The sequence below is a fragment of the Tursiops truncatus genome, chromosome 19, assembly GCF_011762595.2.
Source record: "Tursiops truncatus isolate mTurTru1 chromosome 19, mTurTru1.mat.Y, whole genome shotgun sequence".
NCBI lineage: Eukaryota > Metazoa > Chordata > Mammalia > Artiodactyla > Delphinidae > Tursiops > Tursiops truncatus.
The window spans coordinates 52,346,415-52,484,087 of record NC_047052.1 but is presented as its reverse complement, the minus strand read 5'-3'; the positions used below and the strand labels follow the sequence as shown (position 1 = coordinate 52,484,087).

General features: G+C 51.3%; 9 protein-coding genes, 1 long non-coding RNA gene and 4 other non-coding genes across 19 annotated transcripts; 10 read left to right on the top strand and 4 right to left on the bottom strand.

The window, feature by feature from the left end:
- Nucleotides 1–4,835: 4,835 nt before the first annotated feature.
- On the top strand, nucleotides 4,836–9,526 carry LOC109548665 (kallikrein-7-like). The gene is made up of 6 exons (XM_033845642.2): nucleotides 4,836–4,936; nucleotides 5,239–5,365; nucleotides 5,835–5,991; nucleotides 6,212–6,453; nucleotides 6,679–6,815; nucleotides 8,699–9,526. Exons 2-6 carry the CDS (start codon nucleotides 5,293–5,295, stop codon nucleotides 8,852–8,854), a joined length of 765 nt encoding a protein of 254 aa, XP_033701533.1. The 5' UTR covers nucleotides 4,836–4,936; nucleotides 5,239–5,292; the 3' UTR covers nucleotides 8,855–9,526.
- A 5,208-nt stretch (nucleotides 9,527–14,734) lies between these two features.
- On the top strand, nucleotides 14,735–22,594 carry LOC101334266 (kallikrein-6). 6 transcript variants are annotated; one of them, XM_033845645.2, is made up of 6 exons: nucleotides 14,735–14,759; nucleotides 16,200–16,247; nucleotides 16,723–16,879; nucleotides 19,688–19,935; nucleotides 21,018–21,154; nucleotides 21,951–22,594. In XM_033845645.2, the coding sequence occupies exons 2-6, from the start codon at nucleotides 16,202–16,204 to the stop codon at nucleotides 22,101–22,103; spliced, it is 741 nt and encodes a 246-aa protein (XP_033701536.1). In that variant the 5' UTR covers nucleotides 14,735–14,759; nucleotides 16,200–16,201; the 3' UTR covers nucleotides 22,104–22,594. The 6 variants fall into 6 exon arrangements, with proteins under 6 accessions (XP_033701536.1, XP_004324271.1, XP_019782855.1 ...); XM_004324223.4 differs by lacking the exon at nucleotides 14,735–14,759 and adding an exon at nucleotides 15,535–15,794; XM_019927296.3 differs by lacking the exon at nucleotides 14,735–14,759 and adding an exon at nucleotides 15,890–15,962.
- Nucleotides 22,595–24,817: 2,223 nt separating this feature from the next.
- TRNAG-CCC (transfer RNA glycine (anticodon CCC)) lies at nucleotides 24,818–24,890 on the bottom strand. Its single transcript has one exon. It is a non-coding gene; the product is annotated as a tRNA-Gly (tRNA).
- Nucleotides 24,891–26,070: 1,180 nt separating this feature from the next.
- KLK5 (kallikrein related peptidase 5) lies at nucleotides 26,071–35,180 on the top strand. The gene is given in 5 exon segments (XM_073796670.1): nucleotides 26,071–26,169; nucleotides 29,824–30,088; nucleotides 30,996–31,174; nucleotides 31,177–31,484; nucleotides 34,696–35,180. Coding segments are annotated over 5 exon segments (951 nt in total). The 5' UTR covers nucleotides 26,071–26,120; the 3' UTR covers nucleotides 34,846–35,180.
- A 27,000-nt stretch (nucleotides 35,181–62,180) lies between these two features.
- KLK4 (kallikrein related peptidase 4) lies at nucleotides 62,181–64,599 on the top strand. The gene is made up of 4 exons (XM_033845643.2): nucleotides 62,181–62,307; nucleotides 62,729–62,979; nucleotides 63,067–63,203; nucleotides 63,810–64,599. The coding sequence occupies exons 2-4, from the start codon at nucleotides 62,790–62,792 to the stop codon at nucleotides 63,960–63,962; spliced, it is 480 nt and encodes a 159-aa protein (XP_033701534.2). The 5' UTR covers nucleotides 62,181–62,307; nucleotides 62,729–62,789; the 3' UTR covers nucleotides 63,963–64,599.
- Nucleotides 64,600–76,736: 12,137 nt separating this feature from the next.
- LOC117309164 (kallikrein-1) lies at nucleotides 76,737–81,615 on the top strand. The gene is made up of 5 exons (XM_033845639.2): nucleotides 76,737–76,782; nucleotides 78,556–78,715; nucleotides 79,986–80,272; nucleotides 80,419–80,555; nucleotides 81,133–81,615. The coding sequence occupies exons 1-5, from the start codon at nucleotides 76,737–76,739 to the stop codon at nucleotides 81,286–81,288; spliced, it is 786 nt and encodes a 261-aa protein (XP_033701530.1). The 3' UTR covers nucleotides 81,289–81,615.
- Nucleotides 81,616–82,148: 533 nt separating this feature from the next.
- LOC117309178 (transmembrane protein 202-like) lies at nucleotides 82,149–89,354 on the bottom strand. The gene is made up of 5 exons (XM_073796675.1): nucleotides 89,156–89,354; nucleotides 88,342–88,542; nucleotides 83,059–83,205; nucleotides 82,541–82,669; nucleotides 82,149–82,354 (listed from the first exon to the last, which is right to left on the bottom strand). Exons 2-5 carry the CDS (start codon nucleotides 88,457–88,459, stop codon nucleotides 82,149–82,151), a joined length of 600 nt encoding a protein of 199 aa, XP_073652776.1. The 5' UTR covers nucleotides 88,460–88,542; nucleotides 89,156–89,354.
- Nucleotides 89,355–97,671: 8,317 nt separating this feature from the next.
- Nucleotides 97,672–103,882, top strand: LOC101318896 (Friend virus susceptibility protein 1-like). Its single transcript, XM_019927288.2, is given in 7 exon segments — nucleotides 97,672–97,806; nucleotides 99,677–99,709; nucleotides 101,143–101,172; nucleotides 101,547–101,565; nucleotides 102,083–102,121; nucleotides 102,555–102,781; nucleotides 102,783–103,882. Coding segments are annotated over 7 exon segments (1,107 nt in total). The 5' UTR covers nucleotides 97,672–97,686; the 3' UTR covers nucleotides 103,422–103,882.
- LOC117309296 (small nucleolar RNA SNORD88) lies at nucleotides 99,515–99,605 on the top strand. The gene has a single exon (XR_004523584.1). It is a non-coding gene; the product is annotated as a small nucleolar RNA SNORD88 (small nucleolar RNA).
- On the top strand, nucleotides 100,964–101,059 carry LOC117309298 (small nucleolar RNA SNORD88). The gene has a single exon (XR_004523586.1). It is a non-coding gene; the product is annotated as a small nucleolar RNA SNORD88 (small nucleolar RNA).
- Nucleotides 102,391–102,483, top strand: LOC117309297 (small nucleolar RNA SNORD88). Its single transcript, XR_004523585.1, has one exon. It is a non-coding gene; the product is annotated as a small nucleolar RNA SNORD88 (small nucleolar RNA).
- Nucleotides 103,883–105,745: 1,863 nt separating the features above from the next.
- On the bottom strand, nucleotides 105,746–110,344 carry ACP4 (acid phosphatase 4). Its single transcript, XM_033844043.1, has 11 exons — nucleotides 110,243–110,344; nucleotides 110,066–110,170; nucleotides 109,906–109,992; nucleotides 108,606–108,752; nucleotides 108,203–108,301; nucleotides 107,919–108,014; nucleotides 107,099–107,231; nucleotides 106,928–107,010; nucleotides 106,392–106,516; nucleotides 105,979–106,157; nucleotides 105,746–105,902 (listed from the first exon to the last, which is right to left on the bottom strand). The coding sequence occupies exons 1-11, from the start codon at nucleotides 110,342–110,344 to the stop codon at nucleotides 105,787–105,789; spliced, it is 1,272 nt and encodes a 423-aa protein (XP_033699934.1). The 3' UTR covers nucleotides 105,746–105,786.
- LOC117309179 (uncharacterized) lies at nucleotides 108,134–126,359 on the top strand. The gene is made up of 8 exons (XR_004523448.2): nucleotides 108,134–108,428; nucleotides 109,076–109,313; nucleotides 110,538–110,600; nucleotides 111,718–114,978; nucleotides 115,074–115,133; nucleotides 115,230–115,777; nucleotides 116,290–125,581; nucleotides 125,671–126,359. It is a non-coding gene; the product is annotated as an uncharacterized lncRNA (long non-coding RNA).
- A 2,958-nt stretch (nucleotides 126,360–129,317) lies between these two features.
- Nucleotides 129,318–133,866, bottom strand: GPR32 (G protein-coupled receptor 32). The gene is given in 5 exon segments (XM_019927416.1): nucleotides 129,318–129,353; nucleotides 129,356–129,753; nucleotides 129,756–129,889; nucleotides 129,891–130,240; nucleotides 133,834–133,866. Coding segments are annotated over 5 exon segments (951 nt in total).
- Nucleotides 133,867–137,673: the final 3,807 nt, after the last annotated feature.

The following is a 137,673-nucleotide window of genomic DNA, read 5'->3' as shown; positions in this document are numbered from 1 at the left end:
TAAGACTCCACACTCCCAATGCAGGGGGCCCAGGCTTGATCCCTGGCCCGGGAACTAGATCCCACATGCATGGCACAACTAAGGAGCCTGCCTGCTGCAACTAAGACCCAACACGACCAAAAATCCCCACAACAACAGAAAGACAGACTTCCCTGGTGGCACAGTGGATAAGAATCCGCCTGCCAACGCAGGGGACATGGGTTCTATCCCTGGTCCGGGAAGATCCCACATGCTGCGGAGTAACTAAGCCTGTACGCCAAAACTACTGAGCCCACATGCCACAACTACTGAAGCCCACGCTCCTAGAGTCCGTGCTCCACAACAAAGAGAAGCCACTGCAACGAGAAGCCTGAGCACCGCAATAAAGAGCAGCCCCTTCTCGCCACAACTAGAGAAAGTCTGTGCGCAGCAACAAAAACCCAAAGCAGCCAAAATAAATAAAAAATTAAATCTTAGGGCTTCCCTGGTGGCGCAGTGGTTGAGAATCTGCCTGCCAATGCAGGGGACACGGGTTCGAGCCCTGGTCTGGGAAGATCCCACATGCCGCGGAGCAACTAGGCCCGTGCGCCACAACTACTGAGCCTGCACGTCTGGAGCTTGTGCTCCGCAACAAGAGAGGCCGCGATAGGGAGAGGTCTGTGCACTGCGATGAAGAGTGGCCCCCCACTTGCCTCAACTAGAGAAAGCCCTCGCACAGAAAGGAAGACCCAACACAATAAGTAAATTAATTAATTAATTAATTAATTTTAAAAAATTAAATCTTAAAAAAAAAAAGACATATATGCCAAGCACACCAGAAGAGACATTCTGATGATTGAGGAGTGGACAGCAGGGCTCCAGAGTAGTGTCTGCTTTCCTCTTCTTAACAGTATGCCGAGGAGGCAGAGGGCTGAAGAGAGAATCCAGGAATGAAGATTTGGGCAACAGATAACAGATTGGAAGTCTCGCCAAAGTTCCTCTCTTTGGGAAGCCAGGAGGGAAAGATACAGCTTGCTGGCTCATGGCGCTGTGAGGTCGAGTGGCCTAGCATCTGCCCCTCCTTGATTTGGGAGCCCAAGTCGAGAGGGTTGACACACCTCATGCCCGGGGTCCCACAGTGGAATTAGTGGGGTCGGGGATCCGAATTCTGGGGTCTGATTTGGGATTTGATGAGAGTAAGTGTCTCAGAAGTTTTGGGGACTTCACTTGAGTTTAGTCAGTGTGGGATCAACTGTATGGTGTTAAGTGGTGAACTTTATTTTAGTGTGTGAAAGGAAGTATGGAGTCGGGTGGGGTATGGAGTTGGAAAGGTGAAGGTGGGGTGAGGGAAAGAGTTTGGCATGGAAATGGGATGGGATTTCATGCAGAAATTGGGCTGTAGATGAGAGTAGGGCCGGGACTGGAGTCAGAGTGTTGGGATTGGTGTGACTGGTGCATGTGGTCAGGTTTGGGACAGAGGCTATGGTGACATTCAGTGTTTGGGTCAAGGTTGAGTTTGGGTTAGGGTTAGGGATCCAGGGTTTGAGTCACGAGTCAGGGTTAAGGTTGATTGAGGGGTGGAATCTAGCCTGAGTTGATATTTGGAGGCAGGAACTTGGTAGGAACTAGATTCCAAGTTGACATAAAAGTTTAGAATTGGTCAAGGATATAGCAGAATTGAGGGTTAGGATTGGGTACGACTTAAGGTTTCGGGTTAAAACTCATGCTTGCATCAATATCGGTGTTGAGCCTTAGTATATGCGTCTTCTACCGTCAGATACCAAGCTTGGTCAGAATTCAAAGTGAAACCTATGTGTTACCTTTTTACATTTCTATGATTTGACTGTATCCTTTACCAGCGTTAGTGGTGGATGAGAAGATAGACTACCATCTTTCAATATGCTTATTTATTCTGTTTCCCATACAACATTGTTCAGTTTTGGAATATGTGTCATGTGATATTCAGGCTTATAATAAAATAACTGTATTATTAAAAAAAAAGATTGGTGTTGAGAATTGTGTCAAAGTAAGGATTGGAGTTAGAATTATGCATCAAGTCCCTGGATTCTCTCTTCAGCCCCTGCCTCCTCAGCATTCTGTTAAAAAAGAGTGAGGTCTTGTTCACTCTCTCATAGGCGCTTGGTCACATCCAGCCGTGTCTTCTCAATGAATGGTACCACCGTCCACCAAGCAAGAGACCTTGAAGCCTTAACACCTGTCTCCTTCACCACAACTTCCATTCAACCCATCACCAAACCCTGTTGATTATCCTAAATGCCATCTTGAATCCATCCACTGTTACCATCTCCACCTCCCCAATGGCTTTATCCAAGTCATCATCTCTCATCTGAACAATAACAATAGTTTCCTCATGTCTCCACATCCCCTTAAAATCCCCTTCGTATAGCAGCTAGAAAACACAAATCTCGTTATGCCACTCCATCTCTCTGCTTGACCATCTGCGGTGTTTTTGCTTGGTCCACCGGCCACTTCTCTCCCCAGTCCCAGGAAGGCTTCTACCACTCCAGAGTTAACATCCAGAAGGGGCACCATCTTGAAGAAGAAGAAAAGAGAATTCTTCTGGCGTTTCTTTTTGGAAATAAGAAAGTCTTTCCGAGAGTGCCCCAGTGGTCTTCCCCTCATTCCTCATTGGACAGAACTGCATCACACGTTCATTTCTAAACCAATCGCTGGCAGGCAGAAATGGCTTTTCTGCTTGGTGCAGTGAAGGTTACAATCACGATGAGGATAAAAGATTATCCAAACAAAATTGGGGCTCTGATAGAAAGACAGAAGGAATGAATGTTTGAGTAGGCAGCAATAATGTCTATTATGGGCCAAACTATGGGACAAAAATAGAGTTGGGGTAGGGGTCAGGATTGAGGTAAGATTTGGGCTCAGGGCTGAGGAACAAATCACATTTTGGGGGTCTGATTTAGAAGTTGGGGTCAATTCCACTTTTAGGAACTTGCCTTCAGGTATAATGGTTCCCATCTCACTCAAGGTAAACACCAAAGTCCTACACTGATCTTTAAGGTCCTATGTCATCCTGGTCCTATTATCTCCCCGACCTCATGACCTGTCCTTGTCCCCCTGCTCATTCAGCTCCAGTCAAAAGGGCTCCCCTGCTAGAACATTCTACGCATGCCCCTTGCCTAACTTACCTGCCCATTTGCTCTGCCTAGGACTCACTACCTCCAAGGAGCTACATGGATCAATCCACCATCTCCTTTGAGATTTTGTTCAAATGTCACGTTCATGTGGAATCTTCCTAATATTATAACCCCAGGGGTCCCTGAGAGTGGAGGAAACCAATAACTCCCTATCCCTCTTCCCTGCTCTTTTTTAAAATTTTATTTAAATCTTTTTATAAATTTTATTTATAAATTTTATTTTTTATTTAAATTTTATTTATTTTTAAAATTTTATTTTATTTATTTTAAATATTTATTTTATTTGAAGGTGCACTGTGACTCAGACAGTCCCCACGATATTCTTCCTTGTTCCCAGGTTCTCCACGTGACGTTTCTGCTTTTTTCCTTTTCAATGTTGCTTTCTCATACAGTCTGGTGGCATAACAAAGATGTTTTTTGACCTTCTGATGCATAATAGTAAGTTGCAGGCACATAGGAATTATAAAATATATTTATTAAATGATTGTTAAATGGCTGAATGGTGGCATTGATTTAAATACCCTCTTCCCTGCTTTTATTTTTCTCTGTAGTACTTACCAACATCTAACAAACTATTTATTTTATATATTTACTTTTGCATTCACAGTCTCCACCCACTAGAACAAGAGGCTGTATGAAGAAATTTTTTTTTTTAGATGAAGAAATTTTTGTTTACTTTGCTGACCACAGTGTCCCCAGGAACCAGAATAACTGCCGGCACAGAGTATAAGCTTAGTAAATATTGCTTGAGTGAACACAATCAGCGAGGATGAATGTACAAGGAAGCTCAACCCAGCATTATTATAATTAAAACTATCCCAAAATACTCCAATTTGAAACAGACTACATAAGTCAGGGTACAACTATAGTATGGTATGTTATGCAACCATTAAGAAGGAAGGAGACCCATTTAAACACACTAAGAGGAGGGACTTCCCTGGTGGCTACTCTGAGCTTCCAATGTAGGGGGCCCGGGTTTGATCCCTGGTCAGGGAACTAGATCCCACACGCATGCCACAACTAAAAGTTCACATGCCACAACTAAGGAGCCTGCCTGCCGCAACTAAGACCCAGCACAACCAAATAAATACATATTTCCAAAATTTTTTTAAATAGATAAATATACTAGGAGGAAAAATTTTTCAAGGTAATTTATAAAGAAAAAGGTTATATTAGATAATGTTTAGTACAGACCTTTTTGTTATAAATACGTAATATGTATAGAAATCTCTGTATCACAGGAGAACAGAGACTATATTGATAAACCTAAGCATTTATCAGGGTGGAGTTAGAGAAAGCGTTTTCTTTTTCATTCATACCCTACATTACGTTCAAAAGACATGACTGGGTTCCAGCCTGAACAAATTATCACAAGCTCGTCAGAATTACGGTATGGGCTCTAGGTCATCCCTGAGAGGGGATTGGGGCAAGAAAGTGGCCCCAAAGGAGGACCCAAGTCACAGCGCATTTCCTGAGCTCAGCCACTCCTTGAATCTGCCCCTCGAAGCCAGAGCACCTGCGGCTCCCGCCTCCGTAGCGGCCACCGGGGATGCTGGGCCCAGAGGGTGCTGCGGGAGGGTGGAAGAAGTAGAGTGCTGCCAAGTGAATTAGCTGCCTCGGGGCTTCGAGATAACCAGATGCACAGGAAGAGTGTCTCAGAGCCTTTCCCACCTGCATCCCGGGGCGCTGAGGGCGGGGGCGGGGGCGGGGGCTGGACGTGATATAAGGCTGCCGCCCTCGGCAGGTCCGGAGACACTTGACTCCCAACCGAGTCTGCGCCCCACGTCAGATCAGGCCCTCCGGAGGTGAGAAGGGGCCTCATTGGGGGGGGGGGGGGCGATGAGGCTGGCTGGACAGCTGACTCCTGTTCCTGAGGGGAGGGGGCAGTGGGAAGCCTGGATGCCCGCGCCCGGCTCTGACAGATGAGGGGCTGGAGGTCTGCAATTTCTGGTCTCTTAGGGGAAAAGGAACTAGGGATACAGACTTATGGATGGCGAGAGATGGGAGACCAGATTCCTGGGTCCCAAGGGGAAAGACTCCTGGGTCTGAAGGAGGAGGGGGCTGGGGGCCAGGACTCCTGCTTCCTGAACTCTGTCCTTCTCCCCAGCAAAAGAGACCCCTCCTCTACCTGGCAGCCCCTGAGAGACTCAGAGAAGCCACCATGGCAGGATTCCTTCTTCCAGCCCTGCTGACCCTACTGCTGTCCTTAGCCCTGGGATCTGCTGCACAGGAAGGTGAGGGCCGGTCTGGGAGGGCTGCCCTAACCCTTGGACCTCCCATCATCCCCAGTGACCCTCTTCAAGGGCCCCTCTCTCCAAGGGGTCCCTGAGTCAGGACCTCCCTCTGCTCCAGCAGCTTTCTCCCTCAGAAGACAAGACTCTTCTGCCACTTTTCTTCCTGCTTCCTTCTGACTCCTGGGGTCTCTGTGTCCCCCGGGCCCTGTCTTCTGCACTCAGGGTCTCTCCTATGAGCTTCTGTCGTCAGCCCCAGACAGACAAGATGCTCCTCCTGGGTTTCTGAGTGGGCTGCCTCTGTCTCTCTCCATCTCCATCTCCTGCTTTCTCTGCACTGTTCTCCATTTCTGCCTCTGCATTTCTCCCTGTCTCTCTGTCTGTCTCCATCTCTGTCTCCAAATCCCTCCGCTGCTGACTCAGCCTTCCTCTGAGGCTTACTACCCATGTTTTTCTCCATGTCTCTCTCCAGCCCATGTTAAGAAGAGTGAGAAGATTATTGATGGGATGCCGTGTCTAACAGGTGCCCAGCCCTGGCAGGTGGCCCTGCTCAGAGGCAATCAGCTCTACTGTGGAGGCGTGCTGGTCAACGAGAACTGGGTGCTTACTGCTGCCCACTGCCTGATGAAGTACGTGGGCACGGGTGCTCTGAGCACTTCCAGCTCTCCCTCTGGGTCCCTGCCCACCCCCCAGTCTCTGTTCCACCGACCCCCGTCTCTGCCCTCCCCGCTCTCTGGGTCTCTGTCTTTCCCCCCCACCCCCGCCCAGGATCTCTGTTTTTCTCTCTCTGGGTCTCTGTCCCACTCTCTCACTCCCAGTGACGCTATGAGTGTTGCTCCGTTCTCCCAGTTCGTACAACGTGCATATGGGCAGTGAATACCTGAGCAGAGGCCAGAAGATCAGGGCCACAATGTCATTCCGCCACCCTGACTACTCCACGCAGAGCCAGGCTAATGACATCATGCTGGTGAAGCTAAGGACGCCGGCCAAGCTGTCATCCACCGTGAAGAAGGTCAACCTGCCTTCCCGCTGTGAACCCCCTGGGACCACGTGTACCGTTTCTGGCTGGGGCACCACCACCAGCCCTACTGGTGAGGCTCCCTCAGTGACCCAGGAGCCCCAGATCCTGAACCCCTCCTCCCTCAGACCCCGGAGACCAGGAATCAGGTCCCTTTTCAACATCCTAATGTTGAGCACCCCAGCCCCCTCCTCCTTCAAGGTCTAGGATCCTGGACCCCCATCCTCTCCCCATCAGGACCCATGGGTCCACAGTCCCAGGCCTCTGACTAACAAGCCCCCCCACCCTCATCTTGCAGCGACCTTTCCAGAGAAACTCATGTGCACAGACATCGACATCATCTCCTCTGAAGACTGCAGGAAGGTTTACAGGGACTTGCTGGGAGATTCCATGCTGTGTGCTGGCATCCCCAACTCCAGCACCAATGCCTGCAACGTGAGCCCTCCTTCCTCCCCCGCCCTGGGTCCCTGGCTGCTTCATCTCAGCACAGAGCCCCATCTCCCCCCTCTATCCAGAATCTTTGCACCTGACCTTGGCGCTGAGCATTCCATCATCACCCCCCGCCCCACCCTAGCCCAGCTTTCCTAGCTTTCTCTATCCCATTCTCTGCTCAGGTCAGTAGTGGCAGCCCAGTGGGGGCTGGTATGGCCCTGAGGATGAGGCAGAAAGATGAATGGGAGGGGCTGGGGATGGGCAACATGCGGCCAGGATTAGGGGAAGGCGAGTGAAGCCTTGGCTTCAAACCCAAACCTTAAAGGGGAGGGGGTGCCCAGAAAACTCAGTAATCAAGATAAGTCACATCCTTATGCAATATTTTTTTAAAAATCTATGCAAAAGTCCACGATGAACAAAATGTCAGAATTTTCAATAAAGAGGCATCAGTCTTACTGAATTTCCCACTTACCTCAGGCTTCAGTAAGTCTCAGCACAGCCCTGTACTGACCCTTTATCTAAAATTGGGATACTGTGTTTATCATGGACTTTTTCATATTAAATTCAATTTTAAGGTATTGCAGGAAAATACTGTTTATTGCAATTACCGAGACTGTGTGCCCGCAGTTAATGTCTCACTCACCTCACCTGGGTCCTGGTCCCGGGCAAAGAACTGTCTCTCCCCTCCTCTTTGTAACCCCCTCCCTGTCTCTGAACAGTATCTTCCCACATCTCCCTTTACACCTAATTTCATTTCATTCTTTCCATCAGTGTTGCCACCCACCCCCGCCCCCATTGGCTGTCTGCTTCTGTCACTCTTTTTTTTTTTTTTTTTTGTGGTACGCGGGCCTCTCACCGTTGTGGCCTCTCCCGTTGCGGAGCACAGGCTCCGGACGCGCAGGCTCAGCGGCCATGGCTCACGGGACCAGCCGCTCCGCGGCATGTGGGATCTTCCCGGACCGGGTCATGAACCCGTGTCCCCTGCATCGGCAGGCGGACTCCCAACCGCTGCGCCACCAGGGAAGCCTGTCTCTCTTTTTATCTGCCTACCTCTCTGCCGCTCTCTCCAGCCCCTACACAAGTGTTTCTCTGTCCTCCCTCTACTGCTCCACCGTTCTTTTCTCCATCCTTTGCTTAACTCTCTTCCTCTTCTCTGTGATTCCCTTTCTTTGCCTCTCTCCCCGTACCTCCACTCCTTTTGCTCTCACCTGCACCCTCAGCTGTCAGGGGTGGTGGGAGGGTAAGTGTTAGGGATGGGGTGATGGGCCAGGAATGTGTGTCCTAGAGAATGGGACATCCTTCTCTTCCGCTAGTGAGGGCCGGCTTCACGAATGCGCAAGTTGAACAGTGACACGCGCTCCCACACTCAGGAGAGTCCCACCCTCGGTTTAAAGCACTCCTGTTGCTGTCTTGAAATTCTTAATACCTTCTGAGCGAGGGAGCCCACACTATCATTTTGCACGGGGCCTTATGAATTGTGTCACCGGTTAGGACCCCGATTTCCAAGACCACCCTGTCCCTCTTTCATGCCCACGTATCCATTCCCCGGAGATACTGCCCCTTCTCCCATGGGCTTGGCGCTGAGTCCTCGAAGATGGGGAAGAAATGGGGCTCTGACCCCCGGAAGCCCTGCCCCTTCCCTGGGATTGGTCCCATTGGCCGGGGCTCAAGCCAATGTCTTCAGAGAACGTGCTTTGTCTTCTCCATGATGGCCCTAATTCCTGCTCTACTATTGGTCCCCAGAGACTATGAGTCTCTCCCCATTGGCCGGGGTGGAAGTCCAGGGTCTGGCAAGACAAAGACTGACAACCGTGGGGGTGTATGAGACAGAAGTGGGGGCGGGACTTCACGCTGAAGCTGAAGCTAATTTGCTTTGTCCCCTCCAGGGTGACTCAGGGGGACCACTGATGTGCAAAGGTACTTTGCAAGGCCTGGTGTCCTGGGGAGCTTTCCCTTGCGGCCAACCCAACAACCCAGCTGTCTATACCCAAGTCTGCAAGTACATCGATTGGATAAACACCACCATCAGCACGTATTGCTAATCTCTCCGTACTCCCATCTCTCCATCCCTACACCCTGAACAGGAAATTCACAGAAATAAGGACGTCGATGATCTACAGTCATACTTGACTTTACTTTTCCTCAAAGACATATCAGAACCTCCACAATATGCCATGTGTGTAAGTCAATCAAATCAGCAAGGACTTAAAACCAAAACACGAGACACAAAAACCTCAGAGCTGGTAAAGAAGTAGTGAGACCAGCACCTTCGGCCACTGAAACTGTAAATTCATACGATTTTTATGGAAGTTGATTGGGCAACGTGAATCAGGACCCTTGTTCTCCACCTTTGACCCAGCAATTCTAGTTCTAGGAAGATACTACTAAAAAAAAAAAAAAAAAAAAAAAATCCAAAATGTGGAGCAAGGTTTGAATTTATCACAACATTATTTATCATAGCAAAACAGTGGAAACACTGAATATGTCCGGAATCAGTGGAGTGTTTAAGTAAACAATAGGCTAGCTTGAGACAGGGATATTATGCAGCTGCTAAGGATAATTACACAGAATTGTTAGTGCTATGCAAGGATGTTTATGCTATGTGATGTTAAATGAGAAAAGGAAGATACGGAAATATATGTGTATGTGATCATTGCTATGTAAAATGAAAATATTCACAAAATAAAACCTGAGATCATGTGTACCAAACTGCATACGGTGGTAGTCATGGGAAGGTAGCCTGCTTCCTTGCATTTACTTTTCTGCGGGTATGCACTTTTATAACCTGAAAAACAACAGTGGAAAAGCTCTGGAGCTCTAAGGTGGAGGAGAGGAGACCCTTAGAGAGGAGAGAAAAATGTATCTGGTTCTTGGTCCCTTGCCTTGCCTCCCTGCTCAGCGGCATATTTTTTCCCCATTTTCTGGGTCTCCGTCTTCCTCATCGGTAAAATGGAGAAACGAAAGAGGAAAAGGGAAGGTAAAGAGAGTAAAAGGGAGGGAGGAGAGAATATGTCTACTTCTTCAGGGTGGAAAGGGGCGTGAAAGTGTTTCTGGGCATTTCACGGGTGACAGACTAGGAGGGAGGGAGAAGGTGTGGGGGAAGCATAGGGCTGGCAGGAAGACAGGACACCTGCGTCCCACGGGGGCCCGCCAAAAGTGAGCCCCCAGCCTCCTGGATGCCAGGGGAGGCTGGGGGCTGGGAACCCAGGTAGGTGGTCTCCCGTCCTCAAGAAGGCAGGGAAGGGGCCTCAGAAAGGGTGGAGGTAGGAGTCCCAGTGACTCAGCCTGGCCATGCCCCTACTCCTGCCATCCAAGTCTCGTGGGCAGCCATACCTCAGAAGATGCTGACAGAGGGAGCCTCTCCGCTGCCCAGGACTCACCTCTCCTACCTGTCTTTCCAGGTTCTCCCCCAGAATCCTCACCTGGTCGACATTCTCCTCTTGTTGAAGCTCCGCCGTCTTCCCCTCTCTCCTAGCCTCCTATTCTCCCACGCGTCTCCGTATTGCAGGAATCCTGGAGCCACCGTGGAATCCCTTAACTTCCTCTGGTGTTCCTGTGCACAGGAGGCTGAGCCCCCGCCTCCCTCAGACCCAGCAGTCCAGGCCCCCAGCCCCTCCCGCCTCCGGATCTGTGTCAAGTTTAAGGAACGTCAAGAGTATTTGGCCACCACCCTCATGAAACTCCATCAACTTCCCCTCTCTCCAGCAAGCCACCCCAAATCCATATTCAACCTAAAAGTTTAAAAAGGAACAAAACATGGGGCTTCCCTGGTGGCACAGTGGTTGAGAGTCCGCCTGCCGATGCAGGGGACGCGGGTTCGTGCCCCGGTCCGGGAGGATCCCACATGCCGCGGAGCGGCTGGGCCCGTGAGCCATGGCCGCTGAGCCTGTGCTCGGCAGCGGGAGAGGCCACAGCAGTGAGAGGCCCGCATACTGAAAACAAACAAACAAACAAAAAAAAAACTTCATTTTTCTTTGGGTGGCTGATAAAGTGTAATAGTTAAAGACACTGACTCTAGAAACTGCGCTCTTCGGGTGCCAATCCCAGCTCTGACAGCTGCCAGCTATTCACCTTTGAGCACATCACCTCCCCACCCTTGTTCCTTCAACCTTGAAATGAGAGAAGTAGCACCTATTTCCCAGGGCTGTTATGAAGATTGTATCAGTTTACTATTCAGAAAGTGCTAGAACATTGTCTGACACAGAATAAGCCTGCAATGAGTGTTGGGCTTTTTTTGTTTGTTTGTTTGTTTTTGGCTGTACCACACGGCACGTGGGATCTTAGTTGCCCAACCAGGGATCGAACCCGCGTCCCCTGCATTGGAAGCGTGGCGTCAACCACTGGACCGCCGGGGAAGCCCCTGAGTGTTGGTTTTTATTGCTTGTGGCTTCTGACTCTCTTCCCTGCTTACACTTTCGTAAAGTTTTCTTGTAAAACATTTTCTTTATTGAAGACTTTTGCAGAGCGTGTCACTTGGGAGAAAAACATCTCATAAATAAGCCTGCGCGGCGTGTGGGGATGGCAGAAACATGAAGGCCACTGGCAAATGCCTAGAGCTGGGGACCTCATTCTCTCTCTTAGAGGTTCTTCCACTCCCCACTGCCTACCACCTCCCTCCTTTCCCACAGGGCTCCCAGTAACTCCTCCCAAATCCACCCATCCCGTATTATAGTAAGGTGGGACCAGACGGGGCCCCAAGAGACGCGCCATGTCCACCGCCATGTTGGAAGTTGAGTTCCGATTCCGGCTCCACCGTTTCCTGGGTGTTTGAGGTTGAGCAATGAAATTCCTTTCTCTGAGCCTCAGTTTTCTTTTGTGTAAAACAGCCGTGGGAGGAATGAAGTCATTTAGTCATTTGGTCAACATTTGCTCAGGTTTCCTCTGGGCCGAGTCCTGTGCTGGTGCTTGGGACGTAGAGGTGAGCGAGAACCAGCGCCTACGCTCAAGGAGCTCATGGTCCAGTGGGGGAGGTGGGTGTGGATCCAGACGGTCACCCTCCAGCGTGACATGAAGGAGGCACCTGCTGTGGGATCTTAGTTGAGAGTGACTAACCCATCTGCAGAGGGTTGGAAGTTGGGTGGTGTTCAGGGAAGTCTTCCTGAAGGAGGTAATGTTTAAACAAAGACTTGAAGGACAAGTTGTTACCAGGAGAAGCTGGGAAGAGCATTCCGGGAGGCGGGAATAGCCTAGGCGAAGGCCTAGAGGTTAGAAGACATGGAATGGTTCAGGAAAGCTTCAAGTAATCTCCACGGCTGGAGCACAAGAACACAAGTGGGTAGAGCTGCACTGAGAATGTGGCAGCCGCTCGCCTTGGTGGCTCCTGACTCGTGAACTGCGGCAGCTGCAACTGAGCTGTGCTGTAATTGTAAAAGACACATCGGATTCCAAGCATTTATCATGCAAAACAATAAGAAAGCAAACCACCTCTTTAAAACTGTATTTTGGGGACTTCCCTGGTGGTCCAGTGGTAAAGAGTCCACCTTGCAATACAGGGGATGTGGGTTCGATCCTCGGTCAGGGAGCTAGTATCCCACATGCCTCGGGGCAACTGAGCCCATGGGCCACAACTACTGAGCTCGCGCGCCTCAACAAGAGGCCCTGTGCTGCAAATTACAGACCCCACGCGCTCTGGAACCCGCGCACCACAACTACAGAGCCTACGCGACCTGGAGCCCGGGCGCCACAACTAGAGAGAGAAAACCCGAATGCCACAACTAGAGAGAAGCCCGCGCACCACAACGGAGAGCCCGCGCGCCGCAACAAAAGATCCTGCGTGCCTCAGTGAAGATCCCGTGTGCTGCAACCAAGACCCGACGCAGCCAAAATACATTAAATAAATAATAAATCTTTAAAAATAAAATTGTATTTTGATTTCACATTGGAATACTATTGTTTTGCATGTATTGGGCTGAATGAGATGTTAAAATGAACTCTTGTTTTTTGGGTTTTTTTTTTTTTACTTTTAAAAAAAATTGTGGCTACTAGAAAATTTCAAAGTGCATGTGGGGACTTCCCTGGTGGCGGGGTAGTTAAGAATCCGCCTGCCAATGCAGGGGACACGGGTTCCAGCCCTGGTCTGGGAAGATCCCACATGCTGCGGGGCAACAAAACCCGTGCGCCACAACTACTGAGCCCGTGTGCCACAACTACCGAAGCCCGAGAGCCTAGAGCCCGTGCTCCACAAGAGAAGCCACCGCAATGAGAAGCCCGTGCACCGCAACGAAGAGTAGCCCCCCCTCGCCGCAACTAGAGAAAGCCCGCACGCAGCAGTGAAGACGCAATGCAGCCAAAAATAAATAAATTTATTTTTTTAAAAATGCATGTGTACCTGGCATTATATTTCTTTTGGCCAGTACTGCTGTGGGTGCTGGGGGACCCAGGCCAGGGCTGTGAGCCAGACAGAGGCAACGTCAGCTCTGACACGGGAAGATGCCTCTGAGGTCAAGTGAAGGACACAGAGAAGGGGAAGAGTTTGAGGTAATGGTCCAGGTGGGAGAGAAGCAGGTCTGAGCTGGGACCGGGGACATAGGGATGGAGAGAAGGGACCACACGGAGAGAGGGGGCAGTGGGATAGGACTTGGGGATCAATGGGCCATGAGCGGTCCAACCTGGTACCTGGGAGGATGGTGGGTCCTGAGAACAAGATGCTGGGTTCAGTGGGGAGATGAGTGAGAAGGGCCTGGGGGAAACTGGGGGGCGAGGGGAGCAGCCCCAGAGAATATATCAAATGCCAAATTGGTTTTCATCCCAGGAGTGACAGGGGAGAAGCAAAGGTGTTAGCAATTAGATTTAATGAAAGAATTAAATGCTACCCACAGTGCCAGGCCCAAGCTGGTGCTGAGGTCGACGTTATTCATATCAGTTGCACTTATTGCTCAATGACTTTCCCCAAAGCTTCCCTTTTCCATCTTGCCCGTCCCTGTGATTATCACACCCATTTCCCTACAGGCGGCCGCACGTACACCCATTCCTCCAGCTCATGCCAGTCTGCCATTTCCCTACAGGCACCAGACCCTTTAACTACCTCTCTCCTCCTGACTAAAACGCCCAAGTTTAAAGACACCTCTTCAAATCTTCCTGGATCCCCCCCATAGCTTCCTGGACCCCCGTTTCTCATCACACGCTTCCTGCATTCCCATTTATTTCTGTGTCTCTCTGTACACGTTAAATCTCATCAACAAGGCCTGAAATCCTCCCGGGTCCCGCTAGCTTCCCCGCTGCCCTCTCCCACGCCACCCCTTCTGCAGGAGCTAACTCCCCTCTGTGCGTACACATGCTTCTCTTGGAAACGCAGGTGGAACCTAGGAGAGGTAAGGAGAGATTTAGAGAGTGTTAACGGAGACTTGGAAAATCAAGGGGAAAGACAGAGATACAGAGAAAAATATAGAGAAAGAGGCAGAGGGGTAGAGAGACACAAACAGAGACAGACACGGAGGCACCCTCCGCCATGGCCAGGGAGAGAGCTGGACACCGAGAGACTTGGAGAAGGGGGGCCAGGCGGGTCAAGAGTCCTGATATCCGGGCAGAGGTGGGTGGACACTCAAAGGACAGCAACAGGACTGTCCGATAGAGATAAAGGGAAGCTATTGATGCAGCTGGCCGTCCACCTGCCCGGAAGAGAGCTTGAGAAATGGAGCTGACAGGAGCATGGCACTGGGTGCTGGGGACAGACAAAGCCCGATTGTTCGAAGGCCCTTTCCCCACAGCGCCTGGGTCCACACCACAGCCTGGGGCAGGGGCGGGTACCAGCTTGGTGACACACGCTTTCTTGCTGGCTGGTTCTGCTGTGTCTCGCGAGGACACTGAGGTTCTCCAGCACCCACAGAGGGACTTACAGGCAGGTGCGTGAGTCACCCCAACCCCACTGAACCCGTGGGGCCTGGTTCCCAGTGCCCAAGGGTGCTGAACCCAAGAGTGACAGCCTGCAGGCCCCAGAACACGTGAGAGGTGGGAGTCCAGGAGGACAGGGGGTTCTGTGTGTTTGCCTGGGACGCAGGCATTTGGGTCCTCAGATCCTTTCTTTCTTTCTTTCTTTTTAAATTAATGAATTTATTTTTATTTATTTATGTTTTGGCTGCACTGGGTCTCTGTTACTGCCTGCGGGGTTTCTCTAGTTGCGGCGAGCGGGGGTTACTCTTCGTTCCGCGGTACGCGGGCTTCTGACTGCGGTGGCTTCTCCTGTTGAGGAGCACGGGCTCTAGGCACGCGGGCTTCAGTAGTTGCAGAGCGCAGGCTCAGTAGTTGTGGCGCACGGGCTTAGTTGCTCCACGGCGTGTGGGATCTTCCCGGGCCAGGGATCGAACCCGTGTCCCCTGCATTGGCAGGCGGATTCTTAGCCACTGCGCCACCACGGAAGCCCCTCAGATCCTTTCTTGCTCAAGGACCTAGAAGTCTAGGAACTGAGGAGAACAAGCTTCTGCCCTTCCTTCCTTTAGATCCAGGTGTGCAGACTCCCAGCTCCTTTCTCCTTGAAGGTCCGGAATACTCAGCCCCCAGCCCCCTCCTCCCTCAGACCTGGGAACCCGGGCCCCCAGTGCACTCAGGGACCTGCACTGCCCTCCCTGGAAGCTGGGGTCGGGGAGCCATCAGGCGGGGAGCTGTGGGAGGGTGGGAGGAATATGCGTGGGAGGCCTGGGTGAGGAGGAAAAGGGCGGGTCCCCCTCCTGCCTCGGGAACCCGGGGAGGCAGAGATTAAAAGGACACACCAGGAGCATCTGAGGACAGGACCAGTGTCTTCCGGGGGTGCCAGGGAGCTCAGGGTGTCTGTCTGCCAGGCCCTGGGCGCCACAGCCCCTACATCCTCTGCTTTCTGCCCTCCGTCTCTGACTCTCAAGGCGTCCTCTGTGTTTTCAGCATCACTTCTCTCTCCGCGGTTCCCTGCATTTCTGACTCTCTGTCTGTCTCCCTTTCTGTCTGCCTGTGACACGTACTGTCCCTGCCCCCAACCCAAGAGTCGACCCCCAGGCAGCCGGCCCCCAGCAGGTAAGATCACACCTCCCACCAGAACCTACAGGTGTGGGGTTGAGCAACAGGTAAGCACTGAGCCAAAGGGAGGAGGAGAAATCCCACAGAGGGAAGAACGTCAGGGGCCCTCCCTCCTCCTGTTACTAAGCAGGCAGACTGAAGCCGAGGATAGAAAAATCATGTGAGGTGCGCGTGAGCAGCGGGTTCTGGGTCCTCCCTGGCACCCGCCTCCGGGGGACCCTCAGATGGAAGACATGGGTCAGGGAGACAAGAAATCAAGAGGCTAAATGGGGAAGACAGAAGTCAAGGCTCAGGAGAGCAGGGCAGGCCGGGGAGGAAGGGGAAGAGGAGGCGGGTGGAGAGGGAGGAGACTGGGCGAAGTCTGAGGCCGGGACTCATGGAGCACTTGGCTTCCCTTCTCAGGAATGGCCATGAAGACGCTGATTGTAACACTGATTCTGGTCGCTGCAGGTAGGCCAAAAAGGGAGGGGCAGGGGGCTCTTTGGGCATGGGGTGGGGGTAGTTGATGGGGAAGAGATTGGAACTGGGATGGGGATACACATGAGGATGGAGGGGGGTGGGTTTCAAATGAGGAAGACACAGGGGTTAAATTAGGGACGAGGGATGCAGATGGGGAAGGGGTGGGAGGTGGCCGTGAAGATGGGGAAGGGTTTGAGGATGAGCTTGGCTTGGGAGATGGGGTTAGAGACGGGGAAATTGCCTGGAGGTGGGGTTAAAGGTAAGAACGCTTAGGGATGGCTTTGGGGATGGGGATGGGGATTGAGATGAAGAAGGGGTGGGTTTGAGGAAGAGTTTGAGGATGGGGTTGGTTTGGGGCAGGGGATGGAGAAGATCTTGATGATCAAGACAGCAATGGGGTTCACCTTGGGGGGAGGTACCTGATGTCTCCAGACCTTCTCTCTGACTCAGACCCTCCCTCCCTCAGCCCAGACAGAGGAACAGAATAAGGTGCTGCATGGTGGACCCTGTGAGCAGACGTCTCACCCCTACCAAGCTGCCCTTTACGCCTCAGGCCACTTGCTCTGTGGGGGGGTCCTCATTCACCCACTGTGGGTCCTCACCGCTGCCCACTGCAAAAAACCGTGAGTCTCCACGCTGTGAATGAGGAGTGGTTGCAATTAGACCCTGCGGGCGTCTTGCAGACTTCACACATCCCCCTGTCCCATCATGAGGCCATCTGATAACCAGGTTCAACTGGCCAGTATTTAATTGATTATTAAATACACTGCGGGGATATCGCAGTGAAGAAAACAAGAAAACTGCTGCTTTGATGAACTGACCTTCTACAGGGCCCTGTAGGGAGCGATGGAGTTAATTCTAAGCGCTGGGGGGAGCCACGTAGAATTTTAATCAGGGAAGCAGCATGATCTGATTTCCATTTTTAAAAAAACTCTGGAAAGTGAACGGGGCGGGGGATGAAGGGATGCACGTGGAGGCTGTTGCCATTGTCCTGAGATGGACCAGGATGGTGGCCCTGGGGATGGAGCGGAGTTGAAAACCCGGGGAGGGGTCCTGAGGCTGAGTCGGCAGGACTTGGTGGTGTGGAATGGGAGAGAAAGAGAACGAGCAGGGCTTGTCCGGGGAGGGGACTAGAACAACTGGCTGTTTGGATGTGTCTTTCTCTGAGTCGGGGGAGAAGGAAAGAGGAGCAGTTTGGATATGGGTGGGGGAGCATCAGACATTTTGTTTTAGCCAAGGTGAGTCTCGGGTACCTGGCTGGTGTTCAGGAAGGATGCCAGGCTGACTGCTGGCGCTCAGGGGAGAGGTCAGAGATGGAGGTAAACATTAAGGCTTGAAATACCACAAACAGGTGGTTATCTAAGGCTACGGGATGGGATGAGATCATCCAAAAAGTGGGCATAGATAGAGGACTGTAAAGGACCCAGGGCTAATCCTCAGGGCACTAATAACCACTAGTTTGATGAACAAGAACCACCATTTTTTTCCACGCTAACTATGGGCCACGTACCCAGGTAGGCAGTTTCTATACCTTTCCTGGAATCCCCCACAATAAGGGACTCTTGGCTTCTGAGGAAACTGAAGCTCAGAGAAGGAGCAAGTGTCACATCCCAGTGGGAGCTGGGAGAGACCCCAACAGGGGTCTCACCTTGCAGGGTCATGGACACAAGGACCCCCCCCAGGGTGGTCTCCCCCAAGCGCTGGTAAACCTGGCATCACTCCCACCATCCTCATTCATTCATTCAGCACACATTGGCCAACAGCACCCACTAAGGGCCAGATCTGAGCTGGGCAGTGGGAATTCAGCAAAGACTCAGATGGGGAGATACCCAGAGTCTCTGCCCTCGGGGACGCAGGAGCAGAAAGGTGCAGGAAGACAGTTCTAGAATCCTCGACAAACCATACCATTACAAATGACTCTAAGTCCAATGAAGGCGAATAAACAGGGATGGTTCCATGAGAGAAAAGAACAGAGGTACCTGCTTTCGATGGAAGAAGGCGTCCGGAAGGACTTTCTGATGAGATGAAATTCAAACTGAGGCATGGAAAATGAGAAAGGGGGCAGAGCAGCCAGGGCAGAGGAAACGCAAGGACCAAAGAAGTGGGAACACTGTGAAGAGTTCTAAGAAAAGAAAGTTACTGGTTCACTGAGGGTCAGAGGAGAGTGGGATAAGGCACTTGGGCTTTATTCTGAGGGTAATGGGGAGCTATGGAAAGTTTCTGAGCAAGGGAGTAATGCTTTGATCCACTTCACAAATATTTATTGAACACCTATCCTACGCCAGACACTGGTCTAGGCACCGAGGAGGATGTATCTGCCTAAAACAAAAATCCCACCTTGATATTCTAGAGCTGTGTCATCTAATGCAGTAGCCATTAGCGACACATGGCCAATTAAATTCACATTCATAAAAATGAAACGAATTTCCAAATCCACTAGCCACACTTCAAGGGCTCAGTAGCTGCCCGTGGTCAGTGGTCACTGTTTCAAACAGTGCAGATAGAGAATATTTCCATCCTTACAGAAACTTCGATCGAATAGCACGGCTGTGGCAGAGGGAGACAGTAAAACAAGTACATATTTAAGAATACATATATAGTGTGTCAGATGGTGATGTTAGGTTCTCTGGTGGAAAGGAAACCAGGAGAGGGAGCTAGGACTTGCCTGTTGGGGTGGATACTTGCATTTTAATTGGGTCTTCAGGGAAGGCCTCACTGAGAAGGTGACATTTGAAGGAGGTGAGGGAGTGAGGCATGCAGATATCTGGGGGAAAGAGTTGCTGGCAGAGAGAACAGCCCGTGCAAAGGCCCTGGGGTGAGAGGATGACTATTGTGTTCAAGGAAAGGCAGGGAAGCCGGTGTGGCTGGAACAGAAGGAGAAGGGGGAGACTGGGAGATAACTGACAAGTGATGGGGACGGATTGTGCAGAACCTTGTAGGCCACAGTGAGAACTTTGGCCTTTATTCTGAGCAAGATGGGAGTCACAGGAGGGTTCTGAGCACAGGAGGGACAAAGCTGGCTTATATTGTTAAAATAGCTCTGGCTGCTTTGTGGAGGACAGACTATGGAGGGGCAAAGGTAGAAGCCAGGAGTCCAGTGAGACTGTAGTCCAGGTAAGAGATTATGGTGACTCAGACCAAGATGGCAGCAGTGGGAGAGGTGAGAGGTGGTCAGATTCTGGCTATGCTTTGGAGAGACAAAAGGATTTCTGGACAGCTGGGAGGTGAGTCAAGAAATAAAGAGTCAAGGATAGCCTCCGGGTTATTCTGGAAGGATGGAGCTGTCATTTACTGAGCTGGAAAGACTGTGAGGGGAGAAGACCGGATGGTTCATGGTGTACCAGGCTTCCCCACCTCCCACCGTAGCCCCCTCTGGAGCCTCAGCTGCAGCCCAAGGGCCCCAGGTGAGACCCAGCCCTTCTCTTTCCCAGGAATCTTCAGGTCTACCTGGGGAAGCACAACCTTCAGCAAAGGGAGAGTTTCCAGGAGGAGAGCTCTGTTGTCCGGACTGTGGTCCACCCTGGCTACAACCCCGCCACCCATGACCAGGACATCATGCTGTTGCGCCTGTCACGCCCAGCCAAATTCTCTGCACACATACAGCCCCTGTCCCTGGAAAGGGACTGCGCAGCCAACCACACCAGCTGCCACATCCTAGGCTGGGGCAAGACGGCAGATGGTCAGTAGGGGGAGAATGATGCAGTTGACCCATCATCAATGGGTGATGGGTCATGGGGAGGCGGGTTAACGGTGAGAATCAATGGGGTAGTGTATGAGTGGGTGAAAGTTCCATGGGGAGGGAGGGCAAATATGGGAGTTGGGCCAATGAGTGAACAGCCAATGGAGAAAGTAGACCCACAGGTGAATGGTATGGAGATGTGGGCCATAAGATGAAGGGTCGATGAGGAGGGAGGGTCGCTGTGGAGACACTAATCAGGAAGGGGGCCAGTTGTCAAAAGGGACCAACCAGGATGCACTGATGATCAAAAAAGGATAAATGGAGGAGGGACTAATGGAAGAAGCAGGGGAGCCAGCTGAAAGACGTGAACTGAGAAAGCCAACAGTGTAGAGAAAGCTAATGGCGGAAGGGTCAATTGAGAAGAGTCAGTGGTCAAGAGGGGTCACTAGAAGAAGGACTAGAGGAGAAACAATAGATCAGCAGGAACCAGTGAGGGTAGGCCAGTGAGGGAAGGGCCATAAAGGAAAGGAGAACCAATGGGGTAGGATGAGGCCATTTAGGAAAGAAGCAGTGAGGGAGTAGACCTTTGGATGAAGGGCCAATAGAAGGGAGAACCAATGGGGAAAGAAGGGACCAGTTAGGAAAGGCCAAAAGTCAAGTGATGACCAATCAGGATGAGCCAATGGGCAAGAAGGGTCCAATGAAGGAGGATGGGCTATAACAGAGGAGGGGCTAATAGAGGAAGAGGGTCTAGAGGTCAGCTGAACTACTGAAGAAGGTGGGACCAATGGAAACGAGACAAGTGAAGGCAGGAACTAAGAGAAGGAAAAACCAATAGGAAATGAGAACTGGTAGAGGAGGGGTAATTAGTGAGGAAGACAGGCCAATGTGAGGGAAGACTGATGGAAAGAGGGACCAATCAGGAGTCAGGCAATGGAAGTGGGTTTTGAGAGTGAGCGACAAATAGGAAAAAGGGAACCATTGGGAAATAGGGTCCAATAGGGGAGGGAGGATTTATAGGTGTTGGAGGATCGATGGGAAGGGTGAGTTGTGAAGTGATTCTGGCCCATCTCTCTTTGCAGGTGATTTCCCTAACATCATCCAGTGTGCATACCTCCACCTGGTGCCCCGTGAGGAGTGTGAGCGTGCCTACCCTGGCGAGATCACCCAAAACATGGTGTGTGCCGGGGATGAGAAGCTCGGGAAGGACTCCTGCCAGGTGAGGACGCCAGGACCCACCAGTGACATAGCCAAGGACAGAGATGGGCAGGAAGAGACAGATACACAGGCCAAACTAGAGCTTTACAGAGACAGGCTGGGTGAAAATCAGAGGCATGATAAGGGAGAGAGACTCAATTTGATACACAGAAACACAATCGGGGACAGGCAGAGATAAAAAGTCAGTCAGCAGAGACAGGAAATGCAGAGACAAAGATGGAGATGAAGAGATCAGGAACCACAGAGACACAGTAGGGAGACAGATGGTGCCAGGAGGCTGTCCCTGCTCCAACAGAATCCCCACAAGTTCTGCTTGGAAATAACCACACTGTGCAGAAGGGGGACCATAGCCGGGGAGAGACGGGGCTCCATCCCGACTCCCAAATACTTGGAACTTGGGTTTCTGCCACCATCGTCCATTGGATTTCTCCTTTTGGTGCCAAAACTGAGCCCTGTGCGTTGAAGGATCTGCAGAGACCAGCCAAGTGGGAGAAAGAGACAAAGAGAGAGAAAAGTGGTACACAGTGAGTTGGATGCAAAGAAAGGGCAGGCAGATGAGCCCCATTTCTGAGACCATCTGTCCTCTCTTTAGGGATCTCTGTGTTTCTGAGTCTCCCTCAGTCTCTTCTATTTCCCTATCTGTGACTTTGTGTCTGTCTGTCTCTCTCTCTCCATATGTGTGTCTTTCTCTCCATCTCTGAATGTCTTTCCCCCTCTCTACATGTCTCTGTGTCTCCTTCTGTCCGGCTTTCCTTCTCTGCGAGCCTGTATCTGACTCTCTCCCTCTTTAACCACAGGGTGATTCTGGGGGTCCGTTGGTGTGTGGCGACCGTCTCCGAGGCCTTGTGTCATGGGGTAACGTCCCCTGCGGATCCAAGGAGAAGCCAGGCGTCTACACCGACGTCTGCAGATATGGCCACTGGATCCGAAAAACCATTCAGGCCAACTGATCCTGATAGGTGACCTGCACTTCTTGACCTTCCCCCACCTGCCCAGACCCGACCCTTAATGCTTAATACAAGTGATGACACCACAGCACAAGTCCTCCCTGATTTTGCTCCAGTCCCATCCTTGCATCACGAGGAGTGACGGGAACACCAGCTAAGGTCTCAAGCCTGCCACTAAGAGATACAGGAAAATCCCTTGCAAGCACCTCTCCCTCCCCAATTATTCCACGGGCTCGACTTCTTCCTACAGAGAAGGGGTCCCCAGTCTGGCCGAACCTGAGCTGGGCTCCCAGCTCCCCCACTTGCTTAGCCGTGCAACCGTGGGAGTGCCTTCCTTCAGTGCATAGATTTTCTCATCTCTAAAATAAGGATAATAATCGTATATCCCTCATAAGGCGGTGGCTACGTTGTTGGGGAGATTCAAGGCTGTAAACACGTGAAACACATACCGCGGTGCCTGGCACACCTGTGTGAACAATAAAGAGTGAATTTTATTATTAGTGGTACTTTTTGCTTTTATCCCACCTCTGCCTCTCTGAAGCCCAGATATCCTTAGTTCCCTTTTACAGCCCAACTTGCTTTTTCTCCTCCCTGGGAAGACATCCTTGTCTCCTCCACCTAGCTAGCCCTGAGGGGTGGCTTTCTCCACTAAACTCCCTCTGTAGCAGCAAAAGCAGGGCGATGAGAGGGCTGGGAGGCCACTGTGTGTGGGTAAGAGTGATGGGAGGTAAAGAGAGCAGGGTCCACATCCCAAAAGACCACAGACTCCAGGTTGAGAGGCTAGGGCTTCTCCTGAGAGCAGTGGGGAGCCATGGAAGGGATGAGAGCAGAAGCAGCTCTGGGGCCATGTGCGGGATGGACCAGAGGCCAGGGGGGAGTAGAAGTGATGGTGCAGGGAGAGAAGATGAGGGCTGAGCAGGGGCTGGGGCTGGGACAGCTGGAAGGGAGGCTGAATGTGACTTCACCGTGGGGAGAAGTCTGGGTGGGTGGCACACTCGAGATGCTAATGACCGGTAGAAAAGTCTGGGAGTGTGAGAACATCTGCTGTGTTCCAGAGATGGCAAATCATCCAGGTTGGTGGGGGCTGGGGTTTGAGGCCAGAGAAATAGGTGACGTGGCTGGGAAAGTAGGTCACTGGAACATGGCGTTGGGCCCTGAGTACAAGGCAGAAGCACTTGACCTTGATCCTGAGGGCCTTGAGAAAAAGAAGGACAGGGTCAGATGTGGGTATTTGAAAGATCTCACTGCAGTCCATTTGAGGAGAGGGGGATGGGCAGGGAGGTGTAGAGACTGGAGGCCCTCCCCAAAAGGAGGGGGGCAGACAGGCAGAACTGGGTGAGGACCCAGGCTTCTACATGCTTTCTGGGGTTCTTCCACCCACGTGCACCGCGCGTGATCCCACACTGATGCAGGCACGCCTATCCCCAAGCCCCAGGTCTGTCCCTGTCCTCAGAGAGGCCTTCCTCTCTTGACCCCCACTGCACCATCTCCAAGAAAGACAAAACGCCATCTAAGCCAGGCATCCTCCCAGGAAGACGAATGGGACAGTAAGTGGCTCCCCAGAGAAAGGGAAAAGAGGGTCCAACATGGGAGCTGAAGTTTCGAGCAGAGAAATATTTAGGAACAGAGGGAGAATCAGACACAACGGTCCATTTGCTTCACAAACATTTATCGCAACCTTATTTTTGCCCAGCATAGAGTAGAACGAAGCTGGAAATCGTTACACAGAGCGGCCACACCATAGGAGATATTCAAAGTCAGTCATGTGTCATTTTATGATAGAAGAGCTATGCGGTCCAAAGACAGAGGCAGTATATGAAAAGAACAGGGTCTCTCGAGTCTAAAGGTCTTTAGATTTGAGAAAAAGCACACTTAGATGCCTCAAGAACCAAAGAAAGGTGAAATTTTATGAAGGTGAAATTTACCAAAGGTGAAATTTTTGCGATGGGAGGGAGTAATTGACTTTTTATGAGTACATGAAAATATTAAGTCACGTGATGGCCCGGGCCCACCTTGACCAACCCCTTTTAGAAGTTATGAAGAATAAACAGGGGCATGAAATTCACTGGGATCACCAGGAAGAAGCCAATCAATGAACGTCCAGACCCAAATCAACTTCCGTTAACTGAGAGGAAATCATCTTCCTTAATGGATACTAACAATAATAACAGAGAGGTAACATGGTTTGCCCAAAGTCTCGAAGACAGTAGGTGGTCAAGTCAGAATTGAATGCCGGGGGGCTGGCGCCAGAGTTTGGGGTCCTAACTGCTCTGCTAACATCTTCTTCCAATTCTGATAATGTTTTCAAAATGAGCATGGAAATGTTTGAAGGCCCGGCCCTTAACATGCATATTGTTGGAAGCAGAATCTCTGCACGTTTGGTGTTGAAGGTGTTTGTATGTCTACTAGAATTTTATCTACTGTGGGGAGAGTCTTCTGACTTCAACTTGGAATGGGTCATTGCCCTGTGATTTTTAAGTTAGGGTCATCCCAACTTTATATTCAGTGTTGAGATACTTGAAAGAATGCAATGTTGATCATATTTTTTAAAATATTTATATATTTTAAAATATTTATATTTATATTTTAAAAATATTTATATACACTTATTTATTTGGCTGTGCCAGGTCTTAGTTGCAGCACGCAGGATCTTAGTTACGGCATGCAGGATCTTAGTTACAGCATGCAGGCTTTTGATTGCAGCATGTGGGATCTAGTTCACTGACCAGGGATCGAACCTGGGCCCCCTGCATTGGGAGTGCAGAGTCTTAACCACTGGACCACCAGCGAAGTCCCAGTTGATCATACTTATAAGTAAAATACACATAGATGTATAAATTTATTTACATGCGCTGGAAGGTTTGCCTAAAAACTGAAGGACTTCCAGAAGAGATGGAGTGTGTTGGTTTTAGAAATGTAGTTTTTAAATGCTTGAAGATATTTAATTAACTAGTTTGTAAATGGGACCCAACATTATTATAAAGACTTACCTCATTTGCTGTGCAAAAGTTTTTAAGTTTGATTAGGTCCCATTTGTTTATTTTTGTTTTTATTTCTCTTGCCTTGGGAGACTGACCTAAGAAAACATTGGGGGCTTCCCCGGTGGCTCAGTGGCTAAGAATCCGCCTGCCAGTGCGGGGGACACGGGTTCGAGCCCTGGTCTGGGAAGATCCCACACGCCGCGGAGCAACTAAGCCCATGTGCCACAACTACTGAGCCTGTGCTCTAGAGCCCGCAAGCCACAACTACTGAGCCCGCGTGCCACAACTACTGAAACCCGCGTGCCTAGAGCCCGTGCTCCGCAGCAAGAGAAGCCACCGCAATGAGAAGCCCGCGCACCGCAATGAAGAGTAGCCTCCGCTCGCCAAAACCAGAGAATGCCTGCGCGCAGCAACGAAGACTCAGTGCAGCCAAAAATAAATAATAAAGAAAATAAATAAATTACAAAAAAAGACTCAGCCATATCCTTATAAAAAGAAAAAAGAAAACATTGGTACGATTTGCTGTACAGCAGAAATTAACACAACTTTGTAAATCAACTATACTTCAATTAAAAAAATTAAAACGCAAAACGCAAACAAAAACCCACAACAAAACCCTTCCTGTAATCAAAACACATATTTGGAATAAAAAGGTTTGTAAGCTAAACTTAAAAGACTGTAGGCTTAAAAGAAGTAGGCTGCTGGATTTGTCACCTTCATGCATGAAATATTCATTGCAATCGCCAAAACAAACCCCAGAATTTTATGTTTTTAAGTTTTTTTCCCTATACACTGAAACGAGTCTCAGGGCTCTAAAACCTCCCGTTCAACAGGCGCCGGCTTACAGAAGTGAACAAGACAGCTTTGCTTTTGCCCTCAAGGAATGGAGCTCTGCAAAGGCAGCATCTCCAGGCATGTTTGTTTATTTCTCTTCACAGACAGATCTGAGGCTGCAACACTGTAGATGCTCAGTAAATAGGTGTCAAAGGAACCTTTGGCTCTTACATCCTGGCGGAGACAGAGACTTGGAGACACAGAGATGGATGCGTATGGGGGCAGACAGAAAGAAGAGCTGGAATGCATAAGAGGTCAGAAGAGGCAGCCCTGGGTGGCCCAGGAACCGGGGAGGGAGGAGACACCTTTTGGGTTCCCTACCCAGTGCCCCATTTCCCAAGAGGCCGGGAGCCACCCACCCCCTAGCCTGGCCTCTTGGTCTCTTTCCCCATTGACAGGTGGCCCTGCCCAAATCTCACCCACGCCTGGCTGTGTCAGACAGGCTGTGTAAGGCACCTGCCGGGGGGCCTAGACTGGATCCCCGCCCCTTTCTGCCCGGTGGCCCTGGTCACAGGGTGAGGGGCAGAGAAGGGGTTGAGGGGGTGTCCATCAGCAAAGTGGCCAGAGTCTTCCTGGCCCAAACGGGGGGTGAGGGAGATAGAGGAACAGAAAGACACAAAGATACACATACTCAGAGCCAGTGACAAAGGGCGGGGGGGCGGGGAGGAGAAGGAGAAGAAAGAAGAAGAAGAGGAAAGAGAAGAAGATGATGCAGGGATAGAAACAGAGAATAGGGAGACAGAGAAGGGTAGTGTCACAGAGAAAAGAGAGATAACAGAAAAGAAAAGATACAGGGGCTTCCCTGGTGGCGCAGGGGTTGAGAGTCTGCCTGCCGATGCAGGGGACGCGGGTTCGGATGCAGGGGACGCGGGTTCGTGTCCCGGTCCGGGAGGATCCCACATGCCGCGGAGCGGCTGGGCCCGTGAGCCATGGCCGCTGAGCCTGCGCGTCCGGAGCCTGTGCTCCGCAACGGAAGAGGCCACAGCAGTGAGGGCCCGCGTACCGCAAAAAAAAAAAAAAGAAAGAAAGAAAAAAGAAAAGAAAAGATACAGAGAGAGACCCAGGGATGTAGAGAAAGAGAGATGAACTGAGAATCACAGCAACACATAAAGGGGCCTGAGGAAACTTTTGGGGTGATAGCTCATTATCTTGACTGGGGTGATGGTTGGAAGTGTGTGGGTCAGAACTCATCACACTGTACACATTAAGTATGGTAGATTCATTGTGCCTCACTTTTACCACAATAAAGCTGTAAAAAAAAAAAATACAGCAGAAAGAGACACTGGGTGGGCGCCTTATACGGAGAGAGACTCAGAAAGATTCCGAGGGAAGCGGAACACAGAGAGAAGGAAAGATGAGAAGGCGGGCGGAGGGAGGTAGAATGAGTGAAGGCACGGGGAAGACAGAAAAACACTTGCGCCAAGGGCGCCCCAGAGCTGGTGAGACGCCAGACCTCCGGAGACCCCTCCCCATCCCGGGGCCAGGGAGGTAGGGAGTGGCCTTCGGGACTGGGTAGGGGGTGCTCTGGGGGTGGAGATGGGGGGAGGCCGGAGGAGTGGTTGCTAAGGCCCGGCAGGGCGCCTCACGCCCCAGGGATCAGTGGGTCGTTATAACCCAGGCCGGGTGCCGGGAGCGGAGGCGTAGGCGGCTGCAGGACAGCGGCGGCGGCGCTGGGAGCAGGTTCCCCCACCCGCTACCTGGGGGACGTGGCAGGTGAGGGCTGGGGAGGCGGGGCATAGGAAGGGAGAGATGTCTTTGCGTTGGCTCTGGTCTGGGATGCATCCCCCATCCTCTTTCCATCCTCTCTCGGAGACTGGAGGATGCTGGATGTTGATTCTTTTGAAGTCTATAAGCCCTGAGTCTCAACTCATCTCAGCGCTCTGGGTGGGCCATGTCCTCGTGGTCCGTCTCTGCTCTGAGAAACAGGGAAGGGAAGAAGGTGGGGGTGGGTAAGGGTTCCCAGAATCACCTGGGCCTCCCCACTCTCTTTTCCTCCCCGCCCCACCCCCGCCAGGTGCAATGACCTTGGCTACAGCTGGACCCCTGGGCGCGGATGGTCGGTGCACTGATCACAGCACTGATTCTGGGGGTGACAGGTACCCAGAATCCCAGTGTGTGCACGCAGGGTAACTGTGCGTCGTGGGGCTGTCGGTGACTCTCTGTGTGGCACTGGGGGAACACATGTGACTGGTTATGGCTCCAAGGCTGGGTGAATGTGAGTCTGTCTTTACTTGTGATTGTGTGTGGCTGTATGACTGCTACCGTGTGTGTGTGTGTGTGTGTGTGTGTGTGTGTGTGTGGTGCCTTTTCCCATACTGAGTGACCGTCTGTGACAGGTGTGACTACTCTTTGAGGCTGTAGATGCGATTGTGTGACCGGGTGTTTGTGCATTTAGGATGGTGTGTGTGTATCACTGACTGTGAGTGTTACCGTGTGTGGCTTTGTGTATGTGTGCCTGCTGGTTTCTGTCCCTGTGTGACAGGATTGTGTGTGACAAAAGTGCTTGGCACCGTGAAAATGTGTGGCTAGGTGCCTTCGGGTAGCCGTTTGTGATTGTGTGATTGTGGCTGGGTGCAGGATTTTGTGTGGCTCTCTTTGCAAACACGTGGCTGCTTGAGGGTCTATGTACGGGTGACTGTGTGTGACTGTGTGGCTGTAGGGGCTGTACGTGCGATGGTGCAGCGCTGTGCGTGTGTGTGGAGCGCCCATCCCTCCTGTGACAGACTGAGCGTGCAGAAGAGGCTGTCACCACGAGACAGTGGCTGTGTGAAGGTGGATGACGCTAGGTCACTTGCCCTGTGTCATGCTTGGTCCACTGAGTCTAACCTTGTCACATGCCACCACGCTGTGTGCAGAAGTGAGTGGCAGTCTCTACCCGTCTGCACACGAGGCATATATACACAGGTCACTAAAACACTGTGTGTGAGCGAGTGAGATCACGTAAGGCTGCCCCCGAATGTGTGTACCTGGGAAGCGTGTGTACCGCGAGGCAGAGCTGTGTGTGTAACTGTCCCTATGGAGACGACGCACGCCTCCCTGTGTAACTGTGCGTGTGCACGTCTGTGACAGCCGTTGTGTGCCTGTTTCTTGGACTGTGTGCATAAATGAAGACAGCGGCAAGGGTTTCACTTGTCGGGGTCCTCAGCAAGGATATAAACAAGTGACCGCGTGAACAGACGATGGGGGAACCGGTGATGGGGTAGGATATCTATGCCCCTATCTGCAGGTTTGTGTGAGGGAGAAGGGCAGGATGATTCAGGAGGCACATTTGTGTTCGAGAATTCGTAAAATAGCTCTGCTCTCCACCCCCCACCCCACGGGAGCCCCACCCCAGTCTCAGCACTTTTCCTGGTTCTGCTCCTCCAACTCTGGCCCAGCCCACAAGCTCTGACTCTGCCGCTTTTCCCCATCCATACCCCAAGTCCAGACTCTATCTACAGTCAGGGATCCTTGAGCTGTGCCCCTCCCCCAAGAAAGGCCCAGCCTCTTTGGCTCTCCTCCTTTGGGCCAGGATCCACCTCCTGCCCTGACCACAGCTCCTAGAACCCGGCCCCTGCCTCTTCTCCCAAAGCCAGGGCTCTTTATAGGATCGACTCCTCCGCGGGACGCTGGCCTTGGCCCTGCCCAAGTCGATTTCGAGCCCCTCCCACATCTCAGGCTCTGCCGACTCCAGCCCAGACCCCATTCGCTAAGGCTTGACGCCCCCCCCCCCACCCTCACTTCTTAAAACCAGGTCCCGCCCCTAGAGCCCTGCCCGCCCGCCCCCGCCCCGCAACAAAAGCGCCCCTCGGGGGTCAGAATTCCTCGGGCTGGTCTCGCCTCTGGATTATAAGCCCCGCCCCCGAGTCCAAGCCCCGCTCCCGAGCTCTGTTTCCGGCAACCCCCCCACCCCTATTTTCTGCCCCCAGAGCCTGTTCTCACAAATGAGGTTGCTTCCTGCGACGACTCCTCTGCCGTCGGGCCCTCCGGGAGCACCCAGGACCTCGGACCTGGGGCCGGGGAGAACACCCGGGCGTCTGACGGCACCAGCAGCCGCCTCGTGAATGGGACCGACTGCGAGAGGCCCAGCCAGCCGTGGCAGGGTGCGCTGTTGCTGGGACCCAACAAGCTGTACTGCGGGGCCGTGTTGGTGGACTCGCAGTGGCTACTCACGGCTGCCCACTTCCGAAAGCAGTGAGTGGGGGCTCCGAGAGGAGGGCTGAGGGGGGAAGGTTGGATGGGGGATGGGGCATGGCGGTGGGGGGCATGGGACGGGGATGAGGAAGCAGGGGGAGGTAGAGCTGGGGAGGAGAGCTGGGGTGGGGATGGGGTTAGATTGGGGAGGAGGTTGTGGTACTGGCTGGGAGTTAGGGGTGAATTGGATTCGGGGCTAGGATTGCAAATGCTGGATGGTTAGGAATAGAGATGTGATTTGGTTTGGCTTTGGAATTGGAGGTGGGATGGGAGGTGGGATGGGACAGGATGAGGATGGAGCTGGATTAGAGAGAGGAATGGGATTGGAGAGGGCTGAATTTGAAGTTGGGAATGCATATGTTGATGATTTGGAGGTGGGTAGAAGATTGGGGCTGGGGTTAGGGTGGGGTTTGGAGGTCGATCAATGAGTTGGATTTGGGTTTGGTCGTATGCTGATGGTTTGGGATGAAGATAGAATTAGGTTTGGCTCTAGAATTAGTGGTCGGTGGAGATTGGGATGGAGCGGAGATAAAAATGGAATGGGGATAGGGTGGGGCTTCAGAATAGATGTAGGATGGAAGATGGGGTTTGGATTAGGGTTATGGGTGGGGTTGGAGATGGTTGGCTTTGAGGCTGGGCATGGTTAGTTAGAGCTGGGGTTGAGACTGCATATGTGGGTGGTTTCTGTGTGGGGAGAGGATTAGGGTTAGCGCTGGGGAGGGGATGGAGATGGGTTTGGAGTTGTGACTGGGATGGGGATAGGCATGGGGTTGAAGATAAAGATGGTGCCGGGGATGGATTTGTGGATGGGGTGAGATTGGGGTTGTGAGCAGGTTTGGCATTGGGGTTGACATTGGATATGGGGGTAAGGACCAGAGTCGGTCGAGATTGGCACCATCTTCCTCAGAGTTTTCAGAATCCGTCTTGGCCACCGTTCCCTGTCACCCATCTGTGAATCCAGGCAGCAGCTGTTTCAGGGGATCAAATCCATCCCCCACCCTGGCTCTTCCCACCCCGGCCACTCCAATGACCTGACGCTCATCAAACTGAACAAAAGAATCTGTGAGGCTCAACACGTCAGGCCATCAACGCCTCCCATTGTCCATCCGCTGGGACCAGCTGCTTGGCGTCTGGCTGGGAAACGACCAGCAGTCCCCAGGGGGAGTGTCCAGGTCTCTTCCGCTGCCCACCTGTGTCTGCCTTCTCCCCCTCTCTGTCTCTGAGCACTCTGCCCCTTCCCATCGTCCTCCAGCACTCACTGTGGCCCTTCCCCAAAGTCCTCCAGTGCTTGGACATCACCGTGCTAAGTGAGGACAGGTGCAAGACGGCCTATCCAAATCAGATAGATGACACCATGTTCTGTGCTGGTGACCAGGCCGGCAGAGACTCCTGCAAGGTAAGGCTAGAGACTTCTCCATTCATTCAGCAGACACACACTGAGACCAACCATGTCACCTGGAGCCTTGCTATGTGCTGGGGACCCTGCGATGATCAGATCGGTGCTGTCCAGTAAAAATATAATGTGAGCCTTACGAGTAATTTTATTTGTTTTTTGTGGGGTTCCCCCCCCTCCCCCCACTGTGGGGCATGTGGGATCTTAGTTCCATGACCAGGGATCGAACCTGTGCCCCCTGCTCTGGAAGCGCAGAGTCCTAACCACTGGACCGCCAGGGAAGTCCTTACATGTAATTTTAAACATTCCAGTAGCTACATGTAAAAAAAGTAAACAGCTGAAATCGACTATTGTAATAATATACCCTATTTAATCCCATGTATCCCAAGTACCATCATTTCAAAAGGTAATTAATATAAAAGAATTATGAATGGAGTGTTTTACGTTCTTTTATTCTCATAGTAAGTCTTTGAAAGCCAGTGTGTATTTTTTTGGTTGTTTTTGTTTTATTTGTTTTTTCTTCCTTTTCTATTTTTTCCTTGTGTGTTTGTTTTTGGTTTGTTCGTGCCAATGAGTATTTTCACACTGACAGCATATCTCAGTCTGGACTAGCCATGTTTCAGTGCTCAAGGGCCCCACGTAGCTAATGGCCACTGGTCTCAAGGGCGAGATCAAGGCTGTGTTGTATAGAAGGGCAGGATGTGCCCTGAATAGAGATATCACACCTAAGGGCCACCCTTCATACAATATACATTGCAGTTTTGTCTTAGTTATTTTGGCACATTTCAGGCAGATGCAGTCTGAAGTGTCTCATTCCCATAAAATCTGTGGTGTGAAAGCTTTCTGGCAAATGCGAGTAAAATGTCTTAAGGAAGGAAAACAGAAACCCATGGTCCGTATTTTTAAACGAAAATATTTAATAGAGAGGAGGGATCACAAAGGTGTTGGAATAGCAAAAAGGTTAAAAAAAATCCTATGGTCAGGAAACTGCATAAACAGGGTAATTTCAGAGAGTGGTAAGGGCTGTGCAGGAAATAAGACATAGTTTTATGAAAGCAAGTGATGGGGGGCAGTATTTGGAAGGGTGATTGGGAAGGCCTCAAAGAGGTGGCATCGGAGCAGAGATTGAATGACACAAAGGAGCAGCCTTGCAAAGGTTAAGGGCAAGAAAAGCATGTGCAAAGGCCCTGAGGCAGGGAGGAGTTCGGCTGATTCAAAGAATAAAAAAAGAGCCAGCGTGTTTGGGGGACAGGGGTCGAGGCTGGAGAGATGAGTGGGACCCAATGTCCAGCAAATATTTCTTCATCCCCAGTACGGACCTTCTTTGTATTCTCACGGGAGCTTTATTTGTTGAGGATGACAGAAATTAAACTGTTACAGCTCAGGACGCTTCCCTGTATTCAGGTCCCAGAAGGGTCTAGAGGAATGTAAATTAACAAGCTCTCTGCTGGCAGGATGTATGTTTCAGTAATCTTGGTGTTTAGTAAGCTGTGGGCTCAGACAGCACTCCAGTCCCATTCTGATGGCTGGGAAAATCTCCCCACCCACCCCACTCACCCCCGCAAATCTCACAAATGTGACAGTTGCAGCAACTCCCCAGATCTCCCAATTTAATCTGTGTCCCCACTTAACATTGGAAGCACCCACATCCGGAGAGAGGGATGGGTGGAGGGGTTTTTATCGGAAGAAGGCAAATCTGACTTGGATGTCAGCATTTTAAACCACTAGCCTTTCTGTAGCCAAGGGTAGCACCTTGCTTTTCTTTCCCTAGACCTCCAGTGGCTTTTTCATACCGGAGTGTGGTCTGGGTGTGGCCGCTAAAAGCAAGAAATAATAACAATAATACTAATACTATAACACTAATAGCAGTTAGCTAATTGCCACTCTTTTTTTTTTAAATTTTATTTATTTAAAAAATTTTTTTTTAATTTTTGCTGTGTTGGGTATTCGTTTCTGTGCGAGGGCTTTCTCTAGTTGCGGCAAGCGGGGGCCACTCTTCACCGCGGTGCGCGGGCCTCTCACTATCGCGGGCTCTCTTGTTGCGGAGCACAGGCTCCAGAGGTGCAGGCTCAGTAGCTGTGGCTCACGGGCCCAGCCGCTCCGCAGCATGTGGGATCTTCCCAGACCGGGGCTCGAACCCGTGCCCCCTGCATCGGCAGGCGGATTCTCAACCACTGCACCACCAGGGAAGCCCCCAGACACTCTTTTAAGTGTTTCCAATGCATCAGCTCAATTTACTCATTTAACCTTTATTATTAACTCTATTTTACAGACGAGTAGCCAAGGCTCAGAGCAGTTAACTACCTTCCGAGCAAAAGAAACTGCAGGGATGTGGAACGAGGGCGAACAAAAAATGATGAGAGAAAGGTTGAAATTTAGCGATCGGGGCAGCTAAGCTTTTTTTGCCTGGGGAAGAGTGTCTGCATTATAATGGGGAAAGAAGCCAGGTTGTAGGTATTTTGCGTCAACATAAATAAGAAATGACAGTAAAGAGTGCTGAATATTATTACAGAAGGGTAATTACAGGGAGCTATGGGGAATTAAGCACAGGCAACCTAAATTAGTCCAAGGGAGTGATTCTCAACCCCAGGGTAATTCTGACCCCCCCAGGGCATGCATGGCAATGCCTGGAGATGTTTTTCGTCATCGTGACCGCTGTCTGGTGGGGAGGGAGGGGTTTCCCAGCATGGAGTGGGTAGGGGGATGCTGCTGAATGCCTTACAAAGCACAGGACACCCTCCCACAGCAAAGAAGCATCTGGTCCCAACGCCGGCGGCGCCCAGGTTGAGAACCCCTCACCCAGGGGCTGAGAACTGCCTCTCTGCAAAAGTGAGGTATACGTGCAAGGCGGATGGGTGTCAAGGACGGGTGAAGGGTGAGGAAGGGAAAGGAAGGGGTGTCCAGTAGGAGAAACACAATATTCAAAGGTTGGAGGGGAGAGCGAGAGAGAGAAGGAAGCACAGAGACACACAATGAGGAAGACAGACGGAAAAGAGGTTGGGGGGAGGGTAGACAGGGACAGAGGGGGTTTCCAAAGGGTGAACGTGGGGTGAGATATTAATATTCTCTGTCTGTGTCTCTTTTTACATGTGTCTCCCTCGCTGTCATTGTCTGTGTCTCTATTCTTGCTGCCCTGGTCCTTCTTCATCTCTGTGACTCCCTCCCTCACCTCCCCACATCACCACCTCTCTGTGCCCCTCTCTCTCCTCCACAGGGTGATTCCGGAGGCCCCGTGGTCTGCAGTGGTTCCCTCCAGGTCCTTGTGTCCTGGGGAGACTTTCCCTGCGCCCAGCCCAGCAGACCCGGCGTCTGCACCAACCTCTGCCGGTTCTCCAAGTGGATCCAGGACACTTATCCAGTCTAATGCATGAGTCGTCCTAGGACCCGGCTTTCTGGCCTCCCTCGACCCCTGCAGGGACCCCAACACTCCTTCCAGACACCACCTCCTTCCCCAAAATGTTGAGGTGGTTCATCTCTCCAGTGCCCCGCCCCCAGTCTCCTGGAATCGAGGTCCGCCTTCCCGGACAGTGGATGGACAGGTCCTTCCGGTCGGATCCTGAAGACAGTTCCCATAATGACCGGGGCGAGAGCTGCACTGCACCTCTGTCTCCCCAGTGCTTCCTTCCTCAGGTCCAGAGTCCACCTTCTCTGCAGCTGTGACCCAAATCTGGTCCCAGAAATAAAACGTCTGAGAAGTGGGCTCCGTGTGTGGTCTCTTCCTTGAACGGCCGGGCAGACAGGGACAAGTCCCTCACCCCTCGGCACCGCTGCGTTCACTCTATTAGGTTATTTCACTTGCAGCAAACAGAGATTCACTCGATCTGCTTTTCATTTTATTCATAAATATTGATCGACTGCCAGGAATGTGTCCAGATGCCGGGGATATTGCAACGGGAAAAACAGGAAAATTCCTGCTGCGTGAAGCTCCCCCTGTAGTAGGGGAAGACAGACAATAAAAAAATAGACAGGGCCTCCCTGGTGGCGCAGTGGTTGAGAGTCCGCCTGCTGATGCAGGGGACGCGGGTTCGTGCCCCGGTCTGGGAAGATCCCACATGCCGCGGAGCGGCTGGGCCCGTGAGCCATGGCCGCGGAGCCTGCGCGTCCGGAGCCTGTGCTCCGCAACGGGAGAGGCCACAGCAGTGAGAGGCCCGCGTACCGCAAAAAAAAAAAAAAAAGACAAATACATTATATACTATAATAAGTATGTGATATGAATAAAAGGAGAACAGGGCATGAGGAAAGAGGAGGAACGTTGGGGGGTTGTATATTTACCCTGGAAGGTCCGAAGGGTGCGGGCGAGCAGTAGCTACTCCGACCCCCACCCTCACCCCAAGATGACCACATCCTAATCCCTGGAACCTGTGAATATGTGACTTTATATGGCAAAGGGACTTTGCAGCTGTGATTAAATTAAGGATCTTGAGAGGCAGAGACCAGTAGAATCCAAAGGGTCCTTATAAGAAGGAGGCAGGATAGGGGGTCAAAATGAGAGAGAGATTGGATGATGCTATACTGATGACTTTGAAGATGAAGGAAGGGGCCACGAGCCCAGGCATGTGGGTGGCCTCTAGGTAATGAAAAGGGCACAGAAATGGATTCTCCCCTAGAGCCCCCAGAAGGAATTCAGCCCTGCCCGTCAATGCCTTGATTTTCGCCCAGTGAGACAACATTTTGGGCGTCTGACCTCCAGAACAATACGACAGTAAATTTGTGTTGTAAGCCACTACATTTGTGATAATTTGTTACAGCAGCAACAGGAGACTAACATGAAGGGCCTCTCAGAGGAGGTGTCATTTGAGCTGAGACGTCTGGGATGAAAGGGGACTAGCCCCGTGAATGGTGTCCCAGATAGGAGGACAAAAGTGCAAAGGCTCTGAGATGGGGACAGGCTGGGCATTTCTCCGGACGCAAAGAAGACCAACATACCCGGAAGCTGGTTGGTTTGTTTTCCTAAAAGGTTGGGAAGCCACCAGAGGTTTTAAAGCCAGATGGTGACGTGAGCTAAGAAGATCATTCCGGCTGTTGGTGGAGAACAAAATAGAGCTGCTTCTTGGCCAGAGTTGAAAAGGGAGGTGCGTTAACAACAGACTACCCATGACTTGCAGTTGGAAAATGTCAGGACAGAAGCAGCTGCCTCTGGGATCCTTCACTCTTCCTCCACGTGACCTTGCTTTCGCGGTCTCTCTCTTCTCATTTCCTGCAAGGGGCATCCTCTATTTTCCATCATCCCCCTGATAACTGGCTCCAGTGATTGGCTTGTCTTAGTTCCCGGTCGAGAGAGAGGAAAAACCTGATTGGATGCTCACGGGAGGTGCTGACTCTGGGTCCAGTCAGCTGTGGCCGAGGAGGTGGGGCCGCCTACTGTAGGTGGAACCTCCAGTCACCCTTCCAGCAGCAGCAGCGCGCAGTCAAGGAAAAGGGACGCATCCGGAGGCACGAGTTTCAGTCTTCAGGATCCAGATGTCAATATTTTATTTGTCTGGTTCGCCCAGATTTTCATCTATAGTTGTAAACATTTCCTTCTCACTGTTGCCAAGTCTATTATTTTGTAAATGTACCTCCGTTGGTTTACCCATTTTAACAGTGAATAAGCATTTGAAGAGTTTCTAGTTTCTTCAACAGTTTTAAACCATTTGACTTTTTCCTAATGTAACGTTTGCTAAAACTATGGTGAAAACAGTTTAGGAGAAGCAGCGTACTTAGATGCTCCGACCACCCCATTCCCATGCTTATCACTCCTGATGACAGAACCCAGAAGCCTCCTGGATCGGGTTTAGGCTCAAGGGTGAGCAGGACATCAGAAGGGAAGTGCGTGGGCCAGGAGGCAGACATTGTGGATTGTGAACTTGTCTGACTCAGCACAGAGCAAGCTGGGCTAAATTGAGACATCGTCATCATTCTCTGCGCTGCATGCCACCTGAGACCATCTGTTGCTCGGGGTGGCACGTGACCTGAATAAAAATGTTCACCAGGTGGCCATGTGATCCAGTGCTAAGCAGTAAGACAGAAGCTGAAGTATGATAGATAACTTGGGTTGGAGCTACAGACAGGAGGACAGACTGGGAAGGAATGTCAAGATACATGGAAACAATAGTCAGTGTTCTAGTTCTGGGCCTGGATGTTGGGTTCACAGATATTTATTATTTGTGGAAATGAATGCATGAATAACTAAGTAAACTAAAAGAGGGTCATGCATGGATCAATGTTTTTAAAAAAAGAAGACGTAAGCTGAAACCTAGCAGCTGGGTTTTCCTGGGAGGCTTTTGTTTTGCCGATAAAAGGGAGAGCATTATGCTTGGCTCTTCCCTCTCTTCTCACTTGGCACGTAGGTGCCCGAGGTAGACCAGCCACTTTGAGGATAAAAGCCACAAATAAAGATTCGCTTGTGGGATTTCCCTGGCGGCGCAGTGGTTAAGAATCCGCCTGCCAATGCAGGGGACACGGGTTCGAGCCCTGGTCTGGGAAGATGCCACATGCCACGTAGCAACTAAGCCCGTGCACCACAACTACTGAGCCCACATGCCACAACTACTGAGCCTGCGCTCTAGAGCCTGTGAGACACAACTACTGAGTCCACGTGCCACAACTGCTGAAGCCCGTGCACCTAGAGCCCGAGCTCCACAACAAGATAAGCCACCGCAATGAGAAGCCCGCACACTGCAAGAAAGAGTAGCCCCTGCTCGCTGCAACCAGAGAAACCCACTCACAGCACCAAAGACCCAATGCAGCCAAAAATAAATAAATAAAATAAACAAACTTATTTTTAAAAAAAGATTCGATCGCAAGAAGCAAGAGGAAGCCTGCATTGTTGACGACTTACTTAAGTACCCGCTCCAGGCACGGACTTCCAATATCCGGGCTCAAAACAGAGAGAATAAAACCTAAAGGGTCTGGGCTACTGGAGCTGGTTTTCAGTATGCTGATACAGAGGAAATGGTGGGGGAAATAAAGTTTCTAGGAACTAAATGCTGAGCTAAGACACTGTGCACATTTTCCTCGGCAGGTTTGACGTTCTCTTCCTGGCTGAGGGTGTGTCATTTCCAATGAGGAGACTGGCTCCAGAACCAGGATGAGACAGATGTCAGTAACTAGTTTCCATTAAGGGTGGAGAGGATCAGTGTGTTTCCTGCATGGTGATGTAAGCGGTGAGAATAGGGCTGTGGTGGTGCAAGAAATAAGCTTCTTGCCCTACTAGACATTAAGACATACCACAAAACAAAATTATTTTTTAAAGTGAGGTATTAGTGCAAGAACAGACAAATGAATCAGTGACACACAGCAAGAGCTCAGAAAGAGGCCCATGGGAACTCAGCGTAATTTTAGATACTCTCTATATAAAATATGTTAAAGTAGCAACTCAGATTAATGGGGGAAGAAGGTACACTTAATAAATGGTGTTGAGAAAACTGGCTCACGGGACTTCCCTGGTGGTGCAGTGTTAAGACTCTGAGCTCCCAAGGCAGGGGTCAGGGTTCGATCCCTGGCCGGGGAACTAGCTCCCACATGCATGCCGCAAGTAAGAGTTCACATGCCACAACTAAGGAGCCAGTGAGCCACAACTAAGGAGCCCTTGAGCCACAATGAAGGAGCCCACGTGCCGCAACTAAGGAGCTGGTGAGCTGCAAAAGGAAGAAAGAAGGAAAGAGAGAAAGAAAACTGGCTCACTGTGAGGGGAAAACTAAATGCAGGTTCCTATCTGACACCACACATGAAAGTGGACTCTAGAAGTATTAAAGACCAATATGGGAAAGATACACTTATAAGGTCAATAGAAAAAAGAATCAAGGAGAATATCTTTGAATCTCTGTGACAGGGGACGACTTCTTAAGACTTCAAAAGCACAGGTCATAGGACAAAACATTGATTAGGTTCATTATGTCAAAACTAAGAATTTAGGTTTAAAGGAAGGTAAGACAGACCATTAATAGGCATTGTCAGAATGGGAGAAATTATTTGTAATATCAAAAATGGACAAGGGACCAACACCTGTAGTAGGCAAGAAGCACCTGTGAAATGATAAGAAAAAAGATGGACACCCTCTGGGGAAAATGGGTAAAGGATATGAATAGGCAATTTGTAGAAAGGCTATGCATATGAGGGGGACGTTCAAAACTCATTAGTTATCCGAGAAATGTACATTGAAACAAGGAGAACTACTCTACACCCATTAGGGTGGAGAAAATTAGAAGAATGGATAGAGTCAAGTGTTGTTAGGGATGTACACATATAAGAATGTTCAGGTGCTACTTGGGTAAGGATGGCGCTTTCAATTCTGAGGAAGGGTCGGGCACTATCATCAAATTAAGTATACACACACCCGATGCATCAGCCACCTCTCTCCTGGTTATACATCCCAAAGAGGTTCTTACACCCACAAGTGGACGCATACAAGGATATGACTTGCAGTGTTCTTTGCGGTGTCTGGGAGTTGGTAGCCACAGAGCGTCCATCCCGAGGGAGGTTGTTGGGTGAATGTGTGGACACCCTCCATGGAGTTCCTGCAGCGGGGCGGATGTATGAACGCAAACAGCGTGGATGGGTCTTAAAAACACGGTGCTTGTTCGAAAAGCAACTTGGAACAGAATGAGACGTGTAATCCAGGGCCGATGACATACATTAAAATTACACACACATAAAAACCACACTCTATATTTTGTAAGACTGAGGGGGGGCTGGGAAGAAGGAAGGGGGGATGAGAAGGAAGGAAGGAAGGGAAGAAGGAAGGATAAAAGAGGGACTCTGTACAAACCGGTGATGATAATGTTGGTAATGACGCGTAGATGATATTCAACCTCTGACCTAAGGTCTCCAGGGAGTAAACAATAGCCTTGTCAAATCGTCAAGCCACATCTTGCATGAACACTGTCCAGGGGCAGAGCCCCTTCTGCAAGGCTAGGGAAGCTGTGTGTGTGTTGTGTGTTTCTACTCCCCGTGGCCGCCTTCTGATATTATTGTATGTCCCTAACTTGTTATATCAGATTCCTTATCTAAGGCATGGCTGATTCTTGCTTGATCGACCCCCCCACCCACCCAACACACGCGCCGAATGCACAGAATTGGCTCAGGGTATCGGAGAGGCCGAGACTAAGGGCGACAAGTGTCATTGGGTGTGTCTCAGAAAGCTGGTGTGTCCTCCACCCGGTGTCCTGACTCTTGAGGTGTTTGATCTTGGCTAGAAACCGAGGTCAGGGAGTGGCCCCAATTTTGGTGGTGGGAGGATTCCACACACCAGATAAGCATCTAACTGTTGGCGACAGAGAGGCTGGCAGTGGGTTACCTTTTATTAGTAATAATAGTGATAATGATGAGGATGACAGCTACCATTTATTGAGCACTAGATACCTCACTGCATTCGCTGCATGCCTTGTCCATCCGGTTCTGACAGCAGCCTCTCAGGAGGGAGGCTCTCAGCAAGTCAGGAGGCTGAGGGGCGGTGAGGTTGGATGAATTTGGCTCAATTTCTGCAGCTGGTACCTGGCAGAGCCAGGATGTGAATCAAGGGAGTAAGAGTCCTAAGGTGATGCCTGAAACCTCAATGCGTTTGAGCCAACAAAAGCAGAGGGACATAGGGCCAAAGCAAGGGAGAAGTGTGATGATTGCAGGGGGGAGGGAGGAAACTGGAGGGGGGGGAGAGAAAGAGAGGAGGTGGGAGAGACTGAGAGCTTTAAAGAAAGAGAGGCTAGAAGAGATTTAAAGACAGATATACACAGAGTAAAGAGGAGAAAGAGAGAGAAGACAGCCCTTTGGCGAACCTTAAATAGAGACTAAAACAGAACTACAGAGAAAAGTCCTGAAGAAGGACTTAGGGAGATGGAGAGACGGTCTCAGTAAGATAGAGATAGATAGATAGATAGATAGATAGTGGATAGATAGACAGTAGATTGACAGACAGATGATGGTTAGTTAGAGGAAAGAGACAGAGACAGACACAAAGAGACAGAGACAGAGAAAGGAAGTATTCCTACAGTGAGAGCTTTAAGGATGGGGGCAATCCTGGACCCCGGATTTCCTTTGCCGACCCTGCTCTAGCTCTCCCTGCACTTCCAGATGCCTAAGTGCCCCCCGAACCCTGTGGCCTTGCCGCCAGACCTCCAGAGCCCCCACCTCTTTTCCCCCAGGCCCTGGGCTGAGTACCCCATGGGTAGTGTCCGTCCCGTCGGAAAGAGGTGACGGACGCTGCAGATCTGCATCTGCTTCCTGTTCTGTACTGGTGGGAAAATCTCATAGGGCTATCATGAGCATTAAAGGAGAGAATGCACGTAAAGACAAGTGCAAAGAGCCTGGCACAGAAGGAGCTTGTAAAAACAGTCGTTTCTGTAATGATTATAAACATGATTACTGTTGTCCTGGAGTTCCCTAAGCTGCCCGCACAATTGCGAAGACAGTCGTTGATACTTAAGCCACGCCTATCAGCATACCCTGGGTGCTGTTCTAAGAGTAAATTTTTTTTATAACATCTTTATTGGAGTATAATTGCTTTACAATGCTGTGTTCGTTTCTGCTTTATAACAGAGTGAATCAGCTATACATATACATAAATTCCTATATTTCCTCTTTCTTGTGTCTCCCTCCCACCCCTCTAGGCGGTCACAAAGCACCGAGCTGATCTCCCTGTGCTATGCGGCTGCTTCCCACTAGCTATCGGTTTTACATTTGGTAGTGTGTATATGTCCATGCCACTCTCTCACTTTGTCCCAGCTTCCCCTTCCCCTTCCCCGTGTCCTCAAGTCCATCCGGGCCCCTCCTCAGACCAACCGAATCAGGAGTTGCAAGTTAGCAACATCGCCTGGTGATTCATGTGGTGATCAAGTCTGAGAGGCGCCACCAAGCTTCCAGGAAGAAGGAATTTTAAACCCGAGGTATTAGAATCCACCATTTGCTCCACGGCGCCACCTTCAGGCCCATTGAAGAACTGACTTGGGAAAGCCGTGAACGTGGGAGGACAGTTGGCGTCCCACCACCCTGGGTGCCAGTTCCTGGGCTAACTTTGAGCAAGTTACCCGACCTGTCTGAGCCGTGGATGGATCAAACTTCTTACGTGTAACACCGAGATGACAGTTCCACCTCTTGCACAGTGCCTGCCCCAGAGTTGGTGCAGATAAAAGCGTTCTACCACTTGGAGGATGCATCCCTGTTTCCAAGACAGAGCCTAGACATAATTTAGGAGGCAGGCCACCGAATCCATAATATTAGGGTTAAATTGTGTCCCCCCCCAAAAGATAGGTCGAGGTCCTAATCCCCGGTACCTCAGAATGTGACCGTATTTGGAAATAGGGTCATTGCAGATGTAATTAGTTAAGATGAGTTCAAAGTGATGTAGGGTGGACCCTAACCCAATATAACTGTGAAGATGGTATGAAGACAGACACACGGAGGAGAATGCCATGTGAAGACGGAGGCAGATGTTGGAGTGATGCAGCTGCAAGCCGGGGAGTGCCAAAGATCGCCGGCCACCGGCAGAAGCTGGAAGAAGCAAGGGAAGATTCTACCCAGAGTCTCAGAGGGAGAACAGCCTTGCAGACACCTCGACTTCGGACTTCTGGCCTTCAGAACTGATTTCTCTTATTTTAAGCCACGGAGTTTGTGGTGCTTTATTACAGCAGCCCTAGAAAATGAATACACATGGGAAGGTTGATCGTCTAGGGAAGTTACATAAGGGCATTAGAAAATATATCAAGATCCCTTTTCTTGAGAGGAAGAAATCAAAGGTAGGTCTACTTTACAACAGAAGATACACAAATGGCCAATAAGAACATGAAAAGATCTCAACATCTTTAATCATGAGAGAAGTGCAACTTAAAACCACCATCAGACAGACGTTCATAGCAGCTTTATCTGTAGCAGTCCCAGACTGGAAGCAGCCCAGATGTCCAGCAACAGGAGAAAGGATAAACAAACTGGATATGCCTCAGTCATTAAAAAGAACAAATTACTGCTACCTAAGTGAATCTCAAGGTGAAAAACCCTTACACATACAGTACATACCTACATCTCCATTTATATGATGAACAAGCAAAACTAACTTACGGTAGAAAGAAATCAGAATGCTGCTTGCCTCTTGGGTGGAGGCAGGGATTGTCTGGGAACTGGCATGAGGTGATGATAAATGTTCTACATACTGATAGGGGTTTGAGTCACACAGGTGTGTGCATTTGTCAAAGCTCCCTGAAAAGTACAGCTTAAGTTTTGTACATTTCATTGTATATGAATTTTCCCTTAGAAAAGAAACATAAACAGAGTTTAACTTATAGTAAATGACATACATATATATTTGAGAGTTTAGGATGAAGTGTACAGATGTCTGTGACTTACCATGAAACGCCTCAACAACAAGACAGGTGGATGGATGGATGGGTGGAAGGTCAACACGTGATAAAGCAGGTTTGGTGAATTGTGAATGGTGGAATCTAGGTAGCAGGTACATGGGTGTTTGCTATGAATTTCTTTTAACTTTGCTGTATGTTTGAGAATGTTCATAATAAAAGCATTAGGGGGAAAGTAGGACATGTGTCAGTTGCAATGGCTGAGTTCTTCACCATCTTTAGTGCCACCACCTTAGCCAAAGTCGCTAACCACTCTTTCCTAAGCATTCATTCATTCATTCATTCATTCAACAAATCCTTACTGAGCACCTATGATGTGCCAAGCACTGTTCTAGGTTCCCAGACCATAACATTGAACAAGTCAGAGAAAGTCTGTTTGGTGCAGCTTTTTTTTTTTTTTTCCCTAGAGGAGGAGAAAGACGACAAACGTGTATAAATATGTACTGCTTCAGTGAGGACATTAAATGCTATGAAGGTGAATAAGGCGGCGTAAGAGGACAGAGAGTAATTGAGAGGGGGGTTTACTTTCCATCAGCCGTACAAGAGAGGTAACTCAGATCACAGACCAGAAACGGTGAGGGAGGGAGTCACAGAGAGGATAGAGAAGGCTCCGGAATGCGTGGCTGACGCAGACACAGACGCACTGGACTGTTGTTTACAACCTCTCTGCTTCCCTGCACCGGTCTCTGCGTTTGCTTGTGCCCTGTTCTGCCCTTCGTCACAGCAAACAGAGGTGCTTTGCAGGGAAGCAGGTGCTTTTTTTTCTGCAGATCAGCAGCATGGATGTTAGGCTGAGTTGAGCTTGCCGTGGAGTCTGGTGATGGGGATGGACCTGCCGGATGATAATGCGGGTTGTGGTTAATTTGACCAAGTAGAGGCAGGTCACTCTCCGGAGCGGCTGCACCCCCCTCAGCCCAGCAGCAAAACCTGAGGATTCCTGCAGTTCACGTTGCCGCTGCTCAACATTACTCAGCTTTCCGTGGCGATCGAATGGGTGTCAAATAACACCCTGCCACGTTAAACTCGCGCTTCTCAAATCGCTCATGATTTTGAGCCCTCTCCACCTGCTTGCTAGCTAAAAATGTAGCTTTTAACTTTCGCGAGACATGAAATATTCTAACGTGATCACTCTAAGAGCTGTAGTCATCCAGAGCAAACATGTGAACAGAGTCTGCGTAATCATCATCTTCGCTAAAGGTTCACATTCTATAGGTGATAATAGGGAACCTGCAGAGGTTCAAGCTGATAGCTATCCAGGAGTTAAGTCACTGGAGATGAATGCACTTGGCTCAACCGGAGACTGTGTCCCACTGGGCAAAATTAGTGTTGTGTGGCCGTTGTGGTTTTCCTTCAAACCTTTATAACTGATTGGAATATATTTTTTTAACTGTCTACTGTATCTTTCCCACAAAGGAGGACGCCCACATCAGAGCTCTGTATCCTCAGAGGCACCTGTGTCATCTTTTTCTTCCTAAATGTTCTCGTTAGGTCCCAAGATACCATGTGGCCTGAGGTTCTCTTTCATCGCAATTTAGGCTGAAGCTTCAAGTGCATTTGAAGCTTATAGTGTTCTAGTTCCTTGGGGGCAAAAGGAACTAGAACATTCAGCCCAGGCGAAATCCTGGAGACTTCTGGAAATAGGACAGAAGGAAGAGGTGGGTTGATTCTACTCTTGAATTCAAAGCTGATCTTGGTTCTGAAAGCTGTGGGTCTTCGTGTGTGTGTGTGTGTGTGTGTGAGTGTGAAAGAGGGCATGGGTGTGTATGGATGTGTGGGAGTGATTTTGTGTGCATGAGAGTGTGTTAACATTAATGTGTGAGTGAGCATGAGAGAGTACGTGTGAATGTGTGCATGTGTATAAGTGTGCTTGTCAGGGACTTCCCTGGCGGTTCAGTGGTTAAGACTTCGCTTTCCAATGCAGGGAGTGCGGGTTCGATCCCTGGTCGGGGAGCTAAGATCCCACATGCCTTGCGGCCAAAACACCAAAACATAAAACAGAAGCGATATTGTCACAAATTCAATAAAGACTTTTAAAAAATGGTCCACATCAAAAATCTTTTTAAAAATGTGCATGTCAGTGTGAATACGAGTGAGCGTGGGAGTGAGTATGAATGCAGAAGATAGTGTGTGTTAGTGTGAATGTATGTATGAGTTTGAGAGTGTGAGAGTGTGCATGTGTAAATGAGTGTGTGTCGGTGTGTGAATACAGGTGAGTGTGGGTAAGTGAATGCACATGGACGTGTGGGACTGTGGGAGTGAGTGTATGCAGGAGTGTGTGTGAGTATGAAAGTGTGTGTGTGAGACACTGTGTGAGAGTATGAGTGTGTGTGAGTGTGTGTTTTATGCAGGTCTGTGACTTTGTGTGTGGGTCTGTGTATGAATGTGAGATTTGCAAGAGCAAGCGTGAGAATGCGTGTGAGTCTGTGTGTGTCTGGGTGAGCTGTGAGAGTGCATGCTGTGTGAGTGGTGTGTACCCGTGCATGACTGTGCATCTGTGTGTGAATGTGTGAGCGTGTGTTCTGGAAGATCCAGCTTCAACACCTCTGACCACAACAATGGTCAGAGACTAAATTCCAGCCTGGACAGTGGCTTCCTGTTTATCATGTAGCTGACCTCTCCCCACCCTCTACATTTACTAGTGGAGGGCTTCCCTGGTGGTGCAGTGGTTAAGAATCCGCCTGCCAATATAGGGGACACAGGTTCGAGCCCTGATCCGGGAAGATGCCACATGCCACGGAGCAACTAAGCCCGTGCGCCACAACTACTGAGCCTGCACTCTAGAGCCCGTGAGCCACAACTGCTGAAGCCTGCGTGCCTAGATCCCATGCTCTTCAACAAGGGAAACCACCACAATGAGAAGCCCCTGGACCACCACGAAGAGTAATCCCCACTCGCCACAACTAGACAAAGCCCGCGCGCAGCAACGAAGACCCAACACAGCAAAAAATAAATAGTCCATAAATATAAAAGAGAATAACTTATGCAACTAACTAAATGACATGTCACAAACTTTGTAACCAACTCAAGCAACAGGAGGTCTTTCTTAACATTTTATTTTTGTGGTAAAAACACATAACGTAAAATTTACCGTCTTATCCACTTTTAAGTGCACAGTACAGTAGTGCTAAGTACATTCACACTGTTGTCCAACAGATCTCCAGAACTTTGACTTCTTGCAAAACCGAAACTCTGTACTCATTATACATTAACTCTCCATTCCTTCCCCCAAGTCCCTGGCAACCACCCTTCTATTTTGTCTCTAAGAATTTGACTCTTTTAGATACCGCATTTAAATAGTATCAAACAGTATTCATCTCTTTGTGACTGGTTTATTTCACTTCACATAATGTCCTCAAGCTTCATCCATGTTGTAGTATGTGTCAGACTATCCTTCCTTTTCAAAGCTGAATGATATTCCATTTTATGGATATACCACATTTTATTTATCCATTCAGCCATCCATTTCGGTTGTTTTTTTTCCCTTCTGACTTTATCGAGATATAATTGACACACGCAAGTCCCCTACGTAAGAACATTCAAGTTGCGAGCTTTCAAAGATGTGAACGTGTGTTCACATGTCCAATCACACAAGTTAGTTCACGGGTCTGGCGTACATTGTCCCGTGCGTGCATCCTCTGCAGGTGGTTGTGCTTTTGTGCACTTTACTGTACAGGACTGTATAGAGTACAGTGTAGTAGCTTTTCAAGCCCAGGATGTCTGGAAGCAAGTGTGAAAGCAGCGGTGAAGTAGCGGGTACTAGTGTACTTTTCAAGGTACTGTACTGTAAGATTAAAAATGTTTTCTTTATTTTTTGTGTTTGTTTTTTATGTTTTATTTATGTGAAAAGTATTATAAACCTATTACAGTACGGTACTATACAGCTGACTGTGTTAGTTGGGTACCTAGGCTAACTTTGTTGGACTTAAATGAACAAATTGGACTTAGGAACACACTCTCGGAATGGAACGCGTTCGTATGTAGGGAACTTACTGCACCGCGCTGTATAAGTGTAAGGTGTACTGCATAAGGATTTGACTTACATACATCATGAAATGATGACAATAAGTAGTGAACATTCATCATCTCATAGAGACACAAAAAAACAGAAAAAGAAAATTTTTTTTTCCTTGTGATGAGAACCCTTGGGATTTACTCTCTTAACTGTCATATATGACAGCCATGCTAATTGGACTAATCGCGTTATATATTACACCCCTAGCACTTATTTATCTTGTAACGGGAAGTTTGTACCTTTCGACTGTCTTCATCCAATCCCCCCTCCCCCACCGCCCCCACCCTCGCCTCTGGTAACCACAAAACTGATCTCTTTTTCTTTCTAAGATTTATTTTATTTTTAAAATTTTATTTATTATTATTTTTTGGCAGTGTTGGGTCTTCGTTGCTGTGCGCGGGCTTTCTCTAGTTGCGGAGAGCGGGGGCTACTCTTCGTTGCGGTGCGCGGGCTTCTCCTTGCAGTGGCTTCTCTTGTCGTGGAGCTCGGGCTCTAGGCGCGCGGGCTTCAGTAGTTGTGGCACATGGGCTCTAGAGTGCAGGCTCAGTAGTTGTGGTGCACGGGCTTAGTTGCTCCACCGCATGTGGGATCTTCCCGGACCAGGGCTCGAACCCGTGTCCCCTGCATTGGTAGGCGGATGCTTAACCACTGCGCCACCAGGGAAGTCCTTAAGATTTATTTTTATTTATTTATTTATATTTATTTTCACTGCCCCGGGTCTTAGTTGCAGCTGATCTCTTTTTCTATGAGTTCTTCTTTTGTTTGCTTGTTTTTGAAGTATAATTGACCTACAACGCTATGTTAGTTCCTGGTGTACAACGTAGTGATTTGATATTTCTACACTGGAAGTGTACAGTTATCACTGTCCTAGATATCCCTTTGTGCCTTTTCCACTCAACCTTATTTGCTCTATTTTCAATGTTCTTTTTCTGGCCAGGTCTAATCACCACAAAATGATAACAAGGTCCCTTTGTGTGTGGGTTGGGGGGAGATGCCTCCCAGTGAGTTCTCCCAGACTGGAAACCTTCCCAGCAGAGGGCTTTATATTCATAGATATAATTATGGATCATCTGTAATTTTCATACCAGCCATTGTTTTATAACTTTTGTCATTATCTAAACAGTGTTTCACAAACCTTGAAACTAACTAGCCATTACAGGTTCTTTGATGCTTATAACAGGAGAAAGAATTCACCAAATGTTTTGAACACCAGGAGACACCTTACCTCTCAAGAAGCCCAGCCTGGTGGCTAAAGGCAAGAGAAAACTAAGAACACATCTTTGCTTTGCTTGTTCACGTGCAGCAAAACCCTTGAAGATGACCCAAGAAATACATTCTAGTTGCTCGGAAGACGGGGCGAGGACAGGACAGAAGGGGGACAAGGTCATGATGGAGATCTATCACTCTACATTTTTTATAAACATACTTTGTTTTTGTACCACGTGGAAATAATATGTACTCGAAAAATAAAGTAGAAATGATGTTACACACACATACACAAACAGAGATTCTCATGCAATTCTCGCTGGATTCAAACCCAGGTATTTCTTCCTGTGTAGCCTTGGAAAATGACTTTAATCTCTCTTTGCCTTCGTTTCCCCCTGCTTATAGTGGCGATAGTAATAGTATCAACTTCTTAAGGTTAATGGGAATATTAGCAAGTTAATCTGTGTAAAGCCGTTAAAACCATTTTACAGAGCATGCACTCAGCATATGTTAGCCATTAGTGGTAACATTCTCCCCATGAGTAAGTCAAAACAAAAAAGGGCTTTCTTTTCACCTCCCCCGCCACCCTAACAAATATAGCCAGCGAGGATTTTACTGAGGAAAACTGATTTCCTTTTATAATGGGGAAAGTCACATTTCTGAATCTATCCCTGCTTTTTTAAAAGACAGGCTCATAATTTTATTCCCTGAGATTAAGAACAATAGCACAAGTGAAACAATGACCATAACCAATGAATGCATGTGAGTGAGTTATTTTCATCATTATTATCAGCACGATCATTCGGGGGGTAACTGGTTGCACAGAGGAGATGGTCTGGAAGACACCCCCAGGGTCACCATGATCCAAGGATAAACAGAGATGGGACTTCCCTGGCGGTCCAGTGGTTAGGACTCGGTACTTTCACTGCCATGGGCCCAGGTTCAATCCCTGGTCAGGGAAGTAAGATCCCCAAAAATGCATGGCGTGGCCAAAAAACAAAACAAAAAGAATAAACAGAGGTTATTGTGACCTCTCGGACTTAGTAAATCATTATATTAGTAGCAATTGGAGATAACTGTGGCTGAGTTCTGAGGCTAGAAACAGCCCCTCGCCCAAGGTCTCACTGGAATGGGTCTGACTCCAGAGGTCCCATGCTCAGCCCTTCCTTTTAGTATCTGAGAGATCCAAGGTCAGGATCTAGACTTGAGCTCACCAGGTGCAAGGCTCAGAGCTCACCAGGTGCAAGGCTCAGGTGGCGACCCCGGCTCCCGTCACCAGCCCGGGTTGCACCTGCCTCCTCTGTTCCCACATCTGGGTCCAGAGCTGGGTGCTGAGGCCTCCAGGGTGACTGACCCAAGAGAACCTGGGGCCCCTCCTTTGTCCCTCACCCTTCACCTCTAACTCTCTCCCTGTGTGTTTCTCTGGATCCACAAGGGGGCAGTGTTGCACAGTAGTTAGGCGCACAGAGGCAGCGTTGGAGTTGGGAGTGGTGGCGTCCAAACCCCATCTCTAAGGATTACCAGCTTGGTCAATCGTAAATGACCCTTAGCTTCTGTGTGCCTCATTTTTTCATCTGTAAAGTCGGGGTGACAATACTTCCTATTTCATAGGATGTTGAGGCGATTAACATTCGTGGAGAACCTAGAATAGTATCTGGAACAAAATAAGTGCTCTCTATGTAGTCTACAAGTAAGTCTATATGGAAGTACTCTTCGTGACAGTGATGATGGTGTATGAATAGTATTGTTATTTGTGACTTGCTTTTTCTCTGATCTGTTTGTGTCCACATCTTTCCGCATCCGTGTCTCCACTCTTCTTCTGCTTTGGGGTCACAAAGTCTTCTGCTTCCTGGGGCCAGGCAGGTAATGAGGGAAGTCAACTAGCTGTGGGCCAAGGAAAACCACAGGATGCCCCCAGGGCTGTGGCCACTCAGAGCCCGCCGAGGATGGATTATGGCCATGCGAGGATGCAGATGCATTGCTGAGTGATGTCATGGCCTTTTCAAGAGGTGCTGAAGATCTCCCGATCTCTCAATCCTGGCGGCCATTTCTTTTAAAGGAGCCAAAGAATACGGGCCGCCTCTAGAAGGTGAAAAGGCAAGGGAACGGACTCTTCCCCAGAGCCTCCAGAAGGAATCAGCCCAGCGAGACTGACTCTGGACTTTGACCTCCAGAACTGTAGTAGAATAAACCTGTGTTGTTTTAAGCCAATAAATTTGTGGTAATTTCTTACAGCAGCAATGGAAAGGAATGCAGATTTATATACTGATAATAAGCTTTTCACTGATAATCAGAGCGTATATACTGATAATCAGGGTACATATCAGGTTATATATCATATATATGTAATAAATATATAAGGGTATATATAATCAGAGGATGTATACTGATAATAAGGATGAAGTAATGGAGCTGAAACCGTACAAGCCATATTGGGACTTGAACCCACTACCTTTACATTAAAATCACACACCTGGTCTCAGGACCTAGAGAAGTTCAGGATCTTTATGTCTCAGCACAGAAAGAATTTAGTGAGAGACAAAGTGATAGGTAAGAAGTACATTTATTTAGAGAGATACACATTCCACAGACAGAATGCGGTCCTTCTCAAAAGGCAAGAGCGGCCCCGGGAGAAACACACTCCACAGACAGTGTGGGCCATCTCAGAAGGCAAGAGGCCCCAAAGTATGGGGTGGTTAGTTTTCATGGGCTGGGTAATTTCATGGGCTATAGCGTGGGAGGATTATTCCAACTCTTTTGGAGAAGGGGCGGAGATTTCCAGGAATGGGGCCATCGCCCACTTTTTGGCCTGTTATGGTCGACCTCTGACCTGTCATGGCACCTGGAGGTGTGCCCTTTAGCATTTGCTAATGTATTACAAGGAGCATAATATAACGAGGGTCAAGGTCCACTGGAAGTTGAACCTTCTGCCATCTTGGACCTAGCTGGTTCTAACCAAGGACTGAGTCATTCTTTTAAAGGTTGTGCCCTGCCACTGTAGATGGGAGGATGGGGAGCTGGGGACTGAGGGCGGGGGCTACGAGGAGTCAGGGAAGGCTCATCTGAGGAGGGAATGTTTAAGAAAAAGCCTGAGGGCTTCCCTGGTGGCGCATCTGAGGAAGGAATATTTAAGAAAAAGCCTGAGGGCTTCCCTGGTGGCGCAGTGGTTGTGACCTCTCGGACTTAGTAAATCATTATATTAGTAGCAATAATTGGAGATAACAGTGGCTGAGGTCTGAGGCTAGAAACACTCAGCCCCTCACCCAAGGTCTTTGTAAACTGGTGTGGCCGGGGACCAGGGAGGGTACATTTTGTCCCCCTGCTTCTCTTGGCACACAGAAGTGTCGCTCATCTTGAAAAAGAGCTCTAGAAATAGCAGATCTTTTGTCTGGGCTGATCTGCAAATAGCCTTCAGCTGTAGGAGAGATCTATAAACCTGATCCGAAAGACTTCTGATCACCTTCAGAGTAGAAATTAGAATCCTCACCATGACCCGAAGGCTCACTGCACAATCTGTCTCCCTTTGCTCCTGCTTTGACCTCCTCTCCCACCCTCTCCCTGGTGATTACTCCAGTCACACCGGCCTCCTGGATGTTTCTTAGATGTGATGCACATTCCCACCTCAGGACCTTTGCACTTGCTGCTGCTTCTACCCAGAATGCTCTATGCCCAGATAGCTACCTGTCTCAGTCCTTACTCAGGCTTTTTCTTTTTTTTTTTTTTTTTTTGCGTTACACGGGCCTCTCACTGTTGTGGCCTCTCCCATTGCAGAGCACAGGCTCCGGACGTGGAGGCTTAGCGGCCACGGCTCACGGGCCCAGCCGCTCCGCGGCATGTGGGATCTTCCCGGACCGGGGCACGAACCCATGTCCCCTGCACCAGCAGGAGGACTCTCAACCACTGTGCCACCAGGGAAGCCCAAATCTAAGTGGATTTTAATCAGCGCCAAGTCCACTGGTCCTCCCCTCACCCCATCCCACCCCATCCCCAGTCTGGCAGGAAATGTCTGCCACTTAGAGGGTCCCATCTTCTTCTGCAGGGTGATGACATAACTCAGCTTGGTGCTAAAAAAAAAAAAAAAAAGAGGGAATGTCCAGGGCTTTGGTCCATGGGGCCTACTACCTTAACTTCTGCTCATTTGATATTTGCTGAGGCCCCAGACCCTGTTAAGTGGCTAGAAGATGCCCCCGTAGTGGTCCCCACAGCCCACAGCCATTTTCCCAGCTCGCAAGTGGTCAGGCTGTGTGCCCTGTAGTTCTCCAGGCTGGAGTAAGCTCCAACTCTCTCTCTCCAGTAAAAACCCCTCCCCAAGTCCTTCTCTCCGTTGTCCCTGCTTCTGAGCGGACCCCCTGGTGCTGGCCTCTCTATCTCCTGGGATAGGAGCAGGAAGGGGACATGCCTTCAGTAGGCAATTATCCTACTGAATCCCCATGGTCCTTAATACGGAAAGAAAGCGCTTCTCTTCGGGTAATATAATCTATCCCAAAGTAGCTTTAGTTATTGAGTGATATAGGGGCAGCCACTCCCCCCAGACTCAAGTTTGTTCAAACTCAGCCTGAAGGCATTTCCTGAGTTTACCAGGTAGATCTCAGGGGTCAGTTCCCTAAGGGCTGGGTCAGACACCCCTGGAAACGTGGTCAGGGCCACCTTGGGCCTTAGGACAGATGACATTCCTAAGCGGGCGGCCACCCTCCACCATGTCCAGGAGATTTAAGACCCTCTTTTTGGCTCAGTCAGTCCGTGGGAGGGAGGAAGGCCTTGTTCTTCCAGTTATGTGGTAAGAGTAGGTGCTGGGGGCTGAAGATGGCTTCACCTCATCCCCTCCCCAGCAATGTTCTGTGTCTTCTCTGGCCAAAGCTGCACCTCACCTCACCTACAGATAGGAATGAGGGCAGATGGCTCAGGTGAGAGGAAGTGGACCCAGATGCATCTTGGACCCTCATGACTTGTAACCCTGCGGAGACGGTTCACCTGTCCTTCAGTTTCTGCTTCTGTTTCCTAATATGCATGAAGGAGGCTGCATAGCAAAGACCTCAAGATGTGGGCTCTGGAACCAGATGCCTGGATTCACTGCCACTTTGCTGTGTGACTTTGGATAAGTTGATTGACCTCTCTGTGCCTCCCTTTACACTTTCATAAAATTAGGCATAATAGGTACCTCATGGGGTTATTATGAAGATTAAAACTAATCAACCTGTATAAAGCTGTTAAGAAGGCACCTAGAAAAAAAGTGGGTGATATATCACTGTTAGATCTTTTGTCTTTTTATTTTTTAATCATTATTATCCCTAGCTCCTGAGATGTGTGTCTTTCAGCGTCTACCTTTCACTATGTTTCCAACTCTCTCCTGCTCTATATCTGTCCATGTCTGCCCATTTGTCCACCTCTCTCTTCCAGCCTCAGTCTTCCTATGACTTTGGGGAAACTACCTAACCTTTCTGTGCCTCAGTTTCCCCATCTGTATAAAGTTAATAACAGTATGAACTGCATATGGTGTTGTGATGAACAAAGTTATTACACATTAACCACTTAAAATAGGGCCATAGTAAGCTCTCACCATAATTACAATTAATTCAACATTAATGAATTAATTAAGTTCCCTATTCCTGTCCCAGTGCAAAGAGCTATTATTAACTGTAAGCTATTATTATTGTTTGTTATTGTTATTTTCTCTTTCCATCAGTCTTTGTGTCCTGCTCTTTCCTCTTTCTGTCTGTCCATCTCTGCATATCTTTCTCAGTAACTGTCTTTCTCTCTCTTTACCCATCTATTCAGCATATATTGTACACACTGAACGCCCGCCTACTCCATGAGAAGCATTGAGTTTTCCGTGGTGAACAGAACAGACAAAGGCCCTGTCCCCAGGGAGCTCCCAGGCTAATGAGAGAGGCAGATGTTAGAAAAATAAACACACAAACAGTGACACGTGTGTAAATTGTACCAAGAAGCGTGTAGGATGCTCTCCCCAGGAGAGCAGGGGCCTTGGATTAGATTGGGAATGGGGTCAGGCGAGGCCTCTGGGAAGAAGTGATGTTTGAGATAAGATAAAATGAGGAGAAGGGGCGCCTTTGAGATGGCGGAGGAGTAAGACGTGGAGATCACCTTCCTCCCCACAAATACATCAAAACCACATCTACATGTGGAACAACTCCTACGGAACACCTACTGAACGCTGGCAGAAGACCTCAGACCTCCCAAAAGGGTCTTGGTGCTCCGGCCAGGTGTCAGGCCTGAGCCTCTGTCAGGCCACCTCTCTGAGGTGGGAGAGCCAAGTTCAGGACACTGGTCCACCAGAGACCTCCAGGCTCCACGTAATATCAAACGGCGAGAGCTCTCCCAGAGATCTCCATCTCAACGCTAAGACCCAGTTCCACTCAACGACCAGCAAGCTACAGTGCTGGACACCCCATGCCAAACAACTAGCAAGACAGGAACACAACCCCACCCATTAGCAGAGAGGCTGCCTAAAATCATAATAAGTTCACAGACACCCCAAAAGACACCACCAGACATGGTCCTGCCCACCAGGAAGACAAGATCCAGCCTCATCCACCAGAACACAGGCACCAGTCCCCTCCACCAGGAAGCCTACACAACCCAGTGAACCAACCTTAGCCACTGGGGGCAGACACCAAAAACAACGGGAACTAAGAACCTGCAGCCTGCGAAAGGGGACCCCAAACACAGTAAGATAAGCACAATGAGAAGACAGAAAAACACACAGCAGATGAAGGAGCAAGGCAAAAACCAACCAGACCAAACAAATGAAGAGGAAATAGGCAGTCTACCTGAAAAAGAATTCAGAGTAATGATAGTAAAGATGATCCAAAATCTTGGAAATAGAATGGAGAAAATACAAGAAACATTTAACAAGGACCTAGAAGAACTAAAGGGCAAACAAACAATGATGAACAACACAATAAATGAAATTAAAAATTCTCTAGAAGGAAGCAGTAGCAGAATAACTGAGGCAGAAGAATGGATAAGTGACCTGGAAGATAAAATAGAGGAAATAACTACCACAGAGCAGAATAAAGAAAAATAATGAAAACAATTGAGGACAGTCTCAGAGACCTCTGGGACAACATTAAGCACACCAACATTCAAATTTTAGGGGTCGCAGAAGAAGAAGAGAAAAAGAAAGGGACTGAGAAAGTATTTGAAGAGATTATAGTTGAAAACTTCCCCAGTATGGGAAAGGAAATAGTCAATCAAGTCCAGGAAGTGCAGAGAGTCCCATACAGGATAAACCCAAGGAGAAACACGCCAAGACACATATTAATCAAACTGTTAAAAATTAAATACAAAGGAAAAATATTAAAAGCAGCAAGGGAAAAACAACAAATAACACACAAAAGAATCCCCATAAGGTTAAGAGCTGATCTTTCAGCAGAAACTCTACAAGCCAGAAGGGAGTGGCAGGACATATTTAAAGTGATGAAAGGGAAAAACCTACAACCAAGATTACTCTACCCAGCAAGGATCTCATTCAGATTCGATGGAGAACAGCAGAAACTGACACACCATTGTAAAGCAATTACACTCCAATAAAGATGTTTAAAAAAAAGCAAAAAAGATAAAATGAGGAGTGGGAGTGGTCAAGGGAGGGAGTGAAGGGAAGAGTGTTGGAGGCACATGGAACAGACCACAGGGTGGCCTAGAGGATGAGGGAAGCTGAGGAGTTGCCCGGAGCTGTTCACAGGAGCCACATCCCTCTGGGAAACAGACTGGGCTGGATAAGAGTGGAAGCAGAGAGCCCAGAAAGGGGGCTGGGCCAGGAGAGGGGGAGTCAAGGTGGGGAGACCTGGCTAGGTCTGACTTACTTTTTGGAGGTGTCGTCCAAAGGACGACAGGTGCGGGTGCCTGACCTGCAGACAGGCTAGAGCAATCAAGAAAAGAATCAAAAGGGACCTGTGAATGGGGGGGGGGGACTCTTATTGGGGGGGTAGGGTTGGGTCAAGTTGGGGAAAATTAAAACTATCTTTTGTCTCTATTTAAAAAATGACTTCCAGGGCTTCCCTCGTGGCGTAGTGGTTAAGAATGCGCCTGCCAATGCAGGGGACACGGGTTCGAGCCCTGGTCCAGGAAGATCCCACATGCCACAGAGCAACTAAGCCCATGCGCCACAACTACTGAGCCTGTGCTCTAGAGCCCACGAGCCACAACCACTGAGTCCGTGTGCCACAACTACTGAAGCCCACACGCCTAGAGCCCATGCTCTGCAACAAGAGAAGGCACGCCAATGAGAAGCCTGTGCACTGCAATGAAGAGTAGCCCCCACTCACCGCAACTAGAGAAAACCTGTGTGAAGCAACAAGGACCCAATGCAGCCAAAAAACAAAAAAAAATTAAAAATAAATAAAAAATTTTAAATGACTTCCAGAATGTTAAATAATCTCTCTGTGTGTCATTTTGTCTTTGCCTCTGTCTGTGCCCATCTCTCTGTCCTCTATTCTGTGTCTCTGTCTCCCTGTCTCCCTCTGTGTCCCAGTCTGTCTGTCTCTGCCTCAATTTGGGTCTCTAGGCCTGTTGTCCCTTGGTCTCTGTCTCTCTCTGTCTTTTCTTCCTGTCAACCTCCGTGTCTCTGTTCTTTGTCTCTGTGTGTTTCTGTCTCCATCTCTCTGTGTCTCTGTCTCTCTTTGTCTCTTGTCTCTCTGTCTATCTCTCTCTGTCTCGGTCTCTTGTCTCCCTGTGTCTCTCTTTGTCTCTTATCTCTCTGTCTTCGTCTCTTTTCCCTGTTCTCTCTGTGTCTCTATCTCTATCCTTCTGTGGTTTTATTTCTGTCTCTGGTCCCAAACTCTTTGCCCATCTCTGTATCTCTTGGTCTCTGCCTCTCTCCATCCCCCACCCCAGCCTGGGTTCTTACCCTAGAATCCCCACTCCTGGGGTCATTCCTGCCAGGCTGGAAGCACCTCCATGGCGTGACACACACGCACACACTCTGTCTTGGATTCATCCCCAAATAACTGGGACACGTCTGCCTAACCTCGAGCAGGATAAGACCTAGGTGAGGCCACAGAACAGGGTGGAGGGATGCCACATCCACGCCCTTCTCCCTCATTCCAGCTGCCCCAGCCCTGTCCCTCACTCTGGCCCCAACCTGCCTCCTCCCAGTGTCCAGACCTAAGTCACGTCTGGGCGGTTGTGAGGCCTGAGCCCACTCTACACCCCACCCCTACCCCTCCATCTTCATGGTCAGGGCTGCAGGTCCCAGGAGTAGGGCAAGGTCAAGGGTCTCTGTGCCCCCAGGTGACTGAATGCAGGCAGATAGATGGAGGCCGAGCCAGAGAACCAGACGGACACTAAGAAAGGGCTAGAGACAGAGAAATCAGAGAGAAACAGGGCCAGAGAGAGACAGAGAGGCACAGACATTCATCCCTCAGCAGCACCGTCATCTGTCCCCACAACCCCTCATCAACGCCGTCCACACCTCCTCCTTAGGTGACCTCATCCAACCCCATGGCTCTAGACACAACGTCTCCTAGGATGACTCCCCACCGTTTCTCAGCAGCCCTGACCTCTGTCTGCCCCATGGTGCTCACACATTCAACCACTTGGCTCCTATAGGCGCCTCCAGCTCAGCCCTTCTCCCCACACCTCTTCGCTCCTCCGCACCAATGGCGCCAAAAATGGAGCCGCCAACAGACCCAGCCTCCGAGACACCATCCTTACCTCCTTTTTCCTCCCTCCCCACCTTCCACCCACCGGCTGGTACTTGACTTTCCCGCCCCTCCCCCACACGAGCCCTGGGCATATGTGTTTCTCTTCTCCTTGGACCACAGCATCTCCCACCCAGGCTGTTGCCACCTCCCACCTCCACGCTGGTCTCTCTGCTTCCATCTCACCCTCTACAATCATTCTCCACGCGGGATGTTTTTGAAACATAAATAAGATCGTGCCCCTCCTACCTCGTGCTTAAAATCCATTGCACTGAAAATAAACCCAAACTGTTTCCCCTGGCATGCAAATCCCTGCACAGTCTGCCCCGTTCCTCGCCTTACTCTGTCTCGTACACACCAACTTTCTCTCTCTCTCTCTCTCTCTCTCTCTCTCTCTCTCTCTCTCTCTCTTTCTCTCTCTCTCTTTTTCCCCAGGCTTCCGGGATCTTATTTCCCTCAGGGATTGAACCCGGTCCACCTCAGTGAAAGTGCCATGTCCTAACCACTGGACCTCCAGGGAATTCCTCCAACTTCTCTCTTTTTCCTGCAAAGCTCACTGCCTCTCAGCCTCAAAGTCGACTCCTCTGAGACTCCCCGACCACCCCCTCATCTGCAGTCACCCCACCCAATCCGGGTCACTCTCTAGTATCACCCGTGGTCTCTGCACACACATTACTACCAGATATTTGCTTGTCCCTGTAGTTTTTCTGTTTGTCATTCTCCCCTGCTGGGACGTGAGCCCCAGGAGCGCCGGAATTTGCTTGTCCCTTCCCGCATCTCGAGTGCGGACAGCAGAGCTCAGAGCGTGACAGGTGCCCTTTGTTGAGCAAAGCCTGCTCCCACTAACTGGGCGCCTAGGACACTCCTGGCACTTTGTCCGGGCGTTTTCCCTGCATTATCTCTTTGGATGCATTTTGGGAGGGAGGAAAAATGGTTACCCCGATTTTACAGATGGGAAAACGGAGGCTCACAGGGGTGCAGTCACCGGCCCAAGGCTCCAAAGGTAGAACGTGGTGCTGGGGATTTGAATCCGGGAAGTTTTGCTGGGGAAGCACAGCCGGGAGAGAGAGGAAGGGAGGGAGGATGAGAGAGATTTAATGAGAGAGAGAGTAAGAAAAAAGAAAATGGGAGATAGAATGTGTGTGTGTGTGTGTGTGTCTGTGTGTGTGTCTCTGTGTGTGTGTGTGTGTGTGTGTGAGAGAGAGAGAGAGAGAGAGAGAGAGAGAGAGAAGAAACCTGACAGAGAACCAAGAAAGAAGGGGAGAGTGGGGCCAGGGTCTCCCAGCCCCTCTGGCTCCCTGGCCACAGCCGGGCACAAGGCAGCCTGAGAGCGCTGAGCTGGAAGCTGGGAGCACCTGACCCCAGGAATGTGTCCCTGGGGGGCAGGCCGGCCCAGCTGGGGATGCTTATAAGCCCCACCGGGGCCCCTGTTGGACGTAGCAGGCAGGAACTCAGCCCAAAGCAGGATCCGGGAGCCCAGAGACAGCCAGGTGAGTGGCCCCCAGGTCCCCACTCACCGCGCCCTAAGAGCACGCAGTCTTTGTGACCCACTGTCCCGACAGCTCCGTGTCCCTGTGACTCTCAGCATCCGGACCTTGTGTCTCCAGGTCTCTTCTCCAAACAGGTCTCTAGTTAGGAGTGTCTCTCCAGTTCTCTCTCTGTCTCCCCTGGTCTCTCTATTTCCCTGAATCTCTCTCTCCCTGCCTCTGCCTCTCAGTCTGTCTCCGATGATCTCTCTTAAGTACTCCATCTTCCCTCCATCCTTGAGAGTCCAGTCTCCATCCTCCTACCTCGCCCAGTTTATAGACGGAGAGACGCTTTCTCCATCCCTTCCTCTCCACCGAGTTCTCTCTCTCTCTCTCTCTCTCTCTTTCCACTTCACTCTCCCTCTCTCTTTTTCTCTCTCAGCCTCTAAATCTCTCCAGGCTGTGGGTCTCTGGGCCATGATCTCAGACCCTATGGCATGTGTGTGTCGGGAGAGGGGTGGTATAGGTCCTTGTTTGCCCAATAATATCCTGGGAGGGCAGGAATGGAGAAAGAAAGAGACAGATGCAGGGCCCCCGGACTCACCTGAGACTGACCCTCACGCAGGTGCTGAAGGATGTCCATGGCAGGAAACCCCTGGGGCTGGTTCCTGGGCCACCTCCTCCTCAGTGTCACAGGTATCTGTGTGTGTGTGTGTGTGTGTGTGTGTGTGTGTGCGCGCACGCGCGCGCGCGTGTGTGTCTGTGCCTGAGGCAGTGTTTGTTACAGGCATGACTCAGTATCCTCCTGGATGTGCCTGAAGCTGCGTGGGTGACAGTACTGTGTGACCGTTGCTCTCCAGATGCACACTTGTGATTCCTTGTATCACAGGGAGTTTGCACGTGTGCTGCCTGTGTACTGGGTGTGTGTGGCTTTGCATGCCTCTGTGTGTGACATAGTATGACAGGGTGTGTGGTCATGCCCGTGAGAGTCGGTGCGTGATTGGGTGAACAACTCTGACCGTCTGTGCCTCTGAATATCCTGCAGAGTGGCAATGCTGTGAGGACCTGGGGAGCCTGGGGTGCCGCTAAAAGGGAGATGGTGCTTCTGCGGGAGTCACCCATCGCTGGCAATCTGTGCCTGCTTCCTGGGTCTCCGATCCTTGGGCCCCCAGACAGCCACATCACGGGACGGTGTGATAGGGTTTCTGTGTGAGCCGGCTTTTTGCTGCTATGGGGGAGGCTGAGCCAGGGAAGGAGAGGCTTGGAGGGCCATAGAGTGTGGCACTGCCTCGAGTGTCTGGCTGTGTCGCCCTTGCCTCTGCCACCTTGTGTGAGGGGGTCTACTTGTGCTGGGAGGCTCATAGCCCCAGTAGTGCACTGTCGAGGCGCGCGCGCGCGCGTGTGTGTGTGTGTGTGTGTGAGAGAGCGAGAGAGGTGACATGTGGGTCCCAGAGATCTGTGACACACTTACAGCTGAAAGTCTCCTCTTGACAAGTGACCCCACTTCCTATACCCTGATCTCCGCCTCTTGAATCTGATCCGTGGAGTAACAGGCCTGCACTGTGATCCCACCCCCTTCTCACTCATTCTTGATTCCGCCCCTAAGAGCCTGACTGCCCTCAGGATCCCTGACTCCATCCCGCGGTCCTGATCACACCGCCTGCACTGTGACCCCGCCCCCAAGTGGCCTAGTCCTGCCTCCTGAGTCTGTCCCCCAGCCCTGACCACGCCCCCCTGGACCGAGGTTCCCCCCCCCCCCCCCCACCAAGCTCTCACAAGCCCTGGTTCCACCCTGAGCCCATCCCCCTGACCTCGGAAGCCCTGATCTAGCCCCTGCACCGTGGCCACGCCCCCGCTCTGTGGCCACGCCCCCAGGAATAAGTGTCCAGCCTTCTGGGCCTTTTCCCCAGGCCTGACCACGCCCCTGCACCGAGCCCCGCCCCCAGAAGCCCCCGTTCCCCTCTGAGCCCGTCCCCCAGCCCTGAATCCGCCCTCAGGATCCCTCGCCTGGGGTGGAGGCGGCGACATCATAAACGGCGAGGACTGCCACCCGCACTCGCAGCCTTGGCAGGCGGCACTGTTCTTGGAAAAGGAATTTTTCTGCGGGGGCGTCCTGGTGCATCCTCAATGGGTGCTGTCAGCCGCACACTGTTTCCAGAAGTGAGTGCAGGGCGGGGCGGGGACGGGGGCGGGGCCTGGGTCCTAGGGAGGACCCGGATGTATGGTGAGCTGAGGGGAAGCGCTTAATAGGTTCGATCTCTGGGTACTAAAAGTGAAAACCAGTGTGAAGGAAGGCTCTGCGAGGGAGGCGGGAGCTATGTGTTGCTTTGGAAGGACTCAAGGGTCCTGGGTTGAAATCCCAGCTCAGCTGCTGAGTTACTAGTGACTTAAGGCAAGTTCTTGCCCCTGGATTATGATTGTGCCTTAGGTTGGGTAGCTCTCAGCGCAGTGCTTAGCAAGGAAGATGGGGCTAGGGTAAGGGGCTGGAGATGAGGCTGTGGCTGAAGGCAAGAATGGAGATAACGGTGCAGTAGCCACAAAGCTATTCTGTCCCCACCCCACCCCACCCTGTGGCCCTCAGTTCCTATACCATCAGGCTGGGTCTGCACAGTCTTGAGGACGACCATGAACCAGGCAGTCAGATGATGGAGGCTCACCTCTCCATCCAGCACCCAGAGTACAACAGACCATCTTTTGCCAACGACCTCATGCTCATCAAGTTGGAAGAATTGGTGCCCCAGTCTGACACCATCCAAAACATCGGCGTCGCCTCACAGTGCCCGACCGCTGGGGATTCTTGCCTCGTTTCCGGCTGGGGTCGGCTAAAGAATGGTGAGCTCGGGAGTGTGGGTGTGTCCGGCCTCTCTGAGGGGGTTCTCTGCCCAGCCAGAGAGGCTAATCCGATGCTCTGCGTCCCAGGCAGACTGCCCAAAGTGCTCCAATGCGTGAATATCTCAGTGGTGTCGGAGGAGATCTGCAGTGAACTCTATGCCCCTGTGTACCACCCCAGCATGTTCTGCGCTGGCGGAGGCCAGGACCAAAAGGACTCCTGCCATGTGAGAGATGGGAGAAGGGAAGAGGGGAGAAGATCCAGGGAGAGATGGAGAAGGGAGGGGACAGGGAACCATGGTGAGAAACAGAGATACGGGAAGATAGTGTGACAAATGGGGAGAGAGACTGAAAGAGAGAAGTCGACACAGGAATAAGGAGAAGCAAAGAAAGACAGAAATAGAGAAAGACAGATTCAGTAACGCAGGAACACACACGCACACCCACAGAGAAACAGACACACAGACGCGTAGAGATGAAATGCCAAGTGAAATAGGAAAAAAAACAAAAATAGAATATACAAAGAGATGCAGAGAGGCACAGAGACTCCAGGGGTCGTTGAGACAGAGAAATAAGCTATAAGGGGAGAAAAAGAAGGAGGGACACAAACAGAGACAGAACAGTAACAAACCCAAGAGCATCTACCAGCTGTTAGGATGTAGGGGAGCAGAATTGGTGCGGTCAGGGCTCTAGAATGAACGTTTAAGGAATATGTTGCTATCTTTTTTTTTCCCCCTCTCCTGCCATGGCTTCTCATTTGGTTCCTTTCTGATCTCACATCTATCTCCATCTCTCTGTGTTTTGGATTCTCATTCTCTGTCTCTCCACAACAGGGTGACTCTGGGGGCCCCCTGGTCTGCAACGGGTCCCTGCAGGGCCTTGTGTCCTTTGGACAATCCCCCTGTGGCCAGCCCAACGTGCCAGGCGTCTACACCAACCTTTGCAAGTTCACAGACTGGATACAGAAAACCATCCAGGCCAGTTAACTCCAGGGACTGGGACCCATGAAATTGAACCCCCAAATATAAGCTGCTGAAGGAATTCAGGAATCTGGGTTCCCAGTGCCTTCCTCCTTCAGACCCAGGAGTCTAGACCCCCTCCCCCATCCCCAGTAGTCCAATCCTGCTAAGAATATCTTCCTGTACACAGTGCCCCCTAGTGGCACAATGTTGACCCCGCCTTACCATTGGTAGAGAAAGTTGGGTTTTCACCGTCATTTGTCCCTTCCTCTAAGCCCAGAAATAAAGTCGAAGAGAAGCACGGGCTCGGCTCAGACTCTTCTCCTTACTTCCCTTCCCATCCAAGGGATTCCAGCAAATAGCTTTCCCTCCTTGTGCCTCAGTTTCCCCATCTGGGAAATGGGAGCCTTGACCAGGAGAGCCACAGGACCCCCAAGGAACGAGACATAGCTGGAAGGTTAAGAGAACTGATTCTGTGGATGTTGTCCAATTTCTGAAAAGTCAAATCAGCAAACAGCAAATTAATGGGATTTACTTATTCGGTTTCTGTAGCTTTCACTGACTTCTTTTGGTTTGGTCTTCTTAAGAATTTTAAGAATTCTAAGAATTTTAAGAATTCTCCATTTGTAGCTGCCTCAGGACCCTCCTGCTGTAGCTGGAGACTGGTGGGAAGAATCTGGGGGGCGGCGGGGAAGGGGGGGTCTGAGGACAGAGAGAGGGGAGACTGGGGACCCAAGAATATAAGGAATTGTTATTATACCATAATAATTGTTATTATACTAAATAGAATATACTGATGAGAATTTATATTCAAAGTATATTCATAAATATACTGTGAATCTATTCTTAAGGAAATATTTAAATTTTTATGTATCCCTTAATGTATCCTCAAATATATAAAGAGTGAAATAACTGAAAGTAAGATAGACAAATCCCCACTCATAAAAGAGGATTTGGGGATTCCCTGACGGTCTAGTGATTAGGACTTGGTGCTTTCACTGCCAAGGGAGCAAGCTTGAGGCCTGGTTGGAGAACTAACATCCCGCAAGTGGCGACGCGTGGCCAAAATTTTGTTTTTGATTAAAAAATGTTAAAAAGAGGATTTTAAGGTGACTCAAAAAAATAATCGAACAAACAAGACAAAAATGGATAAGGACACAGATGATTTGAACAATGTGATTAACAAACTTTACTTAATGGTCACATATAGAACGTTGCACCCAATATCTGAAGAACATACAATCTTGTCAAAACACAATACCTACCAGAATGGCTAAGATTAAAAAGATGGACAGTGGGCTTCCCTGGTGGCGCAGTGGTTGAGAGTCCGCCTGCCGATGCAGGGGACACGGGTTCGTGCCCCGGTCCGGGAGGATCCCACATGCCGCGGAGCGGCTGGGCCCGTGAGCCATGGCCGCTGAGCCTGCGCGTCCGGAGCCTGTGCTCCGCAACGGGAGAGGCTGTAACAGTGACAGGCCCGTGTACCGCAAAAAAAAAAAAAAAAAAAGTCTCAGAGTAAAGTAAGCTGTACTTGGGGCATCCCCCCTGCTCGATGTCACACTCTCAAGCTGGGGCCTCACACACCTGTTTTCTCTCCCTGGGTCTCAGTTTCCCCATTTGTAAAACGGGGGTCTTGATAAAGGGGTTTCAAAGAGAGATGCCAAAACAGAGATGGAGAGCCCCCGCTTCAGCAAGTCCTTATCTACTGCTGCCTGACTGTGTCCTCTGAGAAAGACCCCACAACCACCGCTCCCCAGCATTCTGGGAAAACAGGCCTGATAACGGCCTGGGATTACTCAGCACTGATTAAGTGCCAGGCACGAATTTCAGGCACTGACGCCTCAAAACACTCCTACGAGGCAGAAACAATGATTATTCTCATCTTACAGAGGAGGAAACGGAGGCACAGGAAGGCCGAGTGGCTTGCCTAAAGACACACAGCATTAAGTGTTGGAGGCAGGATTCAATCCTGGCTGCCTGGAGCCAGAGTCCACGTCTGAATCATGTCCTGGGTTAACGCGTCTTTCACGCACCAGCCTAATTTCGATTTACACACCTGCTCTGTGCATATTACCTCGTCCAACCCCACCCATTTCCACTCCTCCCCCACTCTAAGACCCCATCGGGGGTATGCACTGATAACCAGAGAGGTGATGTTTCACACTCAAGGAAGCACAGGACTTCCTGGACCATTCTCTTGTCCTTCCCCCCCAGACTTCTGCAGCCTGGATGACCTTGAGCATGGCGGGGGGGGGGGGGGGGGGGGGGGGGGGGGGGCTCTGTCCTCGCCACCGTCTGCTCATGTGTGTGGAATTGTTTACTGTGTGCTCTTAGCTCCTTACACGCACTAACTCTTACTCCTTGCAAAACTCTGTGGTTTTATCTGATTATTATTGAATAAAATTATCTGATTTTAAGGATGAGAAACTGAAAGCACTTACCAGAATTTCCAAAACATCAAGTAGTGGAGCAGGGGTCTGAGCCCAGGACCCTGAAACTCCACTTTTGACTGGCTCCATAATGAAGGGGGAGGGTGGGTTGTGGTGAGATGAAATTAGAGGAGGGCCGACACTACGTGAGGAGTTCCCTGGGGCATCGAGAGTCCAGTCCCCCTCCCAGGGTGGGCAGGATGCAGTGACTGTCTCCCTGGGGCAAGGGTTCCAGATGAGGTTTGTTCCCTCAGGGCGATCCAAAGGGGCTCAAACACCAGGCCGAAGGCATTTGTCCAGGGGTGACGGGGAGTCTCCACGGAAGGGTTGTGAGCAGGGAAGGGGCAGGGTCAGCTCTGAGTGTAAAGAGAGACCCTCTGAAGCCAACTAGTGGTGGACAGGATGGGACAGACTGGAGGGTGGGAGGCCGCGGTGGAGGCTGGGGTGAGGGTCCAAGAATAGAGGGGAACACCTGAGCCAGACCGAGGGGACAGAGAAGAGGGACAGGGCTGGGTACCGCTGGGCTGTAGGGGATGAGGGGAGGGAAGGGGTGGAGACAGCACCCTCGGGGATCTGGCCACATGACTGAGTGGACAGTGGGGGCTGTCCCTGGGATGGGAAACCTGAGAGGAAGGGGGAGGAGAGTTTGGGGAAAGAGAGAAATGTGTTAGGTCACAGTGAGTGAGAGAGATCTGGAGACCCCGGGCAGGGGTGGGTGTCTCCCGGGAGCAGATGGCTGCCCAAGGCTGGAATTCAGGGTCAGATGGAGGAGAACTGCTTGGTTGGTGGTTGAACCATGGAGGTGATGAAAGAAAGACTCTAGGGAGTGTTCCCAGGAGGAGGTATAGGGCAGGACTCAGGCCGTAGTGGAGGGGAAGGACGTCTGGGGAGATGCCCAGGAGGACGTCGGTCACCCTAGTCGAACTCGGCCAGAGTGGGCGGGCGGTGCGGGGGAGGGGCGTTGACATCACCGTGTCGGGGACAAGGCGAGGCGCGGCGCCCTCCCGAGGAGCCTGCGCACAGGTCCGGTAAGAGCCTGGGCTGCGCTCTGGCATGATTTCAGAGTCCCATCCGTGTCGCGGAGACGGTTACAATACCTGCCTGTGTGGGCTGGTGGGAGGAGCATGTGTGATCTTGATGGAAAGCGCTTAGCCTGGCGCCCGGGAAGCCCTCGTTATGATCACCCCTCACCACCACCCGGCTCCAACAGAGGGAGGTGTCTCCAGGGGTGGAGATGAACAGACCAGCTAGGTGTTCCCAAAGACAGACACTGGATTCTTCCCGCCCTCTGTCGTGACCTTTGCCGGGATGCCCCTCTCTGGGTCTCAGTCTCCTCTATATTAAGGAGGAAGGACTTCCCTGGTGGTCCAGTGGTTAAGACTCCATGCTTCCAACGCAGGGGGCACAGGTTGGATCCTTGGTCAGGGAACTAAGATCCCACGTGCCGGCACAGTCAAAAAAAAAAAAAAAGAAGGAGGAAGCCGTCCATAATAAACACCTCACGGGGCTGTCAGAAGGATGAATGAGATAATGCAAGGCCAACACTCCATGAACAGAGGCTGCTCAAGTGAAGCTGCCGTCTGCTGTGAGTCCAAAGACCTTGAGCACGAATTTGTGGCAAAATGAAGGGACAGAGTAGTTCTAGAATAGCTTCTAGCCTGGGAGCCAAACTATCTGGGGGTCCCAGAACATCTGAAGATGACAGGGTTCTAGAATGTCTAGAGATCTGTGGTTTTAGACTATTTTACCGTCTTGGGTTCTAGAGCATCTGAGGACCTAGATTTCCAGAATATCTCAGGCCCTTCTCTTCTAGAATCTGAAGGTCTGGTATCCTAGAGCTGTTGAAGGTCTGGGGTTCTAGAGTGACAGAGACCCTAGGATTCTGGAATAACTAAGGGTCTATGGTTCTGGAATGTCTGAAAGACATCTGGGGGCTTAGACACCATCATTTTCCCATATTATCTGTGAGGAAGTCAAGTGCCAGGGACCCCTAGGCATTGGCCACTGATGTCCTTAACAGTCAGCCCCGATCATGCAGCCCCTTCCTATATATGTGACGGATTTCCAGAAACAGGGAGAAACTATGCTTATAATAGCTCCCATCTTTCTCTGGGTGATCTGAGGTCAGTATTTCCTTCTACTGCGCCTCTTCGTTATTTAGACAAGCCACGGTAGACTCTAGACAATTCCCCAGGGCCCTCTATGGTCCTGAGACACTGGTAAACAAACTTAAATTCCCCAAGCTTTGGGTCATCTTAACGATGCTCTCCAGTCTCCAGAAAACAGAATCCAGATTTCAAGCCTCAGGATGCAGAAGGAAGACTGCAAGATCCAGAATGAAGACTCTAGTCTCCCAGTCTCTAAAGTCATGCTCTAGAGTCAAGAGTCTAGGAACCTCAGAATCCTGGAAGCCAGGCCCCTGTCTCCTTGTCCAGTCGCTTAAATATGCAATGCAGTTTTGGGGGGGTGTTTGTTTTAGTTTTTTTGGCTGCACCAGGTCTTAGTTGCAGCACGCGAACTCTTACTTGAGGCATGCATGCAGGATCTAGTTCCCTGACCAGGGATTGAACCCAGGCCCCCTGCATTGGGAGTGCAGAGTCTTACCCACTGGACCACGAGGGAAGTCCCCTCAATGCAGATTTGAAACTCCGTACTTCACATTCCGAAGTCAATCCATGAACCCTCAGAGTCTAGACCCAGACTCTAGAATCCAGGCCCCATAACTCAAAATCCAAAATCTATCATTCATAGTCCAGGCCCCAAAACCTCAAGTCCTAGAGTCCAAACGTCAGACTCCAGATTCTTAGTCTGGACTCTAGAGTCAGAGGCCCTGGATCTAGAATCCAAGACTGAGACCTGTCACTCAAAGGCCGGAGTCCAGGATCCAGCTTCCAGACCCAAACTCCAGAAGTCACATTCCAAAATCCACTCCCGGCTTCAAGTCATGAGTGGCCGGTTCTAGGCCCCAAACTCAGAATCCAGAATTGGAGATCCAGAATCAAAGCTGAAGATCCAGAAAGATCCAGAACCCAAAGTTGGGAGGTTCAGACTCCAAGGTCCAGAATTGGGGATATATATCCAGAACCCAAGGTCCAGAATTGGACATCCAGACCCAGGATCCACTGTCCAGAATCAGAGATCCAAGATCCAGAATCCAGAAGAGCGGGTTCCGAATCCAGAATCAGGGATCCAGAAGGGGGGGGGTCCCGGTCCAGCTCCAGAACCCAAGATCCAGACCCCTAGTCCAGGCACCAGAAGTATGACTCTAGAATCCAGTTTCTACACTCCAGACCCCAGATTCCAGGTTACATGCTCCAGGCTCCTGGTTCTATATTTTGATCTCCTCCAATTTTCTGCTCTTGCCCTACTGTCTCCTCCCCCTCGACAAACTGCCCTTGGTAGGGAAGTTCCTCCTCAGAGACTCAGACAAAAGCTTCAGCCTAATAAATGCTCCGTAGGTCCTGTCCCCCACCCCACTAGCCACTCAGGCATCCCTGCCTGTAAACCTGGCTCTCACCCTATCCCCCTCCCCCAAGACCCGGGTGGGGCCGGGAGCTTATAAATTCAGGCATTCATGTGCCTGCTCGCTTTCTTCTGGCTTCCAAGCTACCCCAGATGCTGCTGGAGGATCTGGAGGGGGGTGAGATCTTTGAGATGGGGCGGGGGGTTTGGAGTGAGGAGAGACACAGGTCTTCCCTGGTCTAGGGGAGACATGGGATGTCCTCGTTCCAGGGAGCAGACATGGAATTCCCTGAGGGACTTGCATGTCAAGGGCACCTGGGTAGGGCCATGTGTTGTTTGCTGAGGCACCGAGTCGAGCCTGAACCAAGAAAACGTCCTGGAGATGCGAGAGGGAGCTGCAGCGGTGAGGTGGGGGAGGGCACGGAGTACATCAGGAGGACGTCTTCTAAAGCACTTGTACCAGAGCCAGGAACAAGGTCAGGAGTTATCATGCGTGCAGGTCAGCTCAGCACAATCTCCCTGAGGCCTCCTGTGTGCCCGGCCCCTGGCTGGGCAGTGCTGGGGACACAGAGAGGACCTGAGCTGAGCACACCTGGGGATGGAACCAGAACAGGCACTGTAGGACCCAGAAGAGATACCTGTTAGGTATCGGGGTCTCCCAGAAGAGGCGAGGGCTGAGCCTCAGAGGACAAATAGGAATTTGGAAGATGCGGGGGGGAAAGGGCTTTACTTCAAGCCCAAAGCTTGCCTAGCTCTGGGCAGTGCTGGGGAACCAGAGTGCAGTCAGGCTGGGCTCGCCCTCAGGGAGCTCTCGGTCTGGGAGGGGAGGCAGACACCGCTGACTCAGGGAGGTCAGAAAAGGCCTCCAGGAGGATGTGGACCTTGAAGGGACTGGCATACCTGGAAGGAGGAACGGCCTGAACAAAAATGTGGAGGCATGAAATTGCAAGAAGGAAAATGGGAAGAAATAGCCTAGACGCGCAAGGTCACGAGAGACCCGGCCAGAGGGGCTAGAAGGGGAGAAGCCACTCATGGCCTCGCAAGTGAGGCTGGGGGACTGGGACTTTATCCTGGGGGTGCCGGGGGTCAGCTCCGGGTGTAGGGGTGTCCTGTGGAGCCAGGTAGGGGTACAGGCTGTGAGGAGTGTGGGACTTGAGTGGAGGGACAGGCTTGGTAAGGACCCAAGAGGCCAGATAAGAGGCTGGTGTGGGATTTGGGGAAAGAATATATCCTGAGCTAAAGCTTTGGGGTCAGTGGATGGTGTTGGGCTCTGCCAGGCTGTGGGTGTACCTGGGAGTCTGTCCCGGTGCCTGGAGAAACAGCAGACCCTTGGGAGATGGAGAGCCCGGGAGGGAGAGCAGTTTGGGGTGGGGCACAAGGATGGTGAAAAGGGGGTTCTTAAGAGCAGGTGGGATGAGTTTGTGTCTGGAGGGATCCAGGTGGGGGCAGGAGGGTCCACCCTCACACCCGCTCGCTCTCTCCCCTCCCCAGACATCGGCAGAGCCCTGGTCCCTCCTTCGCAATGTGGCTTCTCCTCACCTTCTCCTTCCTGCTGACATCTGCAGGTGAGGTGGGCCCAGGTCAGGTCCGGGTCAGTGGGAGTGTAGTGCCACCTAATTCCCCAGCCTATCCGGGTCCTGCAATCTGCCAGCAGCGCCTCCCTCACTCGGGGACCATCTGCTGATCCTTCCCCCACACCCACCTCAGCCACATGCCGACATCCCCGGGTCCTCGCCCTACCCCAAGAGCTGTCAGGGGCCTGGCGCTGCTCTGGAGTCCCCATGACAATGAACATGGCCCTTGGGTGACACAGACCCGAGTTCGAGTTCTGGGGCCGCCCCTTCCTTGCTGTGTGACCTTGAGGAAATTGCTTCCCCTTTCTGGTCCTTCAGTGCCTTCTTTAGAAGACAGCACCTACCTGCAAGAATAATGGTAAGGGCTCGATAGCACGATGTAGGTAAAGCTTATAATGAGCATTAAATACATGTTGGGAAGCTCAAGAACACAGGCTCTGGGTTCAAATCCTGCCTCTGCCGCTTTCTAGTTACTTAACGTCTCTGTGACTCAGGTTCCCTAACTGTACCGCGGAGATAACAACAGATGCTCTCTCATAGGGTTGTTGTGAGGATTAAATGCGGTCCCGGCCCAGGGTACCGCCCTGTAAAGGTGTGTTAGCGTTGCTGGGCACTTGGTATATTCCAGACACAGTGGTCAGCACTCATCTGGTCCCCTGTGGCTCAGAGAGGGGCAGCCACTGGGTCAAGGTGACCCCAGGCGGCAGGAGAGCTCCAGATTGCGTTCAGCCACCACCCGTGGAGAAATTAACTGTAACCTGATGCCTCTACCCTGGAGAGGTTGAAGGTGGACTTTTATTAACCCCCCCCCACATGACCCTCACTTCTGGGGGCCCCTCAGACCTCCCCGCTGCTGCCAGCCTCCCCTCAGGCTCTCTCTGTGCTCTTTCCTCCCTGCCCCTACCCCCTGCCCGCTGCACCCAGCTAGGGCCTCCGCCCTCCTCCGGCTTGGACTGGCCAGGGGCGGCCTCAGTGCCCAGCTGTTCAACCCGCACCCTCTGTCCTTCTCTGTAGGACGACCCCACCCTTCCCTTGTTAAGCCCCTTGTCCACCACATCCGCGTTCCCCCGGCCTTGCCAGGGCCCTTGGCCCAGTTCCTGACCTTGGCTGTGTGCCTGGCTGTGACCCTGAGGGGACATATCCACGTTGCCCAGTGTAGGGGGTCATGGTCCTATGACCTTGACGCATCCCCGTGCATGTCCTTGTGCGTGGTGCAGTGTGGGCAAGGGGAGCGTGTGTGTGCAGAGTCCTTCGTGTCTACATCCCGCCCACATGTCTGAGCCAGGTCCCCAACTGTGAAACTCAATTAGTGACCCTGAACACCCAGTGAGTGACGTGGGGGCTGATCTAGAGATGGATAAGTATGTCCCGACCTGGCTGCCTGTGTCTTGAGCAATGTGCCTTTGACCTTGAATGCCACCTTTGTGTCCCATGTTTCCCTGGGTCTGATCTAGTGGGTCCATATCTGAGCTCTGGCCCTCTGGGTCGGTTTTTTTTTTTTTTTTTTTTTTTTTTTTTTTTTTTTTGCGTTATGTGGGCCTCTCACTGTCGTGGCCTCTCTCGTTGCGGAGCACAGGCTCCGGACATGCTGGCTCAGCGGCCATGGCTTATGGGCCTAGCCGCTCTGCGGCATGTGGGATCTTCCCGGACCAGGGCACGAACCCGTGTCCCCTGCATCGGCAGGTGGACTCTCAACCACTGCGCCACCAGGGAAGCCCTGGGTCGGTTTTATAACTTTGAATCCCCACAAAGTGACTTGGGAATGAATAACGGTTTTGACCTTGACGATCTTTACCCGGGTCTGCACATATGTCTGGCTTACTTTGGCTAAATGTGTGTCCACAACCTGAACATCCACACATATGTCTACATAAATAAATCTATGTGTCCTTTGTTTAAAATAACTAATATTTTTAAAGCAGTTACAATATGCCAGACATCGTACACACACTCTCTCACTCTCTCTCTCTCTCTCTCTCTCTCGCTATCTTTCCCATTTAATTCTTACAACAATCCCATTATACAGATGAGGAAATAGAGGCACAGAAAAGTCCGTTTGCTCAAAGTCTCACAGATAATATGTTTGGATCCAGGATTTTTTACTCTATCACTTCAGATTTAACCACTATACTATAGACCCATGTTGGTGACAAGTCTTTTGGGACCTGAGTGTGTATCGGTGTCTCTCCCTGTGTACCCTCATTCAGGACCTCACCCTGTTGTTCAGACCCCGTGTGCAAGTGTGCAGATCTGTGGCCTAGTGTATGCAGATCCACGCTGGGGTCTGTAAATTTAGGTCTGAGCTTCTATGTCCAAACCTGTGTCCGTGAACGTGTGTGTGTGCGGACATATACGCACACTGGCTCATGCCTTAACTATCCTGTTCACATACACATACGAAGTTCTGTGCTGTGATTCTTGAAGCTGCAACCCATGTACACACAAATGAATTCCAGCTGAAAGTGCTGCCCATATCGGTTCCTGAGTTTGGAAGACTGGCTGTGCCTGTATGTTTGCCCATGACCTTGTGTGGCTACATCTGTGTCCTTGTAAGATACTGCGTTTGGCTGAGATGTCCAGACTCTGGGGCCAAGAATGTGTGTCCCACAGACTGAGTGGCCACACCCTTCTGGTGTCTGTGACAGCTCGGTGAACTTGAATGGCCGGTTTCAAGTGACCATCTGTCTGGACCTATATCCATTGTCCTTGTCTCTACTCCCAATCCCAGAGGACTGCCTGCCCTCCGGTCCTCTCCCTGTCCTCTCTCTCCCGGAGTCCTATAGCAAACGAGTGGGGGCTGAGGGCAGAGGGACAGTTCTGGGGAAAACAAGCAGCAGTTGTAAAAGCTAGAGAGAAGGCGGTGCTTAAAATTCCACAGGAGGGACATCTTAAGAAGTTGGGGAAAGGCAACAGGTGGAAAATGTATAGTGAGGTCAGGGTACAAGGAAGGTGTAGGGTGCAAGGGAGAGGACTCTGTCCTCGGGGATCTTCCTCTGTCTCCTCTCTCAGTGGCGCAGGATGACAGTGACAAGGTACTGAGTGTGCGCCCCACTCCCAGACATGGCTGGTGGCCCTCTTTGAGCATAGACGCCTTAACTGCGGTGGTCCCCTCATCTCCCCGCACTGGGTGCTCTCTGCAGCCCACTGCCAAACGCGCTATGAAGGCTTAGGGTCCTGACGGGCCGTGGCGGGAGGGTCTAGGGATCTCACAATCATGGATTCTGAGGAAAGGAGCTGGAGCCTGGGGACTGAGTTCCAGGTGTGTGCACGACTTTGGCACCTTGGTCTCTAAGAGGCAGAGGCTGAAACTATTGGCTTCGGGGCCTTGCGGAAAGGCTGATGGGATCTCCAGATTCCCAGAGGGTCAGGGGACCCAAAGTTGCCCACTCTCTGATCTTTCTGCCCACTCCTCACTCCATTTGCGGCTAACCGCTCACCCGCACAGCTCCACGGGAGTGCGCCTAGGCGAGCACAACCTGCGCCAGCGCGATGGCGCAGTGACTTCAGGGGACCCCTGGTCTGTGGGGATGTCCTGCAGGGCATTGTGTCCTGGGGTGATGTCCCCTGCGACACAACCACCAAGCCCAGTGTCTGTACCAAAGTCTGCAGCTACTTGGAGTAGATCAAGGAAACCATGAAGAGGAACTGACTATTCTGGGCTACCACCTGTGTCCCTGACTACACAGAAGCCCCCATGGCTGGCCAGCAGCCCCATCTTGACCTGGAACAGAACTGGGCCATCCCCCAAGGCCCCGTCCAAGACCCAGAGGTTAGCCAAGGACTTGCCCCTCTGAGACCAGAGCTGGTGCTTCAGGTCACCTGTTTGATACCAGAATAACAGAAAACACTGATGCAAGTTTCTCTGTGGAAGTTTCTGCAACTTACTTCTGGGGATGAAGGGAAACGGGGGCCACAGACTGGGTGGGGAACTCACGGCCACTATATACTGTTCCTTTTCACCCACTGCCCTGACGTTCATTCAGCATCTAGGACCGGCTATTTCATCTTGAGCGAAAGACCCAACCTCAGTCAGCCTGGGTTTCCCCCATCTCCTATTGCTTTCCTCAGAGGGTTGCTGTGAGGATTAAATGAGGTGATTCCTAGGAACTGATTTGAATAATGCCTGGCACTGAGAAAATACTCTGTGTTTCTGGACCCCAGTGAAAGAACGCAGCACACACTAGATGCTCAAGAATGACTTCATTTTCTTCAAGATCTAGGCTTCCTGGTCGCCATGGCGAAAAGGCAAAAACTCTCCTTTCCTTAGGCAGGTTCCTGACCTACAGCAGAGGTTGGGCCCCCGTGAGCTGCTTTGATTTTACTGAAGAGCCAGGAGAATGGGTTGGAAAGCTTAGAAATGGATGGACTTATCATTGAGGCTGCAGGAATCTAGCTCCTGACCCCCAAAATGTGATTTTTCAAGGTCACTGAACGTCAAGGCGCAGGAACCTGGCTCTTGAGACCTAAATAGTTTACGGAGGGGAGGGTGGATTGGAATTTGCAGAGACGATCTCGTGACCCTCTTTGGGACTTTGGAGGACGTGACCTTGAGCATCCGGATTTGGGGAACAAGGAGGAGGTGGGTATGGCGGCCCAACGTTGTTTGGGGGGGCATTAGATTTTGAAATGCTGGGAAATTTACACTGGGAACCGTTGAAACTTCGTATTCCTGCATCTGGGGACGCTAGGATTGGGTGACGGGCGCCTAAGATTTTATTATGAAAGGAGGAGTAGATTTAGGGGCCTGGACCCCAAATCTAGGAGTGCAAGAGTCAGGGCATTCTGAAATCGAAGGCTTACATTTCAGGGGGTTCGAGAAGCTGAGAAGCTGGTATCTTTGGCTACAAGGGGTGCAGGGAGAAAGGAAACAGAGCCCCACTGCTGGTGTTTGAGGGTCTAATGGGTCTTGGGGGTACATAGCCTCACTTGGGGTTAAGGTAGATGGGGTTTTGTGCTGGAGGTCAATGGTTCTTCCACCTTTGCCGTTTCTGCTCCCACCTGCCCCACCTCCACCTCCCCTCACCGGCTCTGTCCCCAAGAGCAAGGTCTCAGGAACGCCAGGCCCTGCCCTGTCTGGCCTCAGGCCCCAGGAATGCTTCCAGTGCGACTGAGGGCCTGCAGAGCAGCAGCTGTTCGCTCTCCCGCCCCTTCCACAAGCTCTGGGTGTGGGAGAGAGTTGTCCGGCCCCCAGGAAGCAGGGGCAGGGCCTTGGCCATATCTGGGTGCCAGCAGGGCAGGGGTGGGGCCCCGGGGGAATGAGGGCTTTAAAAGATTCCTCGGGGAGGCTCCCCGGCTCCAAGCTCACCGCCTGCCTGCCCCTGGACACCTCTGTCATCATGTGCTTCCCGGTTCTGTGCCTTGCCCTGTCCCTGGCAGGGACTGGTGAGACAGTGGGGAAGATGTGGGAGGGCGGTTGGGCCCCGATTCTCATGCTGCCCCCCGGCCCCGCTCCGTGACTCCTTGCCCTCCCACATGGTACCGCAGCCTGCACCCCTGCGACCCAGTCTAGCCCAGACCAGGACACCAGGCTCTCTCTTATCTCTCCCAGCCACACCCTAAAATCCAAACCGACCCCTCCTCAGTGTCACCTTGCTCGCACTAGGCCCCTGCTCCCTCGGGAATAATCAGACTTTTCTCCTCTTCCCCGCTCAGATCCCTGCCCCCATCCACTTTACTAAAGGGGGCAGATCCTGGGCCATCTCTGTCTCTCTCTTCCAAGGAGCCCCCCCAAACCCATCAGATTCTGGGACCCTCATCACCCCCTCCTATCCCTAGTTCTCTATGGCCCAGCGGTCCGGCCCTTGAGGCCCCAAATCCTACCACACCCTGGTGATTTTCCCCCTCCAGCTGTCAGCTCTCAACTAGCTCCTTCAGTCCTGACATCTGGTCCCCCGCCATCCCCCCAGGACCCCAAATTTCACTAGACACCTATGCTTCTTCAAAAACAGACTTTCTGGTCTGTGACTAGGTAGGCCTCCCATCTGGTAGCAGGGGTGGGTTCTGCAAATGTCACTTCCTCACCTCTTTGCTCCAGAACCCGCATCCCACAGCCCCAGCCTTTTCCCCCCAGGAAAATTATCCCGAACCCACAATCACATGCTCCTTTCCTTGGAGAATTTCCATCCTTCCCCAGGCTCCAGCCCTCTACCAACCAGAATCCCTCCTGTGCAGCTCTGGTTTTCTGGGAACCCGCCCACCAGGATCCCTACACGTACCTTCCCAGCCCAGCTGTCCTGCCCTAGGTACCCCAACATCTGATTCTAAAACCCCACATCAAGTGAGTTCTCTCTGTGTTCCCACAGCTGTTTGGCCCCTGATATGCCTCCTCATCCATTCCTGTCCTGGCACTGCTCCCAAGAAAACCCCAGATGCCTCCAGTAGCCTCAGACCATGAACCCCAACCCCATGAGAAGCACCCGATCCCAGAATAACTGTTATTCCACTCTCCCTTCTCCTGAGCTCCCTCGCAGTCTGACCCCAGCCTGGTCCCGGGGCCCTCACTCTTGTTAGAATGCCATTCCTAGACCCCAGGACCCCTTTCCCAGCCTAATCCTTTCATTCATTCTTTGATCCGGAACCCCCAATTCTCCCAAATCTCCCAGCCCCAATCCAGGAGCCCCCAAATTCCCCAGATGCTCTTCTTGGCCCCTCTAACCTAATTGCCCAGATCTGCATTCTTTCCAGAAGCCCCAAAAGCTCAGCCCAAGCCCTAACCATTTCATCAGCCCGAGAGCCCCTTAATCCCCCAAATCCTTCCCCCTGCAGCCTCTGACCTCGTCTCTTGGGGCCTCTATCCTCGGTTTCCCCTCTCAGAACCCACAGCCTCCTGTCCCACAGTCCGAGAACCCAAGTCTCCCGACCCCCTCACCAGATGCCTGCTCCAGATGCTGCCTTGCTGTTCCCTACCCTCATCCCGGGGGTCAGCTCTGCACTCAGCATAGCCTCCACACCCGGGACCAGCCACCAACCCGCAAGCCCAGGGGTGGCTCCGGAATCCCAGGCCCTTCCCAACACCCCCGGCCCACGTTCAGACCCCCAGCTCTGGTCCTCTACCCCCACGAACCTCCAATCACGCAGCTCAGCTCCCTCTACCAGCCCAGTCTCTGAGCCCCATTGCCAACTCCACCCGACCTGACCCAGCACCCCCGTCCACAGGCGCTGTGCCCCTTATCCAGTCCCGGATCATAGGAGGCCATGAGTGTAGGAAGCATTCCCAGCCCTGGCAGGTGGCTCTGTACCGCTTCAGCAGCTTCCAGTGTGGAGGCGTCCTGGTGGACCCCCAGTGGGTGCTCACAGCTGCTCACTGCAGGAGCGAGTGAGTAGGGGCAGGGGGTCTGGAGGGGGGGCACACACAGGATAACCCTCGGATAACCTCAGGGGAGGCTGGGGGGCCTGAGGCAGAGAGGGGAGGTTGTGGTCCAGGGTCACAAGGAGAGGGACAGGGCTGAGACTCGATGACCCCAGGGAAGCCCTCTCCACGGTTGCCTGGGTCTCTTGGGTCTGTCCTGTTGTCTCTCTTTCTATGTCTGCCTCTGTCCTATCTCTGTGTGTGTCTCAGTAACTGGCTCTGCTGTGGGTCTCTCTGTGTGACTATGATTGGTGTCTCTCTCCCTCTCTCTTCTGTCTCCATTTCTCTGTGTCTCTCCCTCTCTGTCCATCTCAAGTCTCTGCTGCCATCTCTGTCACCTGTGTCTCATCCTCCATCTCTCTGCCCCGTCTCTCTGTCTCTCTGGGTCTCTGCCTCACTCCCTCTCCCATCACTACTGAGCACACCTCCACCCCAGAGAAATGGAAGAGATGATCCATCCCTGGGCAGCCCCTCCCTCCAGGCCAATCATCCACTCCAGGGGGACACAGAGAAGGTCTAGTGTCAGCTGGAACTGGGTGGGGGCAGTGGAGGGAAGGAAGAAGGAGGAGGAAGGAGAAGAGGAGAGAGGGAGCTGGGGCAGAAAGGGGACGCCGACCTTGGGCTGGGGGCCAGGCCACCCGCCTGCTGGGGAACCAGCCTCGCAGCCCCAGCTGCGGCTGAGCTGGCCGCCCCGCCCCGCCCCGCCCCTCCCCATCCCCCTCCCCGCCCCCTCCCCATCCCCCTCCTGTGCTTCTCCGTTTTTTCTCTCTCTCTCTCACCCCTTTGCCTCCTCTGCCTCTATTTCTCATTCTCTCTCCTTCCTTTCTGCTCTCTTCCTCACTTGGTCCGTTTCTCAGTCTCCTGCCTCGTTCTGTCTTTTCCCTCCCTTCCTCTTTGTTTAGTCTGTTCTTCACGGTCTCTGTCTCTTCCTCCTCCTGTCTCCTATGTGCTCCCTCTATCTCACTGTCTCCCCTCCATCTTTCCCACCCTCTCTACTGTTCTAAGCTCTTCTTTTACTCCATTTTAGTCTGTCTCTGTCTGTGACATCGTCACATTCTTTCATCTATTTACTCGCAGTCTCTTTGTTTTCTGTGACTCTGTATCTTCCCTCGGTCTCTCTCTCTCTCTCCCTCACTCCCCCCCTTCCTGTTTCTCTTTCTCATTTTGGACCCTTCCTCATGCCCTCCCTTTCTGCCTCCTCTCTCATTCTCATCGTCTCCACCCTCTCCTTCACCAGCAATTACCAGCTCTGGCTGGGTCGCCACAACCTGTTTGAGGACGAAGACACAGCCCAGTTTGCCCATGTCAGTAAGGACTTTCCACACCCCGATTTCAACCTGAGCCTCCTGAAGAACGACACCCTCCCCACAGGGGAGGACTACAGCCATGACCTCATGCTGCTCCGCCTGGAGGGGCCCGTCCAGATCACAGAGGATGTGCAGGTCCTGGAGCTGCCCACCAAGGAACCCCAACTGGAGAGCACCTGCTATGCCTCTGGCTGGGGCAGCATCGAACCAGCTAAGTGTACGCCAGGGCCACACCGTGCAGCCTGGAGCCCAGGCACCTGGGTGTAAGGGAGGAGGGGGCTGGGGACCTGGACTCCGGAGTCTGGGGAAGGAGGGCTTAGGGGGTGGGGTCTGGCCACAGCCGTGTTTCTCCCTGGCCTGTAGTCATTTACCCAGATGATCTCCAGTGTGTGGACCTTACTGTCCTGCCCAATGAGGTGTGTGCCAGTGCCCACTCCGAGAAGGTGACAGAGTTCATGCTGTGTGCTGGACACCTGGAGGGCGGCAAGGACACCTGCGTGGTGAGCCAGCCTGTCCCCCGGAGTCTTGAAGTGCTGGGGGAGGGGACTCAGATTCTGGACTGGGGTTCAGAGCTAAGCAGGCATCTGTCTCCATAGCTTCCCAGCTGTAGCTCTCTGCCCCCTTTCCTTCCTGTATCCCCATCCCGGTATCCTGTGTATCTCCCTCCTGCACATAATTAATAGTTCACCTCTCCTCTAACACAAGCTTACTGTCCAGTCAGAGAAAGCTTCTCCGGAGAGGTGACATCTGACAGGAGCCCTGAGGGTGGGAGTGTCCTATAGATGGGTCCTCCCCACCGATCTGTCTGCAGGGACCATCCTCCTCCTGGATCCACCCCCCCCCAACCCCGGGGAAGAAACTGGACCCTGAGGTCCCATCCCCACTGGCAGGACTCGAGCCACTGTCTCCTCTGTTGGAATCCCCGCTGATGTTCCGGGAGTGGACTCTGGAGACAATGGTCTCTTTCCCCAGAGATGGGGAGTCGCTGTCTGGATCTGTGCACCCAGGTCCAAGTGCTGGAGCCCCCCAGGCCCAGCTAACCTCTCTCACGCTCTCCCCCTCCCCCTTGCGCTGTAGGGTGACTCAGGGGGCCCGCTGATCTGCGAGGGTATGTTTCAGGGAATCACGTCATGGGGCCACATCCCGTGCGGTGCCCCCAATAAGCCCTCCATCTACACCAAAGTGATTTTGTATGTGGATTGGATCAAGAAGACCATGGCTGACAACCCCTGAATGCCCCCGCCCTGTCCCTTACCCCCAGTAAAATCGAACATGCATCAACTCCTGGTGTCATTTGGCCTTCCAGACGCTAGACACCTGGGAACTCGGGACCCATCCGGCCCAGACTAGAGCCTCCCCAGCCCTCCCGGTCTCTCTCGGCGGGAGATGTGCAGTTACGATCAGAGGGGAAAGGAAGGATCAGAGGCAGGTGTGGACAAAGAGGCAGAGAAAGGCTCAGACCCCAAAGGACAAGGCAAGAACTCTGAGCCCCACTCTGCCCTGGGGGAGAGCATGAAACGGAGGCTCGGACTCTGAGAGATAGGGCCCACGTTTTATTGTGGCAGGGAAGCCAGGAAGGGGCGGGGGGTATAATTGCAAGCCACACCTCCCTGGGGAGGGGTCTGTTCCGCCGAGGAGCGTGGCTACATCAAAGGCTAGGCAGTGTCGTGTCGGCCCGGGTCAAGACTGGACATCCTGGGGCGGTGCTGGCCCTCGGAGAGGTAGGAATTCCTATGATGAAGTGCGGCTTCGGGCCGCGGCCAGCGAGGGCTGGACACCTGGGGGCGGGGCCTAGCTAGGCTCGGGGGCGGGGCCACACCAACAGGCCACACAGCACAGGCGGAGTGCAGAACTGGAGGGGGCGGTGTTGGACTTCCGGGGTGGGGGCAGGGTGAGGACTGAGCGGGAACCGAACCGCCAAAGGAGGGCCCTGGCTCGAGGGGTGGGGCTTTGTCACCTGTTCTCGGGGGGTTCTTAGGGAGTGGGACCTCCAGGGAAGTCTAGTCTCGGGCGCGTGGCCAGGATGAAATGGGTGGGCCCGGCACCTGGCGGCGGTGAGGCGTCAGTGTCCTGAGAAGCTCGGGTGCAATTGCTTAGAGAGGCTTAGACGGGGGTTCTTGGGGAGGAAGTGAACTGGGCTCTTCCTCGGTGCTCTTCGAGTCTGGGTCTGACCGCTGCTGTTCGGACATGAACTTCAGGGTGCTCTGCTGCGAGACGCACCGCCGGTGGTTCAGCCGCTGCTCCATGGAGGGCCCCCTTTTGCCCCACATGCCCACGTAGTTTAAGTAGCTCAGGGTTCCTGGGGGTGGGGGCCAGATGGGCTGGTGGACTCCGAACCCCGCCCTAGGCCCCGCCCTGTCCCTCGAGGCTGACCTCCCCGGGGGTCCGCCCCAATCTGGCCAGAAGCCCTGCCTGGTATTCTCCCCGGGTTCCGCCCCCTGCCCTGCCGAGACCCCGCCCCTCCCTCCCGAGGCCCTGCCCTCACCGGCCCCCAGCGTCACGGCGCCGGCGCCCCAGCACAGGTAGGTGGTCACCAGGTAGGATACCTGTGGCCTCGGTTGGAGCGTCTCGCAGTTGGCTACAAAGAGCGTCAGGCTGAGGACAACCAGGAGCCCTGCACTGGGGGTGGGGCCAGAGACGGACACGAGGCTGGACAGGGACCCCGAGGCCCCCAGAAAGAGAAAAGAGACACATCCTCTCCCACCCTCCGTGACAAGGGCGCGCGCGCGCAAACGCACACACAAGACAGACAGAAAGATACCAGGAGGGGGCGGAAAGAAAGAGTGGGAACCAGGAAGAGAGTGAGAGGCCCAGCACACTCACCCCGACGGAGAAGGATATAGAACTGAGAAACACACAGGGAGGGTGGGACGGAGAGCCCAAGAGGCATTCAAAGACAGACACCCAGCAGGACAGAAACTCTGAGACACACAGAGCCAGAAAGAGGAGAGGGGAGAGATGCTGAGGTAGGGAGGGCACCCCTTGCCCCAGGGAAACACTTACCGATGCAAAAGCTGAGGGAACTGAAGATCAGGTCCGCCTTGTTAAGGCGGCGGAACACTGGCCGGAAGGAGAAGCCCATGGCCGGGAGGAGGACCAGACACAGGGTCAGGGCCAGGATCATGAAGCCCGTGCTCATGTGGATGAGAACTGGAAGGAGAGGGGGAAGTGCCCAGGGTCATCCTCCCAACTCATCCCCACTCACAGCCCTGAGCAACATCCCCAACAGACACCCCCAAACTTTAGCTACAGACATCCTCGAAATCACCCCCACTGCCCTCGCCAAAGTCACCTCCTTGAAACCCCAAAATGACTCCCACTCTCACAAAGTCCACCCCACGTACCCATAAAGTTAACCCAAAGTCTTTAAAAACCCACTTGCTTTAAAAATTGTGAATCACTGTGTTGTACACCTGACACTTATATAATACTATAAGTCAACTACCTCAATTCTTAAAAAAGTCATCCCCACTTGCACCCTCAAAGAGGTGCCAAATCACCCTCTCTTACCCCAAAGTCAGTCCTAGACACTCTCATGATCAACTCCACACATACCTCCAACGTCACCCCACAGATAGCACTTGAGTCACCCCCACTCACATCCTCAAGTTCACCCCACAGAATCATCTCTATTATTTCTAGAGTCATCCCTACAGTCACCCCTAAAGTTATTCATACTCCCAAACGATGTCCCACAGCAAATTACATTAATAACCTTCCATACCAATCCCAGGCACTCCCAATAGTACTCTTAGTCACTTTAATCACCTTTCAAGTCACACTACTTCTCTCCCACTCTTACCCCAAGTTTCCCTAATGACCCCACTCACACCCCCAGACCTCCCCAGGTATCTCAATGTCACCCCCATTCACACCCTAGAGCCCCTCACAGACATTCTCCAAATCACCCTCCTGACATCCCCCAGAGCACACACACAGATGTACACACAAGAAAATTTCCAAATACTCTAAAACCAAAGTACCTAAAAGACGTAATCACACTCGGTTTAAAATTGATATTTATCCAATTTGCATTTCAGTATGACAAGAGTTTCGGCTCCTTCTGAGAATTACGCTTCTCCCTTTCAGCCCTTTCCTACTTTGCCTACTTTTGAGCAGTGCAAGACTATTTCAGCCAAATGAGCTAAGACTCCATTTGCTTTGTTTCTGGCAAACTGCACATATTACAAAATAGCAATAGTGCTCTCAGGATCAATCACATAATCCTGGTTGAGAGTTTTTCATGACATACCCTGCCCTCTAGGGCCACAGAGGTAGTCATGTGACTCTGGCTGAGCCAATCACAGTGCCCCATGACCCAGACAGTGGTGATAGGCTCAAACATGGGCACATGACCAAAGCCAGCCAATCAAGCTCTTCCCGGGGACTTTTTCTAACTGAAGCTGTCAGGGACCAGCTCTTTCTTCTCTGATCAAGAGGATTATGAGCTTGGAGCTGCCTGAGCCTTGGACCCAAGCTCCTAGGTGACAGGAGAACTGAGAGTAAAACTAAGAAGAAAAAGCAGACAAGAGGAGGAGAGAAAGAGAGTTGAGATGACACTCAAGTCCCTGGCTCTTGTCATCCCAGAGACAAGCCCACTCTGTAGTTTGGTCAGAAGGGACGGCCGTTTGCAGCTTACCTCCGCACCATGCATTTCGCCTTCCTGCCGTTCCTCACTTGAAGTCCCAGTTATAAGACAGTCAGTACGTTGCATTGCTCTAGTCACCATGCTTGGTTTGGGGGTAGGTACCTTGTGAGCCAGTCACACAGGACTTTTGCAGGAAATTTCTGCACTATTTTTCCTGCCAGACCTGAGGTCTGAGTTGTTAGCAGTTCTGCCAGTCATTCTTCTGTCTGCTTTCAGGTTCATTCCCCACCCTTCTCTGTTCTACATTACAAGGACTACATTTCCCAGCCTCCTTTGCTCACTGACTTATCTCTGTTTGGCTCATGGGAGGCACTGGCAAAAGACTGGCTCTAGGGGGATGGGACAAGCCAGGGTAGTTATCCTCCTCTCTCTCTGCCTCAGTTGGTGTCTTCAGCCATCGATGCATTTCTTCGGTGATTGTAGCCACCTCTAAGCAAATCTCAGCATGAGTCTGTGCCTTCCAGATGGCTCCAACTTCCAGGCTCCAGTAATACTACTTCTTCCCTTTGTTCTTCCGGCGTAGGGGCCTGGCAGCTTGCTGAGTTGCTAATCCCTGATTTGCCTCACCATTCCTACTCGGCTTCTCAGCTCTTCTGTTACCCATGAAGCCAATTCCCTATATTTACTTCCCTCTGAAGCCCCTAGAATGATTGTTTTTTCCTGACTGGATCCTGCCTTGCCACTACATGGAGCCTTGAGAATGAAGCCCACTCGAGTAAGTAACCAAGAAACAGACAGCAATGTCTGATGCGGTCACTTGGACCGCTGAACGCAGCCATGTCTGAAAGCGTTTCTACCCCCATACTTTTTCACTTAGGTGAGCCTGTAAATTCCTTCACTCAAGCTAGTTCAAGTTAGAGTTTCTACCGCCTGTGATCCAAAGACTTATGACTAATTCAGGTCCCTTCTGTAGGCTCCTGGCAAGGAGCACAGGATTCAGTACTGCCTGAATACCACCCACCAACATCACAGTCAAACCCTAAAACACACACACACACACACACACACACACACACACACACAACCGTAATTGAATGTTCGGCAAAGGTGGAGAATTTAGACTACATAAAAATCCTAAATTTCTGCACCTAAAAAATAATTAAAACCTTCACAACCTATTTGTTATTTCTTATGCCAACCACAAAGCTTTGTATATTCTTAGCATTCAATAATGGTGATTTACCTTTAAAAGAGAACTGTAATACTGCTATGTGTGCTTTTTAAATGACATATAAGTAAATACATACCTGCCTATGTGTGTGTATGTATATATATTCTGATGCGTATATAACCATAGCCATTTTCTCATATATGCAGAGAATATGACCAGCAGAACACACAAGGGCTTAAAATGGCTTAGTGACATCGGTTGCCCCCAGGAAGGGCAACTGGGAGGGACGGGGGACAAAAATGAGAGGGAGACGTTTGCATTTTTTAAAATGTTGAACCACGTAAATATATTACCTGTTCAAATAAAATAAAAGTCATTTAAATTTTAAAATAAGGAAAAAATTTTAAATCGCACAGAGGGATTCCCTGGCGGTCCAGTGCTTAGGACTCTGCGCTTTCACCGCCAAGGGCCCAGGGTTCAATCCCTGGTGGGGGAACTAAGATCCCAAAAGCTGCGTGGTGCAGACAAAAAGTAAAATAAAATAAAGTAAAGTAAAATCGAATAAAATCACACAGTTAACATTTTAGAACAAATGAGGAATGTACTGAATATTCACCATTCTTTTTTGTCTTCCCAGCACCTTTGAACACCAGTCCTACGTTTGGGGAATTTCCCAATGTTTGTATCCACACTTCCCGGCAAGAAAACCAGCCTCTTACTGCTAGGACCTCAGCACGCGACCAGGTTCCACCAATGAAATACAGCCAAGCTAAACTTGGAATCAGCAGCCGGGAGAAATAGCCGTGAAATCTATTCTAGTCGGGGTGGCTGCAACTACCTCCAGGGTCCTGGGGCAGCAGAGAAAGAGGTTCCCCAGGGGAGTCCAGGCCTGGAGAGACTGGGTTCCACACGTCAAGCTCCAGTGTGTGTGACCAGTCAGCCAGTCCTGATCGCTCCGTCCCTGGAGCCCAGTTCCCTGGCCTCACAGAGAGTCTATAAGCGCCGCGATATCCTGGGTAAATCTATTTTCTGCTTAAACCAGCTTGAATTGGCTTCTGCTGCTTGTCATGAGAATCCTGACTTCCATATGGGGAGCGTATATCAAAGCCTTACAAAATTTCATCAGCCCTTTGGAAGGACTGCTATTCTGCTCTTGGGAATATATCCCCCAAGAGGAATCATGCTCAAAGAAAGTACTGTAAACAGAGGGGGAAATTGTGCCCAGTTGCCTTTGCCCACCCAGCATCCAGTCCCGTTCTTCTGGCAAGAGCAACCTGATAGTGTCCGGAGGAACTCTCTGCCCACCCTCTGTCCTTGGGATTCTGACAGAAATGACCCCCTCCGTTGACTCTTTAAGAAAAGCATGTGATTCAGACCCAGGCAAACACAGCATGACGTCCTCCTGACCACAGCAAATGATTCAGGGAGGAGTGAGAAATCCCAGGGCAGTTAATCTGATCCCATCGGCGCTAATGCTGAGACCTCTGTGTGAGGACCACAGAAGAAAACGTATTCTCTTTTCTTCATCGTTGCTTACAGGAAAAAAATGGGACCCGGGAGCTGCTGAGAGCCCCACTGCCACTGTGTGAGCACAGCTTGCCTGAGGGCCCAACACAAAGGAATCCTTCGAGGAGAGATGGCAAGAGACAGGTACCTTTTGAGCACCTGCATCCCGAAGCAGGGACAATTTATGCCTGCAGACTTTTCCAAAACTTGAAACCAGCTTGAGTTTGAGAGGTATGAGAGAAAGAGGTACTCAGAATAAATAAATAAGATTAATACCACACAATATTCTGGAAGTTTTATGAGCACTTAAGTGAGATCTGAAATGAAGGTAGGTACACGGGCTGGTGGGGTGGCGGATCCTTATAATAATAAGAAGAAATCTGGGTGTAGCCCTTACTCTGTGCCAGGCACTCTTCTAATTCCTTTACGTGTTTTAACTCACGTATTCCTCAAACAGCCCATGCACTGGTACCACTATCACTGACATTATAGAAATGAGGAGACTGAGGTACCCAGCGGTGAAGGAATATGCCCAAGGTCACCCAGCTACCACGTGTCTGAGCCAGGATTCAAACCCGGAGCTCTGGCTCCAGGGCCTGGGCTGCCCCTGTGGCAATGCTCAACAGCGCTGGAAACGCGGAGACCTACAAGGAGGCAAAATGTTTCTGGAGGAGCTGGAAGGCTCTTGTTATCTTAAAAAAAAGAAACCACCATTTTCAAAAGAGTGAGAGAGAGAATGATGGTGTCTAGTCGCCTAGTCATGAGGCAGGTTGGGTTTTGGCCAAGTGTAACGCCCATCTTCCCATGAGCAATGACAGTCCTGTTTCCTCATAAGCCCACATATAACTCCAGGAAGCTCCCTCCTAAGGCCTTCAGAGAATCTCCAGAGACCCTCTCAAGAATTCTAAAGATTCCCGCCCCCCCCAACCAAGAACACCCGAAGAGACTCCCCCAGAGATTCTCTCCCCTGATCATCTCCAGAGACCACCCCGCCCCCAGAGCACCCCAGGCTCCTACTGACCGGTGACTTGGCCCAGGCTGGCGCACTTGTGCTTCCCGCAGCTGGTCCAGAGGCCCAGGTAGCCAGTGTAGGAGCCCTGCAGGTAGGCCATACGCCCATCCAACACGCTGAGCAGCATCAGGGTCGCCAGGATGTTGAAGACAAGACACCAGCCCCGCAGGACAAACTTGCGGTCCTCCTCCCAGGAAGAGGCTTGATCCGCTGGGAAAGAATAGAGTTCTGGACGCCTGGCTCTGCCCGCATCACTCTGTTGCATCCTAGTCTCCATGTTCGAACACAGCCACGTCCCCACCCCCACCCTAACCTTGCCTTTTACCCCATTCTCAATCCGCTTCCACCCACAGCCATCTTCCCATCCCCACCCAAACCGCAATCCCAGTTTCATCCCCATCTCTGTTTCCTGTCCCATCCCAGCACCACCCACAGCCCCGTGCCATCCCCACTATTCTCCCTGTCCTAAGCCCTGAACACAGCCCCATTCCCATCTCTAACGCTAACGCACATCTCCTCTCCCACCCACTACCCAGCCTAAACCCAAACCAACTTGTTTTGTCTCCAACCTCATCCTCTGCTCCCTATTCCGCAAAGCCCAGCTCCATCTCCACCCTCAACATCATCCCCTTATCTCCATCCCTGTCACATATCCCAACCCAGGACACAGACAGCTATGACACAGGTTCCAAAGTGTGTTCACGAGGCCGAGACCCATGGTGCCGAAAGGGTGAACACGGGTGGTGCCCCCGACATTCACCAAGGGCTGTGATCTGCCAACCTTCCAGCTGGCAGGGACCCTGACCCCGCACTGCTCACTCACCTCCAGCTACGCTGGACTTCACAGGGTCCCTCCCACACACCAACAGACTACCTTGGGGCCTCTACACCCTGAGTTCATGCTCTGATTCATGCTTCTCCCTCTACCTCTCTGACCCAGCCATGACCCCTTCCTGACCCAGTCCTGACCCCACCAAGACCCTACACTGAGCCCACCCTGACCCAGCCCAAGCCCCCATATCTCTCACACGGGGCTAGGGTAGAACATGAGTCCATGGCCAACGTCCCAACCTCCTGGAACCCCTCCAACTGTCATGGAACCTGCCCCCTGCCCCCAGGCCAGGCCAGACTGAAGCCCTGAGGCCTGCCTTAGGACAGCAGGAGAGACCAAGGAACACAGAAGAGGGGACCGAGAGATTCAAACCCCAAGGGACAGAGCCTGACCCCGGAGAGACCAGTGGACTTCCAGGTGGCCATGGAAATGCCTGGAAAGAGGGGATGAGGCAGTTGGAAGGTTGTTGAGTGCATCTGGGGACTGGCCTTGTCCCTCATCTCCACATGGCCCAGAAGTCCCAATCTGGCCAGCAGAGCTCTCAGCCAGAGTCCTTTCCAGTAGCTCCCAGCAACACCCAAGGCGAGACCCAAGACCCTTCGTCAACTACCTTCAGGCCCCGGATCAGTCCCCAAGACTCTCAGCCCAATGTTCAGGGTCACCGGGTCAGTCCCCAAGACTCTCAGCCCAATGTTCAGGGTCACCGGGTCAGTATCCAAGAGCTGCTGCCCAATGTTCAGGGTCGCCGGGTCAGTCCCCAAGACTCTCAGCCCAATGTTCAGGGTCACCGGGTCAGTATCCAAGAGCTGCTGCCCAATGTTCAGGGTCACCGGGTCAGTATCCAAGACACACCGTCCATCACCTACAGTCGCTGTTTCCATACCCGAGGTGTCCCACCAGTTTTCCAAACTCGCCACTTCAGTAACCAAAACCCTTCATTAGCTGCTCGCGCCCCCCTGACCAAAGTAAAATCAGTTACCTACAATAGTCAAATTAGTATCCAGCCAACGACCCAGAGTTTCCACTCAAGTCTTCAAAGCTCCAAGTCACCAAACCGGGCCAGAGTCGATGTCCCCCCATCAATTACTCGCAGCCCCGAGGCCAGTGTCAAAAGCGTCGAATCAATTATCTGGACCTCCCAGGAGAGTATCAAAGACACTTCGGACGGCTCCCAAACCAACCAACATCCTCCAGAAAGCAGCATTCACAGCTTACCATCAGGCAGCTCCACTGAGAGCAGTCCTGGCAGGTAAGAGGCAGGAGTCCACGGGGTGGGCCAGATTTGGGGCCAGAGTCCTGGGGGAGGGGTATCAGGCAAAAGTCGGGTACCAGAAGCATGGTCAGTATATGAGGCTAGAGGTTGGAACGTAGGTGTGGCAGGGCTTGAAAGCTGGACCTGAAGGCTGGCCCTGGGTGGGGCTCGGCATAGAGGCTGGACCTATGATTCAACCTAGAGACTGCATCTGGGAGTGGCAGGGCCGGAAGCTAGATCTGGCGGCCAGGGAGCCTAGAGGCTGTATCTGGGTGAGCGTGTCCTAGAGGTAGGACCTGGCGGATACAGGGAATGGAGAATGGACATAGGGAAGATAGAGTCTGAAAGTTAGACTGGGTGGGACTCTGACAGTTGGACCTGGGCTGGCTGGCCGGACTCGGTGCTGACACTGGTGGTGGGCAATCTGCTGCAGGTTTCTGGAGACGTGTAGACGCAGCCACTCCCAGCTGCCCAGGGGCTGGCGGCTGCTGCATGAGGCCAAGAAGATCAGTCGACGGCTGAGCCTGGCGCTGAGCCTGGCCGGCTTGGTAATCATCGGCCTCGTCTGTCTGGGCCAGCCCTGGATCCACTTCCAGGTGCCGCTGGCGCCCCCTGGGGACCCTGCTGGCTCCCAGACCATCCCCATCGATACCATCTTCTTTGTGCGGTGCTCTGACATCTCCTGCCTGCCTGAGTACGACCAGAATGCTTGTAAGGCCTGCCTTATACTCACCATTCCTGGGACTCCTCTTTCCTCTTTGGTCCAGAGACCCCTTTCTGCCTCCCCTGGGTTGGTCCTCCCTTCTCCCCGGAAGGGTCCTCGCCGCCTCAGAACCAGCCTCACTGCCCTGTGCTCATTCTCACCCACGTGCTAGCCATCCTCACAACCTTAGCATCTTATTCACTATCCTGAGGCTTTTTCACCCCAAGGAATCTGTCCTCATCACATCAAGTTGGTTTCTCAATGCCCACCTCACTTGTCACTGCCCACCCCAACAACCTGTCCTTACTGACCTGGGGGATGTACCCTCAATGCCAAAGGCATCTGCCTCAAGATCCCTTCTCTAGAGCCCAGTTTCAATTTTCTTAAAAGGGCGATGAAGAATGTTCAAGGGAGAGGGCTTAAGGATACTCTCAGACTCCCCGGAGACCCTCTCCCCCGTGCTCGGGGCCTGAGGGCCCATCTTGGCGTTCCTGATTCTCTTCCTTCCCCAGATTTGTTGGACTTTGCCTGGGCCTTCCTCCTCATTGCCAGCATTGCCAGCTTCGTCCTCTGCATCATCCTCATAAACATCGTCTTCTTCACCAGTTCCAACATGCCCATGCTGGACTTCTCCAATGTCATCATCAGTCTCTTCACAGGCATGGCACTGAGATCCCTCCCTGAGGACCCAAGTCAAGGAGTACCTCAATCCCATCCCCATCCTGACCTTCATCCCCAAGCCCAAGCCTAGCTCCCTCCAAGTCTCCAACCCATCCCAGTAAAAAAGATCAACTTCCAATCCAGCCCCATCTCCAGCCCCAATACCAGCCTCCACTTCACCTCCCATTTCCATCATCAACAGATCTCAAACTCATTCACGTTCCCTTCTGTGACGTCCCTCTCCATCCCCACCCCCATTCCAATTTTATCTTCTTTCCGATCTCCAAACCATCCCCATCACCATCTCCAACCCCTTTACAGACCTCAACACCCAACTCCACGCCTGAGCCTCCTCGAGACTCATTCCAAATGCGTCTCGACTATGAATCTCAACCTCAGACTCAACCCCAATCCATCTCTGATCCCATCTTCTTCTTAATCCCCAACCTCAACTGCAACCACACCCTTATCCCCTGCGGATCTCACACTCTCACACTCAACCCAGCGCATTCCCTACCCCATCTTCTTACCCATCTCCAATCCATCCTCATACCCAACCACGACTCATGCCCGTCCCCCAAACTCATGCCTCAACCGTAATGTCCATCACTCAGACTCCAACTACCCAATACTCAACCCCATGTTCAGTTCTAACCCCATCCCACATCCTATCTCACCCCCAGCACCAGCTCTGCGATTTTGTTCAAGCTACTTAACGTTTCTGAGCCACAGTTTTCTCATCTGTAGGATGGGGATAATAAAATTTCCCACCACGTGAGAGGTAGTGAGGATTGAATTAGAAAACGTCAGTACGTGATGGTAGCTATTTAACTCTGCACACATCCTTACCTTGATGGTACTCCCACTCCCTTCCAAATAACTCAAAAACGATAGTCTGATTAGAACAGTTTAGTTTTTCATTTGCATGCCAAATTACACTTTTTAGAAAAAGGGGGGCAATTTAATTTGGAAATGCAGGATATTGTGTTCCTGTCTCTTGCAATAATTGTTCACAACTTTCAGTTGCATCAGAAGAACATTCTTGGGCTTCCCTGGTGGCGCAGGGGTTGAGAGTCCGCCTGCCGATGCAGGGGACACGCGTTCGTGCCCCGGTCCGGGAAGATCCCACATGCCGCGGAACGGCTGGGCCCGTGAGCCATGGCCACTGAGCCTGCGCGTCCGGAGCCTGTGCTCCGCAACGGGAGAGGCCACAACAGAGGCCCGCATACCGCAAAAAAAAAAAAAAATGAACATTCTTGGAGAGTGATAGTAAGTCCAAGAAGAGAGAACACTCAACTTCCTGTTTTCTTGTTAGTAAATGGTATTTATCCAGTTTGTCTAGCAAATCTTCCCAATTGTTTAAACATAAGGTACAAAGTGTAGAAAACACTCCTGTTATATGTCATTTAAAATAGGACATTTTTTCTATAAGAAAATCATTTCTGGGACTTCCCCGGCAGTCCAGTGGTTAAGACTCCATGCTTCCAGAGCAGGGGGCACGGTTTCGATCCCTGGTTGAGGAACTAAGATCCCGCATGCCACGTGGCATGGCCAAAAAAAAAAGAAACATTTCTGCCCATTCCCCCTTTTAATGAAATGGAAAACACCTCCTATATTATTTTTCAATAACAAAGAAAAAATTACCCAGTACTCCATTACCTGAGAGGGGAAAAAACGAGTCTTTTCCTTTTCACAAATTATCTTTAATTCATGTTATTTCAAGATAAAATTAAAATACCCAGAATGACTAAGTTTCTTGCCACTGCTTCAGAAGCCCAGAATTAAAGACCCAATATAGTGATGATGATCTCAATTCCTTTTTTTTTCTTTTTTTTTTTTGGCTGCACTGCACGGCAGGCACGATCTTATTTCCCCGACCAGGGATGGAAACTGTGCCCCCTGCAGTGGAAGCATGGAGCCCTAACCACTGGACCAGCAGGGAATTCCCAATAATCTCAATTCTTGAGGACACACTGTGCGCCAGGGAATGTGCCAATCTCAATAACTCCTCAAGACAGCCCAAGGAGATGGGTCCTACGATTATGCCCACTTTACAGATGAGGGGAATGAGGCTCAGAGAGATGGAGTGACTGCCCTAAGGTGGGATAAAGAGGCTGCCCTAAGGTGGGATACAGAAACGGGACAAGAGTTCCAGTCTGTTAGCTCCAAAGCCTGTGGTTTTTTTTTTTTTTTGCGGTACGCGGGCCTCTCACTGTTGTGGCCTCTCCCGTTGCGGAGCACAGGCTCCGGACGGCAGGCTCAGCGGCCATGGCTCACGGGCCCAGCCGCTCCGCGGCATGTGGGATCTTCCCGGACCGGGGCACGAACCCGTGTCCACTCATCGGCAGGCGGACTCTCAACCACTGCGCCACCAGGGAAGCCCAAAAGCCTGTGGGTTTAGACATCAACATTGCCTGGTTAAACACCAAGTCTTGCCCTCCCAATGTCCTCCACCAAGACATTGTCAGGAGCCTGTTTTCCTGCCTGTGAGCAGAGGCTCATGGAGGTAAAAGCAAGTGGGAAAGTAAGGAACAGGACCCTGGCAGCCACACAGCTATGGGCAGGGGTCCTCACGCACCTGATGGCCGGCCTCCTAACACCTGTACTCACACAGGAACCAGCATGATATTGGGTATCCTCTTCTACCTGATGCAGGCCCATGAGTTCCTGCAAGAAGGCATGACCTACAAGCTGGGCTGCAGCTTCTACCTGGCGTGGATTGGCGTCTTCCTCTTCCTGATAACTGGTCTGGGCTGGGGTGGGGTTGGGTGTGGGGTTTGGGCATGCGTTCAAGGATGCAGATGGGGGCAGGGTGGGTGGGATAGGGTTTGGGATGGGAAGGGGACTGTGGACTGGGAGGACTGAGTTGAGTAGGGAGATGGGACTGGGGATAGGCCTAGGGCTGGATGTAGGGGCGGGGTCGGGTTTGAATTTGGGAATGGGTTGGGGACAGTGTAGAGAGTGGTGCTGGGTCTGGGGACAGTGTAGGGGCTGGGGCTGAGTTTGGGTTTAGACATGCATTTGGGGACATGACAGGAGGTGTAGCTGGGCTTGGAGAAAGGACTGGGGTCAGGCTGGGGCTGGTGAACTCTGCGCCTCACCCCCTTTGCTCTCTTCCTTCCCGCAGGTTTCTTTTCCTATCTGAACTACATGAATTTCTGGTCTCTCCTGGCGATCCAGGCCATCTGGACTTAAGACATGAGAATGTCCCCACTTCAGGCCTGCTCCCACGGCTCCCTGCCAAGCACCTGACAACCCTGCCCTCCAGCCCCCTCAGTCCCCTCTGAAACACCCCCCCAACTCAGATTAATAATCTGTATTTTCAAATAATCTGCGTTTTTCACCCAGAACATTCTTTTAAGTTCAGTGCCTTATAAGTGTTCCCTGGAAATGCCACGCCTCTCTGGGGCCATCCCTTGAGCCTTCTGGGGTACAGGGATAGGTGAGGGAGAGAGTCGGGAGGGAAAGAGACAGGAGGTGTCAGCAAACAGGCTGGCTCCTGGTTCCTGGCATACAGATGGTGCTCAATCAGTGTGTGTTGAATAGCCGATTCTCTCCAAGCTCTTTGGGCTTCATCCTTCACTTTTGTGACCCCCGATAATTTGCCCCTCCTGAGGTTAATTCTCCTTGCACCCACACTTCACCTCTTGCCTTTGCCAGCACCTCCTGCCACCACTCCCTTCCTCCTCCCCAGCCCAATTCAGCTCTATTCCTTTTTTTAACTTCATTTATTTTTCTATAGTATCCCATTCCTTCTCTATTTATTTATTTATTTATTTGCGGTACGCGGGCCTCTCACTGTTGTGGCCTCTCCCGTTGCGGAGCACAGGCTCCGGACGCGCAGGCTCAGCGGCCATGGCTCACGGGCTCAGCCGCTCCACGGCATGTGGGATCTTCCCGGACCGGGGCACGAACGCGTGTCCCCTGCATCGGCAGGCGGACTCTCAACCACTGCGCCACCAGGGAAGCCCTCTATTTATTTATTTTAAAGGCTGTTATATGTAGCCAATTTTTGCATATGGTTTGGAGGATAATGACAGTACAGTTGTTCCTCGGTATCCGGAGGGAATTGGTTCCAGGACCCGCCCCTTGGATAACGCAATCGGGGAATGCTCAAGTCCCCTATATAAAATTGCAGGGTATTTTCACGTAACCTATGCTCATCCTCCTATACATTTTAAATCATCTCTAGATTACTTATAATATGTAATACAATGTAATTGCTATGTAAATAGTTATAAATATAATGTAAATGCTATGCAAATAGTTGCTGGGACACACAGCAAATTCAAGTTTCGGTTTTGGGAACTTTCTGGAGCTATTTTTTTACCCCAATTTTTTCGATCCGTGGTTGGTTGAAATCGTGTATGTGGAAACTGTGGATACAGAAAGCCAGTTGTACCTTAATCTAGTTAGAGTTTAGTCCATGTGCTCATTAAGTGTTGTTACAATAACTCTTCCTCTTGCCTCCCACAAAAGGCTCTCCAATGTGTTCGTTTTTAACAAAAAGTGAGCTGCAACTATGTGCCAGACATGGGGTCTACAGGACTGACCCAACTGGACACAAATCCTAGTCTTTAAGGAATTGACAATTCAGCAGGGAGCCAAAAAGAAAAAAAGCATGCCCACAAATAGATATGTTAGGAGATAAGAGCTATGAAGAAAAATAACAGAGGGTAAGGGAGACCAGTGTGGAAAGGAGAGGTCTGTTGTATAGAGCAGACGGGTGAGGGCTCTACGCTAAGGTGACATCTGAGCAGAAACAGGACTGAGAGAGGAAGAGAGTTATGGGGATTGATCGGGGGAAAGAGTTCCAGGCAGAGGAATCAGCAAATGCAAAGGTCCTGGGGTAGACATGTCCTTGGCAGCTTCCAGGAAGACCAGGGAGGCCAATGTGCTAGTGTAGCCCTGAGCAAGGGAGAGAGAGGAAGGAAATGAGGGGAGAAAGGGAACAGGGACCAGGTCACTCTGGGCCTTGTGGGCCACAGTGAGGACTTTGCATTCCTCTGAGGGAAGCAGGAATCAGTGAAGGAAATGTGTCACTTACGTGCAGAGTTTAGGTCTCTTACTTCAGACCACAGGCTTCACGGAGGAGTCTCCTCACTAGAAGGAAGAAAACAGCCCCAATGACCCGGGGAACCAGCTAAACAAAGCGTGTTCTTGTCACACAAGGGAATTGCTGAAGGAATGAGGTCACTCTGTGTACTATGGGGAGAGACTACTTATGAGACTACTGGAGATAAAAAAAAAAAAACAAGCATCTTTACCCATAACGTCTGTGTGTATATCATAAAGTAAAAAGTCCACACCAACTTGTTGACAATGGCGACTCTGGACAGTGGCTTTGAAGTAGAAAAGTTTCATTTAATATCTTTGAAAATAACTTTTACAATCATGTCAGTTGAAAGACACTCCTCAGATCTCCAGGCGAGTCCGGGCCTCCAATACCCTCCTCCCTCGACCCGGGAGTCGGGCCTTCCAGCCCCCAAGTCCAGCCTCTGGCCCCGCCTCTCACTGCGCAGGCTCGGCCTCTAACTCTGAGCCACGCAGACCCTTTCCCGGAACGCCCCCTTGTCAATCTCCTCACTGGCCCCGCCTCCCACCCTGCGCCTGGGACTGCTTCTGAGTCGGCCCCGCCCCTGCAGCCATGGCTCACGCCACTGCCGCGCTGGCAATTCCTTCTGGCCCCTCCCACACTTGGGGTCCTTCCCCTTCACCGCCCGCCTCTTGTGCTGTTCACAGAATTGCCTGACTCTCATGATAGGAAAAAGGGCCCCAATATTTCCTTGCTCTCTTTTCCTCCGCCTCCAGGGACAATGTATCATCGCCTGTTCGGAAGTATTCTGGAGGAAACAGGCAGTATTTCCTTCCCCAAGCACCAAAGTGGGGTTTCCGACACCGGTGAATATGCTGGATGCCTCGGGGCGGAGCCCGACCTGGGGCCGGGGGGCGGGCCGTGAGAGCGGCGCGCGCAATAAAGCGGAAGGTGCAGCAGCTCGCACACGCGGTGGAGAAAGTGAGGGTTGGGTGAGAGTTCTTTGCATTTTGGCTCCTTTTTTTTTTTTCGCGGGAGGGCGTGCGTTGGGACCTGGGTCGAGCGTGTCGTGTGTGCGCGGGGCTGCCGCGGGGACGGCCACGCTGTGGCGTGGACGGGGTCAGGGCCTTTGTAAGGGCCTGGCACCCGCGCTCCGAGGCGAGCCTGAGTGCTCTCTGCGGGGCGGGCAGTGGCGACCGGAGAGGGTGGTGGCTCTTTGGGGGTTCTCGGGGGGTGGGAGAGGAGCAGTCCCGCCGAAGCGAACTGGGGACACCAGAAGTAGTCCTTCTTTGTCTTCACCGCAGCCTGGCTGCGCCATTTCTGTTGCCCACGTCGCAGGGCTCCGCCATTTTGTCCATTTCGGGGTGGGGGTGGCTTGTGACCTTGAGCTTTTCTTTCTGAGGTTTTCCACACCTGTGCTAGCTACACGTACTTTCCTTCGGAAATCGTTCTTGTGTATTCCCATTTCATGTGGCTGGCGTTTTTGTGCAACGTAGAACAGAGACTATGGGGCAGGTACAGACAATCTCAAGGGTTCCTGAGGAAGAAGTGCGAGTGGGGTCTCTAAGTGAATTACTGGGTTGTGTCTGAGAACCAGATAGGAGTAGTTTTAGGATAAAGCAAATGGGGCCTTCGTTCACTTTCAGGAATCATTCTGACACGGTCACTTAAATATCAGTTTCGTGATCACTCAGAACATCAGAGTTTTGTGTTAAACGTTAGTTCTGGGCTAACCGGACTTTTGTGGACATCGTTTCCCTGACTCCCGAGGAATACTACGCCCCTGCCAGGGAGATCCAGCCCAGGAGCAGCTAACTGATTTTCTCTCCCCACCACAGCCCAGCAAGAATCCTCTCTAGCTGAGTTTCTCCCTTCAGTCAACCATCTAGAAAACCGTTGACTTTATCCTAACTGTTGCCATGTCACAAGTGGAAGGATATTCATCTATTCATCATTGGAGCGCGCCCCCTTTTGCCATTGTCCCATGTATTCCTTTTTCGCGCCTTTTTTTTTTTTTTTTTTTACTTTTAATTGTTAAAATCCTCAAACATGCAGGGAAATAGACATGTTTGACAGAACATTTCCCCATGTTTACTTTTGTGTCCTTCATCTTTTGAAAGTAAATTTCTTGGTTCATCCAAAACAGTTAACACTGTGTCTCTAAAGTAACATTTTTCTACTTAATGACACTGCTGTAGTCGTCCTCAGTGAGATAATTCCTTAATGAGGCCATCTCCTATCTGCTCTGTGTCCATAGTTCCCAAGTCATCTCCAAAATGTCCTCCACGGTTGATTTGTTCAAAAATGGTCGTGTTTAAGGGTCTCTGGTCATTGCTTACACTGCTTGTATTTTAGGTTTCTCTTTTCCTCTTCCTTTACCCCAACAGTTTCTTTCAAGGGATTTGCATCTTAGCTTTAATTGTTTAGGGTCAGTAGCAGGTATAGCCAATGCTGGAAATCTGCAAAACTAGGCAAGGGGGTTAGCAGGTTCTCTCCATGTAATGGGTTTGAGGACAGTCCCTTGTGGGGACTGGGGAGTGACACTGGGGAGGTGAGGGCATTTTGGTGTCACCACAGGGAAGGCTGTGGGCATTTGTATGTCCGTTGGATTTTGTGTTTTCCAGTCTCTAAGCACTGTTGGCTTGCTTGGCCTCTGTCCCTGAAAGTGAGTGGCCTTGGGACCTGGTTGCAGAGGGACTGGAGCTCCCATGATGTCTAGCACTGGGCTCCGATCACCCCTGAGGACACAGTGCCCCCCAGGACCTTTGACACCTGGGGGTCTGAGGGGCCCTGGTTTTGATGTTCTTTGGACCCCCAGACTGTTTCTTCCCCTACCCTCACCAGATCCTTCCTGTGTTACAGGTGTGTCTTCAAGCTGAGGGCCCACCCACCTTGGTAAGAACCCTTGCTCCCAGTCCCTGACCCACCCAGGTCTAAAATATCTCACCCTCACTTGGGGTGACTTCACATCAGATATCTCTGGGACCTAATTTTATATGCCAGCAATCATGCAAATCCCAGCTCTGCTGTTCTTGGGCTTATGGATGTTAGTCAAGTGCTTGGTCTCCTGAGCCTCAGTTTCTGTGTCTGTAGAGTGGGCACAACACATCAAAGGTAGGGGTTGAATATGACAGGGAATATATGGGCTGTAGAAGAGGAAGATAGTCACTTTTCGGTGTCCGTGGGGGAGTGGTTCCAGGGTCCCGTGGATATGGAGGGCCCAATGTATGTTTTGGGGTTTCAGGGAAAAGGACTAATCAGAAATCTAATTTTCAAACTCAGCAGAAGAAAAGAAACAGAAGGGCTCGAAGCATTATCACTCACTGCAGGACAGTGGGGGTGGTTTGTAGACTAAATACAGTGTACCTTTCAGCAAAGATTAGGCGGCTTCCCATGCATCATGTATATGTAAACTGATAGAGTTGTTAAGGTTACTTTCAATTTATACAATAGTTGTCGGAGAACATGGTGTATCTGGAGAATGTTTCCTAAATGTTTCACATTGGAGAATGTTTCACAGATGTTTCAGAGAGCTAAGTAAATCATCCAATGGACATGGGTATGTGTGTTACCCAAAAAGAAACAAGTGTTCCCAGCTCTAGGAGGGTTTTTTTCTCTGTTCAGTGAGGTCTGGGCCTAAATCTATATTCCCATTAATAAGGATGACTTGATACTGATACAGGTATGTCTTCACCTGTATTTAGATTACTTTCTAAATACATAATGTGGAGAACTGGAAGTGTAGCCTGTGGGGTTCTTAGAGGTTTAGATTCTCGCCAACAGGTACCTTAGGGGGCGTGGAGCTGCGTCCTGTGAAGGGTTAGCTCAGAATGCAGACCATCTGAGCATCTTTCTGGGGGGCTGTTCTCTTCATCTGAGGCATCCTCTGCAGAGCTCTGAAGGTCTGCTGTGGGCTGAGGGAATTTCTGGGATAATGTGGAGTAGAGAGAGTGTCACTTGGGCAGCGATACATAAGGGGGGTGAGAAGAGGGAGGGCTGACAGCAGGACAGGGAAGCCCTAAGGGATGTGTAACATCTGTCGATGTCTGAGGCACTGCTGGCCAGCAGAACTGGCAAGGTGGAAATGTTCTATTCTGCATTGCCCAGTCCGGGGGCAGCGGAGTTGGGGTGTGGGGTTTGAGGACACTGGGACCCCCATGATGTCCAGCACTGGGCTCTGATCTCTGTTGAGGACACAGTGCCCCCCGGGACCTTTGACACCCGGGGGTCTGAGTGGGGGGGTCCCGTCTCTGGGGAGGGACGGATGGGGGCCATGGTTGCCCTGCACCCTATAACCTCTCCATCCCCCCATCCCTTCCTGTCTGCAGGTGGTTCCCCCAGGAGTTGAGCAGCCCTCGGTAAGAACAGAAGAGACTCCCCTTACTATTAATGCTGTAATAATCATATTAAACTTACTATATTATAAATTTATTGTTAATACAATTTATAGAGTATGGTGACGTTAGCATAATAAGGACAGGTGCTGAGCACTTCGTCTGAGCCAGGCCGCATTCCTAAGCACTAGACTCAGTTAGTCGTCACAGTAACCCCATTTGAAACGGGTGCAGTTCTGTCCGTGTTTCACAGGTCAGATGGAGGCGCGTAGAGGTGGTGGTTTGCCCACGCTCGTCTCCTTGTGGTGGGGAGGGGGCTTATTTCTGCAGCCTCCATCCATGTTCGGGTGCAACAGGGTGATGGGGGCTTTCTCTGTACCCCCCCTTCTTCCCTGCAGTTGATACAGGACCAGCAAGGTTGGTTTGGTCCCCGGTTCTGCCACTTTTGACCTTAGGGCGTGGTTTGTCTGCGCGGATCGGGCTGAGGGGTAGGCGCCCTGGTGTGTGTGCTGTGGGCCCCCCCACCCCAGCAAGGGCCCAGCCCCTCCTGGGCTTGTAGAGATGCCTCAGCTGGTACTGCTGGGGCTCACCGGGATCACCGAGCGCCAGCCTTGCGCCGCCCCCCGCCCCCAGTGCTGCCCTGAGCTCTGTGGCATCTGCTGCAGAGATGGGGGTGGGGCGTGTTAGAGGAGGTGGCTGCGGGAGGGGCGGGGATGAGAAACAGGCCAGCCCGCGGTGGGGGGGGCATGGTTTGCAGTGAGATGTGCTCAGTTGGTGCCTGAAGGGGCTGTGCTTGGTGACCCCTGTGATGTCCAGCACAGGGGACCTTTGACCCCCGGGGGTGGGAAGGGTCCCTGGCTCTGGGGACAGATGGATGGCGATCATGGTTGCCCTGCACCCCACCAGCCTGCTCTTCCCCCCTCCCTGTCTGCAGGCAGTTCCTCCAGGAGGCCAGCAGTTCCACCAGGCCTCGGTGAGAACAAGTTCTTATTAATACCATAATTATGTTAAATTTACAGTCACAAAGTGGAGAGATTATGGTAATGGTATATGTCCAGGCGAAGGCTGAACACTAAACTTTAAACCAGGCACAGTCCTAAGCACTAAATTCCTTTAATCTTCACAGTAACCCCGTGATGGGAGCGCAGTGGGTGGTGTAAGGGGAAGCTGGTACAGGAGCGGCTTGGGGTGGGGCTTGCGGGGAGACATCCAGTATGAGGGCTCCTGAAGGGGCCACGCTTGGGGCCCCCATGATGTGCAGCACTGGGCTCTGATCTCCTGTGAGGACACAGTGCCCCCCCCGGGACCTTTGACACCTGGGGGTCTGAGGGGCTCCCCTCTGTGGGGAGAGGCTAGGGGCTTGTGACTGTTTCCCCGCCCAATGCCCCTCTGTGTCCTTCCCGCAGCTCCCGTGGCCGTGCCCCTCCAGCCTTCCGGCTCTTCTCGGCCCGTGGCCATGGCGGGGCAGGGCGACCGCTACTACACGTACACCGGGCTCCTGGCCATCACCCGGCGCTTCCGGCAGAACCCCAACGAGCTCATGATCACCTGGATCCTGCGGGTGTATGACCAGGGCGGCCTGGCCCTGGATTCCAGGGAGTTGGTGATGCTGGGCGACCTGACCGGCGATGCCCGTCTTCAACTACTGCTGCAAGGCCCTGCGGGGTGACGGCAAGACGCTGCTGGCCTGGCGCCAGCGCTGGGAGTCCTTCCTGCACTTGGAGGGCACCGAGCTGCCCTTCCGACCCTGGACCACCATGGAGGAGGGCATCCAGCCGGTGCGAGAGCTGGGCATGCTCGACTGGATCTACCGCGAGCCGCCGCCGCCGCTCCCCGAGCCCGAGCGGCTGGTGCCCAAGGATGTGCCCTTCATGCAGGGCCTGCAGCGGCGCCTGCTGGCGGCCGCGCCCTCCGAGCTGCGGCTCTCGCTGGTCGGCCTGCTGGTCAAGGGCGTGACGGTGCTGGAGGCGGTGATGGTGATCCAGACCATCACCGACGTGGGCCTGCTCTGGCACCAGAGCCAGCCGGGCCGCGCCAGGCTCATGCTGGGGCCCAACCCGACGCACAACGACCTCATGGGCTGGCTGCTGAGCCGCGGCATGCCCAAGGAGCGGGTGGACAGGCAGCCCCCCAAGGTCCTCCTGGAGCTGTACATCCAAGAGGCCAGGCGCAGCCACACCCGCGACGCGTTCGGGCCGGGAGAGGAGCAGCCCCCGTGCCAGCCGTACTCCGACCAAGCCTGTGGGGCGGAGCCACCCGTGCGCCACGACTAGGCCTCCCGGGGCAAGGAGGCAAGGAGCAGGACATCGGAGGGGAGACGCAAAGCCTTGGTCGGCTCCAGCCGGTGTTCAAGGAGCCCCAAAGGGGGGTGTCCTTGCCCCCAGCCCACCCCGTGGGCGTCACCAGCCAGAGCTGGTGGAGAACAGGCAGCTGGCTGATAGCTGTTGTTGCTGGATGCCAGGCAGTGTGTTACGTTTCAGTCTGTTACACTTTGGCCTGATGGGCATGGTGGGTGGACCCCGCCGCTGTGTCACATGGGCTTCTGAAGCACTACAGGCCAAGCGGGAGACCCCGCAGCCCACGCCATGAAAGCACCTTGAAGCTTGTACCCTTTCTCTTAAGCCTTTTTTTAATGCAATATTTTTACCTGTTAACTTCATGCAGCACTTGGGTTTTATGGTTGCTCGTTTCCTCTTTTGCCAAGGGTTTTCTATTAAGTTTGTTTTGCAATGCCTTTCTCTTTTAAACTTGAATTTTGCGCTTTGCTTGCCTGCGAAGGGGGTGGCCAGTCCCTTCCAGTTTCTGTAGCTGTGTGTGTGGCTGGTACCTTTGGGCGAGGGATGCTGGGGCCAAGAATCCCAGCTGTGAGGATGGACAGCCCTGGCAGGCGGTACCAGGCACCCATTAAGTAGCCTGCACGTCACTGCGTGTGAGCTGTGGCGTCTGACTGGGTCCAGGTGTGGAGCTGGAGCCAGAACCCTGGTGAGGATGGAGGGAGTTGCATGGCAGCCCTAGCGAGGCCCCGCCACCTCCATGGCCCTCCCAGCAGTCTGCTGAGGAGGGGTCTAGGCTCACAGCTGCGGGGGCGGCTGGAGCTTCCTTTGGGTCTAACATGCATCTGGAAGCAAGAGGCCGCACCGCTGCGATTCCAGCCCCGCCCCCCAAGCAGGACCAAGAAGTGAAGTGCAGAGGGCATTCCTAGGCCTTCCCTGAGGCCCTGTGACAGTCCAGTACCAGCAGGGGCAGTGGTGGGCCGCGTGCTCATGACAAGAGGCTCCCTTGGGGCCCAGGGCAGGTGGCACAGGGAGGTGGGTGGAGCCGGGCTTGTCCACACATGTGAGGATGGGGCTGCTGACCCCTGCCCTATCCCTCCCATGCCCACGGTGTTCTGGCAGCTGGGGGTGGTTCTCGAGTCTGGCTGCCCAGCCCCACCTCTGATCCTCCAAGCCTCCCCCATCTGACAGGCACCCAGTGGCGGTTACAGAGCACCCACTGCACACCAGGCTGCCCACCGACAGCCTAGTGGGGTGTTGACACGTTTGCCTGATTATGCAGACAGGATCATTGGTGCCCCAGACTGTTGCCTGGTATTTGGCGTGTGGAGAGGGCAGAGCCGCCTCCTGGGTTGCAGGGCTAAATGCAGCAGCGCAAGTACAGGCCTGGGACGGCCTGGTCTGTGACCAGCACCACGTGAACCTGCTGTGCGGTAGCGTTGCCTTTCCTCACGTTCAGGGCTGTCCTGTGGAAGCTGCCTGCCTGCGCCGCCCGCTAGGGCAGCCACCTGCCACGTGTGGCTAATGAGTGCTGGGACTGGCTAGTACGACTGGGACCTGAATTTCACATTTTATTTACTTACACAATGTGAATTCAAACAGCCACGTGGCAGCCAGTGGCAACCATACTGGACAGTACTTGGGTGGGATCCCGGGATCCCGCCCCCTCCAAATCGTAAGTATAGCAAATGCTATGCTAGGTAGCCCAGAGGGGATGCTCTCGCCCCCCTCCCGCCACTGGCTCGCCGGAGGCTAGTTAACCTGATGGAGGAGTTGTGTGTGCCAGAGGAGATGGCGGTGCAGAGATGAATGCTTAGCCCAGAGTCAGCCTCCAGGTTGGTCCCAGCAGGCTGGCTGTGCGGCCAGGCTCTGAGCCCTGACCGTAGCTCTCCCACTACCAGGCGGGCACCAAAACCAGGCTGAGTGAGCTGGACCCTGACAGTGCATGACCCGTGGTGGGGAGGTCGTCACCCTGCAGGCTCGCACACATCATGTGTGCTGCACCTACAAATAGAGGTTCCCGCACGTACACCACGCGTTCCTAGGCGTGTATAGAAACCTGCACATAAACACTGGCGCACGTATCACCCACACGTGCAAAGGAGCACGTAAGCATGTGCGTGTACGTCGAATACGTGTATACACAGATCCGTGCAGGAGCATATGTGAACAGACATCCACACGTGTGTGCACACACGCATGCGCGCTTGAGCCCACACACACATAGGACAGCTTGTGACTTGGCCTGGGAGCCCTCCCTGTGTCCCCCGGCGCGCACAGTAAGTCACAGAAGCCAGAGCAGCGGGTGAGCAGCTGTGTTGGGATCCAGTGTCAGCTGCGGGGGAAACGGTGCCGGTTCCGTGGCTCACACGGGGCGCCCCCAGGCCCGCAGGCAGCCGGCTCTGCAGGCCAGCAGGCCCAGCCCCGTGCTGAGGGCTGCCAGCACAGCCACGGCACCAGCGAGCAGAGGCACCGCGGTGGCTGCGGGGAGAACGGGGGCGGGGGTGAGTCTCCAGACTGAGCCGCCCCCTCCCACCCCAGCACCGGGGGCGGTCACCTGCGGGGGCGGCGGGCTCGTAGAAGCCATGGCAGGGGACCCCGTGAGCCGGAGGCCGGGCGGGGGCCGTCAGCTGGCGGAAGCGGCCTAAGGGGCAGGCCGCCGGGCACCCGGGGAGGCTGAGGGTCAAGGGTAAGCCAGCAGAGTCGTTGCGGTAGAAGAGGGAGATGGTGACATTCCTGGAGGGAGAGAGGAGGTGGTGGTACCCAGGCCCCTCCCTGCCTTCCCTACTGCTGACCTGATATCTGGAGGAGAGCAGCTGGGTGGAGAACTGGGCTCCTGACTCCTTCCCGATTCCGTCCCCAGTAAATTCCCCTCGGAGCCTGTGCCTGGGCCATGCCCTCTACCTGGCACCGCATCGCTCCTCCTGAGAGTTCTGGCCTGCCCATTCCCGGGTACCACCCCCTCCTCACCCTGCGTCGTCATCCGGGTCCCCAAGGCGCCTCCGGAACTCAAAGCCGAGGCAGGCGGCATAAGGCGGTGTGTGCCCATCATAGAGGCCCAGGGCCGCCTGGAGAGCCAGGAGAGTGCTGTCGTGCTGCAGGCGGATCCAGGGCTGACTCGGGGCTCCTCCAGATGTCTCCTCTCTCCTGAGCTTGTGCATCCCTCTGCCTCCCAGATGTCCCTCAGACCCCTTAGAACCAGTCCCCCCAAACCTGCTCACCCTGGAGGCAGCCCCACCAGTTACAGGTGGTCACGTAATAAAGATTGGTTAACTAGACACGAAGCATGATGACAGCTCAGTTAAAAAGCCAGTCCTTGAAGAAAAACTGAATTCTTTCCCATAACACCATCACCTCCCTCCTTCCAGATTCCATGCCTCTAGTGATATGGTCCAAGAATATGGTTTGGAGATAAGAGTTACTCAAGGCATCAGGCTGAGGTTCCATCCCTGTGCCCCTCCCATCCCTGTGCCCACGTGGCACTGCCTCCCTTCCCAAAGACTCACAGCCGAATACATGACCATCTTGAGGGGCAGCCCTAAGTGCTGCACCCGAGAGAAATTGGCAAGGATGGCATCCAGCAGGATTCCTGACAGGGCGAGACAGAGTGCTAAGAACTTCCCAGAGGAAGGCGCCTCAGCCTCCCAGCCTCCCAGCCTCCCAGCTCCACACCTCACCCCCAGACAGCTGGGCCTTCTCTGCTGCCCCGGGTGGGCCCACGTGTGCCCCAATAGCCAAAGCCGAGATCTGAGCTAGTGTCTGCAGGACATCCGGGGAGGCCCAGGATGGGAGGGGGAGACCGTGGGCTTGCTGGGGAGAGAGAGGGAGGGGACAAAGTGACCGCAACGTCCTTAGCTCTTCGTGCCCCCCTTAGGCCCTCCTGTGTTGCCCCCATCAGCTGCAATCCTCTCTCCCGACCCTCATGGGCTAGGTCTGGTGGGGTGGGCGATAGCGATTATTAATTAAGCATAGGAATGACCATCATTCCAGAAGGCCTTCTCCAAAATCCTTGGGTCCAGAGCTGTTCTAGAATCAGACGTTTGGAATTTTAGAAAGGTACAGTGGTGAGGATACCTTATACCTCATAACACATCCAGTGGGGTCTGGGGCAGCCCCCTTAGACATACATTCCCGTAAAGTGGGGTAAGAAAAGACTACCAGCGTCATGCAGCTTCAGGTCAGCTCCTGCCGCCGAAGCCGTAGTTACCGGCGCTTTTCCGCTTATGGAACTGGGGGATTGGAGTTGCAAGCACACAGATTGAAAGGCCTCGCTGTGTGCCAGGCGCTGTTCTAAGGCATCACGTGAATTAACCCGTTTTGATCTAAACAGCAACCCAGGGGGTGTTGATACGTGTGTTGCCATCCCCATTGTGTAGATGGGGAAACTGAGGCACTTAAGTGACTTGCCTGCGGGAACACAGGTAGTGAGCGGCAAAGCTGGGATTTGAACCCAGGTGCCATAAACGACTTGGCTGGGTGGGTGAGGCAGGGACCCACCTGGCAAATAAGAGTGTCCAGAACTTTCCACGCCCTGCGGAGCGGCTCCCCGACCAGCGACAGCCCCGTGAAGTTCTCCAGGTGAGTCAAGAAGTCCTGGATGCACCGGACTGGGCTGGGTGAGCCTGACAGACCTCCGAGCCCGGCGGGTCCCACGAGGTCCTGCCGGCCCCGCCCCGCTCCACTGGCCCCGCCCTGCATCGCAGGTCCCGCCCTATCCCGCCAGCCCCGCCCCGCCCCGCCGGCCCCGCCCCATCCTGCCCCACCACACAGGCCCTGCTCACCGTCCAACCCTCTAGGGCCGTCTGGTACTCGGCGGCCTCCGTGGCCTCCCTCAGCAGCTCCTGGTATCGGGGACAGCTTCGTGTAGGGAACCTCAGCAGCTGGAGAAAACGGAGGCTCAGCGGGGACAGCAGCGTGACCGGGGCCCGACTGCAGGCGGGGGGAGTCGGGCTGTGGGGCCCTGTCTCCGGTCCAGCGTCTCTCCCAGATCCGGCTGCACAGTGTCGGGTAGGCGGCTCACCCCATCAGGACAGCTCAGCCCCAGGGAAGGTCTGGGTGTTCTGGCTCCCGGGAACCACCCATCCAGGCCCCGAGCCTCCTCTCTCAGCCGCTGGCCCTCTCCGTCTCTGGGGTCCCTGTCTCCCTCCATCCCTCCCACCTCCAGGCCCTGTCCAGCCCCCTGACCTTGTCCTCAGTGACGGGCACCGTGTGCACAGGGATCGGCCTCCAGGTGGCCTCGGAGCGCCCTGGGGCGGCCTCAGGGAAAAGCCCCGCTAGGTTGGCCTGAGCGCTCTCCAGGGTCCGGTCAAAGTCTGTGCTGCGAATGTACACCTGGGTGCGGTGGGGAGAGGCCAGGCCAGGGTACCACGGTCAGGGTCAGAGGTCAGCTATAGCAGCAAACCAAAAGCTTCAGATTAAGTTCAGAGTCGAAGTTCAGGTGTTGGGGGTCAAAACTCAGGGCGGGTTCAGGGGCTGGCCTTCAATTTTGGAAGCTGGGATCAAGGGCCAGAGGTCAATCAGGAGCAGTTGGGTTGGGGGTCAGAAGTTGGGTGGACATTGAGGATTAAGGGGTCATTTGAGTCAATGAAAGTCAGAAAGGAATATCAGGGGCTTCCCTGGTGGCGCAGTGGTTAAGAATCCGCCTGCCAAAGCAGGGGACATGGGTTCAAGCCCTGGTCCGGGAAGATCCCACATGCCGCGGAGCAACTAGCCCCGTGCGCCACAACTACTGAGCCTACAAGCCACAACTACTGAGCCTGCGAGGCACAACTACTGAAGTCCGCGCCTAGAGCCCGTGCTCCACAACAAGAGAAGCCACCGCAGTGAGAAGCCCGTGCTCACCGCAACTAGAGAAAGCCCGCGCGCAGCAACGAAGACCCAACATAGCCAAAAGTAAATAAATTAAATAAATAAATTTTTAAAAAGTAAAGGAATATAAGAATCGCTGGAGGCTGGAAGTTAGAAGTCAAGATGAGGAGGGCAGATTGGAGGTCATGGGGTCAGAGTTCAGTACATGTGTATCAGGGATCAGAGGTCAGGGGTCAGGAGGAATGATCCTAACTGGGGATCTGTCAGGAGACAGAGGAAGGTATAGGAAAGTCAGATTTGAGGAAGGGTAGAGGTCAAAGTTTGGAGTCAGAAGGGCAAGTAGAATCAATGAGGGTCAAAGACAGAATCAATCAAGTTTTGGAGTCAGAGGTCAGAGGGTCTGGTTGGAGTCAGGGGGAGTCAGAACACAGAGGTGGAGGACAGAAAATAAAGTCAGAGATGATGGAGGTCAGAGGTCAAGATGTGACTCAGGTTGAGATAGAGTCAGAGGTCAACGTGGTTTAGTCGATGGTTCAGGGGTCAGAGATCAGACATAAGGTGCAGGTCAGGTTGATGGGGGTCAAAGGCCAGAGGTGGAGGCCAAGGGAAACACTAGAGTCAGTGGAAGTCAGAGGTGGAAGGTCAGGAGGTAAGATGGAGGTCAGTAAGGCAGTACCTCCTCCCGCCGGTACTCAGGGCTCAGAAAATCCTCGTAGCGACTCCTCAGGAAGCGGCCCAGCTCCAGCTGCTGGCGGACCCCTTCCTGGGGACAGAGCAGGCTCAGCGGACCCCTCTCCACACTGCCCCACCCCTTGCTCCCATCCCCAGCTTCTCACCCCAGTCAGCTGGCCCAGGCCACGTGGCCACAGGGTAGATACAGCCTCCTTGTGCGGGTCAGTGGGATAGGAGGCCAGCGGGGCCCGGTCGCCATGACGGAACACCTGGGGAGGGGACCAGGTCAGGGCTGGCCTGGGGGACATGAGGGGCCGGGCAGCGGGGGTGGGGCACCTCACCACAGCCACAAAGACCAGGGGTCCCTCTGTCAGGGCCTGGGGTAGCAGCAGCAGCAGCAGGAGAAGTCCAGCAGGGTGGCCCCGAAACCCTGGCCCGGCCATTTCCACACAGCCAGACGCTGAGCTCAGCCCACTGTCTGTGCCGCAGCCCCACCTGCTCATTACCCCCGCCTCAGCAACGCCCCCCCGAAGAGCAGGTCCCAGCACGCCTCCCCGCAGAGCCCGATCCCCCAGGGCCTTTGTCAGCCTTGGATTCACCGTGGACTGACCCATTTAATCTTCACCACAACCCCAGGAAGTGTTGATCTGATTATCACCATCTCCATGGTGCAGACGGGGAAACCAAGGCACAGCAAGGGTAAGTAATCTGCCTGAGGGAACACAGCTAGTAAGTGGCAAAGTTGGGATTTGAACCTAGGAGCCCTTAAAGTGGGCACAGATGGAGGGAGAACCCCGCCCCGCCCCACATTCTAGACTCTGCCCTCCCCTCCTTCCCCACTCCACCAGGCACGTCTGTTCTTTTTCTCACCCCTTAAATGTTGGGGCTCTTTGAGGCTCTCTTGGACTTCTTGGTGACTTCTTCCAGTGCCACCCACAGCTGGCCAAAGCCAGCATGGCCCAGAAGTTGAACATGTACACCCTGGAGTTTGGACAGGCTGGGTTCAAACCCCAGCTTTGCCATATATAAGCTGTGTGACTTTGGGCAAGTTACTGCATCTCTCTGTTTCCTCATTCATACAACGGGGACAAGCATAGTCTGTTCCTTGGAGAGTTGCTTTCAGGATTAATGAGTTCAAATATATTCAGCGCTTAGAACAGCATTTCTCAGGGTAAGTACTAAATAGTGTTGGTTATGTACTGCTGCGTAACAAATCACTCTAAAACTTAATGGGGGCTTCCCTGGTGGCGCAGTGGTTGAGAGTCCGCCTGCCGATGCAGGGGACATGGGGTCGTGTCCCGGTCTGGGAAGATCCCACATGCCGCGGAGCAGCTGGGCCTGTGGGCCATGGCCGCTGAGCCTGCGCGTTCGGAGCCTGTGCTCCGCAATGGGAGAGGCCACAACAGTGAGAGGCCCGCGTACCGCAAAAAAAAACCCAAAAAACTTAAAGGGTTAGGACAGTAGCCATTTATTATCTCTCACAGCTTTTGTGGGCCAGGAATTTGGGGGTGGCTTAGCTGGGTGATTCTGGCTCAGGGTCTCTCATGAGATTGTAGTCAAATATCCACCAGGGCTGCAGTCACGTGAAAACTCGACTGGCACTGGAAGAGCCACTTCCAAGCTTACTGATGTGGCTGTTGGCAGGAGGCCTCAGCCCCCTCACCACACGGGCCTCCCATAGGGCTGCTTGAGCATCTTCACAGCATGGCCACCAGCTTCCCCCAGAGTGACTAACCCAAGGCATAGCAGTGTCTTTTATAGCCCAGCCTCAGAAGTCACCCTCTGCCATTTCCACCATATTCCACTATTTACACAGGTTGACCCTATTCCATGAGGGAGGAGACTACATGGGATATGAACTCCAGGAGGTGAGACTCACTGGGGGCTATGCTGGAGGCTGGCTCCATGGCAATGTTCTTTATTTTATTTTATTTTTGGCTGCATGGCACATGGGATCTTAGTTCCCTGACCAGGGATCAAACCCACACCCCCTGCATTAGAAGCATAGAGTCTTAACCACTGGACCACCAAGGAAGTCCCCATGGTAATGTACTTTAAATAAAGATGTCTTGTCAGCCCACTTCCTGAGTCCCCCACCCCGAAATTCATATGTTTTAACCCGAACCTCCAAGGTGATGGTATGAGGAGGTGGGGCCTTTGGGGTGATTAGGTCATGAGGGTGGAGCCCTCATGAATGGGATTAGTGCCCTTTTAAAAGAGACCCCAGAGAGCTCCCTGGTCTCTTCCACCACATGAGGACACATCGAGTAATTGGCCATCTATGAACAAGAAAGCAGGCTCTTACCAGACACCAAATCTGCCAGCACCTTGATCTTGGACTTCCAGCCTCCAGAGCTGTGAGAAATATAGTTGTGTTATTTGTTAGCCACCCCGTCTATGGTGTTCTATTATAGTAGCTCAAACAGACCAAGACAAGTCCCGTCTCAAGATCCTTAATGTAATCACCTCTGCAAAGTCCCTTAAGCCAGGTGAGGGAAATACAGGTTTTGGGGGTTGGGGTGTGGCCAGTTTGGGTCTATTACTCAGCCCGCCACACACGTAAATACAGGGGTGGCCCACCCCACTCCTCTGATCCACTTTCCACCATTCTCTGTCCAGCTCTGTGCCCTTGAGGAAGCCTCTGTCTTCATCTCCATCCTGGCCCCTGTGCCCTCTGGATCCCCCTTGGGGCCAGCCAGGGAGGGGAGCAGGAACTCCTAGGATGAGAGAGGTACTGGCTGCAGTATAGCTTCCTTCGGGGAACCCCCTGTCCCTTGAGGTTCTGATGACATGGATCTCACCCCTTGATGCCTAGAGGTGTGTATTGGTTTGCTAGAGCTGCTGTAACAAACTGGCTGGTTTAGACGTCAGAAATGTATCGTCTCCCAGTTCTGGAGGCCAGAAGTCCAAAATCAAGGTTCCAGCAGGGTCGGTCCCTTCTGAGAGCTGTGAAGAAGGATCTGCTCCCTGCTTCTCCCCAGTTTCCGGTGTCGTTGACAATCCCTGGCTTATAGAAGCGTCACTCCAGACTCTCATCATGTGGCCTTTGTGTGTGTCTGTCTCTGGGTCTCTCCTCTTCTTATAAGGACACCAGTTATGACCTGATCTTAACTTGATTCACATCTGCAAAAACCCTATTTCCAAATGAAGTCACATTCACAGGTACCGGGGGTGAGGACTTGATCTTTGGTGGGACTCAATCCAGACCCAACTGGGTGGCAGCAGCTCCCCAAGTTTCCTAAGCCCAGTGCTGCGCTGTCTTGCCAACTCTGAACGTGGGCCCTGTATTAAACTCCTTCCAGTTAAACCTTTTTGAGCTGCACCTGCCGCTTTCTGCTGCAACACTGAGACAGCGCATCCTTCCAGATTTTTCAACACACACGTTCTTTTTTTTTTTTCCTGCCGCACCACGTGGCACCTGGGATCTTAGTTCCTCAACGAGGGATCGAACCCGTGCACCCTGCAGTGGAAGCGCAGAGTCTTAACCACTGGACCGCCAGGGAAATCCCCACGTTTAAAAAATATACGTACTTTTTACCAAAATGAGATCATATCGCACATGCAATTTTGGAACAATCTCCTCCTTTCCATGTCAATAACACTTTCATCTCATCTAATACCCACTCTCCTTTCAGAGGTCCCCAATATCTCCCCCAATATCCTTTACAGCTGAGTTATCTAGACCAGAATCCAGTTCAGGATCACCCATCGAATCTGGTCTTATGTCTCTTATGGATTTGTTTAAATAGAGCAAGTCCATTTGCCTTATGGATTTGTTTAAATAGAGCAAGTCCATTTGCCTTGGTTTTTTTGGGGACACGGACTTGGAGAGACCATGCCAGTTGCCCTGTTCAGTGTCTTGCCTTCTGGAGTTTTCTGGCTGGTGCGCTCAGGTATCATTTCACAGCTGATTCATGTCATTTCCAGCATTTATGTTGCATAAAGTCACCGGGAACGCGGGATTAGCAAATACTGAATCATTGCTTCTAGGGAAAATGTGTGTGTGTGTGTCACGTAGATTATAATCTTAAATCCAAAACACTACTCATCCTGGTAGATCCTTTTTTTTTTTTCTTTTTGTTTTTTACAAACTAGAAAATTTGCCCCAGGCCACCCCACTCACAGGTGCCAGAGCTGGGATCCAAACCCATCCGTCTGGCCCCAGAGCAGGAGCTCCTCCCCAGCACTGCCCCCTCCTGTCTCTGGCCTCTGGGCAGCTCTCTGTTTGAGCTGAAACAAGAGAGCAGAGGATTGTCCCCTTGATCAACAAAGGAACGTGCGTGTCCTCAGACTCAAACCTGTAGCCACTCGGGGCAGAGATGGAATCACGGATAATGAGGGCTGACTGCACTGGTTTCCTCTGTCCTCTGTGTTTCTGGTGACCCCAAAGTTAGTTCTAAAGGCGTGATGGACCCAAAGAGATTTAGGTCTACAGACTCTCGGGAGGGCTGGCAGAGTAAAAGCCAAGGGCCGCCAGAGGGCCATGGGAGTCCCGGGCACATCACTGTCCCCGTGGCCCAGAGATGGGAAGGCTGCTGCCTCTGCCACGAGTCCTACCATTATAACTGCTGCTTCCGCCCCCAAACTGGTGACCAGGCTCTGGGAGGCTCGGTCCTCCCCCTGCTGTGTCTCTAAATCTTGCAACTGACAGATACCATTGGAGGAAACTTTGCCTGGGCCGCCTCATCTGCTCTCTGGCTTCCAGTCTCTTCCTGTTCCAAGATACTTCTTTTTTTTTTCTTCTTCTTTCATTTTTTTTTTTTTTTTTTTCTCCAAGATACTTCTGGCGCCCAGGGTTGCAGGTCTGGACTCTCCCATCTCAGATGTCCCCCTTCCAAGTTCACATACTCCATGTGACATTCTGTACCCAAATGCCCCTCTCCCCCAAGCCTCTGCCACAAGGTCCCCTTACCCAGAATGCCCTTCTCTTGTCACCGTGGCCACCATTCTGGTCTCCCAGATGACCCTCTGTCAGGCTCTGCTGGCCCACCTCCCTCTCTGGCTTACAGGCCCGGGAAAGGGAGAGAGAGGCCAAGCAACCCTGCGGCTGAGACCTCTGGCCATGAATTTTCAGGAAGTGAGGAGGGGTCCGGCAGGGGGAGGGAGGCCCGGGGTAGTGGTGGGGAGAGGGAAGGGAAGGGATGGGTCCTGACCTCTGACTCCTCCACCCAGAATGCAACCCTGGCCATAGCCGTATTCACCATCCTCACCTCCATCTACTTCTTCAACAAGGTGAGCGGGAAGAGGGCGGGGGTAGCAGGCTAGATCTCGGGCCTCTCTTCCTGTCCCACGTTTCCGTGTATCTCTCTGTCTCTTTTCCTCTCTTAGGCTCAGCAATGAGAAGACACAGGACCCCTAATCCAAGAGCCCTGCCTCTGCCCTGACCGTGACTGTGGCCTCTGAGACCAAATAAATGTGACTGAATCAGCACACCCTGCTCTATCCCACCACCCCGGCAGGCACACAGCCTCGGGCCACCTCTGTCTGAGGGCCAGGCTTCTGGGTCAGAGACAGGAGGCCCGCACTCCTGGGTCTGGGGAAGGTGAAGACTAGGGGGATAGACTATCAGGTTTGAGGCTAGGTGCCCAGAGACTGAGCTGTGTTTTGAGGGGGGAGTAGTCTGTCAGGAGCGTTTAGAGAGGGGGAAGGACATTCCAACTTTGAGTGCAAAAACACAGATAGGAGAAGAAGCAGGGATGACTCACCACCTGGTACCAACACAAACTGCTGTGTACTTCAGATTTATTCCTTCTCTCTGAGTCTTGGTTTTCTTCTCAGTCAGACAAAGGTGAAAATCTTGGACCAGTGGGCCCCAGAAGGCCGTGGCAAGGACAGCCTGAGATCAAAGATGCGAATGGAATTTGCAAGTTGCAAAGGTCTGTAGTGATGTCTTCATTGCTATATTGTATCAACGCATCTTTCTCTTTTCTTAGCAAACTCCTATTCAGCCTTCAATACCTACTGTAAATGCCCCTTACTTATAAAAGTGTCCAGACCTCCAGATATACAGTCAGTTACCAGCTCCCTCACTAGCCGCCTCCTTCCCACTCCCTGTCTCCATCCCCAGTAGGTGGAATGCCATGGGTGACACCCCAGCCTTTGGTCAAGTTTCATCCATTTTTCTCATCAGACAAACAATTTCATTTCACCTCAAGATCTGAAAAGGCAGCTTCTGAGTAGGGTGACTGAACATCCTGGGTTTCCTGGGAAAGGCCTAGAAAATTCCAATTAGAAACGAATTTATAGTTTCACTGTAATTTTAATTTGTAATAGTGTCCTCTTTAACTCTTCTAAGCGTCCTGATTTAGAAGACAGTCTTACTTATAGGAGACCTTGGTTACAATGCTAAGAATAACCACACAGGGGCGGTGTTGTACTATGTTCCCAGCCAGAAGTTGGTCAGCCCCGCTCTAGCAGGGAAGTCGATTTCCGCAAAACAAGAATTCCGAGACCTGAGCCGGGTAAGCGGTCCTTGAGGCTTAGTCCCCTCTCCCAGGGGCCTTCCTCTCTCCCTGGACCATAGCCGCGCCCCCTATCTCTCTCCTTCAGTCTTCACAGGGGTCATTCTACAAGCAGAGGTGACCTATCCTTCCCTTGGCTCCCCGGCACCCCTGGGACAAGAGTCCCAGCCCCTCAGCCTGGCATAGGAAGCTGTGTTTTGGGGTTTGTTTGTTTGTTTTTGGCTGCGATGTGTCTTCTTTGCTGCACGTGGGCTGTGGGCTTTCTCTAGTTGCTGGAAGCGGGGGGTTCCTCTTCATTGTGGTGCACGGGCTTCTTACTGCGGTGGCTTCTCTTGTTGCAGAGCGCGGGCTCCAGGCGCGCGGGCTTCAGTAGTTGTGGCACGTGGGTTCAGTAGTTGTGGCTCCCGGGCTCTAGAGCGCAGGCTCAGTAATTGTGGCACACAGGCTTAGTTGCTCCGCAGCATGTGGGATCTTCCCGGACCGGGGCTCGAACCCATGTCCCCTGCACTGGCAGGCGGATTCTTAACAACTGTGCCACCAGAGAAGTCCTGGAAGCTGTGTTTGACCTGACGCCCTCCCGTCTTTTTCTTTTTTTAATCGCACCCACCTCTTACGCCCCCTCTGTAGTATATCTTAACGTATGTAACTCACAGATGGTTTAAAGAAAAAAAAGCCGCACCCCAGGGTCTTTGCACATGCTGTACTCCCTGCCCGGAGTGCCCTTTCCCTCCTCTATTGTGTGTCAGCTCCACCTGGAAGGCTTCCTAAAAACCTCTCCCAATCAGAGTCAGCCTCCCTCTCTTCGCCTCCCCGCCACTTCCTCCCCACCCTTCTTGGCTGTGACTGGGAGCCTAAGGCAGGGGGTGCACAGAATAAATCTGACTTCTGCTGGACCCCCAGCTTGGGTCTTGGCTATCAACGTTTGGAAAACAAACAAATATTGACAAAGAAATCGATCTTTGCGTCCCTCCTCCCCACTCCCACCTCCAGGGTTTTCAGCCCTTGAGTGCTGGGTTTCTCAACCCCCTGGGAGCTACCAAGGTTGCATTTGCACAGCCACAGGCACTTGGAGATGGGTGGGGCTCAGCCCGCTGCCCGTGGGACTTCCTGGCAAGCTTTGGAAACTCCCAGAGCCCAGCTCTACCCTAGGCCACTTAAACCACAACACCTGGGGATGGGCCCTGGGCACTGATTTGGAGTTTAAAAGCTCCTCCGGAGGTCCTGATGTGCAGACAGGGTCAAGAGGCATCTGCTATAATGCATTTTCCAAAGACCGAAGAGATAGATTTTCCCCCTTGGAGCTTAGTGCATGTCTGAGGTAGCGCCACGGATACATCAAACGACTCAGAACGAGGAGCAAAAATTAACCTTTAGTTGGGAAACATTTGGGAGTTTGAAAACCAAAGATGACCAACAACATCCTTTTCCAGGGGCGGGGGCATGGTTAGGAGGCACGTGCGTATTTCAAAAGGCAGCAAGACAAGACGAATGATAGCCAGTGTCCTGGAGACCCAGAACATCCGGTGGCCAAGTACTGTCCTGTGTTACTCGGTTCCACCTGCAGGGACCACGGCATCCCAGCGTGCATGAGACTTTCCTGGTTTTAGCTCCGAAAGCCCCATAGCCCAGATATTGTATTGCTAAGTGCTGGCATAACCAGGACGGTTGGCTGCAGGTTCCTAGCCCATGTCTATAATCGTGTCTTTAGATCCAGGCCCATGTCTGTCTGTATGTCTGTCTGTCTCTCCCTGTCCATCTGTCTCTCTCCCCACTCATTCTCCTCTCCTTCAGTCAGAGTCTAGTTCCTTTCCACCTCCTCCTGGGTCTTTGTCTCTGTATCTTTTCCTGTCTTGTCTCCCACTTGGTCCCTCCCGGCAGCCTGACCTGTCTCTCGCGTCCCTTCCCTGCCTTGGCCTCCGTCTGCCACCGCGTCTGTGTGATGCTGTCACGTCTGCGTCGGTGCCCGTTTCTCCCTCTCTGCATCTCTTCCTTCACTTGGCCTGCTTTCTCTTTGCATCCTTTTTCCCCATTCTCTGGGCCCCTGCGCCCCACCCCGGGTCCCTGTCCCCGTCTCTAAATTTCAGTCTCTCTCAGCATCTCACATTCTCTGGAGTTTGATAAGGTGGGAGACCCCCCCCTCTACACTCTCCCTAAACGTCCCCAACCCCGCCCCCCAGGAATTTCCCTCCCGGTCCCCGCAGGACACCTGGGCCTCCCTCCCCAGTGCCAGACCCCACCCGTCCCCCCTCAGACTACCCCACTTGGCGGCACCAGAGGACCCGCCCAGCACAGGAGCTGCCTGAACGCCTGGTCCTCTCACATCCCCACCAGCATCAACAGAAGCAGCAGGGGGAAGGGAAACCAGCAGAGAAACAGCACGGCCCCCGTGGCTGTGCACCCCCAGCAGCCGGGGCCGCCCTGTGAGCCTCGCCAGCTGCAGCCTGGCCTTCAGGAGGCTGTGGAAGGCACTCAGCACCGCCAGTGCACCCCAAAGCTGAACGCCCGCTGACTCAGTGCAGGGCTGGAGGATGAAGATGGCTGGGCAGGCTCCCCGACAGGCGTCTTGTTAAAAGCGTCGGCCCGGTTCACCTGGCCCCTCAGGGTTCACAGGGCTGATGTGCCCAGGACCAGAAGAAGGAGCCCAAAACCCCCGGCCCAGAAAACTGCCCTCCAGGCTGTGCGATGGTTCTGTGCCCAGGTGGGCTGGAGCGCAGAGGTGCAGCGGTCGGCGGCCGCACGGGTCAGCGGGCCGCCACTGGCGTAGAATGTCAGGAAGACGAGGCCGGGGTCCAGGTGGTAGAAGATGCCACCCAGGGGCCAGCCGGGGAGCGTCCAGGTGAGGGGCAGGGGCAGGAGAACAGTGAAGGCGGCATCGGCCATGGCCTGGTGGCCAAACCAGTCTGCGGACAAAGGGGGAGGCAGGGGGGCCCTGCCCCTTGGATCACCAGGAGGTAGGAGATGAGGGCGGCCAGGGAGTAGAGGAGGAAGAGGGTCGTCCCCGGTGGGCACAGGGCTCCAGCGGGTGACGGCTGCCAAGTCTCCAGAGGGTCCTCCAAGGGCTTGATGATGCTTCTGGGACCCACAGGCCTCCACGTTAGCAAGTCCCACACCCCGCCCCCCACCAACTTCCCCGTGTCCTCCATCTCAGGGACGGCCCCCCCGTCCACCCAGACCCGGGGCGCTGTCCTCTCTCCCTTGCTTCCCCTCACCTCTCACAGTCTCGCTCTGATCCTCTCTGCCCCGTCCCCGTCGCCCTGGCCCCGTGCAGGCCTTCACCTCACCTGGCTGGACCCTCAGCCCAGCCTCCTCCCAGCCCTCCCTGCCTCCAGTTATCCCATCCAGTGCAGAGCAGACCTACCCCTCCCCTGCTCACAGGCCTCCCATGGCTCCCCAGTACCCCTGGCCAAAGTCCCGGCCCCTCAGCCTAGAGTGGAGACCCTGGGAGGTCTGAGCCCCCCTCCTCTGCACCCCTTTTCCTGTCCTTAATGCATCATCGCATCAAACCACTCCCAGAACTAGAGGCTTGCTCCAGCCTTGTGCACTTCACCCCTGGTATTCTCCAACCTCTCAGGAAGCCCGTATCTTTCAAGGACTGCAGGATCCTGGCTGTGCCAAGCCCCACGAAGTGACTACTCTTATTTTTTTTAATTATTATTTATTATTATTATTTTTTGGCCGTGCTTTGCGGCATGCAGGATCTTAGTTCCCCGACCGGGGATCGAACCCATGCCCCCTGCATCGGGAGCGTGGAGTCTTAACCACTGGACTGCCAGGGAAGTCCCGAGGTGGCTACTCTCACAGCTCCACTTTTCAGATGGGGAAACTGAGGCTCAGAGGAGGAGATTCACTTGCTCAAAATCAAAGCAGACAAAAGAGAGACCAAGCCTGGATTTGCACCTGTATCTGTGACCTCAGAGGCCGGGATGTTAACTCGGGGGTCCTGATCTGTTTGTGGGCCTCAGTTTCCCCACTCTGTTTCCTCGTTATCCTGAGCCCACCAGCAGGTGGGAGGCAGGCGTCTTCCAGGGTGTCTGAGCAGGAGCTGGAGGACCCAGGATGGGGAGGCTCACAAGTGGCTAGAAATCAGAGAGCTGGAAATCAGAGGGGCCACCACACAGGGTCTGAGCATGGGCCTCAGTTTCCCCATCTGTGAACCGAAGGATCAGCTTGTTTGCTTGGGCGCTGTCTTCCCATCGCCTCCAGGATGAGGTCTGAGCTCCTCAGCCTGGCATTTGCAGTCCTAGCTTTTGGGGCTCCACCCACATCACCAGTTGCCTAGCTCACCACTTCCCTTCCTTCTGCTCTGGAGTTCCTAGAACAAGCCACATGGTTTCATGCACACATGCACACACCCAGCCTTTGTCCTTGCCATTTCCTCATTCTGGACTTGACCCTATTGTTCCAGCCAACAAACTCCTACTCAAGCTTCAGAACCCGACTGAGTGCCACCCTCCCCAGAAACCCTTCTCTGACTATGACACACCCCACCAGACTAAGTCAGGTATCACCTTCATTGCATGTAGGGTCTCTGAGAGGTTCATGCTAAGCTAAGGGCAGGAATGAAATGTCAACTACGTATGGGGCAACGTGCTATGACCTTCACATGCATCATTTTAATTTATTCTTCCAAGAACAAATCATGTTTGTTCAAAGATGTTCCAAGAACATCTTCCTCACATTGTCCTGTGAGGACAATACTATTGCTGTCCTCATTTTATCAAGGGGGAAAGCTGAGGCAAACTTAAATAAATGAGCCATTCAGTAAATGAAACAACTCAGAAAAGAATCCAGGTTGACCGACTCCAGAATCTGAAGTCTTAACCATTGTATTATTTTGCCTAAACAAAAATTTTTTTTTGATGTGGACCATTTTTATTGAATTTGTTACAATATTGCTTCTGCTTTATGTTTTGGTTTTTTGGCCCTGAGGCATGTGGGATCTTATCTCCCCGACCAGGGATTGAACCTGCACCCCCTGCATTGGAAGGTGAAATCTTAACCACTGGATTGCCAAGGAAGTCCCAACAAAGACGTATTGAATGAATAAATGCATGAATCATCCTTGAACAACCAACCCACACAATGCTTCAGGACATGTTTGTAAAGTGAATGAATGTATTCCCATCTTTACCTGGCAAACTTTACTCATACTTTAATTCCCAATGCAAATGCCCCCTCCTCCAGGAAGCCCTCCCTGACTTTTCCAGGCCTAGTCCTTCTACAGTCCCTCTTCCTCCCTCGGATCCCCTCCAGACTGGAACTGTCTGTGCCCTATTTATCTCCTATACCAGCCTGGGAGCCCCTGGAGGGCTGATTCATATCTGTGTCCCCAACATCTCCCAGCTTAGGACCAGGTCACATGAGACCTCAGGACGTATTTGCATGCTCAGCTCATGGTCTGGTGACGGATCAGGAGGAAGAAGAGGCTAAAACCCAATGATGAGGAAGACATGCAAAACCTCAGGGTGGTTCTCCAGAAAAGACATGGCTGGAGCTTCAGGACCTAGAGCAGACTGAGTGAGCACTATACCAGGAGTCCAGAGACAACCCACCTCCTCGTATGACCAGATCCCTCATCTCTGAGCTCCAGTTTTCTCAGCCGGAGAACAAGGGTCCATGGACAAATTGGGTAGTGAGTAATGAGCACATCGCAGACTGCCATATTGGATCCTCCCAAGGGCTCCCCATCACCCTCCGCACCCCCCATTCCCCCCACCTCTAGGCCTTTGCACCCGCTGTGCCCCCTGCCTGGAGCGCCCTTCCCCACACCTCTTCCTCACATCACTCAGGTCTCTGTTAACGGTTGCCTCTTTCAAGTGTCTAAACCCCTCAACACTCCCTCTCCCCTTAATCCTCCTGCTTTCCTCTCCATAGCACTGATGGTCATGCATTGGTTTTTAAAATTGTAATGATTTAATTGTCTGTCTGCACCCCTCCCCACACCCCACCCCAATGCTGTAACAAAGGAATTCCATAAGAGTAGGGATTTTCATCCTAAAACAGTGCCTGGCACATAGTAGGTGCTCAATAAATATTGTTGAATAAATGAATGAATAAATGTGAGTAGGGAACCCCACGCTCACTGTAGTAGGCAGATGAATGGCCCCAAAGATGTCCACGTCCTCCTTCCGGAACCCGTAGGTATGTTACCTTACATGGCAAAGGGGAATGAATGTCTCAGATGGAGTTAAGGCTTCTAGTCAGAGGACTCTAAAATAGGGAGAGGAGCCTGGATTCTCCAGGTGGGCCCAATATAGTCACAATATAGGGATTCTGATATGTGGAAAAGGGAGGCAGAGAGAGATTTGAAGATGCTACCTGCAGGGCAATTCCCTGGCAGTCCAGTGGTTAGGACTCCTTGCTTTCACTGCCATGGCCCGGGTTCAATCTCTGGTCAGGGAATTAAGATCCCGCAAGCCGCGTGGCATGGCCAGAACGTAATAATAAATATATAAATGAAGATGCTACCTTTGGCATTTGAAGATGGAGGCAAAAGCCATGAGCCGTGAAGCGGGGACAGCCTCTAGGAGCTGGGAAAGGAAAGGAAAAGGATTCTCCTCTAGAGCCTAGTGACACCCATCTAGGACCTCTGACCTCCAGAATCATGAGATAGATGTATGTTGTTTGAAGCCACTACGTTTGTGGGAATTTGTTCCGCCAACCATAGGAAAATAATACACCCATTTTATAGACCAGCCATTTGGAGGCTCTCTGAGGGCCAGGCACCCAATCGCTGAGTTTGCCCCCTCAGTAAGAGGCGGTAGGAAGTTGGGGACAGGCCTCAGAGAGAGGAGCATCTGGACCCAGACTGGCCAAAGGAGAGGCATGGAGGGAGGGGTCAGGCTGTGGTGGGAGGGATGGGGCTGGCTGTGGGGAAAGAGGGGATGCGAGTGCTCGGCTCTGCCAGGCTTTATCTTGCGGTTCCTGTGGGCTTCAAAGTACCCACGACTGGGAGGCGGAAGGAGTAGCAGGGGATCCCACATTAGAGCCCACTACCAGCCTCTCCCTCCCTCCACTCCCTCCAGCCCTGTCTGTCCCACTCTCTCTTCTCCATACCCACCGCCTGGTCCCTACTCAGGCCTCCTCCTCTTTCCCTGGACCCCTCCCCCCTCCCAGCCTTCTTCTGGTCTCTGTCCACCCCCACGGGGGCCCCAGAGGATTCTTTCTACACCCAGGGTTAACCCTATCCCTCCCCTGCTCACACACCTCCCATGGCTCCCCAGTGCCCCTGGACAAGGACCCAGCCCCGCAGCCTGGCGTTCCACGGTCACCCATCAGAGCCCTCTCTCTATTTCACCTCCCACGGCTTCACCCTAAAGCTCTGGGTGCCACACACCTGGTACCTGCTCTGTCACAGCCATGACCACCTTGGTTCTCACTGTCTGTGTCCGTCTCTGCCACCAGTCTGCAGCGTCTTTGAGATCAGGGTTCTGGTCTTACTCCTCCGGGGTCCCCGGCATCACCCACCACAGGGGAGGCCCGTGGTGGGGGGTCCCCACTTTCGAGTGAATCATTTAACACTCTAGAAACCCAGGTCTTGGTCAGCGTGAGTCTGAGGGATGTAGGGCAGCACATCATTCATTACAGTCCATGTCCCAGGCATGGAGGACCCAGAAACAACGACACAGACAAGGGTGTAAGGCTGTCACGTTGCCTTCCCTTCATTTTATTCCACACAAACAAGGATGGGGACCGGGAAATCCAAGCACAGCTCACCGTGACATCCAAGGTGCTGAGTTTGAATCCGGATCCTGACACCTTGACCCCGGCTGGGACCCTGGGTAAGTAAGTCTCTACCCCAGTGAGGCTGCGTGAGAATTGGAAAGCCTGCGGGTGCTCAGTCAACAGGAGTAGAACCTGTGACTTTGCAGTCGCAGGGGGAGGGTTTCAGGTGTCAGGGGGTGAGGCGTCTCATGACAGCTATTTTCCGACATTTGATGACAGTCTGTCTGTCCCCCGCGGCTGGGAGCATCTCAAACCAGGCCAGGTTCGGGGCGCCGCCTTTCCTCTCTCCTTGCTGAGACAAACAGAGGTAGTGATTAAGAGCGCGTAATTGCCTCCCTCCTGCCTGGGAGGTAAATACCTTTCTGTAGGGTCCTACCGTTCAGGACTGTCTTTCCTAGGCTGTGAGCTGCGTGAGGGCAGAGGCTGTGTTCTTGTCAGGAACGCTTGAATCCCTACTATGTGCTCCGTCAGTACTATGTAGGGACAGAGTACGACGTGGAGGTGGAGGCTGTGGACCCTGAAGGCTAGAGAACGTCAGCCCCTCCCCCTGTAATGTTGGCCCCGTCCTCTGGAATGTCGGCCCCGCCCAAGGAATTTCTGTGCCTCCAAGGTGGGGGGTCTTTGTCTCCTTCACCTTTTATATTTAGTGACTAGAACCACGCCCTTCACCTGACAGGCACTCAATAAACGTAAATGGATGGATTAGTGCAGTCAGACCGCTCAAGTCTTGACTACCACTCACTCGCTGTGTGACCTTTGGTAAGTGACTTTACCTCTCTGAGCTTCAAGTTTCCTCATCAGTGGGCATAATCGTACTACCGCCCTCACAGGGTCGAGATGTGGAGTTCACACGTTTATAAAGCTCTGGACAGGACCTGGTGCCCAGGACACGATCAATACTTGTGAGCTGTCCTTATGGGATGAATGAAGGGGTGAATCGCCTTCTTAGATTCTCATAGAAGTCTTATTAGAGAAGGATTTTCAGTCCCTAGTTGGAAGAATCCGAGGTTTAGGGCATCGTCCACCTCCCGCCCCCCACCCCCTTCACAGAGGCTGATCAAGGAAATGCTGATTCCCGCGCTGGGCCACGCGGAGAGGCTGCTGTCCCTCTGGGTCTCAAAACCCACCTCACCAACCATGCGAGGCTCTCCCCAATCAAAGACTACGATCTCCCCAGGAGAATCCTGAAGCGGCTGTGAAAACCACAGAGTCTCCTTGAAAGACTGCTTAACCAAATTCATTAGAAAATCAATGCAAATTAAAAACCTCACCGGGATCCCACTAGTCACCTCTGAGAAGGCGGAGATCAAAGAGTCTGACATCGCGGTTGCGTTGCGTTGGCGAAGCTCTGGGAAACCGCCTTTCGGAGCTCCCTGTGGAGGAGTCTAGCAACATCTAACACGCCCTCTGACCCTGCCAGTCCCCGAGGAAAGAGCTATTCTAACTGATGACAAGACTGATAATAGCAAATACGTCACACCTCCGAGGTGCCAGGTACGAACTAAACGCTTTATCCACATCAATACACGTAATCATCCCAGTGACTCTTTGAGGGAGGTGCTGTTATATCTCATTTCACTTAGGTGGAAACTGAGGCATAGAGAGTGAAAGCAACTTGACAGGTGTCACCCAGCTATAAGCAGCTGTCATGCCATTCTGCCTTCTTGGAGTGTTCACCGAAGTACACAGGTACAAATGTAAAAGGATACTATTGTTGGAGAGGCAGAGAGAACATCTTCTTTATACTATCCACTTTTTTTGTTGTTGTTAAATTCCTCATTAAAATCTGTCCATGTGGACTTCCCTGGTGGTGCAGTGGTTTAGAATCTGCCTGCCAATGCAGGGGACGGGGGTTCGATCCCTGGTCCGGGAAGATCCCACATGCCGTGGAGTAACTAAGCCTGTGCGCCACAACTACTGAACCTGCATCCACAACTATGGAAGCCCATGTGCCTAGAGCTTGTGCTCCACAACAAGAGAAGCCATTGCATGAGAAGCCCGTGCATCGCAAGGCAAAGAGTACCTCCCGCTCGCCGCAGCTAAAGAAAATCTATGCGCAGCAACGAATACCCAATGCAGCCAAAAATAAATAAATTTTTAAAAAGTAAAAGTACTTTCCTTTAAAAAAAATCTATCCATGCTTTCTTTCAAATTTTAGTGCGCTTACATTATTATTCTTTTTCTAGCCTCTTGAATTGTTTTGCTCATCTCCTTTCATGTGAGCATTTTTCTGAATTAGCATCTGAAGCTACAGCTCTTCCTCAGAGTACAGCTTTGGCCCCACCTCACAACTTTTGTTGTGTACTGTGCTCATTTCTAAATGAATGGCACTCCAGTTTTATTCTTCCATTTAACCCAAGAGTTACTTAGAGAGTTTTGAAATGTGCAAAACAAGCTGAGTGTCTGTGGTTATTCTTCATTATTAATTTCTAATTTTGAATGTGGCCTGCATTATTTCTGCTTTTGGCAATCAACCTGTGCTGTGTTTCTGACCCATAGTCTATTCTTGGGAAGTGGGGAGAATATCATTGCAGGACTCTGATTTTTTTTTTAATGCTATAAAGTTCATTATTGGCACAACTAGGAAATTTTGAATTTGGATTGTTTATTAGATAATATCAATGTTAAAGTTCTTGAGGGTGGTAATGATATTATGGTTGTGGTACAGAAATGGCCTTGTTCTCAGGAGACACAGATTAAAGAATTTACAGATGAAGTAGCATGAGGTCTGCACCTATTTTCAAAAGGTTCAAAAATTTCTAGAGGTGCTTCTGACCACTGGGTCCATCAAGGGACAGCGACTGTGCTGAGGGCTCCTTCCTTCAGCCTCCCAGAACTCACATCTCCCTATGGGTCTGTTCATCATGGCGGATGTACCATGGTATGTATGTTTGTGTATGGAGAGAATAGATAGATAGATAGGTGTATATTTAAACAGAAAAAGAGAGATACACAGATAAGTAGAGAAAGAGAGAGAGAGAGAGAGAGAGAGAGAATATATGGGGATGGGCAAATATTAACATTTGATAAATTTAGTTGAAAGGTGTATTTTATTATTCTGGTAACTGTAGATTTGAGATGTTTCCGATGAAAAATTTTAGAGGAAAAAGGCAAGGCAAGGCAAAAAAAAAAAAAAAGATTTACAAGAAAAGTTAGGATAGAGGTTATCTCTGAAGGAGATGGAGGAGTCATCGGGAGGGGGAGGGAGAGGAGTGCTAGGGTGGCTGACAGTGCTCTATTCCATGACCTGCAAACTTGCATGGATATTCGCTTCATGATAAATCAATTCCTCCACTTCTGTTTTTGTATTGTTCAAAATGTGGGTTATATGGGATATCTTTAAGTTTCAAAAATAGCACTGAAGCATATTCAAAGAAATCTAAATGCTCATCAGTAGAGGGTTGATGAAATAACTTTGGGCACAGTACATCCAGACCAGGAAGTACTTGACCACCAGCACTGAAAAATAATGTCATACCTCATGTATTTATATGCAACCATCTCCAAGACATAATTTTAATAAAACACATGCACACACACAATGTTAGATAATGTATACACATGTTCTGTTTGAAAATGCTTACGCATGCATACCTAGGATATCTGGAAGGATACACAAGAAACTGACAACAGTCTCTAGTGAAAAGAAGTTGGAACGGAGGAGCTGGAAGGAAGGGGAGAATCATCTTCTTTTTTACTCTGTGCCCACATTATCTTAAAGTTTTATTTTTTGATAAACTAATTTCCTAACTTATTTTTTAAGATGCTTCTATCCTTCCTGATGCTCAGTCATTGTATCATTTTGTCCTCTCCTTATCCATGAAAGATGAAGGCATTTGGTCTTATTTTACAGAGTCGGGAGAACTGAGGCTCCAGGTGGGAAGTTCTCAGGGCTAATCAGAGTAGGACCAGAGCGCCTTCTTCTGATTATGTACAAGTTGGATGAGAGCTTTTGATTAGGATGAAACAAATGTTTTCCTCTACCCAGAACCAAGGGAATGTTCCACTGTGACCAAGGACCACCAGGATTTCTGTTCCCAGAAAGGAGTATTTATTATCTGTATCAGTAGGGCTGCTGTTGGTTTCAAGTAACAGAAAACCTGACTCCAAATGGCTTCAACAATAAGGATATTTATTATGTTGCTCACACAAGTTCCGGAGCATAATAGTTAAGGTATTAATTCAGCTGCCATAACAGAGACACAAATAAACAACAGTTGCTTCAATGAGCTAGAAATTGAAACCTCTCTCTTCACAGCGTGGATGTAAGTATTCCAGCCCTAGTATGGGGACACAGTCACTTTCCACATAGTTCACCACCACAAATGCTGTGGCAGGTTGCAAAAATGGCCCCAGTTCTGCACACTTTCCTGTATCTCTGCTCCTTTGCAATGTCACTTTGCAGATTTTCCCTTTGAGAGGTGGAATCTATTTCCCCACCCCTTGAAAATAGTCACGTTGTGCAAAGTGTCAAGTGTAGGTCTTATGCTTCCCCTGTTGCTCTTGGAACCCTCCCCAGCCACCATGTGAAAAAGCCCCAGTCAGCCTGCAGGACGATGAGAACTACATGGCTTGATCAATCCCATCATCCTAGCTGAATGTTAGCTGAGGTCAACAACCTAGTTGAGGTCAACAACCCCTCCCAGAAACAGAGTCACTTAGCTGACCCATAACTGACCACAAATGCCTGAGGAAGCCCAGCCAAAACAGAAAACTGCTCAGCTGAGCCCAGCCCAAGTTAATGACCCAAAGAAATCATGAAAGGTTATTATTTTAAGCCTCTAAGTTTGGAGATGTTTGTTACACTGCAAAGCTAACTGATACATCTGCATTCTAGACAATGGAAAGGGGGAAATGAAGGAATGGAGAGCAGGCATCTTCCATTAAGGGCACTTCAAGGAAATTACACTGATTACTTTCACTCACATACTACTGGCCAGAAAGTAGTCACATGGCCATATCTAGTTGCAAGGGACACTGGGAAATGTAGTCTTTTTTCCTTGGCTAACCACGTAAATAGTTTAAAACAAGTAGGAGTCTTACTATAAAGGAAGGATAGGATGGATACTGGGGGAAAACTAGATGTTTATAATTAAAAGATTTAGATAAGAGATTGCCGGGAAGACTTCCTGAAAGAAGAGGCAGGATTTGGCAGAATCTTGGAAGTCAGCCTAGGGAAGGGGCTGCAAACTAAGCAGAAGGATTTCCAGCTTGTACGTGAAGGTTTCCATCATACCCTGGGGGCTTCACCCTGGGGACAGGCTGACTGAAAAACCCCTCCTCACCAAATGCTCTGGCCAAGGCAAAAGGCAAAGACTGGAAAAACTTTTCTTGGCAATCTCTGCCAATGAAGAGGAAAGGGTTGAGGCAGTTGTTGAAACAGCCCAGGGAGAAGGTAGCCCAGAGGATGAGCAGCGTCTTAGAGTCAGGTTCGTTCTGCGGTTGCTACAATTGGACCAAGAGCTCCATGTTAAACAGGAACCAGGAAATGAAAAAGGCGCTCACCAACACCAACAGCAACTTCTTTGGCTGGCTGGCATGGACCCAGCCCTCCTGCTGGAACTTGGCGCAGATGAGGTGGGCACAGGTACTGATGATCACCAAGGGCACCAAGAAACCCAGCAGGAAGTGAATGATGGTCACAGTCATTTTCCTCTTCAAAACCACTCACTTCCTATCCTGGGAGCTGGATTCTCCTTCCCCTTATTCTCTATGTCAATATTGAAGCAGCGGTAGACACATCCTTTCTGTTCTTCAGTGGTCTGGAAAATCAAGTATGGAGAGCAAGTGACAGCAGCCAGCCAGCCAGTTTGCTTGCTGCGCAGTGCAGTGGTTTCAGGACCATCCGGGGTAGAGGAAAGAGATGCAACGGTCCAGAGAGATGAGAACCAAGAGGCAGATGCTGGTAAAGAAGCTGAGGACCAAGAAGACCATGTAAAGTTTGCAGGCCACATCGTTGAGGAGCCACTGGCCAATTGCTACACTCTATATGGTGATAAGCAGGGACAGTAAGACAGTGAAGTCAGCAAGGGCCAGGTTGAAGAACCAGATGGTAGTAAAAGTTCGCGGCATTCGGAGAACAGTCATCCAGAGCGCCAGCCCATTCGCCACTACACCAACCACAAAGGACACAGACATGATAACTGTGGTCAGCTGGTGGAGGGAGGCACTCCATCTCCTGAGGATGGCATTTGGGAGCAGAGGTAGAATTCATCTTTCTAGAAGAGGAAGGACCACATATCAGAGCTACAAGTTACCTTTCACTGCTATTCAGAGCCCATGGCCCCCTCTGAGACCCCTTCATTCATTTTTCCATTCAATATATTTTTATTGAATGTTTATTATGTCACTCTGATACTGCTCTAGGTACTGGAACTGAGTCATGTAACAAAACAGGCCCTCATAGGACTTGCACCCTAATGGGGGGTGTCAGATGGGAAACACAGTGCATATAATAAATAAATCCATGATGTACAACTTTAGAAGATTACAAGTGCTGTGGGAGAAAAGTAATACAAAATAAAAAAGAGTGGCCTTTGACTTTTGATTATGTCAGAGTAGCTTTGTGAGACAGTCTGGCAGATTAAAAAAGTTATAAAATCTATACGAAACTTTAAAAATCAATCCACTGTTTGAAGACGTTGGAGAGTGATCAAAATCAAGCATAAACTGGAAGAGAGTCTACCCTTGATAGGGTAACTGCATGAGGTCACCGTTGTGAGTTTGCATCTTTTGGGTGTGAGCATTTTGCAATTGCTGCATCCTCATTGGCTTCAGGTGTGAGAGGAGAGAGTTATTGAGCTGGTACATCAGCCAGAAAAATAGTGAGAAGGGAGGGAATTGTGGAAGGAAGGGAGCCGCAGGGAGAGGGCTCCAAAATCTGCATATGAAATCTGTCCACATCCTTGACCGACTAAATTATTTATATTCAGGGGAGATCCCAGGATGCCTGGTGAAAAAGCAACAGCTGGAATTTGAAAGAACTAAGCAAAGATTTCAGTTGTTGCCCACCACAGAGATTAGAGTTTGGAGTTTGAGTCCAGCCAACTTAATTGCCTGCTGGGACAAGAATCACTCTTCAGAGGAACAAAACACAATGCAAAGTCTCTACGATATATCATGCATAATGCCAGTATCCAATTAAACACCACTACAGGGACCACCTGGTGGTCCAATGGTTAAAAATCCACCTTCCAATGCAGGGGATGCAGATTCGATCCCTGGTCGGGGGACTAAGATCACACATCCTGCAGGACAACTAAGCCTGCGTCCTGCAACTACTGAGCCCACGCACTCTGGAGCCTGTGCACCACAACTAGAGAGAAGCCACAATGAAGACCCAAAGCAGCCAAATAAATAAATAAATAAATATTAAAAACCACTACACGTGTGAAGTAACAGGAAAGCATGAGCCATATTCAATAAAGAAAGGAGTCAATAGAAAACAAATCTGACAGAGTTCCTTGGTGGCCTAGTGGTTAGAGTTCCAGGCTTTCACTGCCATAACCTGGGTTCAATCTCTGGTCAGGGAACTGAGATCCCACAAGCCATGCAGCATGGCAAAAAAGAAAGAAAGGAGGGAAGGAAGGAAGGAAGGAAGGAAGGAAGAAAGAAAGAAAAGAAAGAAAAGAAAGAAAAAGAAGGAAAGAAAGAAAACAAATCTGAGATAACATGGATATTGCAATATGCAAAGACATTAAAGCACCTAATACAAATATTCAAAGACTTAAAGGAAAAGATATGCATAATTAATAACCAGTTGGGGAAACAGTAGGAAAGAGAAACTGGAAAAAAAAAAGAGTCAAATGGAAATTCTAGAACTGAAAACTATAACAATTGAAATGAAAATTTTACTGACTGGACTTCACAAAAGATTGGAAATGACAGGACTTGCCTGGTGGTCCAGTGGTTAAGACTGCGCTCTCAATGCAAGGGGTTCAATCCTGGTCTGGGAACTAAGATCCAGCATGCCACATGGTGTGGCCAAAAAAAGAAAAAAAAATTGGAAATGACATCAGTGAACTAGAAGATAGATTGATAGAAATTATCCAACCTGAAGAACAGAGAGAAAAAATATTAAAGAAAAGTAAATAGAACCTCAGACACCTGTAAAATAGTATCAGTCAGTCTGCCCTACAAATAAGTGGAGTTTCAGAAGGAGAACAAAAGAGAATGGGACAGAAACATATTTGCAGAAATGATGGCTGACAATTTACTAAATTTGCTGGAAGACATTAACTTACAGATCCAAGAATTTCAATAAACTCCAAGCAAAATAAATAAAAGAAAAGCACACCATAATCAAACTGTTGAAATCCAAAAACAGACAACCTTGAAAGCAGCCAGAGAAATATGACACATTACATGCAGAAGAACAATGCTTTGACATTTGAGTAAAGATTTGAAGGAGGTGAAGGAGAAAGTCATATGAATATCTGGAGGAAGAGTATTGCAGATAGCAGTAATAGCTGTGCAAAGACCCTAAGGTAGGCCCATGCCTACTATGTCCAAGGAACAGTGAGAAGGTCAGTGAGCAATGGGGAGAGGGGTTGGAAGTGAGATGAGACAGGGGGTGGGGTCCATTCATGCAGCATCTTGTGGGCCACAGTGAGGACTCCCCCATATTTTACTCTGAATGAGGTAAGAGCCACAAGAGACTCTTGACAAGAGGAGGGACAGGTTCTCACTTAGATTTTAACAATCACAGCAGCTTCTGGGTTGAAACTAGGCTGAAGGGGGCTGGGATGGAAGCAGGAGGCCAGTTGAGGAGGCTTTTGCAAAAATCCAGGTGAACAATGATGGTGACTGGGATCATGGTAATAGATATCAGAGGAGGTAGTAAGAAACAGATCCTGGATGCATCTTGAAGGCAGAGCTGACCAGATTTGCTAACGGGCTGGATGTGCAGAGTGAGAGGAATAACAGAGTAAGGGGTGACCACAGATGGTTGAACAGCTGGAAGTTGGAGCTCCATCAACTGATGGGGAAGACAGTGGCGGGAGGACAGGTTTGGGGTAAGACCAGGAGTTGAGTGTTGGACACGTTGAGTTTGAGTTTGCCTGTTAGACATCTAAATAGGCAGTTAGATATTGGCAGTGAGATTACTGGAGAGATTTTCCAGCTAGAGACATGTGGGCATCGTTAGAATTTAAATGTTATTTACAGCCTTGAGCCTGAGTGTGAGCACCAAGGGTTAGTGTAAAGAGAGAAGAGACATCTAGTGTTGGAGAAAGCATGTGAGCTTAGACATGGGACAGTCACAGGTTGAAATTCTAGTTGAGATGCTGGCTGTGTGATCTTGGGCAAAGAAATTTCCTTCTCTGAGCCTCAGTTTGCTCACCTGAGATAGGGGTATAGAATCCTTGAACACCTCTCTCTCTTCCCCCACCTCCAATTCATCACAAAGCCTAGTTGATTTTGCCTCCAAAAAGCCTCTTGTGTTTGTGCACTTCTTCCTGTCTCCCCAGCCCCTCCGTCCAAGCGCCCAGCATCTCCCACCTACTACTCATCTTCCTGCTCCTATACTTTCACTCCCACAAGACATTTGTCACACTGAAGCCAGAATGATCCTTCAAAAGTCCAACTGAAAAACTGTTGTGGGTCCTCATCGCTCTTGGGATAAAGACCAGTGTCTTTGACACAGATTCTGAGGCATGTATGGTGGGGCCCCCGCCACCCGCTCCAGAATTCTCTCTCACTCACTACATTGCAGCTTCCCTGCTCTTGTTTCCCTTACTGAAACTCACCGTGTTCCTTTCCACCTCCGAGCCCTTGTACATACTGTTCCTTCTGTCTGGAACATCCTTCCTTTCCCTCTACTTTTTAAAAGTTTACTCTTTCTTTAGCTCTCAGCAAAAATTTCCCTCCCTCCCCCAAAGCCTTCCCTGACCACCTTGACTGAAGCAGACTCTCTTGCAAAAGCTTCTCATCTATTAAGAGAGAGCGATCAGTAGCAATTAGACCCGAGTTTGTTGGATTATCTGATTCTCATCTGTCTCCTCCACTAGACTCTGAGCTCCATAGAGGTGAATCAAGCCCCTAGCACATAGCAAGCACTCAATAAATAACTGACAAATGATTGGCTAATATGCATTAAGCCCATAGTGTATGTCACACACTCTAAGCACTGGGGGTGCAGCAGTGATGAAAATAGTCAACTAGCTCTTCCTTGGTGGAGCAGACGTGAGAGGCATGAGAAAGTTCTTCACCCGGAGGAAGTGTTCCAGAACCTTAACCTCTTTTGCCACATCCTCCTCTTCATACACCCCTGCTGCATGTCAACTGTCCTTGCTCTCAAACCCCCATCCTCTGCGCTCCCTGAGGCCCTTCCCTCCAAATCCCAGTCCCGTGTCACCGTTTGCTGTGTCCGAGGGCAGGGGTCAGGCTGAGAGAGCTCTGTCTGTCTCCTCTGTCTGTCCTGGGAAGTCACCAGCCTTGAGCCCATGTTAGAGTCAGGGGGCATATGGCCAGAATATGGCCAATGAGTTTGGAGCAGATAAGGTCCAGGAAGGAGTCTTGAGCAAGAGCCTTGGTGGCCCCAGAGATCAATATCAGAGCCCATGAAGGGTTATTAGATGTGGGTTCTGATAGACCCTGGGGGCTGGGAGCTTGGGGGGGGGGGCTAAGGAAGAGAGGGGCTCCAGAGATATCATTTTGCTGTACTGTTCCAATTCCCCTCATCTGTCCTTTCTAGTATCCTAGCCCCCTGCCCCACCTCAGGAAGAGAACTCAGCCTACTCCTCCCTACGTTAGGGAGCTCCAACTGTCCTTTTCTTAGGAACTGATGGTGGATGTAATAGTGAGTAAGGTTTTTCCTTTTTATAAGCCAACATAAAAAATATGTGTCCTCGCCGCTAATTCTCCCAATGCATGTATGTATGTGTGTGGGGTTGGTGGCCCATAGAAACCCAAGCTCTAAGGTGTGAGTAGTTCCCCAGATGCCCAGGGTCAGTAGGGATTGTAGCAAAGCCCACCCCAACCTTCAGAACTGCGCATAGAATCATGACAGAAGACATGGTTGTTGTGTTAAGCCTCTAAGTTTTGGGGTGGTTTGTTTGGCGGCAATGGCTGACTGATACACAGGGGAAACAGCCTCTTTGGTTCAACCTTCACCGACTATGTGTCAAACACCTGCTGTGTGCCAGACACTGGGCTGCATGTTCGGGAGAACAGGGTAAACACACATAAACTTGGTCCCTGCCTCCAGGAAACACTGAGTACTGAGAGAGACAGACATGAAACAAATACACTGACAACAAATGTGTTTATTTACAAACGGGGCTAAGTGTTCTGAAAAACACTTGCTGAGTATTGCAACAAAGGAAATGGTGTCATGGCTGGAGGTTTGCTGAGGAAGCGACACTCAGGATGAGATCTGAAGGCTGACAGGTGTTTTCAATAGGCAAAGAGGGAGGGAGCAATGTTCCAGAGGGTGGAAATGGCATCTGCAAAGGCCCTGGTGATCATACCCACTTTTCTATCGCTGTCAGAGATGACACAGCTTTTTCTCCTTCTTACCTTGCTGAGATTTCTTTTACCAGCAGTTTGGGACAGCTGAAATTTCCTAAACCAAGCATCAAAATTGCCTCATTTGAAAGTAAGAGAAAACAGCAGACCTATAAGGCTCAAAACACCAATATGGGAAAGAAATATATGAAAGGGATTCCCAGCAAATAGAATACGAAGCATGAGATGTTTTCATCTATGCAGAAGTCAAGAAGCCAGCTTTGGGAAGGTCCAATAGTCTAAAAAATCAATTGCGTTGAGGTTAAATTTACATATAATAAAATTTCCCATTCTCAGCATACATCCATCTGGTTTCTTCTAAATGTATACATCCATGGACCAGCACTATAATTAAGGTCCAGAGCAATTTTATTCCCCAAAGTTCTCTCTGGCCCCAAGTGGCCACTAATCTGTTTTCTGATATCATAGATTAGTTTCCCTTTTTCTAGGTTTCATGTAAATGAAATCAGGCAATATGTACTCCTTTTAGGGTTTCCAGATTTAGCAAATGAAAATACAGGATGTCTAGTTACATTTGAATTTCAGGTAAACAAAAATAATTTATTTAACGATTTCATGGGGGACTTCCCTGGTGGTCCAGTGGTTAAGACTCTGTGCTCCCAATGCAGGGAGCCCAGGTTCAATCCCTGGTCAGGGATCTAGATCCCTTATGCTGCAACTAAGACCTGGCACAGCCAAATAAATAAATATTTTAAAAAAAAGACTTCATGGGACATACTTATGCTTAAAAAATGTTGTTTATTTGAAATTCAAATTTAGCTGGACCTCTTGTATTTTATCTGGCAATGCTTATATCTTTAGTTTTATTGATCTTTTCTATTGTTTTCTTTGTTTCTATTTCATTTATTTCTGCTCTGATCTTTATGGTTTCTTTCCTTCTGCTAACTTTGGGTTTTGTTTATTCTTCTTTCTCTAGTTCCTTTAGGTATAAGTTTAGATTGTTTATTTGAGATTTTTCTTGTTTCTTGAGGTAGGCTTGTATAGCTATAAACTTCCCTCTTAGAACTGCTTTTGCTGCATCCCATAGGTTTTGGATCGTCGTGTTTTCATTGTCATTTGTCTCTGGGTATTTTTTGATTTCCTCTTTGATTTCTTCAGTGATCTCTTGGTTATTTAGTAATGTATTGTTTAGCCTCCATGTGTTTGTGTTTTTTACGTTTTTTCCCCTGTAATTCATTTCTAATCTCATAGTGTTATGGTCAGAAAAGATGCTTGATATGATTTAAATTTACTGAGGCTTGATTTGTGACCCAAGATGTGATCTATCCTGGAGAATGTTCCGTGCGCACTTGAGAAGAAAGTGTAACATGCTGGTTTTGGATGGAATGTCCTATAAATATTAGTTAAATCTATCTGGTCTATTGTGTCATTTAAAGCTTCTGTTTCCTTGTTTATTTTCATTTTGGATGATCTGTCCATTGGTGTAAGTGAGGTGTTAAAGTCCCCCACTATTATTGTGTTACTGTCCATTTCCTCTTTTAGAGCTGTTAGCAGTTGCCTTATGTATTGAGGTGCTCCTATGTTGGGTGCATATGTATTTATAATTGTTATATCTTCTTCTTGGATTGATCCCTTGATCATTATGTAGTGTCCTTCCTTGTCTCTTGTAACATTCTTTATTTTAAAGTCTATTTTATCTGATATGAGTATTGCTACTCCAGCTTTCTTTTGATTTCCATTTGCATGGAGTATCTTTTTCCATCCCCTCACTTTCAGTCTGTATGTGTCCCTAGGTCTGAAGTGGGTCTCTTGTAGACAGCATATATATGGGTCTTCTTTTTGTATCCATTCAGCGAGCCTGTGTCTTTTGCTGGAGCATTTAATCCATTCACGTTTAAGGTAATTATCGATATGTATGTTCCTATGACCATTTTCTCAATTGTTTTGGGTTTGTTTTTGTAGGTCCTTTTCTTCTCTTGTGTTTCCCACTTAAAGAAGTTCCTTTAGCATTTGTTGTAGAGCTGGTTTGGTGGTGCTGAATTCTCTTAGCTTTTGCTTGTCTGTAAAGCTTTTGATTTCTCCATCGAATCTGAATGAGATCCTTGCCAGGTAGAGCAATC

Excerpts from the sequence above, each read along its gene's own strand:
- ACP4 (XM_033844043.1), bottom strand. The coding sequence starts at position 110,344 with ATGGCCGGGCCAGGGTTTCGGGGCCACCCTGCTGGACTTCTCCTGCTG. Across the intron at positions 107,232-107,918 it reads TGGACACTCTTATTTGCCAG|CAAGCCCACGGTCTCCCCCT; the intron begins GTGGGTCCCTGC and ends CTCTCTCCCCAG. Across the intron at positions 105,903-105,978 it reads CGAGCCCGCCGCCCCCGCAG|CCACCGCGGTGCCTCTGCTC; the intron begins GTGACCGCCCCC and ends TTCTCCCCGCAG.
- LOC109548665 (XM_033845642.2), top strand. The coding sequence starts at position 5,293 with ATGGCAGGATTCCTTCTTCCAGCCCTGCTGACCCTACTGCTGTCCTTA. Across the intron at positions 5,992-6,211 it reads GCTGCCCACTGCCTGATGAA|TTCGTACAACGTGCATATGG; the intron begins GTACGTGGGCAC and ends CCGTTCTCCCAG. Across the intron at positions 6,816-8,698 it reads CCAGCACCAATGCCTGCAAC|GGTGACTCAGGGGGACCACT; the intron begins GTGAGCCCTCCT and ends TGTCCCCTCCAG.
- LOC101334266 (XM_019927294.3), top strand. Across the intron at positions 16,248-16,722 it reads ACTGATTCTGGTCGCTGCAG|CCCAGACAGAGGAACAGAAT; the intron begins GTAGGCCAAAAA and ends TCCCTCCCTCAG. Across the intron at positions 19,936-21,017 it reads CTGGGGCAAGACGGCAGATG|GTGATTTCCCTAACATCATC; the intron begins GTCAGTAGGGGG and ends CTCTCTTTGCAG.
- KLK4 (XM_033845643.2), top strand. The coding sequence starts at position 62,790 with ATGATGGAGGCTCACCTCTCCATCCAGCACCCAGAGTACAACAGACCA. Across the intron at positions 62,980-63,066 it reads CTGGGGTCGGCTAAAGAATG|GCAGACTGCCCAAAGTGCTC; the intron begins GTGAGCTCGGGA and ends TCTGCGTCCCAG. Across the intron at positions 63,204-63,809 it reads ACCAAAAGGACTCCTGCCAT|GGTGACTCTGGGGGCCCCCT; the intron begins GTGAGAGATGGG and ends TCTCCACAACAG.
- LOC117309178 (XM_073796675.1), bottom strand. The coding sequence starts at position 88,459 with ATGCTGCTCAGCGTGTTGGATGGGCGTATGGCCTACCTGCAGGGCTCC. Across the intron at positions 83,206-88,341 it reads CAGCCTGGGCCAAGTCACCG|TTCTCATCCACATGAGCACG; the intron begins GTCAGTAGGAGC and ends CTCTCCTTCCAG. Across the intron at positions 82,355-82,540 it reads CGCCGTGACGCTGGGGGCCG|GAACCCTGAGCTACTTAAAC; the intron begins GTGAGGGCAGGG and ends CCCCACCCCCAG.
- LOC117309164 (XM_033845639.2), top strand. The coding sequence starts at position 76,737 with ATGTGCTTCCCGGTTCTGTGCCTTGCCCTGTCCCTGGCAGGGACTG. Across the intron at positions 78,716-79,985 it reads GCTGCTCACTGCAGGAGCGA|CAATTACCAGCTCTGGCTGG; the intron begins GTGAGTAGGGGC and ends CTCCTTCACCAG. Across the intron at positions 80,556-81,132 it reads GCGGCAAGGACACCTGCGTG|GGTGACTCAGGGGGCCCGCT; the intron begins GTGAGCCAGCCT and ends CTTGCGCTGTAG.